At 35.0% G+C, this 122,537-nt stretch overlaps 2 protein-coding genes across 3 annotated transcripts; one reads left to right on the top strand and one right to left on the bottom strand.

Moving 5' to 3' along the window:
• Nucleotides 1–38,391: 38,391 nt before the first annotated feature.
• LOC136040543 (lachesin-like) lies at nt 38,392–121,924 on the bottom strand. 2 transcript variants are annotated; one of them, XM_065724745.1, is made up of 9 exons: nt 121,835–121,915; nt 114,366–114,502; nt 106,192–106,283; nt 97,564–97,670; nt 84,574–84,759; nt 66,939–67,131; nt 64,862–64,990; nt 47,087–47,380; nt 38,392–38,647 (listed from the first exon to the last, which is right to left on the bottom strand). In XM_065724745.1, the coding sequence occupies exons 3-9, from the start codon at nt 106,265–106,267 to the stop codon at nt 38,418–38,420; spliced, it is 1,215 nt and encodes a 404-aa protein (XP_065580817.1). In that variant the 5' UTR covers nt 106,268–106,283; nt 114,366–114,502; nt 121,835–121,915; the 3' UTR covers nt 38,392–38,417. The 2 variants fall into 2 exon arrangements, with proteins under 2 accessions (XP_065580817.1, XP_065580816.1); XM_065724744.1 differs by lacking the exon at nt 114,366–114,502 and having other exon boundaries at nt 121,835–121,924.
• Nucleotides 54,143–59,179, top strand: LOC136040816 (uncharacterized). The gene is made up of 2 exons (XM_065725148.1): nt 54,143–54,222; nt 58,352–59,179. Exons 1-2 carry the CDS (start codon nt 54,197–54,199, stop codon nt 59,130–59,132), a joined length of 807 nt encoding a protein of 268 aa, XP_065581220.1. The 5' UTR covers nt 54,143–54,196; the 3' UTR covers nt 59,133–59,179.
• Nucleotides 121,925–122,537: the final 613 nt, after the last annotated feature.

Raw genomic sequence — 122,537 nt, 5'->3', positions numbered from 1 at the left:
GTTTGCAACATTAGCTGTAGCTGTAACCTAGTAAATTCAGACAATAACAATTTAATTTAAAATATAAAATATTATATTTAATTATATTTAATTATATTTAATTATATTATATTAATTATATTAATTATATTATATTATATTTAATTATATTATTTATTATTATATTATATTTAATTATATTAATTTAATTTAAATATAAAATATTATATTTAATTATATTTAATTATATTTAATTATATTATATTAATTATATTAATTATATTATATATTATATTAATTATATTTATATTATATTAATTATATTATATTATATTTAATTATATTTAATTTAATTTAAAATATAAAATATTATATTTAATTATATTTAATTATATTATATTAATTATATTAATTATATTATATATTATATTAATTATATTTATATTATATTAATTATATTATATTATATTTAATTATATTTAATTTAATTTAAAATATAAAATATTATATTTAATTATATTTAATTATATTATATTAATTATATTAATTATATTATATATATATTAATTATATTTATATTATATTAATTATATTATATTATATTTAATTATATTTAATTTAATTTAAAATATAAAATATTAAAAATATTGAATTAAAATATATGTAAAAGCTGTCAAGTAGGAAAAAATTACCATTTTAAGTTGGCTGAGGAATGGTGGCTATGATTACGATTAGTCTCAATGGTAAAAGTTTGTAGAGATAATAAATTTACAGCATTATTATGCAATTTAGCATTATAAAATTATAAAATTACTAGCTGTTGGGGTGGCGCTTCGAGCCACCCCAACACCTAGTTGGTGGGGCGCTTCGCCCCCCCCCCAAGCCCCCCGCGCGCGTAATTCGTTACGCGCCATATTAGTTACGCGCCATTGTAGTTGTGTCTCTGTGTCCCACCTGTGAATAGAGATAGATATATATATATACATATATATATATATATATATATATATATATATATATATATATATATATATATATATATATTATATATATATATATATATATATATATATATATATAGATAATATATATATATATATATATATATATATATATATATATATATATATATATATATATATATATATATATATATATATATATATATATATATATATATATATATATATATATATATATATATATATATAATATATATATATATATATATATATAATATATATATATATATATATATATATATATATATATATATATGTATATATATATATATATATATATATATATGTTTTTAACTACGTAAAACATGCGAATATACAACATTCTTCGCTGTCCCATTGTCTGTGCATATAAATAGATTGTCAGGTTTACTGACTCTTGAACATGCAACATATAATTGTCCATGAGAAAAACGATCCGTATTCAGGTCTATACCTCATTATTCTAATGATGTGTCCCTGTGTCCCGGTCGTCATTTGTGTCCCGGTGTCCCAGTTTGTAATTTCTCTTTGAGCGTCCCGGTCGTCATTTATATTCCCTGTGTCCCGGTGTCTCGGTCGTCATTTGTGTCCCGGTGTCCCGGTCTGTAATTTCTATTCGAACAATCCCTGTGTCCCGGTCGTCATTTATATATCCCGCCTGTGCCCCTGGCGTCCCCGTTGTAGTTGTGTCCCTGTGTCCCGGTCGTCATTTATATTCCCTGTGTCCCGGTCGTGATTTGTGTCCGGGTGTCCCAGTCTGTAATTTCTCTTTGAGGTTCCCGGTCGTCATTTATATTCCCTGTGTCCCGGTTGTCATTTGTGTCCCGGTATGTAATTTCATCAGTTGACAGACATGACATCAGTCGACAAACAACTTCATGACGCATACAGCTCGATCCTTATAATGACGTCAGTCGACAAACATGACCTCAGTCGACACACAAACATGACGTCACTCGACACACACACACACACACACACACACACACACACACACACACACACAACTTATTTTTATATATATAGATTAAATTTACTTTTTTAACCTTAAAGTTAATTATAAATTATTATTGTAATGTATATATATATATATATATATATATATATATATATATATATATATATATATATATATATATATATATATATATATATATATATATATATATATATATATATATATATATATATATATATATATATATATATGAATAATTACAAATTAAATTTATCATTATATAATTATGGAAAGAATCCAGCGGTGAATTATCACGAATAATACAACACATCTGCCACCAGCAAGTGGGAAAGGCAGACCAAAAACCCTCCTCCTGATTGAAAATGGAGCTACACTAAATGCTACTAAACTATTCAACATTCAGTGGTAATAATTTCTGAACAAACAATTTCAAAGATTTGCCCCCCCCCCCAAGAATTTAACAAAAAGAATTTAAAAGGCCCTGCATCACCCTCAAGTAAAGATGGGTACTTGTGTATTATTCAGAAGACACTCAATAAGTGAAGTAAGGTTCTTTCGTGAAAAAAACGACGATGCAGGTACATTTTGATTAAATATTTGGTACTTGTTCATTATTCATTTGATTCCAATAAAGTATAAAGTATTAAGATTCTATTAAAGTATTATATTTTCATCATAGTTAGTTTGTTTTATTTCGTTAGCTTTATCAAAAGTTTAGACTATATATTTGCACATTAGGGGGAGGGGGGTGGAGTGCATTTTATCAAATACCTAACCTAACCACCTCTATATATAAATATGTAATTAAGCTAGAACGATGAAATTTGGGAGGCGTATCAGGGACCAGACCAGGTTAAATTAGAAATAACCGTTTCCCCGATTGAACATCTGGAAGGGAGTGGGGGACGGTTAATTTGAAAAAATAGAAACATGAGATATTTTTAACTTACGAAGGGGTGATCGGATCCTAATTAAATTTGATATGTAGAAGGATATCGTGTCTCAGAGCTCTTATTTTAAATCCCGACTGGATCAGGTGACATTAGGGGGAGTCGGCGGGGGAAACCTAAAATCTTGGAAAAAGCTTAGAGTGGAAGGATCGGGATGAAACTTGGGGGGGGGGGGAATAAGCGTGATTGACATAACCGGACTGAATCCACTCTCTTTGGGGGAGTTGGGGGGAGGATTAATTCTGAAAAGTTAGAGAAAATGTGGCACTTTTAGCTTACGAAGGAGTGGTCGGATCTTAATGAAATTTCATTAAGGAGGCACACTCGTGCCTCTATAAAGAGGCGACACACGACAATGTTAAGCGATCTTCGGTTCCAGCGGTCGCAGACGGATGGGGAGGGATGCATTTCGTAGCCCGAGCTCCAACTAAGAAACCTGCAAAATTTCATCCCCCTCCAACTTTTTCTTCATGGGGAAAATCTGGCCGAAAGTTTCGACCTTTCAACCCAAGCCCCCCTTTAACGTTGTCCGATCGGGCTGAAATTCACAAGTTAAGGTCCCCTAGGGCCCAGGAGCTTATCCGCGAAATTTCAGCTTGATCCGATAACTCCTTCTCTGTTTTTCAGAAACCACGCATAGCCACTTAAAATTCATTTACTTTTTTTTCCTAGACGCCTACAGGTCACATCCGACATCGGACCTGGGTGTACGAAGACTCATTCGATGCGGAATTCTCCGAGTAAGTGCCCATGAAAGTTTCGTAGGAAAATCTTAACCCCCCGAAAGTTTCGACCCTCCACCCCCCCCCCCACCCCTTTTAACGTTGTCCGATCGGGCTGAAATTCACAAGTTAAGGTCCCCTACGGCCCAGGAGCTTATCCGCGAAATTTCAGCTTGATCCGATAACTCCTTCCCTGTTTTTCAGAAACCACGCATAGCCACTTAAAATTCATTTACTTTTTTTTCCTAGACGCCTACAGGTCACATCCGACATCGGATCTGGGTGTACGAAGACTCATTCGATGCGGAATTCTCTGAGTAAGTGCCCATGAAAGTTTCGTAGGAAAATCTTAACCCCCCGAAAGTTTCGATCCTCCAACCCCCCCCCCCCCCACCCCTTTTAACGTTGTCCGATCGGGCTGAAATTCACAAGTTAAGGTCCCCTACGGCCCAGGAGCTTATACGCGAAATTTCAGCTTGATCTGATAACTCCTTCCCTGTTTTCCAGAAACCACCCATTAGCTATTTAATTAACGGATTTCTCTCCATAAGAGCCCATGTTAATTTGAAATTTTTAAAAGCTATTGAGAAGTTATATTTATATAACATATAACATCAAATATAACATCAAATATATAACATATAAAAAATTTTGATAACACCTGGACAGCTTATCATTTGAGAGATAACAGAATATTGGCTTCTTATGAGCAAAAGAAACATTTCGGTCATTCTATCTATTTTTTTCTATTTTATACAATGATTTAAATGCGGGGGAGGGGGTTCCTCTCCTAATTCCTGTACGAGGAGTACAGGAATTTTTAAATTACATCCACCATGGATTGTAGAAAAACGTACAGAATTAATATGAAAAAAAATTAAACCTGTACAAAAGAGTCTTTAAAAGCGGGGGGTTTGCCTCTCCTAATAGTCTTCTTATAGTCCTAATAGTCTAATAGTCCCATGTTAATTTTTGAAATTCTTAAAAGTTACGAATATCAACATTCAAGTACATCAAAATAATCAGCTCGGCACGGCGAGAATGACTGCAAGCATCATAAAAATCCAGCTCCATTCCAGAAAAAATTTTGATAACACCTGGACAGCTTATCATTTGAGAGATAACAGAATATTAGCTTCTTATGAGCAAAAGAAACATTTCGGTAATTCTATCTATTTTTTTTCTATTTTATACAATGATTTAAAAGCGGGGGGGGGCGGCAGCCACCCAAGTTCCTCTCCTAATTCCTGTACGAGGAGTACAGGAATTATTAAATTACATCCACCATGGATTGTAGAAAAACGTACAGAAATAATATGAAAAAAACTTCGTTTTCTTAAAGAGTTAAAGAGGCTGCGTCCCAAAGTCGAACCTTAAAACGTACAGGAATTAGAAGAGGCAGTTGGGGGGCTGCCGCCCCCCAAACCCCCAGCTTTTAAAGACTCTTTTGTACAGGTTTTTTGTTTTTTTGCTAACCCCCAGCTCTTGGCTTCGGAAAGGCCCTCTTTTAATTAACAAAAAATTGAAATGAATGAATAATGGAATAACTTCGAAAAATGTTAAACACAAGAGGACAGGAGAACCATTGCGCCGAAACTAGTAATTAGTAACAATGAAGTCCCCCCCCCAAAAAAAAACCTGTACAAAAGAGTCTTTAAAAGCTGGGGGTTTGGGGGGCGGCAGCCCCCCAACTGCCTCTTCTAATTCCTGTACGTTTTAAGGTTCGACTTTGGGACGCAGCCTCTTTAACTCTTTAAGAAAACGAAGTTTTTTTCATATTATAGTTAGAAGGACCTCGTAACTCAGATCTCTTATTTAAATCTCGACCGGATCCAGTGTAATTAGAGGGAGTTTGGGGGGAACCGGAAATATTGGAAAACGCTTAAAGTGGAAAGATCAGGATGAGACTTGGTGGAAAGAATAAGCACAAGTCCAATTTGGAAAAATGGAAGTCCACTTTGTAATTCGGAAAAATCAGAAAAAATGAGGTATTTGTAACTTACGAACAGATGACCAGATATTAATGAAATTTGATCTTTAGAAGGATCTAGTGCTTCCAAGCTCTTATTTTAAATCCCGACCAGATCCGGTGATCTTTGGGGGAGTTGGAGGGGGAAACTAGAAATCTTGGAAAACGTGAAAATTGAGGTATCTCTATTTTACTAATGGGTATTCTGATTTTAATGAAACTTGATATCTAAGAAGATCTGTTGTCTCAAATGCTCTATTTTCAATTCGAATCGGATCTGGAGACATAGGGGACTGGAGGGTGAAAACAGAAATCTTGAAAACCGGAAATCTTGGAAAACGCTTAGAGTGGAGAGATTGGGATGAAACTTGAAGGGAAGAATAATCATAAGTTCTAGATAAGTGATTTGTCATAATTGGAACAGATCCACTTTCTCTGGGGGAGTTGGGGGGATTTCCCCTGCTCTGGCGAGTTCGGTGCTTCTGGACGTGCTAGGACGATGAAAATTAGTAGGCTTGTCAGAGACCTGCAAAAATTGACTTCATAACGGAGGTTTCCCCGATTCGACCATCTGGGGGGCTGGAGGGGGAGGCAAAATTGAAAATAATGAGATATTTTCAACTTACGAATGGGTTATCGGATCTTGCTGGAATTGGATATTTAGAAGTATCTCGTATCTCAGAGCTCTTATTATAAATCCCGACCGTATCCGGTGATATTGGGGGAGTAGGAGGGGGAAACGGGAAATCTTGGAAAACGCTTAGAGCGGAGAGATCGGGATGAAACTTGGTGGGAAGAATAAGCACAAGTCCTAAATGCGTGATTGATATAACCGGACTGAATCCGCTCTTTGTGGGGGAGTTAGGGGAGAGGTGTTAATTCGAAAAAAGTAGAAAAAACGAGGGATCTTTATCTCAAAAACGGGTGACCAGATTCTAATAGAATTTGATATTCAGAAGGAGCTCAAGTCTCTGAGTCTCATTTTAAATCTTTCCAGATCTGGTAACATTAGAGTGGAGAGATTAGGATGAAACCTGGTGGGTAGAGTAAGCAAATGTCGGAGATACGTGATCGATGTAACCAGACTGGATCCAGTCTCTTTGGGGGAGTTAGGGGGTCCAGTGCTTTGGTGAGTTTGGTGCTTCTGGATGGGCTAGGACGATGAAAATTGGCAGGCGCTTCAGGGCCTGCACAAATTGACTTTATAAACCCATTTTCCTCGATTCAACCTTCTGAGGGACTGAAGGCAGAGGAAAAATAAGAAAAAATGAGTAGCTTCTGAGTTTCCTTTTAAATCAATCTATATACGGGATTCACCTAGATACGGGATACGGGATTGACATAACCAGAACGGATCTGTTCTCTTTGGGGGAGTTGGGGGGAGGGTTAATACTAAAAAAATAGAAAAATGAGGTATTTTTGACTTACGAAAGAGTGATCGTTTCTTAATGACATTTCATATTTAGAAGGACCTCAAAACTCAGATCTCTTATTTTAAATCCCGACCGGATCCAGTGTCATTAGGGGGGGGGATCTTGGAAAACGCTTAAAGAGGAGAGACCAGGATGAAACTTGGTGGAAAGAATAAACACAAGTCCAAGATTGGTGACTGACATAACCGGATCGGATCCGCTCTCTTTGGTGGAGTTGGGGGGGAGTAATTCGAAAAAAAAGAAAAATGAGGTATTTGTAACTTACGAACGGGTGATCAGATCTTAATGAAATTTGATATCTTGGAAAATTTGAAAATTGAGATCTTGTGCTTTAGAAATCTCATTTTAAATCTCGATCAGATCCGGTGACATTGAAGGGAGTTGGAGGGAAAAACCGGAATTCTTGAAAAACGTGAAAATCGAGGTTATCTTACGGATGGGTGATCGGATCTTAATGAAACTTGAATAATAGAAGAATCTTATGTCTCAGATGCTCCATTTTCAATTCGAATCGGATCTGGGGACATAGAGGGCTGGAGGGAGGAAACAGAAATCTTGGAAAACCCTTAGAGTGGAGAGGTCGGGATGAAACTTGATGGGAAGAATAAGTACAAGTTATAGATACGAGATTGACATAATTGGTACGGATCCGTTCTCTTTGAGGGAGCTGTGGGTTTTTAATTTGGAATAAAATAGAAAAATTGAGGTATTTTTAACTTAAGAACGGGTGACCAGATCTTAATGAAATTTGATATTTAGAAGGAACTCATGTATCAGAGCTCTTATTTCAAATCCCGACCAGGTCTTTTGACATTGGGGGGAGTTAGAGAGGGAAAACCGGAAATCTTGTAAAATGCTCATAAATGTTGTAGATACGTGATTGACGTAACCGGACTGGATCCGCTCTCTTTGGTGGAGTTAGATGAAAATTGGTAGGCGTGTCAGGGAGCTGCACAAACTGACTTGATAAAGTCGCTTCCCCGATTCGACCATCTGGGGGGCTGAAGAGAGAGGAAAAGTTAGAAAAATTGAGGTATTTTTAACTTACGAGTGGGTGATCGGATCTTAATGAATTTTGATATTTAGAAGGACCTCGTGACTCAGAGCTCTTATTTTAAATCCCGACCGGCATTAAGCCTCTGATTTTCCTTTTAAATCAGTCTATTGATGCTTAGAATTTTTCAAGAGCTCATGTCATGTGAGCTCTTGGCTCTTCCGACCTCATCACAAGTGCCATATGAGCTCTTAGCTCTTGTTATTACTGGCTTGAAATTCATACGAAAGACCTGGTAAGGTTTTGCGTTCTTTTTTTGGCTCAAAATTGGCATAACAGTAATGACAGAAGCGGGTAAAAAAAGGGGGGAGGGTGCTATCTGATATACCAGGGAATAGCGTGCTAAGGAATAGAATGATCATAAAAAATCCCTAATAGTTTTAATAGTCAAATTTTTTATATTGCCTTGACAAAAAAACACTAAATCAGCACATAAATCACACAAACACAACTTAGAAACAATAGGGAAGTTCTTTTTTTTAAGACAGTGAAATGAAAAAAAAAGGATAAATGATTCCCTATTATTTCCAAGTTGTGTTTGTATGAGATGGAAAGGCAGTGTGGTCTTCGTTGCTATTTATAGTAAACCACTAGATTATTATTATTTTTATATTTATATTTTGTATATATTATTTATAAATATTATCATATTTTTATTTTATTTTTTTTTATTGCCTTAACAAAAAACACTAAATCACCACATAAATCACTAGATTATTGAAGGAAATCACTAAATCAACCAAATAATCACTAAAATTTAGTGTTTCTTTCACTCACCGGATGGTAACCCTGAGAGTGATTGGAAAAAAAAAATTCAATGGTTGACAATACAAAAATAAGCCAATGGAATTAAAGAAGAATCTTTAAAAACGGAAGTATAAGACTATCATCTCTTTTTTCCTCTTTAATTATAATTACAGACCTGTGAATAGCTGAGGTTCGTGGAAAGCAAAAAAAGTAAATCTAGTTTTATCAAAAATTGGCAAAAATATTAAAGAGTGATATTAAAAATTGAAATGAATAGAAAATATTGTGTATATGAGGGGTTGTAAAGTCTTTCCACCGCTGCGCTGAGAGTATTTATGAGAGCAAAAAAAAATATAGTCGATAAGAAATTGCAAGGCAAAAATTTCATATTTACTGTTCTCCTTGAAATTAGGCCTAGAGTTCTTTTGCCATAAGTATATATTTGGTATATATTATAAATTTATATGTAGTATCTGTACTATGTATACTATATTCTATACAAAATTTATGGATTATAAATAAAAATTTTATTTACTTGAAATTGGGTTTGGTGCATGATTACTAAACAGCATAGTCTAATACTGCAAGAAATCAGATATAACCATTGGAAAACTTCTTAGAGTTGTATTCCAAGTAGAATTTATACCCTTTTCTATAGATTAGCTGAAATGAATTAAAAAAATACCTCTAAAAAATACCAATTGATAGCTTATGACATGTTCAATTTTACCAGATAGTTTTAATTGACGGTTGCACCTTCTTTGGGGGGGGGGGGGGGGTCAAACATTTCTCTAAAATTGCGAAAGTAACCAATTTTTAATCACTTCTAATGATTAAATTCAAAATTAATGAATCAAAAGTTGTTTCTTAAGTAATATTTTCAGTAAATTGTCTCTTAGGTAGGCTCTCAACCTCTACATCTCCGATTTCTAATACCTAAGCCAATTTTTTGTATAACAATTATTTGAAAATCAATTTTTTGTATCACAATTATTGTGATACCTTGGATGTGAAGGAAGATTTGTTTAGTGAGGAAGAATTAGAGACAGTACTAAAAGGATTAATAAATCATAAGGCCCCAGGTGCTGATAGTATGATTAATGAGTTTCTTAAATATGATGGCTCTGAGGTTAAGAATAAGCTACTGAAGATTATGAACATGATTTTTGAAAAAGGGGAAGTACCCAATGATTTTAGGAAAACATTAATTAAACCACTGTATAAGAAAGGTGACAAGACTGAGTGTCGTAATTATCGAGGCATTAGTCTGGTCTCTGTAGGTAGCAAATTACTGAGTAATATGATACTTTTTAGACTGAGAGATGCTGTAGACAAAGTTTTAAGGGAAGAACAATACGGTTTGAGTAAAGGTAGAGGATGTGTCGACCTAAGCTTTCACTCTTAGGTTAATAATTGAGAAGTCCCTTCGTTGTCAAACACCTTTGGTCCTCAGTTTTATCGATTATGAGCAAGCTTAGCAAAGCGTTAACAGAAAGCGTTAACAAAGGTCTTATCGTTATATGGTATACAAGAAAAATACATTAAAGTGATTTGTGCTATGTACGAGAATAATACTGCTACGGTTAAGGTAGGAAATGAGGTTAGCAACTGGTTTTGTATTAAATCAGGAGTTAAGCAGGGTTGTGTTCTGTCCCCCTTTATATGGATCATTTTGATGGACTTCGTCTTAAGGAGCACAGGAAAGGCAATTGGAGACCATGGAATCAAATGGGGAGGATGAACGCTCCTGGACTTAGATTATGCTGATGATTTAAGCATATTAGATGAAAGTGTGAGCAAAATGAATGAATTTTTAGAGGTTTTGCGAGTTCAGGGTGATAAAATAGGCTTGAACTTAATGTTAAGAAGACTAAGTCACTAAGGCTAGGAATAAGTGAAGATGAACAGGTGACATTAGGTAACGAAAAGATTGATCAGGTTTGGAGCTTCAGTTACCTTGGTAGTATTATTAGTAAAGATGGTTGGAGCAGTGAAGATGTTACAAGTAGAATAGCTAAGGCTCAGGGTGTTTTTCCACAGTTAAAAAAAGTTTGGAAGAATAGAGAGATAAGTCTACAAACCAAGATTAGAATATTGGAAGCTACAGTGATGACAGTGGTCAAATATGGCTCTGAAGCATGGGCACTCCGAAAAGCAGATGAAAATTTACTAGATGTTTTCCAGAGAAATTGCTTACGGATTGTCCTGGGTACCCGGCTGGCTGACCGCATTTCAAACAGTAGGTTGTACGAAAAGTATGATTCAATCCCGCTTTCTAGGGCTATAATGAAAGAAAGGTTGAGATGGCTAGGCCACGTTCTACGGATGAAGGATGACAGATTACCGAAGATTGTCCTTTTTGGCCAACCGTCTGGGGCTACACGGAATGCAGGTCGTCTTTGTTTGGGTTGGGAGGATGTCATAAATAAAGATTTAAAGGAAATTGGAACTTCCTGGGGGGGTGTAAAGAGGGAGGCTTTAAATAGATTAGGTTGGAGGAGGAGCGTGCGTAGCTGTGTTGGCCTCAGGCGGCTTGGTCCTGCAGTGAGTTATTAGTATTAGTAGTGGTAGTAATTATTTGAAAAGTATTATAGTCTATGAAAATGTACAGCTCTATTGAGTAGAGGGGATTGAAATAGATAAGAGCAATTAAGGGCCTTCATTTTCACCCAAGGCCATATCCTAGATTTTTTTTCGGAAGGGGTTTTACAAAAAAAATTCGGGGGGGAGAGGCATTAAACAAAAAAACCTCAAAAACACATAAAAATGTGTCTATATTAATTTTTGTTACGTTTTTAGGAGTCGAAAATACTTTTGGAGAGGGGTTCAAACCCCCTAAATACGGCCTAGTTTTCACCTTATCTAAGTGACACTTCAGAAAATCGTATTTTAGGGAATAGCTCTTCCCAGTTCGCTTACTTCTTTGCAGGAAATTGGATGAAAACCAATTCATATAAGCTACAGCTCATATATTTCTTGCTATAAGAGTGCATAGTCCATAAGCTTCCCTAATTTTAAGCCCCAGTCAAAAAGTTTTCCTCAAAATGGAGGCAGGCAGGAAGGAGATAATATTCAGTGGTGTAATTTTTAAAAATACCAGGGGGGAGGGAAAAGTTTGAGGCAGGTTTTGCAAATCAAGCAGAAATGACAGTGAAAACTGAAATATGAGCTGTAGGCTATATTACCATAAAGATTAAGACATACTAAAGAAAACTGACCTGTTTCTCTGGATGCTTGAATTTTGCTGATTTTGACAATATTTTTTGCAGAAACTAAATTTACTCTTTACACCCTCCCATGAAACCCTTAAACTTCCTTTCAATCTTCCTTATGATCTTTTACCACCTTATTTAGGGATAACCTGATTTTCATTTGGTCTCAAATTAACGAAGCCACGGTAGGATATACGAAGCGACGGCAGTGTCTCCTACTTACTTCTTTTGTAAATTCACCAGCTCTTCTAAAGCTAAAAACTAAATTTCAGGGGCAAACTGAGGTCTGGGGGGAAAAACTCGGGTCTGGAGGAGGAATTTGACGCCCCCTCCCCTGCCCCATAGCAAATTATGTTCCTGGTCATATTATCCCCTTCTCTCTTTCTTTGTTTATAGGAAGGGACTCTTACTTAAAGTCAAAGAATTGTTGCCAACATTTGCTCTGTTTGGGGTTTAGGGCACACCAACAAAAATATGCTTAGGCCCTTCTTCTTAGTATCTGAGGACACACAAAAAAAGGAAAACAATGCTAACGGAAACTTCCCTGCTAAATACAAGATATCTCAGGACCTTAAAAATGCTGCTATTTTTAATCCCCCCCCCGGGATATTTGTTTTTTAGGCAGAAACTCTAAAGTTGGGTGAAACTCACAAACCTGGCAAAATAATTATTAAAGCTATCTAATGAAATGCAATATGTATCTGAACCTTAAGGCTGAAAATTTTCGATCACCCCCCACCAGAAAACTTGTTCTTAGTGAATTTTTTCAGCGATGATCATATTGAGCCACTTGTCGCAAATTTAAAGATCTAGGCCTTGTAGAACTTTCTGATGTCAATTTTTTTAAACGTTCTAAGTAGCTAAAGTTCAGCATCCCAAGTTAAATATCTCAAGTTGTTTGGGCACCAATAGACGAAAGTATTTGGGGAGGAAATAATTTTGGTTCGTTTTTTTTTCAAAATGAAGATTAAAAAGCTTTGTGTATGTTTTGAATTCTAGAAAGGGGACAATTATATTTTTTTCTCAATTCTTTTCAATAAAAATACCCCCCAAAAAATGTAAAAGTCGAAGTCTAGGGACAGGGGAAATCAAGAAGATCAAATACCCTGCCTCCAATTGGTTCCTATATCCTAGTACTGTAATACTGAGTTCAAAAACATGTTTGTTCGTTTATTTCGATTTTATATGTTCAATGCACGTAATAATTTTATAATAAACTTAACAGAACAGAAATAAAGGCTCAATAAGGTATTCTATTTTACTTCAGACACATTTGCTTCGCTCTTGATGCGTTTCTTTTAAATAATTGAAAATTTCACAATATATATTAACCTTAGTCTATAACTTGGGCTAAATGCCTGTGATTGTTACCAAAACTATCAGAAGAAGCTATGTGTATCCATTCATGAATTATTGATGATAGCTTCACAGTACTTTTCTTCTTATTTGTTGAGTGGAACAGGCCTTCTCCTTTATCTAAGATGACAAAAGACCTTTTAGCTATTTGAGCTAGTCACCGATCTCAAAATAGACAAAAAATTGAAATGTCGAAATTTTAATTAAGACTAATTTACTATAATCACAGAAACACTTCTTAATCCTCCACGATTGAAGTTTGTGGATAAACTAATAAAATACTCGTTTCTAAAATCTCTAATCTATATAATTCTATAGTCATATATAATTTTAAAGTTATACATAAATATAGTTCTATAATCATCAATGATTGAATTTTGTGGATGAACTAGGGAAAATACTCGTTTCTAAAATTCATAATCTATATAAATCTGTAATCATACAGTATATTTTATAATTATACATAAATATAGTTCCACAATCATCCATAATTGAAGCTAGTGGGTGAACTAGGAAAATACTCGTTTCTAAAATCCATTATCTGAATAATTCTGTAGTCATACAATATAATTTTATTGTTATACATAAATATAGTTTTATAATCATCCATGATTGAATTTTGTGGATGAACTAGGAAAAATACTAGTTTTTTGAAATCCATAATCTATATAAATCCGTAATCATACAATATAATTTTATAATTATACATAAATATAGTTCTATAATCATCCATTACTGAGTTTTGTGGATGAACTAAGAAAATACTCGTTCTTAAAATCCATAATTATATAATTCTATAATCATACAATATAATTTTATAGTTATACATAAATATAGTTTCTATAATCATCCATAGTCGGATTTTGTGGATGAACTAGGAAAATACTCGTTTCTAAAATCTATAATCTATGTAATTCTATAAACACACAATTTAATTTTATTATATATTCTTTAACAATATAATTTATTTACAAGATTATTGCGTAACTACCAATGTCCAAATATGATTTTGATAAGGTAAGGTAAGGTAAGTCTTTGTTTTTACAGTAGCTATAACAGAATATCTACTTAAGCTAAAAAGAGCAGAGCTCAAACATATTGAACATAAATATAAAATTATTACTTCAAAGTAATACATCTCCATACACAATAACAACAGATCAAGAAAACAAGCAGCATGAAGAAGAAGAGGACGAAAGAACGGAGGGAGGCCAACCCAGCGTGAGTATAAGCTAAATGAGATGAATTTAACATTTGTAAATCCCCACATCTCGACCTGGACTAATCTTCAAAACAAATTCTTTTATTGATAGACGATTCTTAGGAATTATTTCAGCCAGGCTAAATTTATTTGTGATATATTTAGATACTTGATTTTACGCAGTAATAACGGGATAAAAATGTTTAAATTTTCGGGCAAGATAAAATTGTGGGCCCATGTGGGGAGACGTAAAGGATATTATAAAATTTCCCCTTGTCCTTGTATCAAGGTAAAAAAAAAACTTTTTATTAGAATGAAAACACTATTGTGCGCGCTTCAGAAACAGGTGCTTAGATAGGACCATTCACGACTTAAATTAAAGACTGAACGCTTGCCCCCCTAAAGGGGTCTTTTTATGGCACTTGGTATTTACTAAGTGACATATAGCAATCGCAATTTCTGTCTGTCAATCTATCTGTCTTTCAGTCCCTGTTTTGCTAGTTTGGGCACTTCCAGATAAGCCAGGACGACGAAAGTTGACAGGCGCATCAAGTACCATACCAGATTAAATTAGAAATAGTCGCTTCCCCGATTCGACCATCTGGGGGGAGGAGAGGACGTGCAAACAAGATAGTTGAGAAGAATTTTATCTACCGATGAATCAAATGATTGTTGTTCTTAAGTGTGGCTTGCAGGTCTAGTGGTATGATCCTCAAATTGGGTGCGAGAAGCCTCAGGTTTTAATCCCGGACCACCTCAATTTTTACATGAAGATCCGAAACTAGATGCGTGATCAATATAGTCAGAGTGCCAGATTCTGTATCTCGCTTATTTCGATTAGTACCCATGCCGGAAGGTACAAAAATGTTAAGGGTGGATCCCATGGTAGTCGACCATGCTGAAAACGAATATCGTAGGGCGCATGTTCGCCGTTGGGGCGTTTCTGAGATATAGGCCAAAAACACCAAATTTTGCCTACAATGGGGTTCGATGATTCTAATTTTTTTTTTTTTTTTACAGATAAGATTGGTCAAATCCAGCGTACTTTTACATCAATAGAAAGAAGAGATTTTGGGCTACACGAATATAATTTTTGTTTGTAAAAAAAAATTAAAAATAGTACACTTTTTACTGCAGTTTTAAAAAAGTCAGATTTTTTTCAACAAATTTCTAACAGAAAAGCTAAAAACTCGAAATTTTTTCAAGATAAAGTATTTTTTTTATAATAAAAAAGAAAGCCCGTTTAATTCCGAACACATTGAGCTAAGAAAAAAAGTTTAAATTATTATATCTGGGGGGTCTGCAACTTTTTTTTAGCGAGTATACCCGATAATATGAATTTGTTTAGTAACCTGCTACCTAGCGGGAAGTTGATTGATAAGCAAATCAGAAAAAATTGACCAGCAGAAGATGAAAAAGAAAAGTGAGTCAGGTAGGCCAAGATAAAAAAAACAGTTACTTCAGATTGATTCAACATGTGATTCTGACGCAAATACTGATTTGATGATGGATGATAATGAAGAATATGACACAAATTTGGAAGATAAAAAACAATTTTAAAAAAAATAGAGTTTTTAAAAGCACTTTTGGCGTTGTAAAGTTGGCTGGAAAAGTGAGTGTAATTTTTTTTTTTTTTTTTTTTTTGCAGAAGTAAGAGACTTAATGAAAGTAATTTACAAAATTAAATATCACAAGAAACTAGGTAATTCTGACTAATTTAGATTTATAAGGACTGATAAAAAGGCATGTTACATTGATCAATCAGATTTAGTATTGGAACTTCCAGTTCTAGTGAAAATGCTTGTTAAATGGAACATCTGTGATTTGAAACTGATTTGTCAATATTTAATCTAATATCTTGCTTTTTCTTCATGAAGCACCAAACAACCATGCAACAGTCGAAAAATCTCTGCGAACGTTCACGGCGATAAGTAAACCTGTCGGATGTGACGATACAGTGGTCACGCAAGATCTCTTCATCTATCAGCTAGCACAGGGAGTGAAAAGTAAATAACCGGATGACTTCAAAAACGTAGGCAGTTGGTAAGATAATGGACAGCTCCGGACTCAAAGAGATTATAGTGCAGGCAAAGCTGCTGCTACCTGGTACATACAAAAAGGTATTTCAAGGGAAAGGCTACTACCAAGATATGAATGCCTACTGCATACTGTACGAGGTCTTGCTAGCCCTCTACTGGGAGTCCTTGGAAGGGTATTACTCCGAAGCACAAGAAGACTGAGAATTGCACTTAAGAAGGCAAACGATACCTTAATCACTTTGGCTCCCATAATGAATGCCTTCGAAACCCTTCGAAATGCGTCACCCACGTTTGCTTTCTGGCGGCAGTTCTTGGAAATACTTGAAATAGCGATGCAATTCAATCATGCTGAACGAAACTGTGACTTGGAGTCTCATTTGACAACAACTGCTCGGATGTTGTCATACTTGGTGGTGACTGACCATCCTCAGTATACAAGATGTCTCATACAGTACCTATATGACATGCAAAGTTTACCACAAACCTTTCCTGATGTACACAGAAGGCTCATGAAAGGATACTTCGCAGTGAAGAGAACGCGCACCAGGTTTACGACCACCTGTTCCGATCAGATACTGGAATGTACAGTGGACAAGGATGCAAAGACGACGGCTGGAATAATAGGAGAACAAATGGATGAGAGACAGACTGAAGCTTGGATTCTTACCTTACCCATTTTCGCTGCCATCAGCAATGGTTTCCTGCAAGTAGTCAACGTATCCACAGAGACATTGAAATATCACGAAGTCGACGACGACGCCATTACAACTTTCACGAGATAGAGTTCGAGACATTTTCACTACATGTGGCAATCCGTTCAGCAGAGTGGACTTCGACCTAGTGAATATTGTGACGTCAGAAGTTGTGGATGATGAGAAGATTGTTTCTGATATTACTTGCGTAGCCACAAAAGGAAAAGAGGTGGTTGAGGACTTTCTGTGCAATAGGAAGGACGATGTAAAAAGGTTGTACTCCGAACTTTCCCTTCAGAGAGAAAAACTCAGAAAGTGAATGGTGTCCCTAAAACCGATCTCCTGAACTCTGAAGTAACAGCCTTAAAGAGATGCCGTCAGATTTGATGGGTGTCGCTAGTGTCCTACAGCAACTGTACATCTTTTCTAATGATGAAATACATGAGCTTGGTGTAGGGGCAGATGATTTTGGCAGCAAAAGAATCAATACTGCTCAGTTGAGCTACGACGAAGAAAAGGAGAAAGCCGATGCAAAGATCCTCACAAAAGAAATTCTTCCATTTCCTCCATCCATTTTTGAACATCTTCCGCAACAACCAACCGAGACATCCTCTGGCTGAAAAATGAGGGCGGGGAACAAAGCTGTACTGTTGAACTGGCTAAGAAAAAAAGGAGGACTTTCAGCTTGGCTGGCCACTTTGAAATCCAAAGAAACAATATCAGCTACAGTACACATCATTTTGACCTAATTTGCAAGATAATGTCATATCGGCCTGCCAGGTTTGAAACAGTCAAATCCTTCGCGGAAAGATTGCTTATATCATTGCTGAATTATCTTTCAGTGGGTATTCCTGAAGTCCACATTGTCGCACATCGGTACAACGGGCTGTTTGGGAAGCTCACGGACACCGGAGAGTCGATCTCTATGAAATCAGCATACAGCCTCCGACGAGGGAAAGGGAAAAACCTCCAGAATTACGCTCTTAGCACAACTGAAGAATAGGATGCCGTACTTGCAAGCTCAACGTCTAAAAGCCGGCTCCTCGAAATTTTGTATGAAGCCTAGGAGCAGATGAGTGATCAGCTTCCGAACGCACTCAACCTTTTTCTCTCAGGTGGGTTCAAGGAGAGATTCAAAGTGTCTCTGGTTAAGCGTGGATGCTGTCCAATTTTACCAGAATACTGTTACTACGAGGAATGCTTGTCCTCCAGCCACGAAGAGGCTGACCAACGCCTTATGGCACATGCCAAGTACGCTAGCAGTTACGCTTGTAGCATCGTAGCATCGTTGTGCATGCCAACTACACAGACGTGGAAGTAGCCTGTGTTCATTTTTTGAAGAGCTTCAAGCTGAAGGACTGAGCGAACTTTTCTTGAAGTTCCCGACTTACATTATCCCAGTACACGAGCCGGTGGATGGAGTCACTTGTTCAAAGAGGAGCAGATTATGTTACCGTTCGTGCACTGTCTGCCAGGTTGTGACACAACAAACTTTTTCTTCGGCGTTGGGAAAGCTTCTTTCTCAAACACCGCGGTGTCTCCAACTTTTGCCTCAAAAATGTTGCCTGCGACGGAGCAGATCAAGGATGCAGAAGGGAAGCTTTCAGTCGACACGTTTCGAGAATTTTACGATTTATCAAAATTTCTAGTCATTGTAAACAGTACGGTAAACAGGCCGGATTCAATTCACTGGCCAGTGTAAGGGCTTACATTCGGTGCCAGAAACAAGATGTGAAAAGACTTCCACCTTCTGACGACACCTTCGAGCCATGCATACGAAGAGCCATATTCGCTACATGGATAATCTTGTCGTCAGTACAGGCTCGGCCGAGCATTCCAGATCCACTTCTCCTTGGATAGAAGATAGCTGAAGGGGGAGTAGATGCGGTCGTCTCAAACTGTAAAGAAGCATCAACCCTGGAATCTTACTGCAGATTTAAAAGTGGAAGATGCAGGAAAGACTGTAGCTGCTCAAAATTGAAAGGATGCTGCAGCTTATGCTCCTGCCGCGGAACGAGGAGGGCATGCAGGGAGTCTGACCTTGCCCCATCTGAATTCTCGGAAGAAGAAAATGAGGAATGTTTGTGAAAATTTTATTTGATACCTTTTGCTTTTAATTAAAACAGGTACCTAATCAGTTACTATTACCCAATTTTACGGGCAGGCCGAGTAAGACATCTCCAATCCATGAAGTCAATCCATCTGGGAGGCAGAATTCTTTTATGTAGTAAATAGCTCAGTCGTATTACTGGCAAATCAGGTCCCAAAAAGGTAATTGCAGACGCTTTATTACACCAGAAAACATATTCGTCCATTCTAAAAAAAAAAAAAAAAAAAAAAAAAATTTAGTCAAATTTTTTTAAACCAATTTTTATTTTTAAGTAGAAGTTAAAAATTTTAAATTGTTATGAAGTTTGAAGTATTCCTACCCTTTAAAGAAAAAAAAACATGTCCTTTTTCACGATACGGCTAGTGATCATTTCAGTGACACTACAAATAAAAATCGCAGACCTTTTAAAAATAAAAATAGTTTATATGTTTTTAGCTCAAAATGTACGGAATTGAATGCACTCTCTTTAAAATAAAATTTTAATTTTAAAATAAAATTTGTTACCTTGAAGAAATTTCGAGTTTTAGCCTTTCTTTGAGATATTTGTTGAATTTTACAGCACTTATTTTGAAACTGCAGTAAATAGAGAAAAAAATAGTGTGTTTTTTTCAATTTAAAAATTATATTCTTGTAGATCTAGATCTCTTCTTTCGATTGATATAACATTATGCCAGATTCCTCAGCCCAATAAGTCGCAAAAAAAATCCTGAATCGTCACACTTAGTTATAGACTAAATTTGGCGTTTTTGGCCTATATCTCAGAAACGCCCCAACGGTGAACATGCGCCCTACGATATTCGTTTTCAGCATGGTCGACTTCCCTAGGATCCATCCTCAGCATTTTTGTACCTTCCGGCATGGGTGGGTGCACGATACAGAATCTGGCGCTCTGACTAACGATCGCTGAAAAGCTGCCAGGCGTATCAGGGATCGGACCAGATTAAATTAGAAGCAGTTGCTTCTCAGATTCGACCATCTGGGTGGGAGTGGAAGGACGGTTAATTCGGAAGAATTGAAAAAAATGAGGTATTTTTAATTTACAAACGGTTGATCGGATCTTAATTAAATTTGATATTTAGAAGGACCTCGTGTCTCATAGCTTTTATTTTAAATCCCGATCAGATATGGTGACATTGGGGGAGTTTGAGGGGGAAACCAGAAATCTTTGAAAACGCTTAGAGTGGAGAAATCAGGATGAAACTTGGTGAGAAGAATAAGCACAAGTCTTGGATACGTAATTGACATAACCGGATCGGATCCGCTCTCTTTGGGGGAGTTGGTTTATTAACGCTCTCTTTGTTGCTTATTTCTGCTTCAACATGTTCCGACTTTTAAAAAACACTGCCTTTCCTTTCTATCACTTGAGACATCTAACAGTGAAAATGCAATAATATATTTTGATTTTCGGTGGCCAACGTCGCTGCTACTATTGGCAGCTCATCTTAGCGCCAAGCCGCCTGAGGCCGATTCAACCATGTTCATGCATTTTTATTTCTTGTAAAAATCCCAAGTAACGAAAAGAAATCAATGCAAATACGAGTGGGCCTTGTATATTAATTAAATGAAAAAAAAAAACAGTTTTTTTCAACTGAAAGTAAGGAGCAACATCAAAACTTAAAACGAACAGAAATTAATAATTATATGAGGAAGGCTTCCCTCTTATCAATATCTTCCTCTTTATGCTGAAGTTTTTTTTTTAGAAACATTCAAAAAAGCTTATTATTCTAACCAAACGGCCCCTGTATTTCAGAAGGCATTTTTAAAGAATGGGGACAAAAAGTTAAATTTTAGCGTTAAGAGTGAGGTATTGAGGAGAGAGCAGTTTCCCTCATATAGGTATTAATTTTTTATTTGTTTTAAGTTTTGATGTTATTCCTTACTTTTAGTTGACAAAAATTTGTTTTTCTTATTTAATTTCTGATTGTTTTAAATAGCGCCGGGAAATTGGGCTCCCCCTCTATGGAAAATCCCTTCTCCTTCTGGAAAATCTCTTTACGGAAAGTTGTTCCCACGTAACCCTCCCCCCTTCCCAGAGAATTTCTCTCAGAAAATTCCTCTCAGACCTTATAGCTGGAATTAATTTGCTAAACCATTTGCAAATTAATTTGCAGTTTTCTATATTTTTGAATGACACCTTTAATTCATCATCCACAAGCTAAGTAAACATTCACACGCGTGAATGTTTACGTCATTTAGGGAGTGGCAGTTGCCCCCTCCCTAGTAACGTGGAAATTTTTTTATATATTCCATGCCCCTTGATGTGACCCAGCGTGATACTGGGTCGCAGTGGTAATGTGACTCAGAGGTAAATTTATTCCGATGGAATTTTACAAGCATAAATGAGAAGAAGCATTTACTCTATTCCGTAGTTATGAAGCAGATACTGAAGGATCATTGCATTTCGGTTATAATTCGGTTTTTCAGAATCTTTCCACTTCCAAAGAAACATCCCAGCTTCAATATAGTAATGATATAGTACCAAGATTACGGCTGGACTCTGAAGAAAGGATTCAAATAAATTGTTACCGATAATTTTCCAGTTCCATAAGTCAATAATATGAACAGCGAAATATTTACCAGCAAAGAATTATTATATATCCCATGCCCCTTGACTATCCGGACATGGAGACCCCCTGCTCCCCAAATAAAAATACTGGAGATTCGCCCCTGGTGGCAGTCGGGCCAATGTTCCAGGCATGGTTACGACTGGAAAATGCTTAAGCCTCTTGTGAATGACCCAAAATGAAGAGAGCAAAACATAAAAGTCGATATTTTGATGGGTGACCAGTGCCTCTTAATCAGCTTCTTAGAAAAAACTGTCACCGAAGCAGGATTGCGAAATGAGTAACATCGCCTTTGATCTCTCTCCTTTTGAGTATGATTGTAATTACACAAGCTTGAAGTTACGGTTAGTGGAAATTCAAGCCGGATTAGCTTTGGTCTACTTGGTGTTAAGCTTCTTCGCAAACACAGAGCATTATCTCTTAACGAAGAATGGGATTTCACCAAATCCGTGTCGTAGTAGTGGCTGCTCCTAAGTGGCTTAGGTCACAAGGGACTTGGGCTAAGCCATAAGTGACCGACCACTTGTAAAGAAAAAGAAGATAGAAGACATAGTCACAGCTGTTTTTCTGCTGTTTTTCTTTTGTATTTTACTCCAATTAACCTCTGTTTTGTGAAGTGGGTGATAAATAAATTATTACTATTATTATAGCTTATGTCAAAGACAAGAAACGTCCCAAACACACAAAGCAACTGAGGAACAAGAAAAAATATACCAAATGTTTATCTGCTCGTCAATATTATAACTGAGACGCATTATCGGTGATTTTGTCTTTTATTATTCAATGAATTAACTATTTACGTTAGAAAAACGCTAGGACACCAGTAAAGCTGTTAAGAGGTAACAATAATGGCCATTACTATTTTAGTTTTTTTTTTCCCTTTTAGATTTTTTTTCATTAATATGGCAAGTGTGCCAGCTCGGGATATTTATCAATTTGCATCATCTAATCCCACTTGGGCATTCCAAATTCCTCTAGATATATTGATAAAGATCTGAAAAAGCAGTGAATATTTAGGGAGGAGGTAAAATGTGTTTTCTCAAAATCTAGGGGAAGTTCATTTCAATAAAATACCCAGGATTGTATTTAAAAATTTGAGGGAGGGGGAGAACTATCCTCTTAAATCGTCGTGCCTGAACTGAATCCCAGCTCCCTAGCCAATTTGGCGCTAACATGTCATAAATTCTAATAAAACTACCGATATCTTACCGACAATTTAACTGAAATTCTCAACGTTGAATCGTTTTTCCAGTTGGGCGATTGCTTCACTGTAACAGTTTCAAGGAGCCTCGTAAACGAAATCAAATTCAATAGGCTTGACCAATCGATCCTAGTTACTAAATCCAGGCTGTTGCAAGCACCCATGCCTAGCTCTACTTTTCAAAGGGGTGCTTTTTCTTCTATCTTCAGTGTTTTTAAAACAGTTCAAATAGGGATAATTCCTTTTATTAGATAGTAAAAAGCAACAAAAAAATGGATATTTTGATCACATATACAGTAACCGTCATCATCTGATATTTCCAGATATACTAAAAAAAATCCAGTATTTTTTTTTTATATTGTTTTGTCACGGTCTAATAAAAAAATTCGTCCCTATTTGAACTATTACTTATCATCATGGAAAGACAGTATGGTCTTCAAAAATACTTATTGCTTAGGTAGGACAAGTTCATACAGTTCAATGCACAAGTTCAGACTAATGCTTCTGCTTCTTGTCTTATCTGATGGAAAAAAAATACTATTGTTGGTCTGGAACAAACAACTGAAATTTTCAAACAGCCTAGTTCATAATTCTTAGCTCAAGAAGTGTTCTCACTAGAGATTTCTAATTAAAACCATGAGTATGGTGTTCAAAATCCATACCTGTGAAATAATTCTTGAAGGATGGAGATTGCTCAGGCAGTTTTCCAGCACAACCTTCCAGTGGATTGGTATAAAGATCGCTAGGGAATAGTTACCAGGCTTCAAAAAGCTAAAGAAGGTTTGAATACAGAATCTAGGGCACAAGCGTTGAAAACGAATATCTGGAGGTGCATTCAAAATTCCTTGCTCGAATCGCAAAAAAGGCGTATCTGCAGAAATAGGAAAAAACAAAGACAGGGTATATTTTTATTCTGGGGAGCGTTTTTGAGTATTTTGTCAGATTGAATATTTCTCTTTAAGTGTAATTGCAGGTCCAATTCCACTAATGAGACATTTCAAGAGTAGAGGGGAAGTATTATCTCTCCACTTTATTTTTCATATTTACCTTGCCTTAATTTGCAAGCATTAAGAATTTACGATTTCTTCAACTGATCGGCATCAGCGTGAAAAGGCTATACTCAGTGCAATACTAAGTATTCTTGCGAGTTCTCTCCCCTCCTCCACCCTAACTCCCCCGGTGTGACCCATATGTTTCCACGCTTTGACACTCTCTTTGCGCTACACTTATGCACCCAGCGGAAATTTTACGGAGACGTATCATTTGAGTATATATTTTGACAATTTTGACAATATTGACAGCACATATTTGAAGGATTTTTGACAATCTTTATCAGGGTAGCAGCGACAGCTGAAACTTAACAAAAAACAAACCACGGGTGACATTAGTAAGAAAAATTAAAAACACATTTTATAAAACTAATTAGTGAAAAAAAATTCAGTTTGTTGCAGATTCAGGACTGTTAACTGTTATTTCGATTAGTCTTAATAGTAAAAGATTGTTTCAAAAGCAAATCTATGGGAATTTCGAAAAGTAGCCTGACAACCCCTCAAAATGACGTCTGAATTGCATGGATAGCAATGTTGTGTCATTTTTCTTTGGGTTTTCTTTTCTTCACCACTAATGGGGTAGTGGAACATCATGCAGAGCTGTTTAAGGGCGCATTTGAAAGTAAATTGCTATATCTAAGGGTATATCCAAGCATCAAAACATAATACTGTACTGAAGAAAAAGGGAAAAGACAAATATGCCAAAAGAGCTGTTTAAGATGGATTAAGGAAAGAAGGGAGGAAAGAGTAAGAATAGAAGAAGAATTGGAAAGAAACAAGACAGAAGAACAGAAACAAAAGAGTATGGAGGAAGCGCAGAAACACCAGCGAGAAAAAGAGAAGCATAAGGAACGGGAGGCTAAAGCACTTGCTCTTACTGCTAAGCAAAAGCATGAAAAGCAGAGAATGATGGAAAAGCAGAGAAAGATGGAAAGAAAAACGTTTCCAAATTCCACTGAAAAGAAACTGGAACTGAAAAGAAAACACGAACAGGAACAAAAACCTGACCAAAGAAAAAAAAAGGCAAACGTCAAAGAATCACGTTCCAGGGAGATTCAGGACACTGCTCAGGCTAAAATAGAAGTGCAGGTTAAAAAATGAAAAGTCAATTGCTCCATTTCAGAGCCAGGAGCAACTGATCCAACAATAGATAACCGGGAGCTTGTGAATAGAGAACATGATGAGAAAATTAGTGCGTCTAAGCTCAGTAAATCATCAGTCAAAAAGGTGGAAATTCTTGCATAGAATATGAAATTATAGGCCGTGATGCATACAACGTTGAGAATAAAATTCTTTCTTTGAGGATAAAAATTCCTTGTACCATAATTCTGGATAATTTTTTTTTTTTTATAGAGGTCACTTATTTCTGAAAAATTCCGTATCCGTTTTCCACAGAAAATTCCCTCCCAATACCTAAAAGTCCCACAAAAGGAAAAAAGCTCTCGAAGTGGAAAGGCGTAGGAAAGTGACAAAAGGAATCAAATTCTTCTGCGAAGATACTACCAACGTCATCTAGCATTGCTTACAAAAATACTGAAGAAATACATAGAAGCATAAGCAAAAGCATTATTTTTATTTTTATTATTTACGTTCACTGGAATACAAGAGACTCTAATTTGCCAAAAGTGCACAGTAGTTACAACTGTTTGCTTTTTTTCAAAAACTAGCCTACACTCAGTACGCCAAAAAAATGTCAATTTGATTTATTTTTTTTTTAGTTTACCCAATTTTAGCCTACTCGCTAGTGTTGTACTGTCAGCGTCAATTATAATAATGATAACCTATTTAAAACGCCATTATTTAGCCTATAGCGTGAGCATTATGTGTTATATATTGTAAAAGCAATGACTGTTTGTCATATCATTATCGATCTTTTTTATTGACAATAATGTAGGGGCTTAAACTATATCCAAAATTTGCGTTCTAGTGGAGAGTATAAAAACTTAAAAAAACGCATCACAAATTTGTGTAAATGCATTTTTTTTGCATTTTTTCGAGTTGAACAAATATACCGGATGGAGAGAGTCAAACCCGCTAACCCCTCTACCTGGATACGGCTTTGACCTTAATGTATAGTGCTGATAACGCTTTCTAGGGCAGATTATTTTACTTCAGTAGCCAATGCAAAATCATAGACAGACAATTTATCTTTAAAACGAACTTTATCGGTACCGTATCTACTAAAAAAACTTGAGAGAATTAAATAATAAATAGACTAAAATGACAATCTCCAATTCCATTCAACCATTAAAATAATATTCATCATGTGTTGGTATTTAAAGTTATATTATTGTTGACAAAAATGTTCATTGTTTATCTACAATAGTTTCACTTCGGTAAACTTAACTTGAAATTTACTTGAAGGATTTTTAGTTGGTCTCAAAAAATTTTTACAGCTTTTTTTTCCATCTCAATTCGTTTCTTTTGATTGATTGAACATTTTTTAACATTTATCAATTCAAGTCAGTGAAACTGGGCTAAATACTTTTGATTCTGAGAAGCTATGCGCACCCATTCATGAACCCATCACAATAGGTTCACTCTCTTTTCTTCTTATTCGTCCAATAGAATAATTATATTTTCTGGTCTTTTTATTTTTTCAGAATCACAATAATAAAAGCAACCTTGAACATGACCTCAGCCCATACTTAATAAAAATAAAAAATATAAGTAGGAACCCATCCAACTATCCCTTCCTATGATAAATCAAATTATGTTTGCTATTCATTCGTAAATAAGAATTGTTAATTTCATGTAATTCATTTGAAAACTTCGGCTAAAAACGTAAAATAAAAATATTCATAAATAAAAATGAAATAAATGGAAAATTGAAAGAAAAAATGCAAATTAAAAAAAAATAAGGAAATCAAACTGAAAGCGAATCTATAGATGACCTTTTATTTTCTTTCTTTCATGAAGTTATGAAACTGAAATATCTGGCTTTTCTGTGCTATTTCATTAATGTATCTTAAGTTTCTTGTCAACAGTATTATAGCATTTGTGCTAATTAAATAAAAAAACAAGTTCTTTAAACTTAAAGTAAGGAGCGATATTAAAACTTAAAACGAACAGAAATTACTCCGTATATGAAAGGGGCTGTTCCCTCTTCAACGCCCCGCTCTTTCCGCTAAAATTTGACTCTTTCTCTCAACTCTACTTTTTAAAACACTAAAAAACTTCAGTGTAAAGAACGGGACGTTGAGGAGAGAACAGTCCCTTTCATATACGGAGTAATTTCTGTTCGTTTTAAGTTTTAATATCGCTCCTTACTTTCAGTTTAAAAAACTTGTTCTTTTATTTAATTTCTGAACGTTTTTGAATTAATGCATGTTTTGATTTTGTCTCTCCGCACATGAATAATTAAAACAAAACTTTGGATATTAATTTTTTTTTTTTTGGCTAAATGGCTTTCCCATAGTTTTGATCGGACGATTTTGAGAAATAAAAGGAACGGGGGAGGAAGCCTAATTACCCTCCAATTTTTTGGTTACTTAAAAAGGCAACTAGAACTTTTCAATTTTTACTAACGTTTTTATAATTAAAACTGCACGTAACTTACGAATCAACTTGCGTAACAATCCTCTATATTTGTATGCATTTACTTCATATATGAGGGGGTTCGCCCCCTCGTCAACACCTCGCTCTTTACAGTAAAGCTTATATTAAGTTTCTTGTCAACAGTGTTATGTTGAGCTTTTGTGCTAATATATATTAAATAAAGAAAATACCAAGTTTTCCCGACTGAAAATAAGGAGCAACATCAAAACTTGAAACGAACAGAAATTACTATATAAATGAGGGGGGTTACCCTTTCCTCAATACCTCTCTCTTCACACTAAAATCTGATTCCAATTATTTAAGAATGACTCCTAAAAAAAGGGCTGTTTAATTAGAATAATGAGCTTATTTAAAAGCTCTGAAAGAAAAAATTAGCGTAAAGAGCCGTTGAGGAGGGCTGAGTTGAAAAAAAAACGAAATAACTTTAGCGTAAAGAGTGGGGCGTTGATGAAGGGACAGCTTCTTTCATATACGGAATAATTTCTGTTCGTTTTAAGTTTTCATGTCGCTCCTTACTTTCAGTTTTAAAAAACTTGTTTCTTTAATTTAATTTCTGAATTTTTTTGAATTAATGCAGGTTTTGGTTTTGGCTCACCGTACATGAATAATTAAAACGAAATTTGCATATTAATTTTAAGTTTTAACTGGCTAAATGACTTTCTCAAAGTTTTGATCGGATGATTTTGAGACAAAAGTGCAAGGGGAGGGGGCATCCATTTTTTTTGGTTAAGTAAAAAGGCCACTGAAATTTTTAATTTTATTTACGAACATTTTCAATAGTTATAAAAAAACGTAACTTACGAAACGATTTTCTATATTCGTATTTTTTTTATTATGTATATGAGGGGGTGGGGTTTGCACCCTCGTCAGTACCTCGCTCTCTACACTATAGTTCGAATTATGTTAAAATTCTTTACGAATGACCCCAGAATTACAAAGGCCGTTTAATTAGAATAAATAGCTCTTTTGAAATTACTAAAAATCCTTTAGCGTAATGAGCAAAGTATTCAGGAGGGGACAAAACCCCTTATATACGTTATAATTTGTGTTACTTTTGAGTTTTAATGTTGTTCCTTACTTTCAGTTGAAAAAAATTCTTTTTAAATTTAATTCTTCATTATTTTTTTAAATATAGCCGGAAAATCCAGCGCCCCCTTAATGGTAATTCTCTTTCCCATGATAAATTCCTTCATGGAGAGATCTCCTCAAGTAGCCCCCTCCCCCAGCCCCCCTACCACTGGAAAAATCCCCCTGAAATCGTCGGTATACTTCCTAATAACTAATACTATATATAAACAATGGGCAAAGTTCACAAGTTCCAGCCCTTCCCCGGGGACTATGGCGAATTAAGTTATCCTCAAAGATATAGTTATTTGATTTTTCGACTATATTGAACAACATGACTATCTCAAAATTTTGATCCGGTGACTTTGGGAAAAACGAGCAAGGGGGGGGGGACCTAGTTGCACTCGAGTTTTTTTTGGTCACTTAAAAAAGGTACTAGAACTTTTAATTTCCGTTATAATGAGCCCTCTTTCAAAGTTCTAGAACCACTGGATCGGTACGATCACCCCTGGGAAAAAACAACAACAACAAAAACAAATTATTTACATATCCGTGATCTTTCTTCTGAAAAAATATAAATTCTAAATTTTTGCTGATAGAAGCTTGAAACATTTACAGTCGAGTTCTCTGATAAGCTGAATCTGACGGTGGGATTTTCATTAAGATTCTATGATTTTTAGGAGGTGTTTCCCTCTTTTTTTCGAAAATAAGACAAATTTTCTCAGGCTCGTAACTTTTGATGGGTAAAACTAAAGTTGATAAAACTTATATTTTTAAAATCAGCATAATAATTCAATTCTTTTGATGTAACTATTGGTGTAAAATTTTCGTTTTAAAGAGTTTCGGTTACTATTGAGCCGGGTTGCTCTGAAGTTTTTTAATAATTGTGGGAAACTTGGCTCCCCTTCATGTAAAATTCGCTTTCCCCACAAAAAATTCCTCCATGGGAAAGATCCATCTACTTAACCCTCTCCCCCCTCACAAACAAAAATGTTATATGTATACATTCTAACAGCCAATACTTTATATAAACAATGGTTAAAGTCCTTAGCTTGTATCCCTGCCCCTGGGGCTATTGGGAGTTAAATCATTCTCAAAGACATAGTTATTAAATCTTTCGACTTACTACTACTGCTACTACTAATAACTCACGGCAGCACCAAGCCGCCTGAGGCCAACACAGCTACGCACGCTCCTCCTCCAACCTAATCTATTTAAAGCCTCCCTCTTTACACCCTCCCAGGAAGTTCCATTTCCTTTAAATATTTATTTATGACATCCTCCCAACCCAGACAAGGACGACCTGCTTTCCGTGTAGCCCCAGACGGTTGGCCAAAAAGGACAATCCTAGCTGAACAAAATGTCCATTTTTAAATTTGATGGGACAACTTTAAGAGAAAGGGGTGGAGAAAGGGTGCTAGCTGCGCTAAGATATTTTTAGTCACTTAAAAAGGGCACTAGAACTTTTAGTTGTCAATAAAATAAGCCTTCTCCCGATTTTCTAAGATCATCAGTTTGATATGATCACCCCTGGGTAAAACAAACAAAAAAAGACAAAAAAAAAGAAACACACATCCATGATCTTGCTTCTGGCAGAAAATGAAAAATTCCACTTTTTTGTATATTGGAGCCTCAACAGTATATTGGAGCCTCAACAGTATTAGTATATTGGAGCCTCAACCTCATCAGAAGCATTCTCTGATATGCTGAATCTGATGGTCATTAAGACCACCTGATGTCTTATGGGTCTTTCCGCCTTTTTAAAAAGTTGGGCAAAATTTTCTCAGGCTTATAACCATTGATGGGTAACATAAAACTTGATAAATTTTATATATTTGAAATAAACACTAAAATTAGATTCTTTTAACGTATTCACTCTTATCAAGACTTAGATTTTCGTTTACTATTAAGCTGCATCGGTCCTTACTTACAGTTTGCTACCATGAACTGTTTGATTATGTATTTATTATATTTGATTTTCAGTTACTTTCTAAAAATAATCTTCATTTTTCAATTATTATGTTTTATTGTCATATCGTAATATCTTATTGAATTATAGCAAAAATAATGCTTGAAAATTATATCTTTAACTTAATTAAACTTAAAATACATTTTTATAAAGAGCCTGTCTGTTATTTATTTAAATGAGTAGATTAATCTATTTCAAGTTTCTGCAGTTTTTGTTTCATTTTTGATATTTTCATCTAATTAATAAGAACTGTGATAATCGCCCCATCTCATCAACAAGTATCAGGCCAAATCAAGACCGCATCCAGGATTTATTTAAGGGGAGATGTAGAATAAAAACCTTAAAAACGCATCTAAAGTACGTTTTCCTGCATTTATTACGATTAAACGAGTCGGACTAACATTTATGGGGGAGGAGTCTAACACCCTAGCCCCTCCCCTAGATATGGCCTTGGACCAAATATCTTTTACTCACTGCAGCTCCAAGCCACCTGAGGTCAATGCTTTGTGAAAGGGCTTCTGCACCCATTCAGTATCTTAGACTGACTCGGGTGACTAATTGAAGCGTCGTCCCACTTACACGCAGGAACGTAAACATATTCTTTTGGGGAGGGAAGTCCATTTTTTGGGGGAGGACAAAGATGACATAAACTATTTTTACTGGTAATTTGAACAAGAAACCCTGATAAATAAGAAACATTAGGATCATGGGGGGGGGGCTCCGACGCTCTCCTTCTGTCTATGCTCAAGTATACTTTTCCTTAGTAGATAGAGGACGCAAATTGAACGTGTGTCTAAAAGGGGAGACGGGGCCTGCCTGACTTGGAGGGTATCCTTTTTCTTAGAAGGCTGAAAATATGCAAAAAGGATCAAGTCAAGAGTTTTCCAATGTTTTGGAAAAATTCAAAGTCAGGGAAAAAGAACATACATATTTTCTCGCTGCGATCTCCACTCAGACGTCCTTAGTACAAAAGAAAAAGGAATAATAAAAAAGGAAAAAAAAGGAACGGTAAAAACAGTAGAGAAAAGTCATTTTTCGCGGTATATAAATTTATTTCGTCAACTTTCATTTTCGTTTATAAACTGAATAATATTGAGCAACAAGTGAGCTAATTGGGGAAGGAAGAATTACCCCCTTACGCTTTAAAGAATGCCTGCTTTTGTTTTCCCAAAAAAGCAAAAATCGAAAAAAAACAAGACAAATACACCCCTCCAGATTTTAAAATATGCCTAGTAAAAAAAATCCGGTTAAAAAGTATCAAAAAGAAGTCATTTAAAAAGTATAAAATCCATATACCCTAATCAAACAATTTGCCGAATTAGCGCCACTACTGAGTAGAGGGCTTGGTCGAAATATTAGCATTTTTTTTCGTTTTTTAGCTGGCTGTGAATAACCATCATTTTTCTCGCTATCTTGAATTTTCGGGTTTTAACAACTAGGTCATTTTCAAGTCAAAATTAACCAGGTTTTATATTTGTCATATAAAACTGTAGCTGGTAAAACCATTCCGAAACTGCGTTTTTAATGAGCCCAAAAAGTTGATCAGCTACTCATCATTATTTAACAGAGAAAAGCCAAAAAATTTACCCTCTGTTATCTTGCTAATTTCTGATCAAGCTTGTGATTTGTTTCACACATACATCAAAATGAATATAATTAATAGGTCATATGCTAACTAAAAATATGCATAGCTCATTAAAGTATAATGAAGTTTTATATTATTTAATGTAGAACACACATCCGCAAGAAATACAATTTCTTTTTGTATATTAAGTTTAAACTGTATTCTTTTTTATTGGGTTGTCATTACTCTGTTTTATCTATATTTTTTCTAGAAATTAGCTTATGTGTATTTTTTCAATTCTATTTATCTATCTTTCATTGACTAAGTCAATTCAGCCGTTCTAGGAGTTCCCCCCCCCCACACACACACACGGTTAATATCCCCCTAAAATAACAGGGAGTATTTTCCGAGTATAACATGGCTGCTCGATTTGGCATGTGGGGTGAACTTTCCCTTGGGGGATGTCTGCGAGGGGAATTTTCTGGAAGATTTTCCATTGGAAGGAGGAATACACCTAAAATCTTAAATTTAGCTTCGGGATCACATAAGAAAAATCAATTTTAATATTGATGCATTATTACAATAAATATCGTAAGATGTTCTTTGGAAAACATGTGATTTTTCAAACTAATTATTAAGAAACCTTGCTATGAGTACAAAAAAATGAAAGAACATAACTTGACCTTTTTATTTCCAGATTTTAGTGCTTTTACCTTGTAAACCCGATTCTATTAGCTTCAGGATTAGAGAAAATATTATTGTAGAAATTATAAATATTATTATTATATGGAAACATTACTATCATTCTGCAGTAGGAAAAGGACCGAGTGTAACATTAGTCTTCAGTAGAAAGCAGAAGACGTCCTTTGGGGTACACGTTGAAATCCCACCATCAGATTCAGTGTATCAGAGAGCCTTGCTGTTGTGTTTCAAGTTCCTTAGTTGTTGTTTCTTAGTTAAAATCTAGCGCAGTTTTGGGAAAACAACATACAAAATATGGGTCTATCGTTGTTAACAAAACGGATGGCTATTAAATGTCACTAAATTTGGGTTGCTGGCGTTTACTCCCCCCACACCGAAAATACTCCCCCACCCCGGCGGAAAATACTCCCTATTTATTTAGGAGTGTTTTTTCCTTAGGGGTGGGGTGGGGGGGTGTTGGTAAACGCCGGCTATTCAAAATCAGTAACATTCAATAGTCATACATTTGGTTGACAACTATAGACAAAATTTATAATAAGCAATATTTATTGTAGCAATGTGTCAATATTAAAAATGATTTTTCTTATCACATCTTGAAGCTAAATTCAAGGTTTTATGTGTATTTGCCCTGTGCATGGAAAATCTTCCAGAAAATCCCCCTGGCAAAAACCCCCCAGGGAAAGTTCACCCCAAATATCGAATTTAGCAGCCAAAAAGAAAGTGTAACAAGCAAAATTAATGAAAAAAAAAATTGTGATTATTCTAACTATATCCCAGAATTTAGGCAAAATGTATAGTGTAGAACGTGTGTAGTATAATAATTAATTTTATATTTTTATTTAATTTTTTTGTGCGTTTTTGAAGGTGGAGTTATTACAGCACGGTAAGTTAAAGGTCAAAGAAAATAATCTGGAAATACTAAAATAGCTGTAACTCTTGAAGAATTTTCCAATGAGGGAAATGCAGAGAGACAGGGGCGTCGTTTGGAGGGGGGCAGTTGTCCCCTAATAAATGTGGATAAAAGATATTATATATCCATTACCCCTTGACTATCCATATATGCACCTCTCTGGCCCCCTTCCCCTCAATAAAATGCTGGAGATTCGCCCCTGCAGAGAGATAACACACTAAAACTAAGAATTGCGAGTAATTATTTGCTGTGGACCTGGTTTGGTATCGACCAAAGGCGTCACTAGTCATAAAATTGGGGAGGGGGTGGACTTTAAAAGACGCATTGGTCATTTCTACCGACTGTTTTGGGTGACCCTACAACTAAAATTTCTTCATAAGAAATTTAAAGACGCATCTGCGATACTTCTAAAAAAAATAATGATCAATATTTGTGTGGATAGGAGCTAGAAACCTTTATAGTAAAGCTACCTGATATGCTTAATCTAATGGTTTAATTTTCAGTATTATCACTTGCCTTTTTGGGATTGTTTTCCCCATGTATGTTTAATTATTGTGCAGAATTTTAGGCTCCACGGACAATATGTTCTGTTTTTGCAAGGAGCCTGTAATTCCCCAAAAATCGAGAAACACACTTGACATTTTGTACGACAAATACACTTTTCCGCATTTGCTTCTCCCCTAGGTACTGGAACCTCATACAGAGCTCTTTCATTGCTAATTTAAAAGGAAATGGCCGCATCTAGTGCCTTTTGTAATTAAAAAAAAATATTCAAAATTAAATCAGAGTTTTAAAATAACTGCATTTTCATATAGAAGATGATGAATGTCGTCATAATCGGTGGTTTTAACAATTTGATTGTGAAGTTGGACTGCAAATGAAGTGAAATTTTACATCCCTTTTATCGGGGAGCTGGTCATTCAAAGTGGGTAATACCACAGGGAACTCGCAGTGCGGCCAATTTGAATTTTTTCCCCAAAATTAAGGATTTAAACGAATTTTCTCAAAATTGTTACCGACCTAGATCGTCTTTTTCAGGCAGGAAGTTCTCAGTGTGCCTGATTTCAGATTTCAATTTTTTTTTAGATATGACCCGGGGCATTGAGTCACAAAATTTAGAGGGGGGGGCAAAATGTATTTTTTAATATCTAGGAGGCAAATTTACGATTTTTTTTTAAATTCTTAAAATGAAAATACGAAAAAAATCAATACAAATGCCTTAAAACATACTATCAAAAATCTAGAGGGGGGGGGGGCAAACACATGAGAGGCACAAACTCCTCTGCGAATATTTTAAAAAATATTGTGGACTAATATAGTGAATAGATATTCACCTTTAATTCCTTTAATCAAAACAAAATAGCTTATATTGAAGTAAGGAACTCTATTTTCTACATCTTTAATAAGAAAATCCCTTCCTGAGATATGATATCATCACACATCTTATTATTTTGATTGTAGAACCATAATCGCTATCATACTCGTTAAATTCAATTTCTTTCCATTTTGTTCTGTTAAAAGCAGACGGTTGAAAACAATTTTATTAGTAGTTTTTCTGCCTTTATGATGCTTAAAACGACCTTGTTTTTCAACAAAGCATTCCAACTATAACAATAGAATTCTAAATAATCTAACAATTTGATTTTTCAAACCACTAAAATATTTAGTAGTCCGATATAACCAAAGCCTTGAAAACTCATTTCATAAATAGCGTGTGCTATATTTCTACTAAATTCTGAACTTCTGTTAATTTTGTTTTTTAAAATGATAACTTTTGCTCTTCGTTTGTTGTAGACTGAAGTAGCTGTGCTAACCTCAGGTGGCTTGGTGCTGCAGTGGGTTGTTAGTATGGTAGAAGAACTAGCCTTAACGGTTACTCTAGTGACAGTCCTTTCTCTAGACAGTTTTTTTTTTAAATATAGTTACTCATTTCCTATATATCCGTTATTTCCTACTTCTTTATTTTTGGTTGCCTCACTTATGATCTTTGCCTGGTCAATTTCGCTTTTTTGGATAATTTTCCGGGAGGGGGGAACTTTCCTATCGGGTAGTTTTTCGGAGAGGTTTCCCGGGGGATTAGCTGGACACAACTGAACTGAGGTTCGAGAAAATCATTACGGGGAAAGCAAGGTCCTTCTTTTTATTTGTCTTACTTTCGCTTTGGCTGCTCGGTTTTGGAATTGGGGAGAATTTACCACTATAGGGATTGTGACGATTTTCCAGAGGGATTTCTCCAAGGATATTTTATGATGGAATTAGCTGGACATCATTGAATCAAGGAGTAAGCAAAAAGAAGCCACAGCGAGGGAAATAAGATCTGATAACATTGCAAAAACTAATAAGAAGGATTTAAGGTATGAATCTCAAATTGGCACGTACACAGAGGGGCCTCCGGGCCCACCTCCGAAATTTCATTTCTCTAACTTAATTTTGGCCACCTGAAACAAGTTTTTGCGAACGTGCCTGTCTCAAACTCAAGGGATTTATCTACTGCACCTGATACTGAATCAAACGGCCAGGAATTGAAGTGGCAGCAAAGAAAATAAAGACTGGTACCATTATAGAAACCGGTGAAGGTTCAAGGTTCAATCGGGTTTAATTAAAAAAGGAAATAATTAAACCTAAAATACACTGCTCTGTGACAAAACTCACGCTGAGACCCATAAACATAAAAGATTCTTCACTAACACGCAGTACGGCTCCCACTTCACCCTTCGACACAACCACACGCCTCCTCATCGTATATATATATTTTTTTAAATATTAACCATAGGGTTCCTCCCTCCCTGCCCAGACGTACAACCACCTCACCTGAATATACTAAAAAATCTAAACTTCATCTAATTTAATTTATCTTTCTTTTTTTATCTTTCACTTATTGACCTTTAACTAAATATTTATTAAAATTATTTTTGAAAGACCCGAGGGAGCTCCTACATCTCAGCTCTTTTGGAAGTATGTTCCACACTTTAGCACATGCTACATCCGGGGAAGAATCTGAACGTACTGTTGGAGTTCGTCTCACTTGAAGGTCAAAGGCAGAGCGCGTGTTTCGATTATGTTGTTCAATATCAACCGAAACAGATTGTGGAAGGGAGATGGAAGTAAACCGGATAAAAATTTAAAAACAAAAACTGAGCATGACAGACGGTAAAGGGAACCAAGGGACAGATAGTCGTCTACATTTCCAATAATTTTCAATGCACGCTTGTGGATTGAGTCAAGTCTCTTCAGAATATTTAAATGCGCATTAATTCTAGTCTATCTCTAAAAATAGACACTATTCCAAATTATTGATGATAAACTGTAGAAACTAGAAGCTCAGTATAGACTAAATATAAACTGACTAGCTGTCCCCAAGAACATTCTACCGTTAGGATTGATTAATCATACCTTACTAACATCAAGGGTTTGACGATAAGGGCAATAAAGACAACTAAATATTGCTGGAAGTTTACTTAGGTTTAAGATTGGTTAATCGTGGTTTAGCATTATCCAGGTGTGAGATGGGAGACGTAAGAGGGGAATAAAGAATAGTAAAACAGCCAAGTATTACTCCAAGTAAAGTTTTCCAATTATTGGTTCATTGGGACTTGCCCATAGAAAGAGTGGGCAGGATGAGGTTATTAAGGAAGAGTAGAACAGATTTACTCCTGAGGGCAACATTTACAGTAGTAAATAAGGAAATAATAAGCTAATAATGAAAGGACATTGCAGTTGTGGTGGGGTGAATTTACAAAAAAATCTTTAGGAAACGCATAGAAAATTAGTTTAAATGCGTTTTTACTACTTTTTTTGTGGGTCTGATAGGAATTTTGGTGGGGGGGGGGTCAAACCCAGAAACCTCCCCCACCTAAACACCGCCTTGTACCCCTCTATATAATCCAGTGGTGCTTTTATTGTTGTTTCTAGGGGTGCCAACTCGCTCAGTATAAAGGGAAAGAGGTAAAATATATTTTTCAAAATCTATGGGAGGGTTTTTTTTTTCAAGGTAAACACATAAGAAACATAACTTCAGTGAAAATACAAGAAAACGTATTTTTCAGTGAAATTGTTGAAAAAAAGAATTTTTTAAATCTGGAGGGGAGAGGGGTAAAAAAAAATCTATGGGAGTTTTCCGCTGGTTGTGTTCTTTTTTATTTCTTAAAATAGGTCGGAAGCAAATGATTTATTTCTTGTGTGTATCTTTTTGTAGACACAGTAAAATGACTTTGGTGTTAAAGGTTGAACAAGGAATAGATTTTCGGTACTACTCATGACTAGAATTTGCCAAAACAGGGGTATGAACCTTAGAACAGGAATCCTCTCGTTCTACCCTATGTCCGGGTGTTTTAAATAATCAAGTATGTAGTATTTTAAACAATATTTAAATTAACTTTATTAATTGTAAATTAGAATAAGAAAAATGACATTTTAAAGACTAAGTAACAAATAACAATAGGACTGATTGTCTTCCGCAGGCTTGATGATCGTATAAAGCTATTTATACTTTTTTCTATTTCTTCTAGTCTGGAGCTTGGTGTACTTCTGATCGTTGTAGAATCATCCAGACCATCACTTATTTCGTAATATTCTTCTATGAAATCCATTGATATTTTTTCAGTTGCCTCCATTTCTATTTCTAGAAAAAGAAAGGGTGCATATTTTATTGTTTCAATGTGGATAACAATGGAAATTTGGCTTGTAGATTGAACCGAAGAGTACGGGTAACTTATAAGAGCAGGAGCCGGCGTTAGTGTTGACAAAAAATACTATCAACGCCATCTAGTGTTTGGCGGTACTCGGCATTATTTTAAGCTTTGTAACTGTTTTTTCTTTCAGGAACTGAGATCATACACTTTTTACAACACTAAATTTAGCAGTTATAGCAATTAAGCTAATTATTCTTATTATTACACTAAAAATGTGAAGTATCACCAAACGCTAGATAGCGTTCATAGTCTTCTATCGACACTTGTGCCAGTTTCACACTATTAAAAGTTATTCATACTTTTTGGGGCTGAGAAGGAAGACATTTTAGCTGCTATCTAGGGCTGTAAAATGTTAGTTTTAGAGAAAAAGTGGGAAGACTAAAGTCACTTCTTTGGTACCTCGGTTGAGCCACTACAGATATAAAGTCAGGGCAGTAGCTTGCCAAATTCAGTGCCCAAGAAATATGTATCTCAAATCGAGTTTTCTAATTACTAATTCCATAAGTCAGGACAATTAATAAAAATTTAAATAGCTAGCTAGTGAAACTGATGGGAGGCGACCAATGGGTTTAGTACTTTCAAAATTATTTTGTTTGGAAAACATAAATCGGTTATATATGCGGAAGAAAATTGGGAATTACTCTTTGCTTATGTGCTACTCCCTTTAGCCAAAAATGTAAAGTCATCAGAATAGTAATGTTATATTTGCTACAAAGGGTTGGCTCTCTAAAAAAACTGATAAGCAAATTTTTTAAGTACTGATTTTTAGATTTTTTAAGTATTCTTTTCCATTTTTTTCATTTTTTAAATACCAAGGATGCACAATAAAAACAATTTTTGTCTCTTGGACCCATCTTAGGTCTGTTCATAACTGGAAACGGTAATTTTGTAAGATATTTCTTTTGTTTGTTTCAAAAACTAAAAATCTTCTAGAAAGTACTAGATTTTTGTCAGTGTTGCCACGTTGAACCATAAAAATAACTATGCAAAGCTTATTGGTTAAATTTGGCAACGCTTTTCGTCAGGAAAAATTCAAACATTAAAAATATTATTTGGTGCCCACTACAACCAAAAAATTTAAAACTGCTACGGAATCCTTTTTCATTAGGAAATGAATTTGCAATTTTTCTATAGCCTTTTAAAAAAATCATATGGCTGTATAACCTTCCACATAACCAATCCCAACAGGGCCGCATCCATGTTTTTTCAGAAGGAGGGGGTGCAAAAGGATTTTCTGTTTTTAATAAACGTTAGAAACGCATTAAAAATTTGTTTATATTCATTTTTGCTACTTTTTATGAGTAGGGTAAACATATCAAGGGGAGTTTTGAAGCCCCATATCCCCCGGGATACAGCATTGAATCCCAAAAACAGATTTCGCTTTCAGTGTTCTGGCCCTTTAAAGAAATTCAAAAGAAGAAAACAAAATTGAAGGTTATAAATCGTGACCGTTGTGTCACAAGTACATGAAGGGAGGATTAACCCTATTGCGACCAAAAAGTCTCCTGATAGTGACTGGAGCACCAGCTATATCCAATAATCCTAACCATAGTTTAAATTGGATTGAGCAGAAGTAAAAGGATTAATTATTTTTTATTTATTCCTCACTGATCTTTTAATTCTCTTATAATCCTTAGTGATTTTATAATCTTTCTTTTCTTGGTTCGTGCAATTCTTTTAGCGATCCTTTTAATTATTTTAGTGATTCTTTTACGTGATTATTTCTTTTTGTCACTTTTTTGGTTATTTTATATTCCTATTTTACTCTCTCTCTCCCTCTCTCTCTCTCTCCCTCTCTTTTGGTAAGCATAGGATTTCAATAGCATGTGTTTTCCAGTCCTCTACAGGCCGTGAAGCCAGTAGTGCCGGAAAAATGCTTTTAAAATCACTCATTAGGGGTAAATCTGAAGTTGCTACCTCCTCAAGACGTTATGTCGCAAACCTGGGCAATATTATAGCGCCCCTGTAACGGTTACGTGATAGGGAATGTTTTCTAAGAGATGCAGGTACATTTTCCGTGACAGAGAATGTTGACTAAGAGATGCAGGCGTCTATTACATAATAGGGAAGGTTTACGGGTTGTTATTTAATGGGTTTTGGGTGTTACATAATAGCACTTATTATAGTCCGTTAGTCAGGCGGGGAAGTCCCGGCTGTAACTGAAGGGAGCACACACATGAATATTGCGTAATAACGGTGCATACGTGGGATGTTACGCAGTCTTGCGTGACTTGATAGATTTATTGCGGGTGAAGTAATTCTACGTGACTGTAGATTTATTGGGAATGATGCAATGGCAGTGCACACGTGTGTTACGTTGATGATGTGCATGCGGGATGTTATTTTATTTTCTTTCAATGAATTTTTTCTCTCAGGGAAAATTTATTAGCTGAAGGTTTTTTCCGCACAATTCCTTTGAATTTCTATGCATTGGTTATGATTTCTATGGGATTTCTCCGGATTTATATGGACAGGTCTTGATTTCTTCAGTTTTGTCTTGATGTCTTGGGTTTGGTCTGGATTCTGATTCTTATGAATTTATGTGGATTCCTTACATTGCTTATGATTTTTATGAATTCGTCCGGATCTCTTTGTATTGGTTATGATTTCCATGGATTGGTCCTGATTGCTAGAGTTATATATTTTGGATTTATCTCGATTTTATGAATTTTTCTGGATATCTATGCATTGGTTATAAATATCTAGGAATTTTCTTAGATTTCTACATATTGACCTCTTGATTTCCATGTACTGGTCACGATTTAAGAGGTTGCTCTTGATTTTAACATTTTGGTAATGATTTCTATGAGCTCGCCTGGATTTCTATGCGTTGGTCTTGATGTCTACGGTTTGGTCTGGATTTCTACATGTTTTTGGAATAAGGAAAAGGCTAATTCAAGAAAGTGTTTCTTTTTAAAAATAAAGAGGAATTTTTTACAAAATCGCTGGAAATAAGAAGAAAGAGGATGTGAAATAGCAAGAAATATTGCAATCAATTGCAATTCAAATTGTAAACTGGCAAGTTCTCACTGTTCAAGTAAAAACAATGGTCATTTTTGGTTTATATATTCATTTTGTGGGGAAAAGATTTCAAAACCTTAAGCGCGATATTGTGCACCAGACGGTGTCATCGGGCTGGTAGATTGTGTCACGCTGGCCTCATTTGCCAGAAACCATCAGAAGAAGCATTACTTGGGGGTTCATTAAGTTTAAACCATTGATTCTAGTTTAAGCGGATGTTTTTATAAAAAATGCCCGGAAAATTCTTTTGGAATGATGAAGGGTGCCGGAGCATGCCAGAGGGGCAGTAACAGTGTGGCACTGTGGTGCGAATTGACATGGTGTATCATGAAGGAATGGCTGGCGAAAACATGAACCAATGGATTTAATGCATGATTTTTAACAAGATTTTTTTAGAAGAAAACAACTGGAAATGTCTTGGGAATGATGAAGAGGTGTTCAAGGGTGCCAGATAATAATAGTGTGATTTGGTGGCGTGAATTGACATGATGCATCACGGAGGGTTGAGTTTCGAAAACATGAACCAATAAATTTAATGAATGATTTTTTACAAGAAAATATTTGGAAAATGTCTTAGAAATGATAAGGGGGTGCTTTAGGGTGGCAGTGGGCCAGTAATAGTGTGGCACGGTGGTGTGGATTGACTTGTAGTGTCATAGAGGTTTGGCTTGTAAAAACATGAACCAATGGATTTAAGGCATGATTTAACAAGAAAATATCTGGAAAATGTCTTAGGAATGATGAGGGGGTGGTAGGGCGTGCCAGACGACCACCCACATATTGTCATGTTGGAGTGAATTACTTGGACTAACACGTTCTACAGCTTAAAGTTAAGATGGGAGGTGTTAAAAGAATTTTTTGGCGGAGGGGGACTGAAATCTAACACTCAGTCAGCAGTTTCATTTAGACCTCTCAGAAATACCTCTTAATATGGCTTAAATTTATCTGTAATACCAACCCTTTCTTTGGGATTGCTTGCTAGTGTGGGCTAGCCACATATTGTCACGCTGGTGTGAATATGCATAGTCGTGGCTCAAATACAGGAGCAAATAGAGAGTACCAGGTAGAAATATGGTGTTTTTACTAGGAGATTTTAATCCCCAGGCTGATAGAAATAGGGATAGATGGTATCCTAGCCTAGGTAAATTTGGTTTAGGAAAAGAAAACAGTAATGGCTACAGACTTTTGTAATTTTGTAGGTATAACAACCTAGTTATAACCAATACCGTGTTTGGTCATAAAATGGCCCATAAGTTGACTTGGTATGAGAGTAAGTGATGGTAAGGGAGGAAACCTTATTGATTATGTTATTGTAAACCGAAGACAAGCAGGATCAAAACAAAATAATAGGGTATATAGGAGCGCTGTTATTGATGTTAAAAGTAAATACCACCATCTAGTAGTGTCTAATGTTAATTCAAAGTTGAGGTTTCATAAGGGTAACTACCTCCCGCAGAGTTTTGATTTTGGCAGACTTCGGGATGAAAATTTTAGAGAAAATTTCCAGGAACAGGTGAATACTAAACTTGAGAGTTTAAAATTTGACAATGTGGAAGATGGGTGGAAAATTTTTAGAAAAACGATTTTTGAAGTTACTGATGGTGTCTTAGGAAAGAAAGTTAAGGCTGCAGCTAGGAATATTAGTGAAAAAGCTTTATATTCAATAGAAAGTAGAAGGGGTTCTGAGTGATAGATCATATGAAAACGAAAGGAATGTAAAGAAAATGGAGAAAGCATTAAAACATGAACTAAGGAGATGTGAAGTGGAGGCCATGGATAAACTTGCTAAGGATCTGGAAGATACAACTAGACAGCATAATCCTAGTTAAAGACAGGAATGGGGCCACAATTAGTGGCAAGGAAAGAGTTAAAGAGAGATGAGCGGAACATTTTGAAAATGCGCTAAACCGAGATGCAGTTGCAGGAAAAGATACAGATGAAAATGGAAAAGTTTGTCATACCTTGGATGTGAAGGAAGATTTGCTTCGTGAGGAAGAATTAGCGACAGTACTAAAAGGACTAAAAAATAACAAGACTCCAGGGGCTGATAGTGTGATAAATGAGTTTCTTAAGTATAGTGGCTCTGAGGTTAGAAATAAGCTACTGAAGATTATGAATGTGATATTTGAAAAAGTGGAAGTATATAATGATTTAAAAAAACTTAATTAAACCAATGCATAAGAAAGGTGACAAGAGTGAGTGTCGTAATTATCGAGGCATTAGTCTGGTCTCTGTATGTAGCAAATTACTTAGTAATATGATACTTTTTAGGCTGAGAGAAGCTGTAGACAAAGTTTTAAGAGAAGAACAGTGTGATTTTAGACAGGTAGAGAATATGTCGACCAAGTTTTCACTCTTAGGTTAATAATTGAGAAATCCCTTCGTTGTCAAACCCCTTTGGTCCTCAGTTGTATAGATTACGAGCAAGCATTCGATTGTGTTGATAGAAGAGCTTTAGCAAAGGTCTTATCCTTATATGGTATACCAAACAAATACATTAAAGTGATTTGTGCTATGTACGAGAATAATACTGCTGCGGTTAAGGTAGGAAATGAGGTTAGTAGCTGGTTTTGTGTTAAATCAGGAGGTAAGCAGGGTTGTGTTCTATCCCCCTTTATATGAATATTTCGATGGACTTTGTCTTAAGGAGCACAGGAAAGGCAATTCGAGACCATGGAATCGAATGGAGAGGAAAAACTATCCTGGATTTAGATTATACTGATGATTTGAGCATACTAGATGAACGTGTGAGCAAAATGAATGAATTTTTAGAGGTTTTCCTAGTTAAGGGTGTTAGAATAGGTTTGAAAAGTTAATATTAAGAAGACTGATCAGAAATACCACTTAATATGGATTGAATTTACCTCTAATAACAACCCACCCCCTCTGGAATTGCATTCTAGAATGGGCTAGCCGCATATTGACACGGTGGCGTGAATATGCATAGTCTTGGCTCGTAGAAATATGATATTTTCATTAGAAGCTCTCAGAAATAGCTCTTAGTAGGGCTCAAGTTTACCTCTAATATCAAACCCCCTAAAAATTGCTTGCTAGAAATCCCACCTTTCTTCAATTCAATGTTCTTTTTGCCTTTATTTTATCGTTTATAAGCTTTTTTATGTATTCTTTTTTCCATTTTCGAGTTTGAGTTGCTTTTTTCCGTGTTTTAATAATGCTTGTAAGATTGTTTTTATTAATAAAATGTGTATGTATAAAAGTGTGTGCCCTTTATATTTCTTGTTCCATTATAAAACTTCAATATATTTCACTAATGCAATTTAATCAACTTGTAACCCATGTACACTGGTATGCTTGTTCAAGATTTGCCTCTAATATAAAGGTTAAATTCTATGTAGTGAAGAAGAAAAGAAAGACTTTTGATCGTACATGAAAGTGTACCATATTCTAGCCATAATGATACTCTCTCTTTTATTTCATTTCTGATAGCCCATTCAAGTTAAAATAGAGAGAGTAAACGACAATTACTAAAAAATGTGCTAAGAACAAGCCTCCAGTGTTATCTGATAACACTCTTTAAAGCATTACTTAACATGCAGGTGCATACCAAATGTAAGCGATTTCTAGGAATCGATTTTCCCCTCTGCGTGTCAATTATTGTAGCCATTCGGGGACACGTAATTCATTTAATCGATCTAGAATGCATGAACAGGGGGTTCTTCTTACGTGCAGTAGGTTATCATGTAGAATGTATTAGCTGAACCAAAATTTTAGAAAGACTTTCTTGGTCCACATTGCTATCACTTTATTCTGTTGAGGGGAATCCCATTCGAGTCCTATTGCGGACAAAATTCTTTAGTTAATAAATGTTCCCTGAGAAAAAAACAAAAACACACTGAAAGAAGATGAAATCTCTTAAAGTTTTACGTAACATCAAACGTATTCACTGTCATTACGTAACACGCACGCGTATAAATTGGGATATGCGTGTTAACACACACGCATTCCCAATAAATCTATCAAGTAACGTAAGGTTACCTCACCCCCCCAAAAAAGCTATCAAGGCTTGCGAGATTGCGTCACATCCCACCTCTGCACAATTACTACGTAACACCCAGGTGTTTGTCCCCTCAGTTACAACCGGGACTTCCCAGCTTGGATAACGGACTTTAACATGTATTATTATGCAACACCTCAAAAACTGTTACATAACAACTAAAATAAACCCTTCCTATTATATAACAGACACCTGCATCTCATAGTCAGAAGTCCCTATAACGTAACATGTACCTCCATCTCTTAGAAAACATTCCCTATTACGTATGTATACTAAACTGTTACGGGGGCACTACAGTATTGCACAGGTGCGCGTAGTAACGTCTTGAGGTGGTAGCAACTTCAGATTTACCCCTTATGAGTAATTTTAAAAGTATTTTGCCGTCACTACTGGCTTCATGGCCCGTTGAAAACATTCCCTATTACGCAGGTATACTAAACCGCTACGGGAGCGCTATAGTATTGCCTAGCTGCGCGTAATAACGTCTTGAGGTGGTAGCAACTTTAGGTTTACCCACTATGGACGATTTTAAAAGCATTATGCCGTCATTACTGAAACTTCTGTAGGAACAACTAACATGTACTTACTTTGTTGTTTCATAATTTATGCATCAACCTTTACCAATTGCAGTAAAATACCCGTGATATTTAATTTATGGAAATAAGTACTATTTTTAATAGAGCGAACTTAATTATCAAAAGTGAGTCTTAGAGTTAACTGCTAAAAGCGATCTCTCTGGTTAGGGGCAGTTAACATCATCATCAACAATAGTATTTCAATGGTAGTTGAAAAAGGAAAATGTTTTCTCGTGACATTTAGTTGACTTACAAGCGAGCGCAATGCAGTAGCAGATATACGTATGGGAAGTTATCCTAGGGACATTGAGACATTGAAATTATTAGGGGATATTGAAACACAGCAAATTATAAATCTTTGATTTGTTGTATTTTTAGGAGACAACGATAAATTTTCAGGGAGCTGCTAGAATAAAAGCCCCCCCTTCCCACTCCCTTGTTAGGTGGGTGGATACAAGCTATGCAATAATTCTACTCTTTCAAATGCGTCAATTCATGGAATGGGGAGGGAGGTGGAGCAAATGTGTTTTCAAAACCGACGGAGGGACAAATTTGTCATTTTTCAGTGAAAATGCCAAAAGAGGGCATTTTTGAATATAAAATATTACCAAAAAGGTATTTATTTTTACGTTATACTTGGTGAATCCTGGGGACAAATGCCCCCTATCCACTAATTGACGCCATTACTTTTTTCTCCTTTGTTGAAAAGGATAATATAAAAAGTAAAACTGCCGAGGAGAATAAACCTTTTTACCTACCGTAAAACTTTAAGGTGCTTTCGACTTCTCCAAGAGAATTTTTGGCAACGCAGCGATATCGTCCTGCTTCAAAAGACGTAAAATTTCGAATTACCAACGTCATAGTTACGCTGAAAAGTTGATCATGCTTCTCAATAGTTTCATATCGATTATTAGTTACTATCAAGTCGCCTGTATCATCTCGCAGCCAATAGTTGATGGAGCGGGGCGAAGCCTCTACATTGCATTCAGCTACTAATTCAGATCCTGCTGTAGCACCAACCAGTTGATTAGGTACGTGAATTACCGGATGAACTGCGAAAAAATATTACCCTTTTACAAAGTAAAAAAGAGTTTGTCTAATTCACTTTAGTTATTTTCAGTTAATCATATTTTAAAGTTTTCCATCCCTCCTTTAAAATTTCCTACGAAGCTATTAAGGTGAAACAGCGCCTCAAAAGATCACCCTGTCTCGTCCATTATAAACTTTTTTAGGTTTTATGGCAAACTACTTCAAATAAATTCAGTGATCAGCCATAATTTAGATTAGTGACACTAACTTAGATTAGGGAACACCAAAGATTAGATACCAATATACAGTTGAAAACTCCTATCTTGCCCATGAGAAGCTTTTGGTTCAGAGCTGTGGACTTGGCACCTCCTTCAAGCCCGCGCTCGGACGCGTAGATCGTACTCCAACACCATAGGCGGGAACGCGATTTTGTTTTGTTGCATACACAGCTTAGGTACCAATATTGGTTATCTAAACTGTGCTGCCAGTTTCCTGTCTCCAGCCGCTAGCATCGCTACCGCGCACTGTGTCCCCCAAAAAAATCGATTTTTCATAACTTTATTGGTATATAAGCTGTGGAAAACACTAAAAATCGGTCGAAAAGAATGATCACTTGGAAAAATTGTTTCCAAATACCAGACAAAAGGAACGTAAAATTTACTGTCTTTGCAGTCAAGCCTACAATTCTGGACAGCTCTTTAAAATGGCTAGTCCTCTGGAGAATTCAATGATGAACTATTTATTTTCGTGATGGTCATGCAGCGCTGAAACTCTGAAAATGATTTTTAAGGCACCATGTCACCTTTAATGTAGCACGATAGAACCAACACAGGAAAAAGAGAGATTGTTGTCCCATTTTGCCGCGTTAAAAAGCGTGCTTTAATTCCATTCGGTTTTTATTGCCCCCATTTTCATAGGCTGATCAAACATTTCCTCATTTCTGGAGAGAAAAATATCCGTGGCTTCTCAAAAACCTGATTGATTTTAAAACCTTACTAAGCTGGTAGCTTGCATCAGACTAATTTGCTTTGCCCGGTGAATTTATCAAATATTTCGTGGTAATAAACTGTAAGTAAAGAGTGATTCACACTAATTGTAACCAAGTCCCTAAAAACGGAATTTCGATAGCAAAGTCTATACCCAAAGAATTTACTTTTATGCTGATTCCCAAAGGTTAAACGTGTTAAGTTTCAATTTACTCAAAAATGGTTGAGAGCCTGAGACAACCTGTTCCATTTCTAAGAAAGGGGTAAAACACCCCTAAGAGGGTGACTGATCCTGACAAAAAAATACACAATCAAATTTAGTATATTAGAAAGCCCAATACAGAATTTTAACCTCCTATGTGGAATTTTGCATTTTTTTTTCAGAGAAGAAATATTATGGACGCATATTTATTTATTTTTAGCCCTAATAGCGCCAACAAGCCATCGAGTTAAAATTCTGATATAGCAAATCCATTTTAGAACTATCAAACAACTGTGTAACGAGATATCAGACGCAGTAATGCTCCGCGGTGGCGCATCCCCCTCTAAGGATTCAATAAACGGCGTTCTAAAAGTTCACGGAGCATCTGATTTCAATTTATACATGTATATGATACATTAAATTATCTTTACGTATATTTATATTTTCAAGAAATATATAAATTTTTCAGGTGCCAGGCGAGGCGGGTAAAATGCACCTGATCCTGCTGCAATTATGATTAAGAGATAAAAGATTTCTATTTTCACATTCAAAAATAAATAAATAAACTAAACAACGCCTTCAAGCTGAAGAAAACCTATGAGGGTTTGCGAATGTAAAAAAAACTGCACGTAACCACTTACCTATTAACACAACCATTAAAATAATAAAATGAAAAATAAAATGAATAAATAAAATGTGGGTACTGGAGGTTGATGCCTTCATATTGGAGATCGATCCCTTCATATTGGAAACAATATTTTTCTGTTAACCAAAATGATTATATTCACATCCTTACCGGTATAGAAGGTGACAAGGTGGGAGGGGCCATCATGAGCACCCTCTGGAAATTTCCAGGGTAGAATAAAAAGAACTCGCGGAATGCCGTGAATCCTGCAATTAAGTTTCGATATTTCAGATGCCCTCCTTCTAATATATGTGACAGGGGTGCATTTTTACGGGGATGATTGTCATTCTTGTAGCATAGTTAGATGAATGCTATGCTTGAATGTAATAAATGGGGTTTGAATGAAGGAGTAGTAATCTCCTTGACATTTTAAAGAGCGTTGAAACAACTCTTAGTAACGAACTGTAAGTAAAGAGTGAACCTTGTCAGTAGAACCGAATCTCTAAAGGAAAAAGTTTGATGACAACATGTGCTAAAACTAAATACATTATTCATGCTGGCTCTAATTTGTATAATATATTAATTTTGGAGTTGCTCCTCATTCATATTAGTACATGAAAATTTGCCATATTTTAGAAACAAGAAATAAACTCCCTCAGAAGAAGTATGATCTTGATAGACATTAAATAAAAAAACAAGTTTTTTTTAACTAAAAGTAAGGAGCGACATTAAAACTTAAAACGAACAGAAATTACTCCATATATGAAAGTGGCCGTTCCCTCCTCAACGCCCCGCTCTTTACGCTAAGGTTTTACTCTTTCTATTAACTCTATTTTCTAAAACAGTAAAAAACTTTAGCTTAAAGAGCGGGCTGTTTAGGAGGGAACGACGGGGGTCGCCTCCTCTTCATGACCTCGCTCTTCACGCTAAAGCTTTCTTGCATTTAAAAAAAAAGCTTCTTATTGTTCTAATTAAACGATCCTTGTGGTCCAGAAGTCGGTTTTAAGGAATTGGGACAGAATTGCAACTTTAGCGCAAAGAGCGCGGTGTTGAGGAGGTGAAAGCCCCTCTCGTACACGTAGTAAATTCTGTTCGTTTCAAGTTTTAATATTACTCCATATTTTCAGATGAAAAACGTGATTTTTTTAGCTTAATTTCTGATCGTTTTTTAAATACTACTATAATACTTATATGCTACTACTTAAATACTACTAATAATAAATCAATGCAGCACCAAGCCGCCTGAGGCCAACACAGCTGCGCACGCTCCTCCTCCAACCTAATCTATTCAAGGCCTCCCTCTTTACACCTTCCCAGGAAGTTCCTATTTTCTTTAAATCTTTATTTATGACATCCTCCCACTCAAGACGAGGAAGACCTGCTTTCCGTTTAGCCCCAGTTGGTTGACCAAACAGGACAATCTTCGGCAATCTGTCATCCTTCATCCGCAGAACGTGGCCTAGCCATCTCAACCTTTCTTTCATTTTAGCTTTAGAAAGCTGGATTGGACCACATTTTTCGTACAAACTACTGTTTGAAATACGGTCAGTCAGCCAGGTACCCAAAACAATCCGTAGACAATTTCTCTGGAAAACATCTAGTAAATTTTCGTCCGCTTTTCGGAGCGCCCATGCTTCAGAGCCATATTTGAATAATGTAAGGAAATCTGGCTCTATTACACGGAATAATCCCCCTCCCTATATGAAAATATCCTCTAGACAACTCAATCTTGGTGAAAATTTATCCCTGATAATTACCCTTAACATCTCCACGCGTAAAAATCAGTCGGTAAAGAGAAAGCAAAATCTATAAAAATAATTTAGTATAGAAATTCTGACAAAATCCCTCAGAGTAAAACTTCCCCTGAAAAGTTCACCCCCTGAAAAATTATCTCTCTATAGAAAGTTTGCCACCCCCACCCGAATAACTTTAAGACCTTTCCCGAGGGGATAGGAGGGGGTCATTTTATCTTCAAAGGCATAGTTATTAAGGCTTTTAACTAAGCAAACAAAATTGCTATTTCAAAATTTTGTTCGGATGATTTTTGGGAAAAGGGACGTGGGAGGGCTCTTAGTTGCCCTCTAATCTTTTTGGTCACTTAAAAAGGGTACTAGAACATTTAATTTCGGGTCGATTGACCCCTCTTCCGATATTTAAAGACCACTGGGCCGATACAATCACTCCTGGGGAAAAAACAAAATAAATCAACACGCATCCCTGATCTTTCTTCTGGCATAAAATACAAAGTTTCAAAATTTTGCTGATAGGAGCTTGAAACTTCTACAATAGGGTTCTCTGATGTGCTGAATCTGAAGGTGTGATTTTCATCCAGATTGTTTCACTTTTAGGGACTGTGACCCTGTTTTAATTATGCACGGAAATCAATATGTATGAGAGCCTTCATGTTACTATCTACAAAATATGAAATTTCATTATTTTTGCTATGAATAATATGGACATTTAGATGATTACAGATTTTATATTTTATATTCCGCCATGTTGGCTTCACTGTCGTGGCCTGGCGGTGAAGCCAAGAATGTGTCTTGAGAATTGAACAATTCTGTCCTGCACTTTCACTTGAGTAGAACCTGCTTCTTATTTTATCTTATTAAAAGCCCTATTTGTTTTTTTTTTGTGCGAAATTTTAAGCCAATAAAAAGAGCAGAAGTTTTTGAGTCACAACATTTTTTGCAAGTAAATTCTCTGACTATATGGTTCAAATTCTCTATAAATATGCCTTTTCCCCCTTTATCGGGGCGTCAATTCACGAAATGTTAAGGCGGGAAAACTTATTTTTTAAAACCTGGGGACTTAGTTGTTATTTCAATTTTTTCAAAGACAATGCAAAAAAGGTGTTTCTCCAAGAATAAAAAATAAAGCTATTCTAAAATCTAGGGGGGAGGGGTAGGATTTGAGCACCTGGTGTCAAGGGTAGCTCGAATTAGAAACCTGGTGTTAAATCAAATGGTAATTTCTGTAATTGATATTTGAATTCTATATAAACACGAAATTTTTTTAATTTTGTTTATATGATCCTAGTTTAATTTTTGAGAATATCTTCAGTTTTTCCTTACTTTTTCTTATGGAGCAGCAACATTTCAAGTCTTATAATCATTGTAAAGAAGTTAAAAGTTATAATGATAATTGTACAACATTATAACCCTTACTTAAAATAAAAAGTTGTTACAAACATGAAGCTGCGTGGCTAAATGCATATTACAGCGATTTAATTCAGTGGAATTAGAGCATCTAGCCTCTCCTCCAAGGCAAAAATTCACGTTACTCTTGCTAGAGATAACGGGGTAAGTAATGGATTCCTTATAGTTACAACCCTAATACAAATTCTTGGATGAACCCCGACTCCACACCCAGAAAAAAGATAAAAATGGTGGATGTTCAAAGTCTTCCATAGATACATGTTAGTGCCATATACACTTGGATAGATGGCCTCAAGACCGTATCCAGGGGAGTTTGACCCCTTATCCTGAATTTTTTGTCCGACTCGTAAAAACCTTACAAAAATGAAAAAAATTCTTTTTTTAAAGTTCCCCCCCCCCCCCCCCCGAAAAAATCATTTTGCAAATCTCCCCTCCCCCCAAAAAAACAAATCCCGGATACGGCGCCCTGAATGATCCATACCAATTCATAGCATAGTTGACGGCGGGGGACTTCACTCACATATGAAATAATGACCTAAGATTGTTGTATGAGCCCCTTCCCTTAGTAAAATATTGAGCCCCCCCCCCCAATGGTTGGAGGTGTGCACCTATGAATAGTCTTGCTAGAATTACAAATAAAAAAAATAATTATTTGCAGCTTTATTGTCAATCTTGGTTTATTTAATTTATATATATATATATATATATATATATATATATATATATATATATATATATATATATATATATATATATATATATATATATATATATATATATATATATATATATATATACATATATATATATATATATATATCCTTGATTTTAATGATATGAACTTGAATTGCACGACCGTTTTTGTTGTCCTTTCGAGTTTGTGACAGTTTTATACGTATTCAAATACCGTTATTTTAAAACTGATTTTCAACAATATTCTTTTCATACTGCATCATCTTCTTTTGGTTTCTGTGTAAAAATCTTTAAGCCATGTTTACAGAAAATATGAATTTTAACTTTTTTATTCCCTTAAAAATAAAGGCAAGGCTGTATCCAGGGGGGTAGGGGGTTTGAATCCTCCCCCCTGACATGTTTATCCAACTCGTAAAAACGTAACAAAAATGAGTGTAAACAAATTTCTGATACAATTTTAAAGGTTTTTTTGCCCCCCCCCCCCAAAAAAAAATCCTTTACCTCTGAAAAAAATCCTGGGTATGGCCCTAATACAGGTTAGAAGAAGAACAATATTTTTCAAACGAAATTTCTAGGCCAGTTCAAGCATGTTATCCGAATGTCTGATTTTTGAGATTTTGAATTTTAACCCTACTAAATACGTATATATATCTAGAAAAACATATAATTTCGGAAAATATGCACTAAAAGAAGAAAAAGAACTGAAATTCAGCGGCTTAATAAAGAGTGAGCGAGGACCAAAGGCCCAACCTGCCAGCCTAGCAAGCGGAGGTAGGTGATGTCCTATCTATGGGCCTTTACCTAAAAAGTTTTTTGAACCTGTTCTATGTTCCATTTTTGGCTAGCCAATATTTCTTTTTCAATTTTAAAAAACTTTTTAAAATTGTCAGGTTGATTTTTGGTCAGGAATCCAGAGATAAACTCAATTTATGGTTTTTAATGAAGGAAAGGTTTTGCAAGTTGAATTGACAATTACTGTCGAAATAACTTGGCATAAAATTATCGGACAATTAACCCCGGAATATATAATTAGCTTGGGATCTTCTGGGTGACAAACTGGGGCAATAGTTACGAATGATGGAATACATTAATAAAAAATACACATTGTGACCTGATATAAAAAAACATTTTACTTAAAATAAAGTCATTTAAGTTTCTGACATAGAAGTGAAAACATGTTACAACAAGCATTTACAATGTGGTAAGTCCTTTTTGTTTTGATGTAGATTTTGGTCTCCAAACAAAATATATATTAACGACAAATAATCCAATTAATATATAATGGAGAAGAGTTAAAACTGATTTTTTATGTTTAGGAAAGGATAACTCAAAACCTAGCAACGGGACAAGTCATGCGTCCCCATAATCCTACGAAAAACAAATGTTTGAAAAAAAGTGCATGAATTGCATAAAAATTTCGGATTTTCAGAGAGATAGCCGAAGGTCATCCCCAATAGCGATCTCTTTCATGATCCTAAGAATGGGAGAAAGATATACTACAGGGTTCCTTTTATGTAAAGTAAAAGAAATTTGTCAGAACAACTGGGGGACAACAGGCCCCCCTCCTTACCCTGGGCTGGAATCACCCCTGGCCATCCCTGTGTATGTTGCTTAGACAAGAACATAAGCGAGGATTTCCCCTAAATGAACACTTTTTATGTCCTGTATCACTTTTGCTCATGGCTGCTTACTTTTTGGAAATAATAGGAGAATGGACTATGATGAAATACTTTTATTAACCTTGCCTTTTTGTGACTTGATACAAAGAAAAAACAGTTTACTTAAATTATGGTCATTTGAGTTTCTGACATGGAAGTGACATATAATCATATCATTTCAATTGTCTCATAGATTTATATAAAATTGGCAGCAATAATTCTAGATTTAAATCATATGAGGGCAAATTGTTAAGAGGTTAGGCACCCCTTTAAAATACTGTACTTATAATATAATGCATCAAACAGTTCGTGGTAACTGTAAGTAATGAGCGACCCGGCTCAGTAGTAGAATTTTTATGCAAATAGGTACATCAAAAGAATCGGACTTTTATACAGACTTCAAATATATAAGTTTCATCAATTTTAGCCCTCCACATCAATAATTAGAAGCCTGATAAAATGTGCCCTTTTTCAAAAAAAGGGAAAAATAACCCCTAAAAGTCATAGAATCTTAGTGAAAATCACATCACCAGGTTCAGCGTACCAGAGAACCTTATTGAGGTTTCAAACCCCTATCTGCAAAAATGTGGAATTTTGTATTTTTTGGCAGAAGAAAGATCACGAATGCGTGTTTATTTGCTTTTTGTTTTTCCCCAGGGGTGATTGTATCGACCCAGTGGTCCTAAAACGTCACAAGAGGGCTCATTTGAACGGAAATTAGAAGTTCTATTGCCCTTTTTAAGTGACCGAAAAAATTGGAGGGCAACTAGGTCCGTTCCCATGCCCATTTTTTCCCAAAGTCACTGGATAATAATTTTGAGTTAGTCAGTTTGTTCAACATAGTCGAGAATTCTAATAGCTTTGTCTTTGAGGATGACTTAATCCCCCACAGTTCCCAGGGGAAGGGCTGCAAGCTATGAGTTTTGCCCATTGTTTACATATAGTATTGGTTATTGGGAAGTATACAGACATTATCAGAGGGATTTTTCCTGGCGGGGGGGACTGAGGGAGAGGGTTACGCGGGAGGATCTTTCCATGTAAATAACGACAAAGACCACACTGCCTTTCCATCACAAACACCAAAAACAAGAAGAACAATAGGGAATTTTTTAAGACAGTGGTTTAACAGTGGTGACAGATTAATAATAATATTTCCTTAAATAGGGATTTAGGAGAATATTCACTTAATGCTCTATACACCAATTTAATTCAAAATGACCTTACGAAATATTATAAAAAACCAATAGATGTTAACACAGAACCTGTCACAAATAGACTTATAAGATCAGCAGCGAAAAAAGCTAGGCTGGCATTAAAAACGGACATAGGACCGAAATATTTATTCTAATTTTTTTCCCACTGTCTTAAAAAATTCCCTATTGTTCTTCTTGTTTTTTTTTATCTTTCCATGGATGAATTTTTAATGGGGAAGATAATTTCCTTGAAGGGGGCTGGATTTCCTAGCGTTATTTAAAAAAACAACTAGAAATTAAGTTAAAAAACTTTTTTAACTTTTTCAAGTTTTTCAACTGAAAGTAAGGAACAACACTAAAACTTAAGACGACGGGAAATTATTAGGTATATGAGGGGGTTCGCCCCCTCTTCAATACCTCACTTTTTACGCTAAAGTATTCTTTGTAATTTCAAAAGAGCTATTTATTTAAATTAAATGGCTTTTGGGATTCAGGGGTATTCTTAAAGAATTGGAAAAAAATCGAAATTTAGCGTAAAGAGCGAGGTATTGACGAATTACGTATATGAGGGGTTTCTTCCCCTCGTCAGTACCTCAAAAAATTCTAAAATTAGATTTTTTAAATAATGGCCTATATAAACAATAATTTGTTTGTGTTATTTGTTTGACAATCTTAGCATTCAATATTATATTAAGCAACCTCTTAACTATGATTTATACGAGGGGTTAAGATATGATATATCTTAACTATGAGGGGGTTGGCCTCTTCTCAGTACCTCACTCTGTACGCTAATGCTTGACTTTTTGTTCCAATTATTTAAGAACGACTCCTGTCACATAAGGACCGTTTAATTAGAATAATAACCTTTTTACAAATTTTACAAACACTTTCGCGCAGAGAGTGAGGCGTAATGGAGGGGGCTACCCCCTTCATATATATAATGATTTCTGTTCGTTTTCAGATTTAATATTGTTCCTTACTTTCAGTTGAAAAAACTTGTATTTTATTTATTTTACGAATCTATTTTATTACCAAGAACAATTATTGACATACAAATATTATGGCCGGATTCACCACCCAAAAAGACATTTTCAGTGAAAATACCCCAAAAAGACATTTTCAGTGAAAACAAAGGAAAATACATTTTTCAAAATTCTGGTTGGAGGGGGGGGGGGTAATGTTTCCCATGAATAGTTTGCTGCCAGCTTGCTGCCAGGCTATTGGCTGAGCCAACATCTTAACCTTGTTTTTCAATATGTATTGTCAATTCCTTAGTTTAAAATTGTTCAATCTATACTTGGAAGTTTAATAGCGATTGCACACACATACTTGAGAACTGATTTAGGGGGATGGTAAAAAATTACACGAAAACAAAATACAGGAAAAACTGCATGAATATAGCCCTCTCGGGTATAAGCCAAACTGAAAAGGTGTCGCACATTTGTGTTGAGTGGCCGAGACCAAAATTGCTGTGTAACTGAAATCTTACTCTCACCGCACATTGGATACCCTACCTGGTTAACATAGCTTGTAGGTTTACAATGTTGCCAGATCAACATAGCTTTACAATCCTCATCCAAGTTTTATTCAGAAATTGGGTGTCTACAAAGAAGCTGACAACAGAAAAAGTTATCAGGAAGAAAACAACCAGAAGAAAGCATGTGTTTCTTGCCTACATATTTTATTATTTTATTTTATCATTTTATAAAATATTTTATTTAAGTAATTTAATTAATTTTTTAATTAATTTAATTTAAACATTATCTTATTTTATTTTATTTTTCATTTAATTTAATTTTATTTAGGAAGTTGTGTGTCTACTATCGAAAAAAGTCACTCTTTACTAGCTAATCATCATCATGTTGCTTTGCCCTCATTGGTAATTTGTGAATCTGACCCTGTCATTTTAATCCGTCCAAGCAAACAGGGAGGTTCTACCCCCCTCCCTCCCTGATTATAACTTAGCTATAGATTCCGTTGCAGTTTTAGAAGGAGGGACCAGATATGGTATTAAGAATGTTTTGTGGAATTATCAAAAATACAATAAACGTTTTCCTTTTAGGTGCCAGGGCAAAACCTACTAATGAAAGTAAGAAATTCATCACAAAAGTACCAAGGACAGTGAAAATCAAATCTAATTACTTTTTTAACTTTTTGTCGAAATTTTTTTAAGCAACCTAATAATTCTTTAAGCGGAAACTTCATTTCCTTTAAACTCTTAAGTTGAATTGCTCAAGAGAAATCAAATTCTTAATGAAAACAATTCAATTTGCAGTTACCAATTTTCGAATACTACTAAATTCAAAAAATAAATATGGGTGAAAACCAGCAAAGATGCAAAATAATGAAGAAATTGTATCCATATTATTTTTACTTCTGAGCAGATACACAAAGCTCTGGCAATTTATTTTCTACTCTCAAATGAAAAAAAAGTTCTACATGCATTTATATCATTCTTAACATTTTCATTTTCTTCCAGGATTTTTGTTTTGGCAACAATCGCCATCTCATTTGTTGCATCTCATCCTGAAGAATCATATGGCTATGATGAAGACCATCATGACGAATATTACCCGGAGGATGACTATGTTGAGGTGCACTATAGGCCAAGACCAAAAACAGAATACGAGCAGCTAGCCCTTCCGATGAAAAACTATTATGAAATGGACGACCCTGATCCATTGTCAGCCCTTCAGCTACCCGAAAATGTTGGCATATCGATGAAAGAAATTCTAGTTTTTCACAGATTAAGAGCTCTCCGTGAGGAAACCAGAGAGTTTCGTAGAAAACTTGGGGCCATTCTACAAAAATTGGATAATAAACTTGCGCTAGTACAAAGTAAAGTTGATGTAATTGAAGGATTTAAGGAAGACGTAAATCGTCAAATTGGTTACCTTATCAGCCTGCTTTATGGACAGAAAGACTTGAGTCACAAGATTCTTTATGCTGTAGCTGCTGCAACAGCAAAAATCTCTGCACCACCACAGCCATCTCAGTCGATGAATCCCCGTCCACCCCAGCCCCAAGCAGCTGCTGCAGTCTCCCGTCAAGCAGCCCCTGCTCTGCGTCAACCAGCTCCATCTCAAGCACCGCCAGTACCGTCTACTAGACCTTCCACTCCAACTGCACAAGCAGCTGCTGCACCCTCCACTGCACCTTCACCACTGCAAGCTTTAAATGCAGTAAGATCACAACTGCAGAGACTCCCCTTACCAAGAGTGACGAGGGAAGGAGAAGCATCTGAGTTAGTTAGCTATTAATATTTTATGTATTCTATTTATTCTATTTAATACACTATTTATTTCAGCCTATGGACTTATTTCTTATTTGCAGTTTACACAATTATACAATACTTGTCTCATAGGGGACATCCCCATGTTTTCAGACAATTGGTAACAAAAAAAGTTGGTAAAACAGTGGTGTGAACCACCGCTATTTTATCGGCTTAATTTTTATATTAGGCAAATGGGCTGATGAAAATAAATGGCGTAAATCGACAGAAGACGATCGGTGTAAGTCGGTGAAAAATAATCACCCAAATCACTCAATAAAAATGATCAGTAAGTCAGTAAAACCTTTTGCCCCCCCCCCCCAATCCCCCGAATATTCTGGCAAGTGACACCTGGCTGTGCTTCAATACTGTTCTAAAATCAGTTTTCATTACTCTGTCAAAAATACGTCAATAATTTGCAAGCGATAAAGTCATTTTTGTTTGCAAGAGAATGCTAGTTTTTAAGTCAGAGCTAACAAAAAGCACTTCACAATATTCAGTCACAAATAGGCAATATTTGTGAGTTGATCCATGAGGAATTTTAGTTGGCGATGTGCTCATACAACGCCAGATCTTCCTTAGCTGTTAGAAAACACCTAACCCTTAACTTACATTACTGATGTGTTGAGGAAATTGGCTAGCGGCCCAATGAAAGCTGAGTAGATTCAATTAAATAAATCACTCACCACAAAGTAGCTGAAGGCAGCTTAATTTAGTCACAAATTTGCCATGACACGTGGGTGTTGCTCTTTTTGAAGCTAGAGTAATTTTTTACAAAATTTAATTTTTGAAGATTTTTTATTTATTAAATTAAGAAAGGTAAAAACATTTAAAATGTATTTGGTTTTCAGTAAATTTCAAATTATGTTCTGGTCTTGAGAAAGAATGGGGGTTTTCAGCCCTACTCATGTTAATTTTTACTCTTTTCGAGTTTCATTCGGTCATTCATTGTAATTTCTTTTAATTAATTCTGCTTAATTTTGCCTTTTTGAAGTTCTTTATTTTTCTTTGGAAAAATTGTTTGTGGAAATTTTTTTACAAATCAATGGAATTGATTTCTGCTCTTTTTTTTTATATAAAATAGTCTTTTTCATGAAAAAGAAAATATATTTTATATCTTTTTTTGTAAGAATCCATGTTTTGGCTTACTATTTGTATGTTTGAGAAACTTTTTTAACAATGTTTAATCTGGACAACTGGGGTTTAATGGTACTCTTTACTTTTACAATATTTTACTTTTTACACAATGTTTTACTAGATATAATATTTACTTTCACGTAATATTTACTTTTGTAGACCAGAAATCTTAAGGGAGTAGGTATCAATTTCACATTTTTTATGCGTTTTTAAAAGTTTCTTTTTGCTCCCCCCCCCCAAAAAAAATGCCCCCCCCCCCCCCAATAAAAGTCATGGTTTCGGCCTAGCTTTTTTGGCTGCTGAAAAAAAGCTAGAAAGCTAGGCTGGCATTAAAAACCTGTTTGTAAATCATTTTCTTTCATTTCATTGAATTGCCTCGTTTCATAACAATTTATTTTTCAGTCCTGGTTGAACTTCGCTGAGGTAAGGATGCTGGGACTGTTTTGAAAAATTGTTCATTTTAGTTTTAATGATTTTATCCTCTCGTAAGTTGTTTTTTCTTATTTGTATTGCTGAAGACGACCCTTGGACATAGGGCGGAAATATTCATTATAATTTTTTTCCCACTGTCTTAAAAAATTCCCTATTGTTCTTCTTGTTTTTGGTGTTTGTGACGGAAAGGCAGTGTGGTCTTCGTCGTTATTTATTTCGTATTTGTCTGATGACTCAATGAGAGGTGGAGGGATTCGGGATTAAAATGCACCCTTTGAAGTATCACCCTCCCTCCCTAAGTATAAAGCAATCAGAATCTCTTGCTGTAGAAGTTTAAGTGCCTTTTTAAGTTTTGTAATTTGTCTATTTTTTACCTATAGTATTTGTTACTGGGAAACGTGCGGACATTTTTTACGGGGGAGTTTCCTGCAGGGGGAATTTTCTGGAGAAATTTTCATTGGGAAGAAAATTTTTGGGAATTATTTTCTTTCAGCGGGAATATATTTTTCACGGGATGTATTTTCCACAGGAGGGGGATTTTCCGGGAAGGTGTTTTCGATGGAGGGTAAATACATAGAACCGTGAAGAATACTTCGATAAAGCAAAGTGCAGGACATTACTTTCAAACAATTTTCTCGGCTCCCTGAAGATTTCTCTTGTCCATATCCTTCTTTTCGTTTTGCCATCTTGGCATGCCGCACGCATATATAACCATAATTTAAAGAAAACTCCACAGAAATACGCTAAGCCCTGAACCTCGTCATCCATATTTTTCACAACTTTCAATTCTTGCGCCAAATTCATAAGCCATGATTGGTCGGTCTCTTAGAATCAGTTTCAAGAAAGAGCACTCCAGGCGAACGGAGAAACTTGGAACCTAAGCGTAACTACGACTACGCCTAAGCCCCATGTGAATGACCACTAACTGTAGTGGTAGTATTAATCAAACAGTTTGTGGTAACGAACTGTAGTAAGGAGCGACCCGGCTCAATAGTAAACGAAACTCTAAAAAATCGGAATTTTGATGCTAAAAGATACATTAAAAGAATCGGATTTTCATGCTGCTTTTAAATATATAAATTTCATCAAGTTTAGTCTTTGTCATCAAAAGTTACGAGCCTGAGAAAATCTACCTTATTTTGGAAAATAGGGGGAAACATCCCCTAAAAGTCATAGAATCTTAACGAAAATCACACCATCGCATTCAGCGTATCAGAGAACCCTGTAGAAAAAATTTCAAGCTCCTATCTACAAAAATGTGAAATTTCGTATTTTTTGCCAGAAGACATATTACGGGTGCGTGTTTATTTGTTTGTTTGTTTTTTTGCTGTTTTTTTTTTTCTTTTTCCCAGGGGTCATCGTATCGACTAAGTAGTCCTAGAATTTCGCAAGAGGGCTCATTCTAATGGAAATGATAAGTCCTAGTGCCCTTTTTAAGTGACCAAAAAAACTGGAGGGCACCTAGGCCCCCTTCCACGCTCATTTTTTCCAAAGTCAACGGATAAAAATTTTGAGATAGCCATTTTGTTCTGAATAGTCGAAAACCATAATAAATATGTCTTTGGGGATGACTTACTCCCCCACAGTCCCTGGGGGAGAGGCTGCAAGTTACAAACTTTGACCAGTGTTTACACACAGTAAGGGTTATTGGGAAGCGTACAGACGTTTCCAGGGGGATTCTTCTGGTTCGGGGGGTTGGGTTAAGGGGAGGGGGCTATGTGGGAGAATCTTTCCTTGGAGGAATATGTCATGGGGGAAGAGAAACTTGGTGAAAAGGGCGCAGGATTTTCTAGCATTACTATAAAAAAAAAAACAATGAAAAAATAAACCTGAAAAAGTTTTTTCAATTGAAAGTAAGGAGTAGCATTAAAACCTAAAACGAACAGAGATTATTAAGCATATGAGGAGTTCTAAAAATACTTTAGCATAAAGAGCGAGGTATTTAGGAGGAGATAAATACATCGCTCTTTATGCTAAAGTATTTTTAGTATTTTCAACAGCTTATTCTACGGCCTTTCTGATTCAGGGGTCATTCTTAAAGAATTCGGACAAAACTTGAGATTAAGTATAAGGAGCAAGGTATTAACGAGGGGACAAACCCCATCATATACATAATAAAAATATAAGAATATGAAAGTTTGTTACGTAAGTTAATTCTTAAGTTACGTATATTTTTTACTAATAAGAACGTTCGTTAAAAATTAGAACTTCTAGTTACCTTTTTAAGTAACTGAAAAATTGGTGGGCAACTACGCCTCCTTGCCACCCCTTATTTCTCAAAATCGTCTGATAAAAATTAAGAGACAGTCATTTAGCCAAAAAAAGAATTAGTATGCAAATTTCATTTTGATAATTTATGTACCAAGAGCCAAAATCAAACATGCATTAAATCAAAAACGTTCAGAAGTTGAATAAAAAAACTAGTTTTTTTTAACTGAAAGTAAGGACCGACATGAAAACTTAAAACGAACAGAAATTATTCCGTATATGAAATGGGTTTTCCCCTCTGCAATCTCTCGCTCTTTACGTTAAAGTTTGACTCCTTGCCATAATTCTAATTTTTAAAACAATTAAAAACTTTAGCGTAAAGAGCGAGGTGTTGAGGAGGGGGAAACCCATTTCATATACGGAGTAATTTCTGCTCGTTTTAAGTTTTAATATCGCTCCTTACTTTCAGTTAAAAAAACTAGTTTTTTTATTGAATAGTATACAAATAGTGCCTTCTAAGTAGTAAAAAATCTGCCACAACTTATCCTTGAAGGTCTAACTTAATAATGTAATCCGTTCTTACGATATTGTTTTGTCACCTTTTTGAAAATCCACATGCACATAGTTTATTCTAATTTAGCTCAGCATCCACCAAAGTATTCCATAAAAACTTCACCTTAATATTCTTAGCTTGCGTAGTAGCAGTGGTAGCAGTATGCACATAGCACCTTTGGTTTATTAAAAATCTCCTTCAAAACACGCTGAGAGTTCCAACTTAATACCATCAACCGTTCTGGAAATATTCCTGATACTTCCTCCTGACAACCTGTGTGGGCATAGTGTGTTTTGATTTAGTTCCATACAGTTTCAAATTATTCCAAATTTATCGCCTTAATATCCTTAGTTTTAATAGCAGTAATAGTAGATAGTTGTAGCCTTAGGCTTTGTGGTAGTAGTAGCAGTAAAGTAGTAGTAATAGTAACAGTAGTAGTAGTATGAGTAGAGGCAGTAGCATTTGGATGCAAATATGTCCTTTTGGTTAATCCAACAATCCCCATAAAAGACCCTGTTTAGTTTCAACTTCACAAATCAAACTGTTCCTGAGATAGTGCTGTTGCGCCCTTTCGACAACCTGCATGAATATGGCGTATTGTGATTCAGTTGACTTTCTCCCTCAAAGTTTCTTGAAATCTTCATATCTCAGGCATAGCTGTAATAGCAGTCACAATGATAGTATTGGTATTATTATTAGTAGTATTAGTAATAATAGTATTGCCTTTTGTCCAGTTGAACATCCCTCTCGGTGTTGTGATTCAGTTTACCTTCCCTCTCAAAATTAATTGAAAATTTCACCTTCATACCCTTAAATATAGTTGTAATAGCAGTCATAGTAGTAATATTGATGTTACTATGGGGGACTGTGGGGATCATGTCATCCCCAGAGGCATAGTTTTTTACCTTTCAACTATGCTGAAAAAATGCTCAAAATTTTGAGTGGATGACTTTGGAGAAAAAGAGGCGTTGGAGAGGGGCTAGTATCCCTCCAATCTTTTTGGTCACTAAAAAAAGAGGTTCTAATTTATATTTAATTGAGTCTCTCTGGATCTTCTAGAACCAGGTTCAATGTGATCACCCCAAGGGAAAAAATAAATAGAAAAAAAACAAATAAACACGCATCCGTGATCTATCTTCTGGGAAAAAAAAATATACATAATTCCACATTTTTGCATATAGGAGCTTGAAACCTCTAAAGTAGGGTTCTTTGATGCGCTAAATCTGATGAAGAGCTTTCTATTAAGATTCCTTGAGTTTTAAGGGGCGTTTCCCTCCTTTTGTAAACATAAGATCTCGTTTCTGGATTCAGACACGCTTTTTTTGTTTTGTGCCCGACGCAACATGATGTGCTTATATTTTGGCTCATAAAACTAACCATATACTTACAATGAGTCGTCACTGTGAAACGTTTTACAGCATCCGGTGCTACACCATTGGTTGAAGTGCACATATATATTCCCATATCCAGACGACTAACCTTTGTTAGATGTAATACTTCGCCATCTATTCTTTGATCTGTTTAAAGAAATGGAGTGATTGACAAAAACGATTCATAAACTATAACTAATAACTAATATTTTGTTTATAATTATTATGAAATAAAAGAAACTTGCACAAATTGAGGCAATTTCTAGATCAAATTTTTAATTTTAAATACTTTTTGGTATGTTTTTGAAACATGACCTTACAGGGGCGCATCTATGTTTTAGGGGAACATGTCCCCGTAGACCATAGATTTGGGGCTCCCCCCGCTACAAGTGACAAGATATTAGCGTCTTAATTTTTTTTCTTTCCAAAGTTGTTACGTTTTACAACGTAAAAACTAAAACATTGTTTTAGTTGTTTATAGTTTTTTTTACCATCTATTTGTTTGTTTTAGAAGGCAAAATATTTTAAGCTAAAGATGTTTTGAGAGAGGTTTCCGAAATAAAACTATGAAAATGAGGTTTTCAAAACAATTTGAAATTCAGCTCCTTTTTGATTTTGAGTAAATTAAAAAAAAATGAGTTAATACAAAAAAGACTTGAAAATAAAATGTCTCCGAATATGTTATAAGAACTAAAACTAAGTTTTTTTCCTACATCCCTGTAAATAAAATTAGGTTTTTATACTTAAATTGTGAGCTTTAAAGAATCATGACACAGAAATTGTCCTTGAATAGCTTATGAAATGTACTATGACCCAAACATTACAACGGTAAATCAATCTCCACGTTTCATCATTTTCATCAAATAAGGTTTTTAAAAACCGTACCTGAGAAAAGGATAAAAAATTATTTAATCCCCGAAGCCTCAGCACTTCCCCCTTTGATTTCCTATATTATTGTATTAGTTTGGTTGTCTGTTCGAATTTTACCCCTCTATCAGAATTCTTGTGTGCCTCACCAATGACTGGTCCAAGTATAGCCATATAATTAGAAGCATCCAGTATTTTTTTTTTAATCAGAGGGGGATGATAAATCTCAATAAAATTATTTTTACGATTGACTTCGGGAAGGGATTTTTAAACTGATAGCAACGATAAATTTTCTACCTTTTTGGGGGGTACATAAAATGTCAATACGGTGTTTCTGCAATAGCTCTGATATCGCTTGCATAATAAGCAAAAATATAAATAAATTGGACTTTTTATAGATAAATAGATAAAATTGATCTAAGGAGAAAAAATTAACTCTTTCTTACCAGAAAATAAATTTTTGTCATAAATGTCCAACTTACCCCTTATTAATTTCTATCCTGGCTTTCCCCATGTCCCTCCCCAAAGAACAATTTATGTGAACACATGTGAAAATCCTCTAAGACTGTTAGCATTGCAAGGAATGAATAGACAATTTTGCTTTCCACAAAACTGCTTTACTTTTTAATTTTTACTTTTAATTTCTAACACATTTTGCAGGGGGAGAACCATCATCTTTACTTCTTTCACTGTTGTACAATTTTCTTAAGAAAATTCTGAAAAATAAAAATGAGTTCAACAACATTTTCCCGTTTTCAAATGCTCTATATATGTAATTTAACACTATCAGGTCATCTAATTATTTCTCACAAAAACATATCATAGACACATAGTGATAAATTAGGTTACATTAGGTTGGTTAGATTAGATGGCTTTTGACTATTCGTTTTATAAAAAATTTTCAAGACCTAGAGAATAGACACAAATATTCAGGAATGTCGTTGAAAAACTGGAAACACAAGGAAAGAAGTGATGATAAAGGTTCTCCGCCCACAATGTGTGTTAACTAGGATTATTCTGCATATTATGAAGTAAGAATTGTTTTCTTAACATATTTCCTTATATATGGCTGGGATCCTACGCTTAAAGGTCTATTCTGCTACGTCTGTTCATATAGTATATACGTGACAAGTGAGTGTGCCATAATTATAAAAAAGGCAACGTTTCCATTTGGGGTTTAACGGATAAATAGGAAAGGTAGTAAAAGACAGGAAACCAATGTTCGTACAGCGTGTCCTTTGGCCGTTTGGACTTCGAAGAACGATATCTCCTCCGTCAGTTCGATGCCATTTAACAGTTGGCTGGGGATAGCCTCTTGCTCTACAGACAAGTTTTACTGACCCGCCTTCCGGCACCAAAACATCTGTTGGACTGTCTCTTTCAATAATTTCTGGAGGGACTACCACAGTGAGATATGCAACCTAAAAAAAAACAGTCACGATCATCTAGCAAAGAAGGTTAAATCTTTTAAAGGCATCTGAATGAGACTGTCCCTAAAAAAAAAAAAATTCTATACCAACATACGCTAGTTTCTCAAGCGAGCCTATTCTTTCAATATTTCATAAAATATTATTTTCTTTACAAATTTTTTATAATATTTCTTTAGTTTTAATTTCTGATTATTATATTTCTGATTACTCTTAACAATATTTTTTTGTGGGTATAATATTAAATATGTGCACTTCGATTCAATTACGGTTATTTCTCTAAATTCACGTAGAACTTCAACTGTCATTCAGTTTTTTGAATTCCGGGATAAAAATAAATCATAGGAATTAGTCTTATCTGTAACTTGTTTGATTTTCCCTTTTACATAATTAATATAAAAGACAAATCTGCCTCCTTAGATATCAACTTCGACACATATCAGAAATCCATCTGTGAATATGGTATATACAACGCGTTCAATAAATATATATTGCAGTGGATTCTCGTAATCGGCATATGTTTGCAATTATTGAATCATCAAAAAACACTTATTAAAACTAATTGTAATTAATTATTTGCTTCAGACTTAGCAAGCTGCAATTTGTCCCTTTACGCAAAAAAAAATTCTGGGAATATTTATCCATTATCATAACTTAACAATACTTTTGGTTGGTTTGAGAGGCTCTATGGTTTTACAAGGTTCCTTTTAAGATTTTTTTTATGTCCAAAACGCGTTCAATAGGGTACGACAGCTACGATTATTTAATTATTGCAATAATGATGCCCGCAGGGATAGTCTTGTGAAAATAGCAAGAATAAAAACACTGAACAAGCCATAAGTGCAAAAAAAGGCAAAAAAAAGAAATATATGATGAAGAAAAGAGTAGAAGGCATATAAGAGAAGAAGAGATATAATTGGCCTACTCTTCCGTTTAAAAAATTTTGCGTTAGTCCAATTGATTTAGTTTTTGACGTTTTCTAAACCAATTAGATTATTATGATGAATGATTTCTCTAAATGATATCTAGCAGTCCTAGCCGAGTGGATTGATGCACTGGATTTAATATCCTTTGTCCGAGTGGGCAAGGGTTCAATTCCTTATGTACCCAATTATTTGGTTTGGGACGGGGGTCAGTGGCGTATGTAAGTGATTCAAAAGAAAGCGTAGTTATTATACAGCGCTATAAGGCAGTATTCTTTCTTTTTCTCCTTAGCCGTTAAAACTAATTGTTAAAAGTCCATGCAAAGAGTACAATGCTAAAGATTTCAATTAATTTTTAAAATGACTATGATCCAAGCTGTATCCAGGGGGTGAAAGGGGGTTGCCACGTTTGAACACATACAACCCAAAATTTTTGTAATTTAAACTTTTAAACGAAATGAATGTAAACAAATTTTAGACACATTTTGTAAAGTTGTTTTGTCATATCCCTCTTCCCCCACCCCGACCAAAAACTCTGCATACGGCCTTAACTATGACCATGTAAAATCACTAGAAGTGACTATGAACATCTGAAAAAAAATCACTAAATTAAAATGTTTAAATGCACAAAAATAAGTCAATGAAAAGAAGGCACAAAAAGTATAAAAGACGTTGCAACGTTTTTATCGTTGCAACTTTGTTGTTTGCAATGAATATTGGAATTGATTATGAATATCTAAAAATACATCCCTCTTCTAGGTTGCGATATTTTGTCACTACTCTTTTCGGTACTTGTTAAATATTCCAAAAATACTCGAGGATTGACGTTAGGTTAATCAGAATGAAATATATAAAATTATGATGAAAATATAATACTTTATAGAAAAAATTATTGAAACTGCATTAGAAAATTATGGAAAACAGACCACCCAGAACGCATTATGTTAAATACCTAACCTAAGCTCCTCTATTATTAGATATAATATATTAAATATAAATAATTTTTATATTTAAATAATATATTAAATAATCACAACATACTCGCAAAGTAGTTTGCTCTCCAACTACAAATATCAAAGTTGTTGACTGTTTTTGGGATATTTAATACGTACCCTCTTTTCTTATATCAGAATCGTGTTTTTAGTACTGGGTTCAAAGCATGTTTCGAGTTGGTTTAATAAAAAAAAATTTTGGGTTCTGTGTGTACGACTCAGCGAAGAGCTTGTTGAATACGTGCGCTTCAAAATTAGAACGCGCCAAAACAGTGTGGTTAAACAAAGGTAGCTCTGCAAATGGGTACTCAAAATGCTGAGGCCTGCTGGGAGGCCTGAAAATGGGTCTCACTGCATTAATGTTAAGTATATACGGGCAGTAATAACGAAATCTGATTAGTTGAATTGGCTAAGTGAGAACTTGCTAAAATATATACATTTTAAAAACATAGGAAAACCGTTGAATCAATTTCTATGTGCAAATACAGACTTTTTGGTAGTAACTGATGCAAAATTAAAAAAAAAGAAAAGTTGGTGAAAACACGCAAAACATACGGCGCTAAACAACTTGAGAAAGTGTAACTTTCCTTTGAAAATGCAGTTGTCTGTGGGACTAAACAACGGCACTAAAAAATTTAAAGCCACCAAACACCTTTTGAAGCTATGACTTTCCTTTAAAGGTGCAGCTGTCTTTGGGACTAAACAAGGGCGCTAAACAACCTAAGAAGGTGTGACTTGACTTTGAAAGTGCAGTTGTCTGTGGGACTAAACAACGGCACTAAACAACTTAAAGCCACTAAACAACTTTAGAAGCTATAACTTTCCTTTAAAGGTGCAGCTGTCTTTGGGACTAGACAACGGCGCAAAACAACCTAAGAAGATGTGATTTGACTTTGAAAGTGCAGTTGTCTGTGGGACTAAACTATGGAACTAAAGAACTTAAAGCCACTAAACACCTTTAGAATCTATGGCTTTCCTTTAAAGGTGAAGCTGTCTTTGGGACTAAACAACGGCGCTAAACAACCTAAGAAGGTGTGATTTGACTTTGAAGGTGCAGTTGTCTTTGGGACTAAACAACGGCACTAAAAAACTTAAAGCCACCAAACACCTTTAGAAGCTACGGCTTTCCTTTAAAGGTGAAGCTGTCTTTGGGACTAAACAACGGCACTAAAGAACTTAAAGCCACTAAACACCTTTAGAAGCTATGGCTTTCCTTTAAAGGTGAAGCTGTCTTTGGGACTAAACAACGGCACTAAAGAACTTAAAGCCACTAAACACCTTTAGAAGCTATGGCTTTGCTTTAAAGGTGAAGCTGTCTTTGGGACTAAACAACGGCACTAAAGAACTTAAAGCCACTAAACACCTTTAGAAGCTAAGGCTTTCCTTTAAAGGTTGAGCTGTCTTTGGGACTAAACAACGGCGCAGAACAACTTAAGAAGGTGTGATTTGACTTTGAAAGTGCAGTTGTCTGTGGGACTAAACAACGGAACTAAAGAACTTAAAGCCACTAAACACCTTTAGAATGTATGACTTTCCTTTAAAGGTGCAGCTGTCTTTGGGACTAAACAAGGGCGCTAAACAACCTAAGAAGGTTTGATTTGACTTTAAAGGTGCAGTTGTCTGTGGGACTAAACAACGGCACTAAAAAATTTAAAGCCACCAAACACCTTTCGAAGCTAAGACTTTCCTTTAAAGGTGAAGATGTCTTTGGGACTAAACAACGGCACTAAGGAACTTAAAGCCACTAAACACCTTTAGAAGCTATGGCTTTCCTTTAAAGGTGAAGCTGTCTTTGGGACTAAACAACGGCACTAAAGAACTTAAAGCCACTAAACACCTTTAGAAGCTATGGCTTTCCTTTAAAGGTTGAGCTGTCTTTGGGACTAAACAACGGCGCAAAACAACTTAAGAAGGTGTGATTTTACTTTGAAAGTGCAGTTGTCTGTGGGACTAAACAACGGAACTAAAGAACTTAAAGCCACTAAACACCTTTAGAAGCTACGGCTTTCCTTTAAAGGTGAAGCTGTCTTTGGGACTAAACAACGGCACTAAAGAACTTAAAGCCACTAAACACCCTTAGAAGCTATGGCTTTCCTTTAAAGGTGAAGCTGTCTTTGGGACTAAACAACGGCACTAAAGAACTTAAAGCCACTAAACACCTTTAGAAGCTATGGCTTTCCTTTAAAGGTTGAGCTGTCTTTGGGACTAAACAACGGCGCAAAACAACTTAAGAAGGTGTGATTTGACTTTGAAAGTGCAGTTGTCTGTGGGACTAAACAACGGAACTAAAGAACTTAAAGCCACTAAACACCTTTTGAAGCTATGACTTTCCTTTAAAGGTGCAGCTGTCTTTGGGACTAAACAACGGCGCTAAACAACCTAAGAAGATGTGATTTGACTTTAAAGGTGCAGTTGTCTTTGGGACTAAACAGCGGCACTAAAAAATTTAAAGCCACCAAACACCTTTTGAAGCTATGACTTTCCTTTAAAGGTGCAGCTGTCTTTGGGACTAAACAACGGAACTAAAGAACTTAAAGCCACTAAACACCGTTAGAATGTATGACTTTGCTTTAAAGGTGCCGCTGTCTTTGGGACTAAACAACGGCGCTAAACAACCTAAGAAGGTTCGATTTGACTTTAAAGGTGCAGTTGTCTTTGGGACTAAACAACGGCACTAAACAACCTAAATAGGTTTGATTTGACTTTGAAAGTGCAGTTGCCTCTGGGACTAAACAACGGCGCAAAACAACCTAAGAAGGTGTGATTTGCCTTTGAAAGTGCAGTTGTCTGTGGGACTAAACAGCGGCACTAAAAAATTTAAAGCCACCAAACACCTTTTGAAGCTATGACTTTCCTTTAAAGGTGCAGCTGTCTTTGGGACTAAACAAGGGCGCTAAACAACCTAAGAAGGTTTGATTTGACTTTAAAGGTGCAGTTGTCTTTGGGACTAAACAACGGCGCTAAACAACCTAAGAAGGTTTGATTTGACTTTAAAGGTGCAGTTGTCTTTGGGACTAAACAGCGGCACTAAAAAATTTAAAGCCACCAAACACCTTTCGAAGCTATGACTTTCCTTTAAAGGTGCAGCTGTCTTTGGGACTAAACAACGGCACTAAAAAATTTAAAGCCACCAAACACCTTTTGAAGCTATGACTTTCCTTTAAAGGTGCAGCTGTCTTTGGGACTAAACAACGGCACTAACTAACTTAAAGCTATGAATTTCTTTTAAAGGTACATCTGTCTTTGGGACTAAACAATGGCACTAAAGAACTTAAAGCCACTAAACACATTTAGAAGCCACCAAACACCTTTCGAAGCTATGACTTTCCTTTAAAGGTGCAGCTGTCTTTGGGACTAAACAACGGCGCTAAACAACCTAAGAAGGTTTGATTTGACTTTAAAGGTGCAGTTGTCTTTGGGACTAAACAGCGGCACTAAAAATTTAAAGCCACCAAACACCTTTTGAAGCTATGACTTTCCTTTAAAGGTGCAGCTGTCTTTGGGACTAAACAACGGCGCTAAACAACCTAAGAAGGTTTGATTTGACTTTAAAGGTGCAGTTGTCTTTGGGACTAAACAGCGGCACTAAAAAATTTAAAGCCACCAAACACCTTTTGAAGCTATGACTTTCCTTTAAAGGTGCAGCTGTCTTTGGGACTAAACAACGGCACTAAACAATTTAAAGCCACTAAACAACTTAAGAAGCTTTGAAGCTTTAAGACATCCCTTTAAAGGTGCAGCTGTCTTTGGGAGTAAACAACGACACTAAACAACCAAAGAAGGTGTGACTTAACTTTGAAAGTGCAGTTGTCTTTTGAACCAAACAACGGAACTAAACAATTTAAAGCCACTAAACAACTTTAGAAGCTTTGAAGCTTTAAGACTTCCCTTTAAAGGTGCAGCTGTCTTTGGGACTAAGCAATGGCGCTAAACAGCGTAAGAAGGCGTGACTTGACTTTGAAGGTGCAGATGTCTTCGGGCCTAAAAAACGGCACTAAACAACTTAAGAAGGTGTGACTTTCCTTTGAAGGTGCAAGTGTCTTTAGGATTAAACAACTGCAGTACACAACTTTAAGGTGCTAAACAACATAAGAAGCTGTGATTTTTTTTTTTTTTTTGAAGGTACAGTTGGGTTTGGGAATCGACAAACCATTTGTTGTGGACAAAAAGTGTTACCAAAATGTAACTAATAAGGTTTACGTCTTTATTTCCATGGTTCAGCACATCAATATTGACAAAATTATGTTTTTGTTCTAAGTAGTTAATAACCTTGATACAGCCCAAAAGAGAAATTTAGAAAAGTTTTAAAAATTTGTCTGAATGAATTTCACCATCTCACTTCATTTTATCTATCAGTCCTGGTTAGACTTTGTTGATTCTAGGGCTGTTTTTAACTTTTTATTTTATTTTATTGATCATATTTAAATGGAATTTTGTCTTTTATATTTTTATATTTCCATTTGTGTCATGCTGAGGACAGCCCTTGGGTATAGTGTCGAAATGCTCATTAAAAGTTCACACTTCATTGTCTTATAGAAAAAAAATACCTATTATTGTACTTGGATTTTGTTTTCAATGATGGAAAGGTAGTTTGGTCTTCGTCGCTATTTGCGTCTATTTACCAGTGTATTTTTTTTTTATCTTTTTCATGATTTTGCGTTTGTGTATTTTATCAGGTGTATTTTAGCCTGGTCAATGACCCTTCGGCTACAAAATTCAATTCAATTCTATTGCTGATTGCTCCTACTGCCTTTATGGCGTTTTTTAGGTTTACCATTTTTTTAGGCTGTTTTACACCGCTATTTCTTATTGGTTTGGTAGCAGCAAGTTTAGAAGTTGGAAATTTTTCCAACACGAGGTTGTTAAACGAAGACTAATATCTTTTTTTAGATGCATACTAATTTTTTGAGCAACGAAATTTTTATCTGAAGATATAATATAGAATCGTTTAATTATAAAATGGGAATATGTTCTTATCCCTAATTCTAGGGAAAACTATTGCTCTTTTGAAATAAAATTACAATTATTTCAACAATAACAATCAAATACGCCGGTATTAGCGTTATGGGTCCTAAAGGGGTCTCATACCCTTGAGTGGTCTAAAATTTCTCGTAGGGTCCCCTATTGACTCAATAAGTTTTTTCGATGGAAAACAAGGAATAAACCAAACAATCGTATTTTCTTATGTTTGTAGGATTATAGAAAAGTATCACTTTACTGAAAACCCAAGAATCAAGTATAAAAAATAAGAATGTGGATTTATTAGTTAAAAGTGAGTGCATATTTTGACAACAACAAACTAATCTATAATACTTCATAGTCCCATCAGTAGCTATCAGTAACTTTCAGTATAAAATTATTATTATCTTAAAAACATAAAAATTAATACTTGTTTAACAACCGCAGATTCACTGAACAGAATACAGAAATATTGGATTGATTTTTAGGTAAGATTTTGGTCTTGCTAGCTATAGCTAGCTATAATGCTATCATTGGGTAATAAACATTCTTAAATTTTAAGAAATATGCCTCAGTTTTACTCAAAATGAAGATAAACTAAGCCACAATATGAATTCTGAAAGTCCGGTAATTTCTCTTAGATACAACAAAAAATTTCAAGTTATGATAGAAATTTTAAAGCTAGTCTATAGTTCTAATACAATCAAGATGGTTTAACTTTGAACTTGTCTACAAACTAATAATGACATGTCCTCTTCAGAACCAAAACGAGAGCCAATCATTAGACTGAACCATTGCACAGATGTGTTACCAAATGAAACAAAAAAAAATAAAGGAACAATCTTAAAATGCTCAATTTTAAACGAAAATGAAAAGTTATAGTGCCCTTTTTAAGTGACCAAAGAAATTGGAGGGCACCTAGGCCCCCTCCAACGCTTATTTTTTTTCAAAGTCAACAGATCAAAATTTTGAGATAGCCATTTTGTTCCGCATAGTTGAAAACCATAATAACTATGTCTTTGGGGATGAATTACTCACCCACAGTCCCTGGCGGAGGGGCTGCAAGTTACAAACTTTGACCAATGTTTACATACAGTAATGGTTATTGGGAAGTGTACGGACGTTTTCAGGGGGATTTTTTTGGTTTGGGGGTTGGGTTGAGGGGAGGGGTATATGTGGGAGGATCTTTCTTTGGAGGAATGTGTCATGGGGGAAGAAAAATTCAATGAAAAGGGCGAGAGATTTTCTAGCATTACTATAAAAAAACAATGAAAAAATAAAAATGAAAAAGCTTTTCAGTTGAAAGTAAGGAGTAGCATTAAAACTTAAAACGAAACAGAGATTATTACGCATATGAGGTGTTCTAAAAATACTTTAGCATAAAGAGCGAGGTATTTAGGAGGAGATAAATACATCGCTCTTTATGCTAAAGTATTTTTAGTAATTTCAACTATCTATTCTACGGCCTTTCTGATTCAGGGATCATTCTTAAAGAATTGGGACAAAACTTAAGATTTAGTGTAAAGAGTGAGGTATTAACGAGGGGACAAACCCCCTCATATACATAATAAAAATTAAAGAATCTAAAAGTTTGTTACGTAAGTTAATTCTTAAGTTACATATATTTTTTACTGATAAAAACATTCGTTAAAAATTAAAAGCTCTAGCTGCCTTTTTAAGTAACCAAAAAATTGGAGGGCACCTAGGCCTCCTTCCCCACCCCTTTTTCTCAAAATCGTCTGATCAGAACTAAGAGATTTAGCCAAAAAAAGAATTAATATGCAAATTTCATTTTAATAATTTATGTGCGGAGAGCCAAAATCAAGCATGTATTAATTAAAAAAACATCCAGAAATTAAATAAAAAAAACTTTTAACTTTTAGTTTTTTTAACTGAGTGTAAGGAGCGACATTAAAACTTAAAACGAACAGAAATTACTCCGTATATGAAATGGGTTTTCCCCTCCGCAATCCCTCGCTCTTAACGCTAAAGTTTGACTCTTTGCCACAATTCTACTTTTTAAAACAATTAAAAACTTTAGCGTAAAGAGGGAGGGATTGCGAAGGGGACAACCCATTTCCTATACGGAGCAATTTCTGTTCGTTTTAAGTTTTAATTTTGCTCCTTACTTTCAGTTTTAAAAAACTAGTTTTTTTTATCAAACAGTTCGTGGTAACGAACAGTTTCATCAAAGTTAGTCTGTGTCATCAAAAGTTGCGAGCCTGAAAAAATATGCCTTATTTTAGAAAATAGGGGAAAACACCCCCTAAAAGTCACAGAATCTTAACGAAAATCACACCATCGCATTTGGCGTATCAGAGAACCATATAGCAAAATTTCCAAGCTCCTATCTACAAAAATGTGGAATTTCGTATTTTTTGCCAGAAGACAAATCACGGGTGCGTGTTTATTTGTTTGTTTTTTTTTTTCTTTTCCCTAGGGGTCATCGTATCGACCAAGTGGTCCTAGAATGTCGCAAGAGGGCTCATTCTAACAGAAATGAAAAGTTCTAGTGCCCTTTTTAACTGACCAAAATAATTGGAGGGCACCTAGGCCCCCTCCCACGCTCATTTTTTCTCCAAAGTCAACAGATCAAAATTTTGAGATAGCCATTTTGTTCCGCATAGTCAAAAACCATAATAACTATGTCTTTGGGAATGACTTACTCCCCACAGTCCCTGGGGGAGGGGCTGCAAGTTACAAACTTCGACCAGTGTTTACATATAATAGTGGTTATTGGGAAGTGTACAGTCGTTTTCAGGTGATTTTTTTTTGGTTTTGGGGGTGGGGTTGAGGGGAGGGGGCTATGTGGGAGGATCTTTCCTTGGAGAAATATGTCATGAGGGAACAGAAATTTAATGAAAAGGGCGCATGATTTTCTAAAATTAGTATAAAAAAACAATGAAAAAATAAACATGGAAAAGTTTTTTCAATTGAAATTAAAGAGTAGCATTGAAACTTAAAACGAACCGAGATTATTACGCATATGAGGGGTTCTAAAAATACTTTAGCACAAAGAGCGAGGTATTTAGGAGGAGATAAATACCTCGCTCTTTATGCTATTGTATTTTTAGTAATTTCAACTATTTATTCTACGGCCTTTCTGATTCAGGGGTCATTCTCAAAGAATTGGGACAAAACTTACTACTTAGTGTAAAGAACAAGGTATATACGAGGGTACAAATCCCCTCATATACATAATAAAACTAACGAATATAAAAGTTTGTTACTTAAGTTAATTCTTAAGTTACGTATATTTTTTACTAATAAAAAATTCGTTAAAAATAAAAATTTATAGTTGCCTTTTTATGTAACCGAAAAATTGCATGGCAACTAGGCATCCTTCCCCATCCCTTATTTCTCAAAATCGTCTGATCGAAACTAAGAGAAAGCCATTTAGCCAAAAAAGGAATTAATATGCAAATTTCATTTTAATAATTTATGTGTGGAGAGCCAAAATCAAACATGCATTAATTCAAAAACGTTCAGAAATTACATAAAAAAACTAGTTTTTTAACTGAAAGTAAGGAGCGACATTAAAACTTAAAACGAACAGAAATTAATCCGTATATGAAATGGGTTTTCCCCTCGTAATCCCTCGCTCATGTCGCTCCTTGCTTTCAGTTAAAAAAACTAGTTTTTTTTATGTAATTTCGCAATAAGAAATGATTCCAATTTTTGATGAATACAGTTAGTGAAATGAATGAACCTTTTTAGCTTATAAAATGTTAGCTTTTAGCACACAGTCTTGGCTGAACTTTCAAACAGTTCGTGGTAACGAACTGTAGTAAGGAGCGACCCGGCTCAATAGAAACCAAAACTCTAAAAAATGGAAATTTGATATCAATAGCTACATCAAAAGAATCGCATTTTAATGCTGATTTTAAATATATAAGTTTCATCAATTTTAGTTTTCCGCATCAAAAGTTACGAGTCTGAGAAAATTTGCGTTATTTTAGAAAATAGGGCGAAACACTCCCTAAAAGTCATAGAATCTTTTTGCCACAAGACAAATCAGTTTTTTACTGTTTTAAAAAGAAGAGTTGAGAGAAAGAGTCAAACTTTAGCGTAAAGAGCGGGGCGTTGATGAGGAAGCAGCCCCTTTCATATACGAAGTAATTTCTGTTCGTTTTACGTTTTAATGTCGCTCCTTACTTACAGCTGAAAAAACTTGTTTTTTTTATTTAATTCGTTAAGAAGTAATGATGCTTGGGCTATTTTAAAAGATGGATTTTAACCAAGAACTTTTATTGAAAGTGTGTTATTGTTTATTATTTTCTGTGCTGAAGACGGCCCTTAGATATATTCAAATAGGCCAATATTCAAATAGGTTTTGTTCGTTCACTGTCTTGGGAAAAAAGTCCTCATTATTCTCTCTTCTGTATTTCTAGTATGGGGCACTTCACAGTTCACAAAAAAATAACGAAAATAGTGAATTAGCTGAAAAATAATCATATATAAGGTATAAAAACCAGGATTAGAAAAAAAAATACCTGATTAAGGAACTGAACCCTTCCCATTCTGATCCAAACTTTAACGCGCTTATAACTGAACTACGGGGGCTGATGATCAAATTCAATCTATTTGTTCCTCTAGGACCAAAATGTATAACTTATAGCCCTTTTCCCAAAGACTATAGAGAGTTATGTCATCACCAAAAGTATTCAGCAAATGCATTTGTAACTGGCTATTATAAAACATCTATTTAATAAAAGTTTGTATTATAAAGAGTGAGAGCCTTAAACTATATTTGGTGAACCTGAACTTTTGCGAACAGGAGAAGGGGAGGGGGTACGTCCAGGAATAGTCATTTGGAATTTTAAGATCCAGCTATTTGTTATTCTATGAAGTTTTTCCTCTTAAAAACATTCGATATTTTTAAAATCATTTTGCAAGCTTTAATGTCAGCTGATTGCGTTAAAGAGTTCATAGTGAATTCTCCTAACAGACTAAAGATACTTACTAAGGGGGATGGGAGAAGAAGTATACGGGAAGGGTTCTTATAAATCTCCAGCTAAGGATTTTGTATCATAATTATCATAATACTATCGTTTCATCCTTCCAAGCTTTTTCACCTAAGAAGTGGCACCAAAAGTGCCGTTTTTAGTGCTATGTGGCGCTTACGGATGGTAAAAGCAAGCAGATATGAATAATAGCTTTCAAATGAGCTATTAAATTTCTCTCTAAGAAGTTCTGATAGCCCACCAGCCCCAGCTTTTCCACTTGAGCCATGGCACCAATAGTGCCATTTGATGTCATTTGGCACTCGTAGATGTAGTGCCATTTTTGGCGTCATTTGACACTCCCAGGTGGTTGAATTTACAGGGAAAACTTAGATATCAGAAATAGTTTTATTTGAGCTATTTAAGAGCCGTCCTGGCCGGGTGGGTTGGTGCGCTGGATTTGGGATCCTTTGTCTGAGAGGACGCGGGTTCGAATCCCAGTGTACCCAATTCTTCGGTTTGACACGGGGGTCAGTGGCGTGACTCTGTAAGCTTAGCCAGAGTCGACCCAGCTCTAAATGGGTACCTGGAGAAATCTGGGGAAGGTAAACAGGAAGGGTATGCGAAAGCACAGGATGGCTGGCCCCCAACCCCCCATTGCACTTCCTGGCTGAAGGGCCAAGAAACGGAGATCAGCACCGCCGGTAGGGACTGTAAAGTCTAATGCCGTATCCTTTACTTTTTTTTTATTTAAGATATGTCTATGAACTTTTGGTAGCCAGATATCCCCGCCCCTTGAGAAATGGCAAAAAAGTGTCATTTTTGTGTCATATGGCACTTGCAAAGGGTGGAATTTGTAAAAGTACGTAGATGTGAGAAATATCTTTGAATGAGCCATTACGCCTATCTCTATGATTTTCTGGTAAACCGCTAGCCCTGGAAAAAAAAAGAATCAGGTGACAGTTCAGTGCTACCAAGGCAAAAAAGTGATTTTCCTTGGTTGTTCCGGTTGGAGTTTCCGGTTGTTCCGGCTTAAGGATTGTAAATTCCCTGCGTAAGGTTTTCGACTACGTTGATTCTAATGGTACACTCTTCATTTTGATCTGATGCCATTTTCGAAGCCACCATAAATTTATTTTCGCAAAAAACTTTTACTTTTAAGACGAAACGAAATAATAGTTATCATTTCTGATGCAATATTAGATGGCAATTTTTTCACTAGGCAGTTTTTTCCTAAACGTGATTTTTAACTTTTAGTTACTATGGGCTCTTGTTCGCTCTTCACTAGGTTGCAGCTAACGCTGCAACCATGATACTATTTCGAGGACATGTAAATAGATCTGGAGGAAATCTAAGTGATCTTGTTTAGGGGGGACTAAACTGAGAGAAGGGTGCAGGTTCATAATAAAATGCAAGAAAATATATATATTCGAGTGTTTTCTTTATAATAGAGACAAGACCCCCCCCTCCTACATTGCTAGTCCCAGAAGACTAATCTTTTCGTCAAACTGTATTATTCATAATCTGGACACGAAACAATTGGGCGATCCCATTTTTCATTTTGGAAATATCTAAAGACAGATGTGAAATTAAACAGTTTCCCAAAGAAAAATACAAACCTTATCCAATTGACTGAATTCCTAATAACAAGGAAGAATAAAAAAGTAGTTCATTACTAATAAAAGGTCAGTTCATTACTAATTAATGGCCAGTCCATTAGTACGCTACGACGAGTAATTCCAAAAAATTTCAGGTCGTTGCTGGCCATATCTAGGGGGTTTTAAATGAAACAGAATCTTGACCAAACTAAGATTAATTTAGTATCCGTGAAAAGTACGGGATGGTGCTTTGTGATTAACTAATATCGCTCTTGAGACTATCAAAAAAGATTTGCTTATAATTTTAGAGAATATGATGAAGCTAAGGAACACAAAAGGGAGGGAGGGCTCAAGGCTTTCTTTTTTTAGCAATTTTTGTTCCAGTAATAATTATTGTTTTTATTATTAGGCTCTGGGAAGAATTAAGCTGTGTACGTATACGAGAATCAAAGCACCAATACGGAAACTTATGGCAGAATGTGCAAAGTCTACAATCCACTCTACGTCTTTTCTATTTGTGCAGTATCTTCCAAAATCGACATCACGGACACAAATAGCTTTCTGATTCGGTGTTACAACCCTTTACAACAAAATTGGCAGTTGAAAAGCTTCTTAGCGAAGGAAAACTGTACTTGTAGTTTTAACACAGGAAGGAGCGGAAGTTTAAAGGAAGTTTGTGTTTCTTCTTTTTTACAAGTTGTTCCATTTTTTTTGTTGTAATTCTTTATTTTTGTTTTCTTTTTCATTTTTGTACTTCCTCGTTGCAAATTTGCTGTATTCAAGAAGTTTTCCATTTTATTATACTTGCATATATTTAAAAGTAAGAAGTGATGGAAACAGTAAATTTGTCAACCTTGTGATGGTAAAGTGGATCAGAGCTTGTGTTAAATGCATAGGTATTCAGGTTCAAATCTTACCGTTGCAAGGAAAATTACATTTATACTTCCTATAAATGTAAACTTTCTATCCAATAAAATAAATAAATTTGTCAGTTTTTATACAATCCATTTATCTTAGGTAGTGCAATAGCACTGCCTAAGCAAAGAAGGAAGTGGGCTCTATGTATTGTTTAGATAGTTTTTATGGCACTTGGTATTTACCAAATGATATATAGCGATCGCATATTCTGTCGGTCTGTCTGTCCTGGTTTTGCTAGTTTAGGCACTTCCAGATAAGCTAGGACGATGAAATTTGGCAGGTGTGTCAGGCACCAGACCAGATGAAATTAGAAATAGTCGCTTCCCCGATTCGGCCGCTTAGGGGCGAGTGGGGGGGACGGTTAATTCGAAAAAATTAGAAAAAATGAGGTATGTTTAGCTTAAGAACGGGTGATCGGATCTTAATGAAATATGATATTTAGAAGGATATCGTGTCTCAGCGCTCATTTTAAATACCGACCGGATCCGGTGACATTGGGGGGAGTTGGAGGGGGAAACATAAAATCTTGGAAAACGCTTAGAGTGGAGGGATCGGGATGAAACACAAGTCTTAGATACATGATTGACATAACATGGATCGAATCCGTTCTCTTTTTGGGAGTTGGGGGGAGGGTTAATGCTGAAAAATTAGAAAAATGAAGTATTTTCAACTTACGAAGGAGTGATCGGATCTTAATGAAATTTCATATTAGAAGGACCTTGTAACTCAGATCTCTTATTTTAAGTTTCAACCAGATCCAGTGTCATTGGGGGAGTTGGGAGGGAGGTACCAGAAATCTTGGAAAATGCTAAGAGTGGAGAGATCAGGATGAAACTTGGTGGGAAGAATAAGGACAAGTCCAAAATACGTGAATGACATAAGTGGGCCAGATCCAATCTATTTGGAGGAGTTGGGTAGGGGGGGGGTAATTAGAAAAAATGAGGTACTTGTAACTTGCGAACAGGTGATCAGATCTTAATGAAATTTGAACTTTAGAAGGATCTTGTGCTTCAAAGCTCTTATTTTAAATCCCGATAAGATCCGGTGACATGGGGGGGGGGTTAGATGGAGAAACTGGAAATCTTGGAAAACGTGAAAACTGAGGTATCTTGCGAACGGGTGATCGGATCTTAACAAAATTTGATATTAAGAAGGGCCTTGTGTCTCAGAGACCTTATTTTTTATCCTGACCATATCCGGTGATATTGGGGAGTTGGAGGGGAAACGGAAAATCTTGGAAAACGCTTAGAGTGGAGAGATCAGGATGAAACTGGGCGGGAAGAATAACCAGCAAGTCCTAGATACGTGATTGACATAACAGACTGAATCCACTCTCTTTGGGGGAGCTGGAGAGGGGTTTAATTCGGAAAAATTAGAGAAATTGAGGTATTTTTAACATAAGAATGGGTGACCGGATCTTAATTAAATTTGATATTTAGAAGGAACTCATGTCTCAGAGTTCTTATTTTAAATCTCGAAAGATATGGTGACATTGAGAGGAGTTTGAGGGGGAAACCGAAAATCTTGGAAAAGGCTTAGAGTGGGGAGATCAGGATAAAACTTAGTGGGTAGAATAAGCAAATGTCGTAGATACGTGATTGACGTAACCGGACTGGATCCGCTCTCTTTGGGGGAGTTAAGGGGGTCCAGTGCTTTGGCGAGTTTGGTGCTTCTGGACGAGCTAGGAAGATGAAATTGGTAGGCGTGTCAGGGACCTGCACAAAGTGACTTGATAAAGTCGTTTTCCCCACTTCAACCTTCTGGGGGGCTGGAGGCAGAGGAAAAATTAGAAAAAATGAGTAGCCTCTGAGTTTCCTTTTAAATCAATCTATTGATTTTTAGAATTTTGCTAAGGTCATGCCGTATAAGCTCTTGGTTCTTGGCTCTCCCGACCTCGTCATAAGTGCCATACGAGCTCTTAGCTCTTGTTTTTTTACCATGGCACTTCGTAAGGAGGGTGTCGTCGTAATAACTTCAGATGGGGCTCATTTGATTTGAAATTAAAAGTTCTAATACCCCCTGTGCCCCCTAAAAACCAGAACACAATTTGTTCTTTACTGAAAAAAATACATTTCAAATATTTTCTCTTTTGGTTATAAAAGAGGGATTAATTCAATAAATTCACTCCTGTTAAGACTTTCATGAATTAACATCAGCATACATTTAACTGTCAAACCACATTTATATATTCTTTTCAGCAATCTTGGGTGTAAGGGTAATTTATTTTCTTGTTTTGATGTTTTGAATAATAAATAATACTCAAAATAAAAGTTTTTATCGTAAAGAGCAAGTTACGTCCGGCCTTTAGAAGGCACAGAGTCAAGCATCTCTCTGTGGTAGATTCTGTTAGTATTTTTTGGTTTTTTATTGTATTGATTTTTTTATTTATTAGTTATTTATTTATTTTATTTTATTTATTGATAGTTTTATAGTTTTATTTATTATTAATGATAATTTTACGCTTGGAAATTTATTTCCAAGCGAATAGTTTTTTACCAAAGAATAGTTTTTTACCAAGCGGTGCTAAGGAGGATGATTTTGACCTTTTCTTTCACTGTCAGTAAAAGGAATTATTATTCTCCCCCCTTCGGATTGAGAGGAAATGTTTCTTGGTATTTACAGGCTGCCAAAGACAATGAAATTCCAGCACTTAATAGCAAACTGATTTTGCATGGAAATGTTGTCATAAACTTTGATATTTTGCGTCATCCTTTCAAGACCTGGGAGTCACTCCTGTTGGTCAAAATCCGACTGTCACGATATAGCAATTAGTAAAAAAAAAACTATACAATAATGTGCGAAAGACATACTAAAGAGGGTGGAGAGAATCCCTTCTAAGGGCCATATTTTAGTTGTATTTATATGAGTCTGTCCACCACCAAGGGGTGAACCACTTCTTTTCAATTTGGATGTGATTTTTGATGCGTACTAATATGTCCTGCGAAAAGAAAAAACAATTATAAGGTCATAGATTTTTTTTCAAATAATCACCAGCCGAAATGAAATCATTAGGCAAGAAAATAAATCACTAGGAACCCTGATAAGCCCCAAAGGCTGGCAACAGTTGTCGCAGATAAATAATTTAGAAAAATAGCAAACTAGCCTGATACTTCATAGGGTCAGTATTGATTTGGCACATGTACGCTCCCGCGTCTTCAGTATGTACATCATCTAAATGCAAATTCCATAATGTATGTCCGTTATGTGAAACAGTTACACGCTGGTTGTGGGTTATCACGTGGGTATGGATCGCTTGTATGGCTTTAGTGTCAGCTTTGACCCAGCCAACCTGTAATCAAAAATAAATATATAATCAACTAGCCGCAGAGTCTATCGGATGACGTGCATAAAAAAAGAAAGAAAAACGGTAGCGAAAACTTGCCGCTCCCTTGCGACAAAAAAAGCTTCAAGGAAATTCCAACTTATTGCCCCAGCCGGAGACATAACAGGGTAGGCTTATTCAAGCTACGAATAAAATCCATCGAACTACTATATTGCTGTTACTCGAATAAATACTCTTTTGGTGTAAGGCTTCAGGTATCCGTTGCAGAATCTCAAACGACTGTTTTCACAGCTAAAAATTAGTGATTGGTTGAGAGTGACTGATATAGACCATTATGTAGGCATATATCAAGCAGAAGTTTACTCATTCTAAATTGAAGGTAAATGCATAAAATTTATCAAGTGGATATGATTCAAATTTTCATAAATAATGCTTGAAACATTTTTTTTGGAGAGAGGGGGAAGGGTAACTCCACGTACCCTATTATCTTCGGTACGTCAATATAATATTTGTTTAGATTTAGTATCAGCTTTGACCCAACCAGCCTGAAATTCAAAATTAGTAGAAGATTTCAGGTAGGAGATAAAACAGCTTTTGTGTCAATGAATTTGTGTCTTCAACGTCCAGGTCTGACCTTAGCCATGTCCTGGCCCTCTGAGTTCAACCTCCATGGAACCTGCGTTTAAGAAACAATCCACTTTGATATCACTTATTTGAAGACCTGGGATGCTATACGCAGATTTTATTTTAGGATTACTGTGTCATGTTTCTTATTGAGATTTTCTCAAAATTCAACTGAAAGTGAAGAGAAACACCATAATTAAAGCGAACAGAAGTTATTCTATATATAAGGGAGTTGCTCCCAACTCAACTTATTACTCCTGATGCTAAAGTTTTTTAGTTCTTAAAACGTCCTCTTATTTCCATTCAGAGGACTCTTTCAGGAGTCTGTTTCAGGAGTCTTAAAAAAAAATGGACAAAAAGTCAAATTTAGCGTAAAGAGTGAGCGGTTAACAAGGGTACAAACATCATCATATATGGAATCATTTTTTTTTTCAAGCTTTGATTTTTCTCTCCTTAATTTCAGTTGGAAAATTTTATTGTTTGAATTTCTGATCATTTTTCAAATCGTGACCAGGACTAACCAAAATATGATGGTGCTTGTCCCATAAACCGCTGTTTTCTTGCTGATAACTTGTATATATTAATGAAAATAAATTTATATATTGATTGGTAGCGGTCCACTTTTCATTTCTGCTGTTTTGAAAATTGAAGTGTAAGATTGTATTTATGATTTTGGACAGAATTTGAAAATTTAGTCAAAGTTTCAGTAATATTTTTTGCTACATTGAAAAAGATTTTCACAATTGGATGAATACTAATACCCCCTCGAAGATCCATAATAAAGTCAAAGAACAAAAAAACGTGAAGCAAGAAGGATTGAACATTAATTTTTACCTTTTTAAAAATATTATTTTAAGAATGATTATTATATAAGACAGAAGAATTAATTGCTGTCTTTTTACGGGAGGGGGAATAGTTTTGCATTGAAGAGGCATAAATTAAAAAACAATAGTTGAGCTAATCGGGAAGTGAGTTGAACGAGGGATCAGCTACAGCGGGGTTGAGCTGTACATGACTCTGTTAGATTAAGGTTCAGTTGCACTGGGGTCGTGTTGAATAAAGGTTCAGTTGTACGGAGGTCGAGTTACATGGGGATTCAGTTGTGCGTTTTATTAGTATTTTTACCATAAGAGGGTAGGTGTCATTCAGTGAAACTGATAGTTCATAGTCGAATATAAGGCTTGGCATAAGGGGTTATTCTTGTTTTTTTTCAATTTTTTCAGTTGATTAGTCTCTTTTCCATTTCCTTTATCAGGAATGTAGCTCCAGCATATTTATTGGGGGGAAAAGGTGTCTACATCCGGAGAATCAAGGGTCACGCCCCTCCTAAACGAAGCCTTTATCCTTCTATTTTTTGCTACTTTATCTTAACTAATGATTGTTCTTTCGTTGTTCTTCGTTGTTCGCTGTTTTTTGTCTTTGGTTCTTTTTTCTTGTCCTTCTGTTTTTTTGCTATACTGTATCTTTTTTCTCCTCCCCCTTTTTTCTTGTCCTTCTGTTGATTTTGTTATTGTATCTTCACGAATGACTGTTCTTTGATATGATCATGTATGGTTTTTTTTTTTGTCATTGTTTCTTTTTTTCTTCTCCCTTTTTTCTTGTCCTTCTGTTTTTTTTCCAACTGTATCTTAACGAACGATTGTTCTTTGATATAAAAATATAAAAAAACTAGTTTTTGTAACTGAAAGTAAGGAGCGACATTAAAACTTAAAACGAACAGAAATTACTCCGTATATGAAATGGGTTGTCCTCTCCGCAATCCCTCCCTCTTCACGCTAAAGTTTTTAATTGTTTTAAAAAGTAGAATTGTGGCAAAGAGTCAAACTTTAGCGTAAAGAGCGAGGGATTGCGGAGGGGACAGCCCATTTCATATACGGAGTAATTTCTGTTCGTTTTAAGTTTTAATGTCGCTCCTTACTTTCAGTTAAAAAAAAACTAGTTTTTTTATATTTAATTTCTGAACGTTTTTGAATTAATGCATGTTTGATTTTTGCTCTCCGTACATAAATTATTAAAATGAAATTTGTATATTAATTCTTTTTTTGGCTAAAGGGCTTTCTCTTAGTTTTGATCAGACGATTTTGAGAAATAAGGGGTGGGGAAGGAGGCATAGTTGCCCTCCAATTTTTCGGTTACTTAAAAAGGCAACTAGAACTTTTAATTTTTAATGAACGTTTTTATTAGTAAAAAATACACGTAACTTAAGAATTAACTTACGTAACAAACTTTTATATTCTTATATTTTTGATTATATATATGAGGGGGTTTGTCCCCTCATTAATACCTCGCTTTTCACACTAAATCTTAAGTTTTGTCCCAATTCTTTAAGAATGACCCCTGAATCAGAAAGGCCGTAGAATAAATAGTTGAAATTACTAAAAATACTTTAGCATAAAGAGCGAAGTATTTATCTCCTCCTAAATACCTCGCTCTTTATGCTAAAGTATCTTAGAACCCCTCATATGTGTAATAATCTCTGTTCGTTTTAAGTTTTAATGCTACTCCTTACTTTCAATTGAAAAAAACTTTTTCATGTTTATATTCATCGTTTTTTTTAATAGTAATGCTAGAAAATCCTGTGCCCTGTTCATTGAATTTCTCTTCCCCCCATGAAATATTCCTCCAAGGAAAGATCCTCCCACATAACCCCCTCCCCTCAACCCCACACCCAAACCAAAAAAATCCCCCTGAAAACGTCAGTACACTTCCCAATAACCATTACTGTATGTAAACATTGGTCAAAGTTTGTAACTTGCAGCCCCTCCCCCAGGGACTGTGGGGGAGTAAGTCATCCCCAAAGACATAGTTCTTATGGTTTTCGACTATGCGGAACAAAATGGCTATCTCAAAATTTTTATCCGTTGACTTTGGGAAAAAATGAGCGTAGGAGGGGGCCTAGGTGTCCTCCGATTTTTTTGTCACTTAAAAAGGGCACTAGAACTTTTCATTTCCGTTAGAATGAGCCCTCCTGCAACACTGTAGGACCAATTGGTCGATACGATGACCCCTGGGAAAAAAACAAACAAATAAACACGCACCCGTGATATGTCTTCTGGCAAAAATACGAAATTCCACATTTTTGTAGATAGGAGCTTGAAACTCCTCCTTTTCCCCCTATTTTCCAAAATAAGGCAAATTTTCTCAGGCTCTTATCTTTTGATGACAAAGACTAAATTTGATGAAACTTATATACTTAAAATCTAGCATAAAAATCCGATTCTTTTGATATCAAACAGTTCGTGTAAGGAGCGACCCGGCTCAATAGTAACCAAAACTCTAAAAAATAGAATTTTGATGCCAATACATAGATCAAAAGAATCGCATTTTAATTCTGATTTTAAATATATAAGTTTCATCAAGTTTAGTCTTACCCATCAAAAGTTACGAGCCTGAGAAAATTTGCGTTATTTTAGAAAATAGGGGGAAACGCCCCCTAGAAGTCATAGAATCTTTACAAAAATCACACCATCAGATTCACCGTATCAGAGAACCCTACTGTAGAAGTTTCAAGCTCCTATCTACAAAAATGTGGAATTTTGTATTTTTTGCCAGAAGGCAGATCACGGATGCGTGTTTAATAGGTTTTTTGTTTTTTTGTTTGTTTTTTTTTTCTTTTTCCCAGGGGTGATCGTATCGACCCAGTTGTCCTAAAATGTTGCAAGAGGGCGCATTTTAACGGAAATGAAAATTTCTAGTGCCCTTTTTAAGTGACCAAAAAAATTGGAGGGCACCTAGGCCCCCTCCCAAGCTATTTATTTTACCAAAGTCAACAAATCAAAATTCTGAGATAGCCATTTTATTTAGCGTAGTCGAAAACCTTATAACTATGTCTTTGGGGACGACTTACTCCCTCACAGTCCCCGTGGGAGGGGCAACAAGTTAAAAACTTTGACCAGTGCTTACATATAGTAATGGTTATTGGGAAGCGTACAGGCGTTTTCAGGAGGATTTTTCTGGTTGGGGGAGGGGGTGAGAAGAGAGGGATATGCTGGGGGAACTTTCCATCGATAGTTTGTCATGGCGGAAGAAAATCTTCATGAAGGGAGCGCAGGATTTACTAGCATTATTTAAAAAAAATGAAAAAATAAATATGAAAAAGTTTTTTCAGCTGGAAGTAAGGAGCAGCATTAAAACTTAAAACAAACAGAAATTATTACCCATTTGAGGGTCTCACCTCCTCCTAATACCTCGCTCTTTACGCTAAAGTATTTTTAGTAATTTCAACTATTTATTCTACAGCTTTTGTGATTCTGGGGTCATTCTTAATGAATTGGGACAAAATTTAAGCTTTAATGTAAAGAGCGAGGATCTGACAAGGGGGGAACCCCCTCATATATGTAATAAAAATATGAGAATACAAAAGTTCTTTACTTAAGCTAATTTATAAGTTACGTAAATCTTTTACTAATAAAAATATTAGTAAAAAATCAAAAATTCTAGTTGCCTTTTTAATTAACCAAAAAACCGGAGGGCAACTAGGCTTCCTCCCCCGCTCTTTTTTCTCAAAATCATTCGATCAAAATTATGAGAAAGCCATTTAGCCAAAAAAAAAAAAATCCAAATTTTGTTTTATTTATTCTTCTGCGGAGAGCCAAAATCAAAACATGCATTAATTCAAAAACGTCCAGAAATTAAATAAAAAAAACAAGTTTTTATAACTAAAAGTAAGGAGCGACATTAAAAATTAAAACGACCAGAAATTACTTCGTATATGAAAGAGGCTGCTTCCTCATCAACGCCCCGCTCTTTACGCTAAAGTTTTTTACTGTTTTAAAAAGAAGAATTGAGAGAAAGAGTCAAACTTTAGCGTAAAGAGCGAGGCGTTGATGAGGAAGCAGCCTCTTTCATATACGAAGTAATTTCTGGTCGTTTTAAGTTTTATTGTCGCTCCTTACTTTCAGTTAAAAAAACTTGTTTTTTTTATTTAATATCTTTTAGCATCGAAGTTCCGTTTTTTAGAGTTTCGTTTACTATTGAGCCGGGTCGCTCCTTACTACAGTTCGTTACCACGAACTGTTTGATCATGTATGGTTTTGTTTTTTGTCGTTGTTTATTTTTTCCTCCTCTCCCTTTTTTCTTGTCCTTCTGTTTTTTTGCTATTGAATCTTAACGCATGATTGTTCTTTGATATAATCATGTATGGTTTTGTTTTGTTGTCGTTGTTTCTTTTTTTCTCCTCTCCCTTTTTTCTTGTCCTTCTATTTTCTTTCTACTGTATCTTAACGCATGATTGTTCTTTGATATAATCATGTATGGTTTTGTTTTGTTGTTTTTGTTTCTTTTTTCCTCCTCTCCCTGTTTTCTTGTCCTTCTGGGTTTTTTTCTATTGTATCTTAACGAATGATTGTTCTTTGATATAATCATGTATGGTTTTGTTTTGTTGTCGTTGTTTCTTGCTATCTTTTTTTGTTTTACTACTGTATCTTAACGAACTATAGTTCTTTGATATAATCATGTATGGTTTTGTTTTGTTGTCGGAGTTTCTTTTTTCCTCCTCTCTCTTTTTTCTTGTCGTTCTGTTTTTTTGTTTTGCTACTGTATCTTAACGAATGATTGTTCTTTGATATATTCATGTACGGTTTTGTTTTGTTGTCGTTGTTTCTTTTTTCCTTCTCTCCCTTTTTTCTTGTCCTTCTGGTTTTTTTTGCTACTGTATCTTAACGAATGTTGTTCTTTGATAAAACATGTATGGTTTCGTTTTTTTGTCGTTGTTTCTTTTTTCCTCCTCTCCCTGTTTTCTTGTCCTTCTGTTTTTTTGCTACTGTATCTTGACGAAGGATTGTTCTTTGATATAATTAAATAGAAAAAAAAGGTTTTTTTTAAATGAAAGTAAGGAGCAACATTAAAACTTAAAACGAACAGAAATTACTCCGTATATGAAAGGGGCTTTTCCTCCTCAACGCCCCGCTCTTTACGCTAAAGTTTGACTCTTTCTTTTAACTCTACTTTTTAAAACAGTAAGAAACTTTAGCGTAAGGTGCGGGGAGTTGAGGAGGAAAAGCCCCTTTCATATACGGAGTAATTTCTGTTCGTCTTAAGTTTTAATGTTGCTCCTTACTTTCATTTAAAGAAACTTGTTTTTTTTTTCTATTTAATTTCTGGCCATTTTTGAATTAGTAAATGTTTTGATCTTGGCTATCCGCAAATAAATAATTAAAACAAAATTTGCATATTAATTAATTGCAACTATCGGAAGACTTTGAGAAAAAAGGAGTGAAGGAGCAGGCCTATATTCCCTCCAGTTTTTTGATTACTTAAAAAGGCAGGTAGAACTTTTAATTTTTTACAAACGTTTTCATTGATAAAAATCATGCGTAACTCACGAATTAAATTACGTAACGAACTTTTAATTGCGTATATGAGGAGGTTCAACCCTCGTCGATACCTCGCTCTTTACACTAAAGCTTAAATGTCCCAATTCCTTAAGAATGACCTCTGAATCACAAAGGCCGTAGAATAAATAGTTAAAATTACTAAAAATACTTTAGCGTAAAGAGTGAGATATAACGAGGAGGTAAACCCCTCATATACGTAATAATTTTTGTTCGTTTTAAGTTTTAATGCTGCTCCTTACTTTCAGTAGAAAAAACTTTTTATGTTTATTTTTTCATTGTTTTATTCAAATAATGCTAGAAAATCCCGCGCCCCCTTCATTGAAATTCTCTTCCTCCATGAAAAGTTCCTCCATGGAAATATCCTCCCACGGAGCCCCCCCTCAATTCTACCCCTAAAACAAAACAATTCCCCTGAAAACATCTGTACACTTCCCAGTAACCATTACTGTATGTAAACACAGGTCAAAGTTTGTAACTTGCAGCCCCTCCCACGGGGACTGCGGGGGAGTAAGTCATCCGTAAACACATAGTTAATAGGTTTTTTGAATACGATGAATAAAATGGCTATCTCAGGATTTTGATGCGGTGACTTTTGGGAAAAAATGAGCGTGGGAAGGGGCCTAGGTGCCATCCAGTTTTTTTGGTCACTTAAAAAGGGCACTAGAACTTTTCATTTCTGTTAGAATTAGCCCTCTCGCGACATTATAGGACCACTCAGTCGATTCGATCACCCCTGGGGAAAAAACAAATAAACACGCATCCGTGATCTCTCTTCTGGCAAAAAATGGGAAATTCCACATTTTTGTAGACAGGAGCTTTAAACTTCTATAATAAGGTTCACTGATACGCTGAATCTGATGGTGGGATTTTCTTTAAAATTGTATGACTTTTAGGGAGTGTTTCCCCCTATTTTCAAAAATGAGGCAAATTTTCTCAGGCTCGTAACTTTCGATGGGTAAGACTAATCTTAATTAAACTTATATATTTAAACTCAGCATTAAAATGTAATTCTTTTGATGCAACTATTGGTATCAAAGTTCCAATTTTTAGTGGTTCGATTACTATTGAGCCGGGTCGCTCCGGGCCAGCATGGTTTATGTTTTGTTGTCGTTGTTTCTCCCCCCCCCCTTTTTCTTCTTGTCCTTCTTTTTTTGTTTTTTTTTTCTAATATATCTTAACGAATGATTGTTCGTTGATATAATAATGTATGCTTTTGTTTTGTTGTGGTTGTTTCTGTAACTATTGGTATCAAAGTTCCAATTTTTAGTGGTTCGATTACTATTGAGCCAGGTCGCTCCGGGCCAGCATCGTTTTGTTTTGTTGTCGTTGTTTCTCCCCCCCCCTTTTCTTCTTGTCCTTCTTTTTTTTCTACTATATCTTAACGAATGATTGTTCTTTGATATAATCATGTATGGTTTTGTTTTGTTGTCGTTGTTTCTTTTTTTCTCCTCTCCCTTTTTTCTTGTCCTTCTGTTCTTTTGCTACTGTATCTTAACGAACGATTGTTCTTTGATATAATCATGTATGGTTTGTTTTGTTGTCGTTGTTTCTTTTTTTTCTCCTCTCCCTTTTTTCTTGTCCTTTGTTTGTTTGTTTTTTTTTTTGCTTCCGTATCTTAACGAATGATTGTTCTTAGATATAATCATGTATGGTTTTGTTTTGGTGTCGTTGTTTCGTGCTACTTTTTATTGTTTTGCTACTGTATCTTAACGCATGATTGTTCTTTGATATAATCATGTATGGTTTTGTTTTGTTGTCGTTGTTTCTTTTTTTCTCCTCTCCCTTTTTTCTTGTCCTTCTGTTCTTTTGCTACTGTATCTTAACGAACGATTGTTCTTTGATATAATCATGTATGGTTTTGTTTTGTTGTCGTTGTTTCTTTTTTTTCTCCTCTCCCTTTTTTCTTGTCCTTTGTTTGTCTGTTTTTTTTTTTGCTTCCGTATCTTAACGAATGATTGTTCTTAGATATAATCATGTATGGTTTTGTTTTGGTGTCGTTGTTTCGTGCTACTTTTTATTGTTTTGCTACTGTATCTTAACGCATGATTGTTCTTTGATATAATCATGTATGGTTTTGTTTTGTTGTCGTTGTTTTTTTTTTCTCCCCTCCCTTTTTTCTTGTCCTTCTGTTGTTTTTTTCGCTACTGTATCTTAACGAATGATTGTTCTTTGATATAATCATGTATGGTTTTGTTTTGGTGTCGTTGTTTCGTGCTACTTTTTTTTGTTTTGCTACTGTATCTTAACGCATGATTGTTCTTTGATATAATCATGTATGCTTTTGTTTTGTTGCCGTTGTTTTTTTTTTCCTCCTCTCCCTTTTTTCTTGTCCTTCTGTTCTTTTTTTCGCTACTGTATCTTAACGAACGATTGTTCTTTGATATAATCATGTATGGTTTTGTTTTGTTGTCGTTGTTTCTTTTTTTTCTCCTCTCCCTTTTTTCTTGTCCTTTGTTTGTTTTTTTTTTTTTTGCTTCCGTATCTTAACGAATGATTGTTCTTAGATATAATCATGTATGGTTTTGTTTTGGTGTCGTTGTTTCGTGCTACTTTTTTTGTTTTGCTACTGTATCTTAACGCATGATTGTTCTTTGATATAATCATGTATGGTTTTGTTTTGTTGTCGTTGTTTCTTTTTTTTCTCCTCTCCCTTTTTTCTTGTCCTTTGTTTTTTTTTGTTGTTTTTTTTTGCTTCCGTATCTTAACGAATGATTGTTCTTAGATATAATCATGTATGGTTTTGTTTTGGTGTCGTTGTTTCGTGCTACTTTTTATTGTTTTGCTACTGTATCTTAACGCATGATTGTTCTTTGATATAATCAGGTATGGTTTTGTTTTGTTGTCGTTGTTTCTTTTTTTCTCCCCTCCCTTTTTTCTTGTCCTTCTATTTTCTTTCTACTGTATCTTAACAAATGATTGTTCTTAGATATAATCATGTATGGTTTTGTTTTGGTGTCGTTGTTTCGTGCTACTTTTTATTGTTTTGCTACTGTATCTTAACGAATGATTGTTCTTTGATATAATCATGTATGGTTTTGTTTTGTTGTCGTTGTTTTTTTTTTCCTCCTCTCCCTTTTTTCTTGTCCTTCTGTTTTTTTTCTATTGAATCTTAACGAATGATTGTTCTTTGATATAATCATGTATGGTTTTGTTTTGTTGTCGTTGTTTCTTGCTAATTTTTTTTTGTTTTACTACTGTATCTTAACGAACTATAGTTCTTTGATATAATCATGTATGGTTTTGTTTTGTTGTCGGAGTTTCTTTTTTCCTCCTCTCTCTTTTTTCTTGTCGTTCTGTTTTTTTTGTTTTGCTTTTATATCTTAACGAATGATTGTTCTTTGATATATTCATTTATGGTTTTGTTTTTTTGTCGTTGTTTCTTTTTTCCTTCTCTCCCTTTTTTCTTGTCCTTCTGTTTTTTTTGCTACTGTATCTTAACGAATGTTGTTCTTTGATATAACATGTATGGTTTCGTTTTTTTGTCGTTGTTTCTTTTTTCTCCTCTCCCTGTTTTCTTGTCCTTCTGTTTTTTTGCTACTGTATCTTGACGAAGGATTGTTCTTTTATATAATTAAATAGAAAAAAAAAGTTTTTTTAAATGAAATTAAGGAGCAGCATTAAACTTAAAACGAACAGAAATTATTCCGTATATGAAAGGGGCTTTTCCTCCTCAACGCCCCGCTCTTTACGCTAAAGTTTGACTCTTTCTTTTAACTCTACTTTTTAAAACAGTAAGAAACTTTAGCGTAAGGAGCGGGGCGTATAGGAGGAAAAGCCCCTTTCATATACGGAGTAATTTCTGTTCGTTTTAGGTTTTATTGTTGCTCCTTACTTTCATTTAAAGAAACTTGTTTTTTTTCTATTTGATTTCTGGCCGTTTTTGAATTAGTGCATGTTTTGATCTTGGCTATCCGCAAATAAATAATTAAAACAAAATTTGCATATTAATTAATTGCAACTATCGGAAGACTTTGAGAAAAAAGGAGTGAAGGAGCAGGCCTAGTTTCCCTCCAGTTTTTTGATTACTTAAAAAGGCAGGTAGAACTTTTAATTTTTTACAAACGTTTTCATTGATAAAAAATATGCGTAACTTACGAATTAAATTACGTAACGAACTTTTAATTGCGTATATGAGGAGGTTCAACCCTCGTCGATACCTCGCTCTTTACACTAAGGCTTAAATGTCCTAATTCCTTAAGAATGACCTCTGAATCACAAAGGCCGTAGAATAAATAGTTAAAATTACTAAAAATACTTTAGCGTAAAGAGTGAGGTATAACGAGGAGGTAAACCCCTCATATACGTAATAATTTTTGTTCGTTTTAAGTTTTAATGCTGCTCCTTACTTTCAGCAGAAAAAACTTTTTATATTTATTTTTTCATTGTTTTATTCAAATAATGCTAGAAAATCCCGCGCCCCCTTCATTGAAATTCTCTTCCTCCATGAGAAGTTCCTCCATGGAAATACTCTCCCACGTAGCCCCCCCCCCCCTCAATTCTACCCCTAAACCAAAACAATTCCCTTGAAAACATCTGTGCACTTCCCAGTAACCATTACTGTATGTAAACACAGGTCAAAGCTTGTAACTTGCAGCCCCTCCCACGGGGACTGCGGGGGAGTATTTCATCCGTAAACACATAGTTAATAGGTTTTTTGACTACGATGAATAAAATGGCTATCTCAGAATTTTGATCCGGTGACTTTTGGGAAAAAATGAGCGTGGGAAGGGGCCTAGGTGCCCTCCAGTTTTTTGGTCACTTAAAAAGGGCACTAGAACTTTTCATTTCCGTTAGAATGAGCCCTCTCGCGACATTATAGGACCACTCAGTCGATACGATCACCCCTGGGGAAAAAACAAATAAACACGCATCCGTGATCTGTCTTCTGGCAAAAAATGCGAAATTCCACATTTTTGTAGACAGGAGCTTGAAACTTCTATAACAAGGTTCTCTGATACGCTGAATCTGATGGTGTGATTTTCATTAAGATTGTATGACTTTTAGGGTGTGTTTCCCCCTATTTTCAAAAATGAGGCAAATTTTCTCAGGCTCGTAACTTTCGATGGGTAAGACTAATCTTAATTAAACTTATATATTTAAAATCAGCATTAATATGTAATTCTTTTGATGTAACTATTGGTATCAAAGTTCCAATTTTTAGTGGTTCGATTACTATTGAGCCGGGTCGCTCCGGGCCAGCATGGTTTTGTTTTGTTGTCGTTGTTTCTTTCCCCCCCCCCTTTTCTTCTTGTCCTTCTTTTTTTGTTTTTTTTTCTAATATATCTTAACGAATGATTGTTCTTTGATATAATCATGTATGCTTTTGTTTTGTTGTGGTTGTTTCTGTAACTATTGGTATCAAAGTTCCAATTTTCAGTGGTTCGATTACTATTGAGCTGGGTCGCTCCGGGCCAGCATGGTTTTGTTTTGTTGTCGTTGTTTCTCCCCCCCCCCCCTTTTCTTCTTGTCCTTCTTTTTTTTCTACTATAACTTAACGAATGATTGTTCTTTGATATAATCATGTATGCTTTTGTTTTGTTGAGGTTGTTTCTATTTTTTCTCCTCCCCCTTTTTTTGTCTTTCTGTTTTCTTTTGGTGATATTATTTAATGTAATGTTTAGCATCCCACTCTCCGGGGCCAAAGAGCCTTTGTGGGGTTCTAAAGCTTTATATTTATTTTCTCTGTTTTCTTTAAATAAGTTGTTTGATTTATTTATTGAATTCGCCAAATTTAGTTGAATATGAGATTTAGCAAAAACTTAGCAAATCTTCCAGCAAAGATGTTTTACCGTTTTGTCGTCAAGTTTGATTATTTATTCCAATTGAAATAAAAACGATAGAATGAACTTACTCTGTATCCTCCCAAGTTTGCGACATGGCAAGAAAACGTAGCTTCTCGGCCTCTAACAGCTGTTTTGTTTTCCAGGAGATTTGTAAACTTTGGCGTGAAACTACTTCCTAGAAAAACATGAATGAAAAAATAAAGACCTTATATTCTAAGCTGTAGATTGTTTATTCAGAAAATTGCCTTGCCAGAAGTGATTAAAGAGTAATTAGAAAATATCTCTGTACAACTTTTTAAAAGATCAATTCAACAGACTGAATAAAAAGGCAAAACTTTCACTATGATAAGCTTTGTGAACAAAAACAGAATGAATGTTTTTATTCCTTTCTTCTATTCTCTATAACTATAATTTCTATTTAAATTTGAGTGAACCCTAGAAGAATAAATAAAAAATTGTAATAAAATAAAATTAATCTTGTAGCAGTGGTGTCTGAGGACAGGTATCTTCAGGTGCAGCCTTTGAGGGGGCGCCACACTGAAGTTTATTTGAATAAATCCTATGATATTACTTATTTTGTGCTGATAAGGGGGAAGAATTCGACATTTCCCCAGGTTTCCAAAAAACCTCCTCAGCAAAGGAGCTTCAGCTTTTTCTCTCTTTCTTGTTAAGTTTATGGTTTTATCTTTCTCTTATTATCTTCTTATTAAATTACTCACAAAGATTCTTGATTTTTTTTTGTTACTGGAATTTTTCTGGAATTTTTCTTTCTGTTACTAACATAGCTTTTAACTTGAAGTTATTTCCAGAAAATCATAGCGGCAAAAAATAAAGAAAAATAAGGGTGGGAGGAGGATGTGTTTTCAAATATTTAATTTTACGTTTGCTTTAATTTTTCAAAGAAAATGCCAAAAAAGTATTTTCAATTTAAATACCCCCAAAAGCACTTTTCAAAATCTGGGGTGGCAAAAATTTCTGGGGAGTTCAAACACCTTTATCCTTCCCTCCTGATTGAGGCTACAGATCAACAACATCCCTAAAATCCTTAAAGAATCTGGGCAAACAAATAATGATCTCCAGGCCCATTTTATGTCCTAGAAAAAAAAACCTCTCACATTTTGAAACCTCTCGACCTTGCATAATGTGAAGCCTCTCATATTACGTAAGTTCAATATAGAAATGAAGTGGGATTAATTCCATGTTCTTTCAAAAACTGTGATTTAATTCAAATAGAAAACGCTGATGAAATATCTGCAAAAATCAGCCAAAGACAAATGGTAACAAATAGAGGTTGTAGCTCTCCTTACAAGTTGTAGCTGTTTTTGGGAATCAACAGACCACAATAGTCCTAGTGTTGGAATTTTGACGAAATAAAGGCTTTATAAAATTTATGTCATTAGTTTTGCCTATTTATTTCCATAGTTCCATATGGCAACACTAGTCTAAATATGATACAGCCCTAAATTTTGAATTATTTTCAAAATTTCGAAATATCTGAAAAATTTTGAAATTTTTTGAAAAAAAACAGAAGACTAATCTTAGAAAACAGCAGTTTTTTGCGAGGAATAGATTTAAGATTGGTAGAACGAGCAGAAAACGTTTTTTTGGTGACCTTGGTACTTCAAAGTTGTAGCAGTAAAATTAGATTCTTTTTCTGTGCAATAAAAACATTTTTTTAGTTTTTACAGGTTTTATTTTAAGTTTGAAAATATCTTCAGGAACATGACAAATTAGCTTAAATTCTGATTTAAAAACAATTTAAACTATATTTAAACTAATCAGATTAACTTAAATAAGTGCTTTTAGAATTATCATTAACATTTTATTTTCTAAAACCCTGGCTGGAATTAGAGTATGTGAAAGTAGCACATACTTAGATATGTTTACATGTTTAGACATATGTCTAATGATATGTTTAGATATGTTTATATGTTTAGACATGTTTAGATAATGGAATAAAGCCTTATCATTGTTAAGAAAAAAGATCCTCCAATACGGAGCAATGTTTTCCAGATGAAAAGTTTTCAAGGACATTTTCTTATTCTTGTACTCATCTTCTAAAAGATAAATAATGCAACAGATGCTGTAGAGTGTCACTTTTTGTATAATATTTGCCAAATTTGGTAATACGTGTGCGTCCCCATTCTAGAAAATTAAAAATTTTGTAGATTTTCGTTTGATTTTTTTTTTGTATAAACTTTAGATTTATTGGTAAAAAAGGGAAATTTCAATCTGCCATATGAATTTTTCTCAGATATATTTCTAAGTATATACTTGGTTTATATTGAAGATGCGACATAAAGTGATTGCATGAAATTTTGCAAAAAAAATTGCAACCAATTTTAACTATTGTTGTACAATAAATCTTTGGATGAATGGTTACGTGGAATATTATTAATATCAATGGATTGAAAATCTCCATTATTTTTTAGAAAATCTGCGCAATCTTCTATACGGCTGAAGTCCCTATGATCACTATTATGGTATATTCTTGAGTATAAACAAATATTGGCCGAAGATCCCCATTAAAATGCCTTGAAAGTTTTGGCTTTACTCTTATAGCTGTTCCTGGGATCGCATATAAAACCTTTTGACAACCTTCAATGCACATAGTGTCTCTTGATTTACTTCTACATCCCCTAAGAGTTTTAATGTAATTGCTAAGTTGTTCCTGAGAGATTGTAGACATGTCCTAATGGCTATTCAGATACACATCCTATCTTTTGATATAACTCAGCATCTTCAGCAACATGCCCTAAAAGTTCCAACGTAGTATCCTCAACTACTCCTCCGAAATTGGATAAACACCGTTTTGACAATCTGGATGCAGATATTGTCTTTTGATTTAGTTCACCCCCCACCTTCAATTTTCATTGTAAGTTTCAACCCAATATCTACTCCATTCCTGAGATATTGCATCTATGCCATTTTGACAACCTTGAACGTGCTTGTTCTTTTAATTCATTTTTAAAGTAGTTGCAGTCACAAGTAGATGCAGTCGCAAATAGTTGCAGTCGTAGTTGCAAGTATTTTTAGTCACAGTCGCAAGTAGTCACAGTCTATTTAGTTGAAGTCGTAAGCAGCCTCAGTCGCAATCATAAGTAGTCGCAGACACAATTAGTTTGAATCACGAGCGCTCACAGTTACAAACAGTCACAGTCACATTTGAAAGTAGTCAAAGTCACGAGTAATCTCTGTCGTAAGTAGCTGCAGACGTGGTCGCAGATAGACGGAATTGCAGACAGAAGAAGTCACAGCAGTGGTAGTAGTAGTATATATATTGTGTCTTTTGGTTAGTCCGAAATCTTCCTTGACGTGCCCTGAAAGTTTCAACTTAATATCCGAAGTTGTTACTGAGATAGTGTTGTAATATACAGGGAAGTAGAGGAAAACATCTGTTGATAAATCACCTTCACATCCTCCCCCTACCCACGAAAACAAAATATGTAGTCACAAGAATTAAACTTTTTTTGCTAAAAATATATATGCCTTACTGATGGTTTACCGAGCAAAAACGCAGCCAAATTTAACTAATTCGCTTTCATTATTTATTTTAACGGTTCAATGTGACAACACTGACAAAAGTATGATTATACCATAAAAACTCTCCTATTTCAAAATAACGAAATTGGGAAACCAAATCGTGATTTTCAGATATTATTAGACCTAACATGTGTCCAGGGACAGAAAAATATTTTATCGAGGTATCCTTTGTACTTTAAGGTATTGACATGTTTTACTTGACTTCCCAACATACTTTGCCTCAATAACAGTCTTATTTGATCTTTGGTAGATTGTACATCCCTTTTTAGTCTTGAACAAAGATTATTACCATAAGCTATAACCCTTTCTCTAATTAGAAATGGAATATAATGATTGTCTAAGAAATCTTTCCTAAATGCCATTTATTTTGCCTCATTAATCTTTACCACCCATTAGAACAATCTCCAAGTTTTTAACCCTCCCGCTTTTTCCATTTTCGGATTCATTACAAAATAATCTATGTTTACAGAATGATATGATGTTTGCCGAAATATGTCGACAATTTGACAAGGAAGATGATATATCTCCGGCTGTGCAGCAATGACTGTTTTTGGATTAAAGATTATTCACCAACAAAAAAAGGGAATTTTTCGGGGAATAAGACTTTTGGCTTATATAAATTAATTTAGATAGCTATTATAGTCAAGACAACAGCGTTGACTCAGTAAAGAGCGAGTCAACCCTGGATCATTTATTTTAAATACTCCCTCGCCCCTCAGGCTTTATCGTTTAGAAAGGGAAATTTCTAAACATGAAAATTAGAAACTTTGGAGAGGGACTTTAATTGCAATTCTTGAGTTCTACCACCTATTTTAAGATTAAATAACCGTCTTTTTGTGCTTTTATGTTCACATGCCAATTGCGACACAACATGAAATTGGATCAAAATTCAACATAGCACTTTTAATCAAAATTGTAGAAAAGCTAAACAATATGCTGAGCTTACGTGTTATAGCTACCACACCAAAGAAGTCAAGTTCGGTTAATTCTAGTAAAATAAATGAAAATGATAAAAATATAATACTTTAAAAAAAAATACAAGAGAGTATGCCACCCAGAACGCATTATATTTAATATCTGACCTAACCTAACCACCTCTATATATTAAATATTGAAATAAAATATACCTGTATAGTACTTTATATTGCTCAGGCTAAGCTGATTATCTATTACCAAGTGGAAATAGACAACCGGTTTCATAACAGATCAAGAACAAAGTGTCGTCTCTATAATACGTAAGTACCAAATAGGCCTCTAGTATTCACCTATTGGTGCAGTCTTGCACCCAAGGGTACAATACTGCAATTTTGAAAACACAGGCATCATGCAGAGGCTACATTTATGTAGATGGATAAACATACCATACTTTGTTGTAATTGGCACCATGCAAAGATCTATGGCTGCTATTAATATTTTATATTATTATTTTTTTATTTTATTTTCTTCACATACAAAGCCAAAACACATCTCTTACAAAATGCTGCCGCACTAAGAAAAACTTTAAAGTTTTGTAGACGGACGGCAGTAACAAGTAATAATTTATATTCCATTAAAATCACAACATAACCATAATCAACTCAAACTTCAAATCAATCTCTCTCACTTAAACAAAAAATATAATATTCAACCCCCCCCCCCAACAAAAAAAAATCTACACATAACAGCCCCGAAAATCGGACGATACCACACTCCAAACACCCCTTCCCCGCCCTGCCCCCCGAAGAATTAATTAATTTCTAACAAATGATCTTTTATCTTTTCTTAAATGAAAGCAGGTGTTCAGCCATCCTAATACTCACTGGCAACTTATTCCAAATAAGAGGGTTGAAAGTGCCTTATGAAACTTCGTAGATATAGATGTGTTGCTCACCCACTTTCGACCAAGAACTATTTTGGGAGCGGTAATAAATGAAAACATTTTATATCAAGAACAAGTATATTAATACTTGTTCTTGATATAACAAGGATTTTGCCACCTTCAATAAAATTCAATCTACATTTAGGCACTTTTAAAGGAAAAAAGTTCGAACGAGGTCTACAATCCAAGACTTTAAGTCATCTGATTAAAGATAAAAGGAGAAAAAGAGCTTTATTAGTGAAAGATAAACTTTTCCTGGAAAATATTATATAAAAAAAAGGTGAGTGCAAGTGATTTTTGTTTTATTCAAAAAATAACAAGAAATCATTTCAATCATGACTTTCACCTTTCCAGAGAAAGATTACTTAAAAACTTTTCAAAATCATCTGAAAATAAAGCCGTAATACCTTCGTCAACTCTTGGACCAGGTGTAATTAATTTTTCATCAAGGACCTGAAGTTACAAGAAAAGTCCGTATTAGAAAAAGGTCCGAAATTTTGCTTTAAAACTAATAAAGTCCCAGTAAAAGAAATTATCTCTTCAATAGAAACATCTTTACATAGAAACCCCGTCCTAATCAAAGATGTTAGCCTAGTAAGAGCTTCTACAGTTAAAACCCTGTCAGAGTTTGCTTTAAAACCAGAAATCCCTAACAATTCTATCAAAGACATAAAGATTCTTAATAATTTAAGAAGGGATGAATCTATTATTATTACAAAAGCAGACCTGGGTAACACTTTAGTGGTAATGGACACCAAGGGCTACGATTCGAAATTAAACACTTTACTGAAAGATGAAAAAACGTACAAAAAACGTTCTTTTATTCAAAAAATAACAAGAAATCATTTCAATCATGACTTTCACCTTTCCAGAGAAAGATTACTTGAAAACTTTTCAAAATTATCTGAAAATAAAGCCGCAATACCTTCGTCAACTCTTCGACCAGGTGTAATTAATTTTTCATCAAGGACCTGAAGTTACAAGAAAAGTCCGTATTAGAAAAAGGTCCGAAATTTTGCTTTAAAACTAATAAAGTCCCAGTAAAAGAAATTATCTCTTAAATAGAAACATCTTTACATAGAAACCCCATCCTAATCAAAGATGTTAGCCTAGTAAGAGCTTCTACAGTTAAAACCCTGTCAGAGTTTGCTTTAAAACCAGAAATCCCTAACAATTCTATCAAAGACATAAAGATTCTTAATAATTTAAGAAGGGATGAATCTATTATTATTACAAAAGCAGACATGGGTAACACTTTAGTGGTAATGGACACCAAGGGCTACGATTCAAAATTAAACACTTTACTGAAAGATGAAAAAACGTACAAAAAACGTTCTTTTGACCCGACGGACTCACTTAATACGAAGAAGTTTAAGAACGAGTTAAAGAGTTTGAAGGAAGAAGGGAAGATTACAACTCAACTTTTCTACAAATTCTTACCAAGAAGTTCTTTGTGCCCTAAATTATATGGACTTCCAAAGATACATAAGCCAAATCTGCCATTACGACCAATTGTTGCGAGTACAAAGTCACCAACAAGTGCTCTGAGTAAGTGGTTAGTGTCGTTATGTAAACCACTCATGTCTACACAAATTTCTTACATTAATAATTCGTCAGAACTTGTAAAAAAACTAAAAGAAGTGAAGATTTCTTCAAATTCTATAATTTCAAGTTTCGACATAGTGTCAATGTATACGAGTATTGATGTAAAAGCCGCAGAAATTCTTCTTGAAAGAAAGATACAAAGAAATTTGGACTTAATTAGTGGTGAAAAAGTTTTGGAAGTCGGTGTAATTATGAATTTAGTTAGGTTGTGCAACACGTTCTCTTATTATTTTCAATTCAGAGGGTTTTTTTGAACAAGTAAATGGTTTACCCATGGGGGCCCCTTTCAGTCCTTTATTAGCAAATTGTTTTGTAGAAAATATTGAAACAATAGCGTTAGATTCATACTTTTTAAAACATAAATTTTGGGGGAGATATATGGATGACATAATTTCAGTATGGAATTATGGGGTGGAGGAATTAAAAAGTTTTTTAGAATATCTTAATTTTTGGGGAGTCGAGTTAAAATTTACAATAGAATTAGAAGAGGATAATAAACTTCCTTTTCTGGATGTTCTTCTTTTAAAAAATGAAAATAGTCTGGATTTTAAGATTTACAGAAAACCTACTAACAATAACAGATTTTTGTCGTTTTTCTCCGGTCATGCTCTCCAAGTAAACATTGGTTTAATTACATCCTTAACTGACCGCATTTTCAGAACTTGCTCTCCAAAAATCATTGAGGAGGAATTATTGTTGTTAAAAGAGATTTTAATAAGTAATCATTATCCGGGCTGGTTAATTGACCAGAATTTTCGAAAAGAAGCAAAAAAAACCTTGAATTTTCTGACGATATTCTGGAAACAACAGAAAAGAAAAATATTATTTGGTCTCTACTATATGTTCCATGGTTGAGTGAAAAACTTAAAAGAATTTTTACAAAATAATGGCTTAAAGGTAGCTTTAAGAGGTAGTAATACTTTGGCTAGTTTTTTTAAATTCTGGAAAGGATCAAACTTCCGTAGAGCAACAAAGTGGGGTTTATAAAATACCATGTACTTGTGGAAGCTCTTATGTGGGACGTACTAACCATAATTTAAAAATGAGATTGCTACAACATCATAATTCTATTCCATCGTCTTTAAAGCAAAATACCAAACCTGAAGATTTCACGTCGGCCCTTTTGGAACATATCTATAATTATCCAAATCATTTTATTTTGTTTGAAAATGTTTCTTTGATTTCTAGGGACCAAGGTTTAAAGCAAATTTTCAGGGAAACAATCGAAATTAAAAAAAGAAAAATTATTCAAGAATAATTCCATAAGCAGAGATACAGGTGAATTTGGATTGAACTTAATTTATGATAATTTACTGAGGTCAAATAAAGTAAATATCACCTCACCTAAGAGCTATGACCTCTGTCCACGTAATATGTCGGTTAAATCTAATGAACCGGAACCGAAAAGGTCAAAGAGATTTGCTTCCGCTGTTGCATTGAAAAAAATAAGAGCAATAAACTATATGTAATTAGTTTATTAGGTATAAATTTTGTTTATTTTTATTCATGTCTTTTAGCTTTACTGTTGATGATGAACACTGTACATGTGTTCAAAATATCCAGTTAAATAATTTTATATCTGTTCACTGTCAATTAAAAGGTTTCATCCCTACTTTGAACTGTTTTACTTTCGTAACTTGACTACATCTACCGGGACAAATACTGACACGAATGATAATTCATATCTTACCTCCTGATCTGCCGGCTCCCAAAGTCCATCCAAAATTCAAGAAGAAAAGGAATGTTGCTTGCATAGTCGGGCCCATCCTTTAGGTCACTTACCTAAGAAAAAAATCTTAGTAACATATTTTGACGTTTATCAAACAGTTCGTGGTAACGAACTGTAGTAAGGAGCGACCCGGCTCAATAGTAACCAAAACTCTAAAAAATGGAATTTTGATACCAATACCTACATCAAAAGAATCTCATTTTAATGTTGATTTTAAATATATAAGTTTCATCAAGTTTAGTCTTACCCATCAAAAGTTACGAGCCTGAGAAAATTTGCGTTATTTTAGAAAATAGGGGGAAAGGCCCCCTAGAAGTCATAGAATCTTAACGAAAATAACATCATCAGATTCAGCGTATCAGAGAACCCTACTGTAGAAGTTTCAAGCTCCTATCTACAAAAATGTGGAATTTTGTATTTTTTGCCAGAAGGCAGATCACGGATGCGTGTTTATTTGTTTTTTTTTTCCCATGGGTGATCGTATTGACCCAGTTGTCCTGGAACGTTGCAAGAGGGCTCATTCTAACGGAAATGAAAAATTCTAGTGCCCTTTTTAAGTGACCAAAAAAATTGGAGGGCACCTAGGCCCCCTCCCACGCTAACTATTTTACCAAAGTCAACGGATCAAAATTCTGAGATTGCCATTTTATTCAGCGTAGTCGAAAAACCTTATAACTATGTCTTTGGGGACGACTTACTCCCCCACAGTCCCCATGGGAGGGGCAACAAGTTACAAACTTTGACCAATGCTTACATATAGTAATGGCTATTGGGAAGTGTACAGGCGTTTTCAGGAGGATTTTTTTGGTTGGGGGAGGGGTTGAGAAGAGGGGGATATGCTGGAGGAACTTTCCCTCGATAATTTGTCATGGGGGAAGAAAATCTCCATGAAGGGAGCGCAGGATTTACTAGCATTATTTAAAAAAACAATGAAAAAATAAATATGAAAAAGTTCTTTCAGCTGGAAGTAAGGAACAGCATTAAAACTTAAAACAAACAGGAATTATTACCCATTTGAGGGGCTCACCTCCTCCTAATACCTCGCTCTTTACGCTAAAGTATTTTTAGTAATTTCAACTATTTATTCTACGGCTTTTGTGATTCTGCGGTCATTCTTAATGAATTGGGACAAAATTTAAGCTTTAGTGTAAAGAGCGAGGATCTGACAAGGGGGCGAACCCCCTCATATATGTAATAAAAATATGAGAATATAAAAGTTCTTTACGTAAGCTAATTTATAAGTTACGTAAATCTTTTACTAATAAAAATGTTCGTAAAAAATTAAAAGTTCTAGTTGCCTTTTTAATTAACCAAAAAATCGGAGGGCAACTAGGCTTCCTTCCCCCGCTCTTTTTTCTCAAAATCATTCGATCAAAATTATGAGAAAGCCATTTAGCCAAAAAAAAAAAAAATGCAAATTTCGTTTTAATTATTCCTCTGCGGAGAGCCAAAATCAAAACATGCATTGATTCAAAAACGTTCAGAAATTAAATTAAAAAAAACAAGTTTTTTTTAACTGAAAGTAAGGAGCGACATTAAAACTTAAAACGAACAGAAATTACTTCGTATATGAAAGAGGCTGCTTCCTCATCAACGCCCCGCTCTTTACGCTAAAGTTTTTTACTGTTTTAAAAAGAAGAATTGAGAGACAGAGTCAAACTTTATCGTAAAGAGCGGGGCGTTGATGAGGAAGCAGCCTCTTTCATAAACGAAGTAATTTCTGTTCGTTTTAAGTTTTAATGTCGCTCCTTACTTTCAGTTAAAAAAAAACTTGTTTTTTTTTTATTTAATGACATTAAAGAACCTTATATTTACTTACTAATCCTATTGGAACATTATATAAATATTACATTGTACACCATCATTATACGTACTAATTACTATTATATCCTTTGATAATTATTGAGGGGACCCAATTGGTGAGGGGCATCCACCCAGCTTGTTTCCCCACCTAGATTTTGAAAAATGTATTTGTTTTGTGTTAAAAAAATCCTTACCCTCCTTTATATTTTCGCGAATCGATCATTGCACAATGATTATTTAATACAATATTCCGCAATACTAGCCTCTTTAAGTTTAAAAAATAGGGGAAAAAAATCGGATATATTGAAAAATATACAGAAATTCATGATTACTCCGACATTTCACGGGAAACGTAAAATTTGCACCTATGCTACACTACTTTGGTTCTCAACAGTTTTGTTATTACGTGTCTTGAGCTCTTTATATTTTCTGAAAAAAACTGAATCCATAATGAAATGAAATACAATTTTTAACCAGCATTTTCTGTTTTACAGATATGGACTAAAATTAAGAATCCCTTTTTTTTATAGGTTATAAGAGTGCATATCTACTTGCGAACTACTCTAACACCTTATTCTTATTTAATTGAAAAGAATCGAAGCAACTATTGTGTAAGCCCCCTCCCCTTACTCTTGGATTATAGGTATATAGCTATCTATGCAAGAAAAAAATTTGAATCGATTGATCAGCTTCAAGATTGACCTTTTTTTCTAATTTTGACAAATTCAGTTCATATAAGCCACTTTTCATCACATAAATAAAGCTACTTAAAAAACCAAGAAAGAACTCCAGTGCATTCACCCCCTTTTTAGTAGAAGAGGAATTACCCATTGTATCAATGATTACTTTATTTAAAATTTTTCAAATGTCTCGGATCTAGAAATAATAGGTTAATAGTTTTCAAAAATATTTGTTTTAATATGCTTATTAATAGGAGTGAACTTTTGCTATATTTGAAAAAAAAACTAATTGTTTTTAAAGATAAATGACCACAACATTAGAAAATTTATTAGCCACGGAGGAAATAAAGACAACACTAAATTCAATTAACTAATCTGTCGTAGAAACCACAAACAATAAAAATTGTGCGTAGAGGAGAAACCTGACCAACGAAACATTTAAAAAGTACACGTAAAAGCAATACAGCGAGTTAAAACTACAAGGCATCTTTGTCCTCCTTTTTTGGTTTTTAACTGTTTCTTTTTTTAATGTTTATATGTTTTTATAATGGTTCCATCTTTCAAACTGTCCTTTTTCTCTTTTTGCGCTACTGATGATTTAGTAATTCTGCTTTCCCGAAGTTCTTTGTTTTCTTCATTTTTCACGGCTGAATAATTAAATTATTGTTTTTTCAAATTAGTTTCACTATAAAATCCAACCAATTTTGTACAAAGGTTTTCATACTCCCTCCAACCAAAGAAAGAAATAGAAGAATCCCAAATGTTAGTAGAATTAAGAAGAATAAAAAGAAGAGTAGAAAGTAGAACAAAGAAGGTCTTCAACTGACTCCCAGATATTATGAATAATATGCGTAATTTTTTCCGAACAATAGATCGATATATAGATAAGTGTATTTCAAAAACCCATGGGCCATATACACACAAAAATATAAATAAATAACAAACAAGCAAGGAAATTAACAACAGTACGAATTACAAACACGCACAAAAAACAGAATTCAACGCGAAAAGTGCCTAATCTAGCAACGAAAGAAAATAGTCATATAAAACTTTTCTTCTTATTAAGGATTTATCTATATACACTCCCACTCGAAATATTGTGGTTGGGTTACTATTTTGCAGAATACCCGGAAGCATCAAATTAATCCCATGCAAATAAATTTCCCGTAGATCCAAGAGCACCGGGCATTTCCAGAGAAAATGATCCAAGTCTTCATCATCATCATTATAAAGGGGACAAACATACCGCCTATCAGGACCAACTATCATTTTATTTTTGTCGAAAGTTTTTTGCCTGTTCTGGATTGGAAGACAAATTATTCCATCCCCTAATATGAAACCCTGACAATAATTGACATAAGAATCTTTCGGGGCCATGCTTTCTATGAGAAATCATTTATATCGGGGTGTCTTGTGTCAAACGTGGCGGAACTGTGTGGCAAATACGGCGCTACGTGATGTGTACCAGGTGGCAGGAAGTCAGCCCCCTCGGATTCGATCAACTGGCAGTATTTTACACCAAGGTACATAAAGCATCATCGTCTGGTTGAATTTTTTCACGGCATGGCAGTAATATATAGAAAAACAAACTGTAGATTAATTATACTAAGAAAAAAAGAAAGAAAAAGAGAGCATCGTGACACATAACCCTACGTGCGGCCCAAGGTGTTCAAATTTAGGTAATTTGTCGAGTTTACAGCAACGAGTTACGAAGATATATAAAATTAAATGAACAGTATTTAAATCCAGTGCAATCTGCTTATTATATTGCAAAAAAAATAAAACAAAAGAGAATATCATGACACATAACCCTAAATGCCGGTGAGAATACCGACAGGGGAGAAGGGAAATCACTCCCTATACTTTGTAAAATACCTTTTTTTGTATCTTCCCAAAAAGAGATATCTTTACCGTGGACAGGGCCGTAACAACTTTACCGTGACACTGGGCCCTGTCCACGGCCCAGTGGCATTCTGGCCTCTCTTAAACTGGGGGAGAAATCTTGATTAGTCCCCCTCCTGTCTCCCAAGAATTTTCAAGGTAAACTTCAAAATGATTTTCATTTGTTATCCAAATTTTCCATTCATTTAAATCTGACTTTTCTTACTTTAGCCTCTGCAAATTATTAATTATTTCAACACCCTGTAAAATAGGAACAGGTTTCACACAAAATGTATTGAAAAAACATGAAACATAACCTTTAATTGAAAAATATCTACTTACTCACATTATCAAGGAATTGTGGTGAAGATATGGGAAAAATGAAAATTTCGAATTTAATTTGCTTATATTCACCTACAATTGCACCCTCTACTTTATTCTAATAAAATTTCAAAAATTACATAGTGATTATAACCATCAGGTTGTTTATTTAAAAATGGGCAACCTTTTAACATTACGTGCCCAAGGCAAGTGCCCCCTCCGTCCCCCTGAAACGACATCTGCCATGGCCATAATCCAAAACAAGACAAGTTCTCAGAATAAGCTTTGAGATTCAAACGCTCAATGCAGTTAGCTATTTTGAAGAGAACTGACTGTGAAGACATGTAACCTATGATGAGTCACTTCAGCAAGCTATTAATTTCTCCTTCTATCTTAACGAAGTTCGGATTTCAGTTCATAAATCCGAAATTTCAGTTCGGATTTATGTCTTTGTTCAAAGTGTGACAAAATTGAAATTTGAAAATCCATATTTAAACTTTCCCTATTAGCCTTAAACGGTTTTAAGCCAATTTACTCATCAACTCCTGGTTTCCTTAGAGGGGGTTGACTTAAAATGCTTTGCAAATAATTCTCTTCGGATTAGAAGTGTTTCAGAGTCAGCTGCACCCCAAGGATTAGCTTTCTAGCTTCAAACTTGAAAAAACTAACTTCGGTGGACTTAACGGATTTAAGTTACTCCCAAGTCCTTCTTGTATCTCAGAACTTTAAAAAAGTAAAAAGATGACTTTCTTGGAAAGTAAAAAAAGCCAAACTTCTCTTGACTGGTGATCACAACCATAAAAACGTTTTTTAGTTTCTTATAAGTTCAATTGACCACTAAATAGTTTTTTACTGTTTTTCGACATACTTCTTTTTTAAGATCCATTTGTTGTATAATATATGGGCATTAGGTGGCATTAGGAGCTTGATATTTCCTATCTAAGTGGCAGTAGGAACCAAAGATAAATTAGGTACTTCAACACAGACACTACAGGGCACACCCCGAATTAGTTGTCTTTATACAAATGGAAATTTTGTTCACAGCCTTCTATTTTACGTTCATCACCACCTTGACCACTTGACCTTGTATATGCTTTGGCTGATTCATTATGTAAAATCTACTTCTCTGCAGTCCTAAGGGAATATCACTGATTTGGTTGCATTTATCTACAAAAAAAAGAAAGATGAAATCCCCTCAATTGCTGTGGGAGCTGATGAGCCTGATATGATAAGCTTGATGTGAGAGATGAATTGGGGTGATTGAACAGCTGTCGATGACCACCATCCATTTTATCTCAACCCTTGTCACTTGATCTTGTATATTTTTTGGTTCATTCATAACGTAATCTACTCCTGCGCAGTTCTTAAGGGTATATCGATAATTTGGTTGCATTTATCTAAAAGAAAAGTCTGATATCATCTGAACAATTGTGGAAGCTGATGAATCTGAGATAATGAGCTTGATGTGGGAGATAAACTGGGTTGATTAAAAAGCTGTCCATGACCACCATCTATTTTATCTATACCCTTATTTTAACCACTTGACCTTGTATATTCTTTGATTCATTCGTTATATAAAATCTACTTCTACACAGTCCTGAAGGGAATATCACTAATCTGGTTGCAGTCAGAAAACTCTGAAATCCCATAAATTTCTGTGGAAAGGAATTCTGTATGGAATTCACCTGTTTTGAGTGTTAGAGAGGCTGAGCACCTCCCACGGTTTAAAAAAGATTTAAAGAGTATTTGTTGGGGAATTAGATTTTTATTTTTTTTATTTAGGGGGGATGGGATTGGAGTGGGCTATAGGGCTGGAGGGAGGATTGAGTTGAAGGGGTTGGGGTGGAAGGAGTTGTATTTGGATGACGGTTGTTACCCTGGGGGCATTTGAGAGAAGGTGATTGTCTTTTTTCTTTTTTCCTTTAATTATTATTTTAATTAGTGTAGGATGCTTCTTGGAACGTTTATGTAGTTTTTTTGGGTATTATTTTTAATTTAGGATGTCTTTAGGATTGTTTATATAGTTAATCGCTACACGTTAGCAAAATTTAAATTTGTCCCTAGTGTTGTGATTTATATCTGTAATAGTTTATATTTTAGTTTATTATATAAATAAAAGTGAAAAAAGTCAAAGAGCTGATACACTTGAGAAAAAGGGGAAAAAAATTAACAACTGTCTTACATAATAAGTGAATCTCCAAGATACAGCAGTTTGAAAGCAGCAAATACATTATACAATTTGCATTGTAACTAAATTTAACAACTATATACAGGATGGGGACTTACGTAACAAACACTAAACATGAGAGACTCTTCAATCTTATTAAGTGGAAAGTGCATAGATATGAACTTTTACTTCAAAATAAGAATATTTCTGTAATTAAAGGGATGCTTTTACACCATTATCCCTAGTCCAAATATATTCTTCAAATTAACAGATGCAAATGGTCACCCCTTTATCGACCAGAAGAATATCTCTCCAAAAGTTAATTTGACCTTCAAAATTCAGTTCTTGAGGCTTTACCACCCCCCTCTCGTAACAAAAGATAGACTAGCCTTCCCCGATTGCTGAAGTGCAATTATGCTATACGGTTTAATTTTTAATAATACTGCAGATACGTCTTGAATAATAACCTTTTTTTAATGGACTGTGCGCTTTCTTCCCTATGCTTAGAGTATAAAGAGCCACCTCTTGACAGTAAGACCTCTGAAGATCTTTGTGTGGACTGAAGATTTTAAGAACTTTGCGTGAACTAGATACTTCTTTCCCTATGTTTACGGAAGAAAGTGTTATGCATTATGACCTCTGAAGATCTTTGCATGGACTGAAGACCCGAAGAACTGAAGAATTGTGTATGGAATGTATACTTTCCTACTTAAGTTTAGGGAAGAAAGCACCACCAGTCGACAGAAATTTTAACAGCAATTAACAGAAGCTGGAACTTTCTTCAGGGGCAATCACCATTGTCAGACAGTTCGTGGTAATGAACTGTAAGTAAAGAGCAGCCCAGGTCAATAGCAACTGAAACTCTAAAAAACAAATTTTGATACTAATAGATATATCAAAAGGATCGGCTTATGTTGCCAATTTCAAATATATAAGCTTAATAAAGATTAGTCTTAACTGAAGACCACGAGCCTGAGAAATTTACCTGGTAATCGAAAAAAGTGAAAAATATCCCTAAAAGTCATAGAATCTTACTGAAAATGACTCCATCAGATTCAGTGTATCAGAGAATCCTATTGTAGAGGTTTCAAGCTCCATTCTACAGAAACCTAGAATGTAGTATTTTCAAACAGTTCGTAGTAACGAACTGTAAGTAAGGAGCGACCCGTCTCAATAGTAACTAAAACTCTAAAAAAAGGAATTTCAATACCAACAGATATATCAAAAGAATTGCATTTTTATGCTGATTTCAAATATATAAGTTTCATTAAGTTTAGTCTTACCCATCAGAGGCTACAAATTTGCCTGATTTTCGAAAAAAGGAGAAAACACCCATCTAGAAGTCGTAAAATCTTAATGAAAATTATCCCATCAGATTCAGCTAACAGAGAACCATACTGCAGAGGTTTCAAGCTCCTATCTGCAAAAATGTGGAATTTTGTATTTTGTGCCTTAAGAAAGATCACAATTGCGTGTTTATTTGTTGTTTTTTTTCAGGGATGATTGTATTGAAATAATGGTCCTAGAATATCAGGAGAGGGTTCAATCAAACGGAAATTAAAGTTCTAGTACCCTTTTTAAGTGAAAAAAAAACTGGAGGGAAACTAGGCCCTCTCCCACGGCCTTTTTGTCTCAAAATCGTCTGATCAAAATTTTGAGATTGTCATTCAGTTCAGTATAGTTGAAAAGCTGAATAAATATACCTTTGGAGATTTCATGACCCCCCCCCCCCACAGCCCCCAGAGAAAGGTCCTTAAGCTACAAAATCTACCCACTGTTTGCGTTTAATAATTGCTATTGGGAAGTATGCATACATTTTTCGGGTGAGGGGGCGAATTTTCTACAGATCGGATTTTCCACGGGGAAAATTTGTCGTGGGGATGGAAGTTTTCAGGGGGTGGATTTTTCAGGGGAAATTTTACACTGTTGCAATTTGCCAGAATTCCTATACAACATTCTTCTCATGTCCTGCTTTCTCTTTGTCGATTCAATTTTACGCGTGGAGATATGAAGGGTAAGTGTCCTGCGTAAATTTTCACCAGGATTGGATTACCTAGAGCAGTGGTTCTTAAACTAATATAGACAGTTTACCCCTTTTTAACCAGAAAACATTTTAGGTACTCCTTCTCAGTTACCGATACTAAGTAAACTATAGCTAAAATATAAATAAAATTGCCAGTCCTAGAGTTAAAGGGTTGGTCTATTTTTTATTGGTTGGCCGTGTACTCCTTTAAAATTTTTGCGTACTCCCAAGGGATGTGTGTAGCAAAATTGGAGAACCACTAGTGTAGAGAATAAATCAGTCAGGGGGAGGGATTTTTCCGTGGAGTTGTGAGCAGATTTCCTGGCATTATTTAAAAAAACGATCAGAAATTAAATAAAAGAATAAGAAGTTTTTTTTCAACTGAAAGTAAGGAGCAACATTAAAACTTAAAACGAACAGAAATTAATGCGTATATGAGAAGGGTTGCTCCTTCTCAACGCCTCCCTCTTTACGCAAAAGTTTGAATTCCGTCCCAATTCTTTAAGAATAACTCCTGAAACACTACGTTCTTTTAAATAGAATAATAAGAAGCTTTTTCTAAAAGTACTAAAAGACTTTAACGTAAAGAGCTAGGTATTAAGGATGAGCAGCTCCCCTCATATACGCTATAATTTCTGTTCGTTTTAAATTTTAATGTCGCTCCTTACTTCCAGTTTAAAAAAATTGTTCTTCAATGAATTGTACATAAAGGCAGTTCTACATTTGCTAGAACTGCCTTTATGTTTTACTCACTTTATGTGTATATTTTTATATGCTAGAATGTGAATCTAAAACGCATTGAATAGAACGTTATTAAGGCATTTCAATTAAAAACAAAAGGATGTGGAGCTATAATGGAGTTTTGATTTAAATACTGGAAGTACAAAATTAAAAAAGTTAAATTATTTCTGGAGCTGATTCTTCCCCCTACTAACTTACATGACTAAACTAAAACCAATTTCACCTACCTAGCTGCAGTACGAATATTATCATAAAAAAACACTAAGTCTTATTCTTTTTTGATTATTTCTTTCATGTGTTTCAATGAAAATTTTCTTGTTTTCATTGGCTTCTTGCTTTTCAGTCATTCCACTTCTGTCATATTTATATATTTAGAGAATGGATTCATTTCCGTTTTTGAAAGTTTTAAAACAAGAAAGACTTATATTGATGATATATTTTAGGAAGTAAAGGACCCTTATCTATCAGGGGAAACGATTTGACTTGAACCAACGTGGCGAAATAGGACATATAGTACATTTTCGCAATTATCCCATGGACTAGGCTCACCTATTTACTTGATGATAAGGTTTCGAAGGCGGTATTTTTGTGTAACCATTAATGTACAAAGTGTAAGGGGTCCTTTTTATTCGCGTTTATTTTATATTAAAATGAGGATGGATTCATTTATAAAATTATCTGCTGAAGGTAAAGAATGACGTTGAAACTTAAAACGAGCAACAGTTTTACAGTTACTTAATGATTTTTTTTCTCGAAATTATTTGTGGGGGGGGGGAAATTACCCCCCCCCCAACGACACCACTAAGGATTTTATGTTCTTGTAGCGGCTTTCGACGTTTTCTTAAATGAATTGTAATCAGGGTAAGTTTCTACACAAATCAAAGAAATGAAAAAATAATAAATCGAATAAATTTACGCAAAAGTGATAAAAAAAAAGATTATAGACTGCTGTGGAGCAAGCATGTTCACAAAGGCTTTGTTCAAGCGCTGTCACGCATCATCTTTTTCAATGGAAAAAAAAATTGTTTTTCTGTTATTAAGAACATATTGTTTATGTCTCCAGTTGCGATAAAAACGTATACTGATGAAAACAATCGTGATTAGCGGGAATTACGTAATAAAAGTTTTTTGGTTATACTTATATAAAAGCTATATAACAGAAAACTGTTTTAAAGAAAAATAGCTTCCAGTTAAAATTTGTATTTCAGAATTTTAAGCAAACAAAGCCATATTTTAAAAAGAATATATTTATAAAAGGATTATTTAACGAAAAAACTAATTTCGAAGTTAAATCTATTTTATCATCATAGTAAATAATGGTTCGGAACTTGAAAACAACGAAAAAAAAGTCAAATATTTAAGAATTAATCTTAAAGTGCCATACAATCTAAAAATGAAAGGCGGTTCTTTAAATTGAGTAAGTGGAAACTGACACAACCATTTGCATTTTGAAAAATTTGCTTAATTTTTAACGAAAAATATCTTTATACGCAGTTCTGTTGATTTACACCTAGCGGGCGCCGATTTTGAAAATAAGGAACGTGTGTGAAAAATCAGCAGAAAATCAGCAGAAAAATCAGCAGAAAAAAATTGTCATTGAACTTTAGGAACTATAACTTCCCTGATTGCTGTAGAAAAGTCAACACTGCGATAAATCTAAACTCTGTATCAATTTGGATATTATTGAAATTATTCAAGATTTAAAAATTCAAATTATTTGTTGATTGACTTACCTACAAACATATATTTTTAGAAAAAAAACTAGGCTATTTTGTTTTGTAATATTTATCCGGTAATTAACATATCAAAAGAATCTTTAATTTTGTCTGATTTAAATAATCACTATATAATTTTATATACAATTTTTATATATTCCTACTAGCCTGTAATTGCTCAACAGCTTGACTGAAAATAACGGTTGTACCACCCTATGTAATACCCGACGATGAGCTATTTCTAAATTGGTATTAACATTTTTTGGTTAGGCTTGTTTGTAAACAAGGAAAGTATGCGCTTGTTAATTTTCACCATTCTACCATTTGGTTTCACCATTGGTTACCAGTGTGGTAGCCAAAAAGAGGATTCATGCAACAAGGAGATCGTTATAGTTGTTTAACGACGGGAAAAAAATAATAAAAAGTCGCGGTTTTCAGGTATGAATAGACCGAAGATGGAGCCAGGGGCAAAAAAATGTTTTCATTTGATGTTAATAGTACTAGGAATGGTACTTGTATTTAGAAGTGAATATCTACTTGTACTTGTACATTTAGAAGTGAAGTTATGTTAATTCTAATGAAACATACAAAACAAGATGAAAACGCAATACTTTAGTAATACAATTATGAAAACTACAGCAAAAATTATGACAGGGGGCCCGCACAGAACATATTATATTAAATACCTAATACAACCAAAATACCATCTCCAAATACTAAATTTTTAATAAAAATATACCTAAAACGTAGATTTCAACAGACCCTAAGCTAATTTTCTTCAAATGCTGACAGACATAAACCAGTTATTGTCTGATGTGTAGATTCAAATACTCGAGTGTGTACCATTTAATACGCGATTACCCTTTAAATTATCGACTTCACGTTCTAATTTAATACATCTTACTTAATAATGAAATAAATAAAATACATTCTTAGTTAATAATTTATTGAAAAAACTTTAGTTAACAAGGAACTATTTAACAAACCACCGATCATCTTCTGCTAAGAAATGGTTGTTTCTGACGAGCTGTTTGTGGTAAGCGATAACCCTAAGGAGAATTAGCCCTACTCCTGTCGGTGGTTCCTTTTCGTATTGGATTTGATTTGATTTCTAATTTTAATTTCTGCTCATTTTAGGGACTATTTATTCATCTATAGCAGAATGGGTTTTCTTTACATTTGAAAGAATTCTTCTGCTTCTTATTGAATTGTTATTGAGACGCTTTGGCAAAACTTTATCCTCAGAATCAAATACCAAGCCCTGAGACGTGTTTCTGCAGCTGAAATCGAACTGTGGGTTCCGTAGCAGTGGCCAACCCTACTGTGCCACCACAGGACAGAAGAAGAAGAAGAATTCCTATTTAGTTTTTTGTTCCCTGTACGGATTACGATTAATAAAAAAAAAGTTTCTGATTCGTTGGCCTTAGTAAAATTCCCAAAAATTCAAATAGTCTGAACTCCAATGGTAGCTTTTCTAGCTCTGGAATCTGACTAAATCTGAATTGGCCTGACCTCACGTTAGTTACACTGGGGGTATTTCAAAGAATTACCATATAAAATCCTTTTTAATTGTCTTACACTCTCTTGTAAAAATTTTTCATATGGGATGTTCCAGGGGAATTAACCAGGGGCTTTTTCTTGCGTGTTTTGATTTCCGAGAAATAATTTCCACGGAAGAGGAAATTTCTGGAGTGATCACAGTTGTGGAGTATCACTTGCAACTATTATCTCACGGGTAATAGCTGTGATTACTCCCATCTCACTTTTGCAGATATGTTATTATTATTGTGTGTTATTATTTTTAAGATCAAAGTGCAATTAAAGAACTACTGAAAGAAGTTTTGTGCGTACAAAGTAATCAGCAAGTCAGATTTAGCTAAATCTTGGTATTCGCTGAGTCTGTTTTGTCTAAGGCCACAGCAATACAATAGGTATATTTATTGATAAAACAGCAGAAACCTATAAATGAAATGTGTTTGTTTTACCTTGTGTTTAACATCATACCTTTTCTACAATAATTGAAATGACAAGATCTTGGTTTGAAAACCTTGTATAAACACTAATTTGTTCCCATTATTCCGTACCAGTACTATGTATTTGTAGCAAATACCGTATTTTTTGCTGCTCTAAGAAAAGCCGTATCCATTGAGGTTTCAGGGTTTGACCCCCCTCCTCCCCCCTAGGTTTTTGTCTGACTCGTAAAAAACGGCAAAACTGCATGCAAACAAACTTTGATTCGTTTTTGTAGCCCCCCCCAAAGAAAAACCTGGATACACTCTTGGCTCTAAGCTTCCCTCTTTCTAATTTCAGGATGAAAACGCATTAAATATTACCGCAGAATCGCCAATCACAAATTTTATGCGAGAATGTTGGATATAGTTCACTTCAAAAAATTACGAACTGGGCACACAATGGCACCGCAACGGTCATAATTATGAGTGGGTTATTTGACCATAGTCGAACTACAATCAACATCAAGCGTTTTTCTCTTCTTACAACATCTACTCCAATTGTTTTACCTCGAACTCTAGTAGACTTTTCTGTCAATGGGTATAGTCACCTTACAGTTACTTATAAATGTCGGGAATACCGCTCACAGACAAAGGTGGTATTAAAGTATTTAGAAAGAACTCAATTTGAGTTCCTCTGAAAATCTCACCTGATAGGCATTTTCCAGACCAAGAACCGAACTTTCGACCTTCGGACCTAATTAGAATTATAGATAATTTGAATGTAGTCAAATTAACTATAATGAAACTCCGAAGTTCGGAGTCCCAAAGTAATCCCAACAGCTATTCATGTGGGAGGTTGGCCTTTACCAGTGGTTTTTAATCCCAATAGCTATTCAGGTGGGGAGGTTAAAGGCCAATGGTTTTAAATTTGGAATCCAAAGGGAACTATTCCATGAATCTTCGACAGTTTTATTCTTCCTCATAGTGCGGCAAAGGCTTTTAAGGTTAGTCATAGTAAATTGAATAACAAAATTTGCGGTGTCAATTACTTTTCGTCCCTTTTTCCTCAGCTAACAGTTTTATGCTGGACCGCGTGATTAGGATTGAAGCGAACTCCACTGCATCCTGAAAGAAGTTAAAATTGCCAGTTAGGAATTGCGAATAGTCTACAGTATGATAGTAATCCTCTGATAATATGGTGATCAAAAAAGGGCAAAGTGAAAAAGGGGTTTTAATTTACGTTACTATTTAGTGAGCCGTACTCCCCTTTTCCAGAAAAAAAAACGGTCTGAGTAGGCTATAGTCATTCGACGGCAGTGCCCGATATTCTGAGCTATTCATTTTAATGACACACTAACAAACATAATGGGTCTGTAGAAAAGTCTTTTTAGTAAGAATGTTATGCCAGTGCTGTTTAAGGCCACAGAAATACGGCACCTGAATCAGGAACAAAAGAGGGGAAGTCTTGGCTTTTGAGAAATTGTACCACCAGAGAATATTGATCATTCGCTGGTCAGAGAAGACGGTAAACCAGTCTGCCACTGCGGCTACAACCTCAAGTGACTGACACCATTAGGGTTTGACGGTAAAGAGTTTGAGACGTGTCCCCCGTGTGAACGAGCACAGAGTCCCAAAATCGCGTAGCATGTAGGCAAGCTTCAGGAAGTTGTAGCCAGGGAGGACCCAGAAATACATTGTACTTGACCTACCAAATGGTTTCACCAAGCCTTCACACCTCCATCCAATCAGAACAGGAGGACATCAATATGGCAGCAAACATGATGGATAATATGCGGACCTTCTTCGTTGCCCTAGGTCATACATGCCTTCGTTGCCTCTTGAGGCATAGATGGTTCAGAAGATCTAAGGTAAAAAATACATAGAAAATCGAAATCAAAATGAGAAGCAATATGGTGAAAAATATTTGAAAAGGCTATGGAATGAATTTGAACTTCGAACTAGCAGACTTAGACATCCTTTGTGCAACTAGACCACCTTAACTTAAATACATTATTTAATTTACATTCACTCCAAAATTTCTTCCGAGTATTATCGAACAAACAAAACAAAGTATATACCCATGTCAACAGGTCCAAGGAAATTTTTCTTGTTTTTCCACATGATGACTGACCGGAGGTGTTATCTCAGCCAACCCAGAAGATAGTTTAGTTTTTACTCATCTCGTATACTCGTCTTTGCGACCGTCAAAACTGGTCATTTTGGTCATTTTTGGTCAGTTTGGTCATTTTTGGTTAACGATCAAACACATTCTTACTATTTTGAAAAAAAGATCCTAATAGTATTTTTTTTAGTTTACTTACATTTTATTGTTCCGAATCTATGTTAAAAATTAATCATTTGGTTTCAATATGCTTCTATCCTGTGAAAGCCGTAGAGGCATATCTTAAACTAAGAAATTCGAGGAGCTAAGTTGTCGAATAATTCGTAAACATGAGAGGGATAAATGCGCGGGAGTCTTTTCCTTGGGATATCCTTTTATGATGTATTAATCTAGGCCCATAATGTTAAATGAACTGAGAGCTGAAATACTCTAAAATATAAACGGCATTACTTCAAAATCATAAGCGCTACTTCTGAGTTCAAATTATGATAGTTTTTTTTTATTTTTATTTTAATAACATCTGAGAGGATTTTCTATAATTAAAAAGATTATGCTAGAAAAGCCTCGGCTTCTATCCAGAATGCTGGTATTTGCCGTTGTGTTGGTATTGGTATTTACCCAAGGAAGGACACCCTGTGCTTTAACCAATTCCCTGGTGTATAAGAAAGGGGGCACAATTCGGCTAAAATAAATTGGGCTAAAGTATGCATTATAATCTGTACTTAATTTGACACATCTTTCTAAAATTGACTGGGAAAGGTTGAAAGGATATTAAAGCAGGGAGGGGGATTGCTTTGTCTCAGGCTGGTTTAAAACTTATTGGGTATGTGAACACAAAATTACCAAAGCATTCGTAAAATTGCCAAAGTTTGTTTTAAACTGTATCAAAGAGTTCGTGATAC

This window comes from Artemia franciscana, chromosome 21 (genome assembly GCF_032884065.1).
Source record: "Artemia franciscana chromosome 21, ASM3288406v1, whole genome shotgun sequence".
In the NCBI taxonomy this organism is placed as follows: Eukaryota; Metazoa; Arthropoda; class Branchiopoda; order Anostraca; family Artemiidae; genus Artemia; species Artemia franciscana.
This window is presented reverse-complemented; position numbering and strand designations above follow the sequence as displayed.

What these genes read in the sequence shown, in the direction of transcription:
- LOC136040816 (XM_065725148.1), top strand. Translation starts at nt 54,197, where the DNA reads ATGTTACAACAAGCATTTACAATGTG. An exon ending in CAACAAGCATTTACAATGTG is followed by an intron (nt 54,223 to 58,351) that starts GTAAGTCCTTTT and finishes ATTTTCTTCCAG; the next exon opens with GATTTTTGTTTTGGCAACAA.
- LOC136040543 (XM_065724744.1), bottom strand. Translation starts at nt 106,267, where the DNA reads ATGGGCCCGACTATGCAAGCAACATTCCTTTTCTTCTTGAATTTTGGA. An exon ending in AAACGGCCAAAGGACACGCT is followed by an intron (nt 64,991 to 66,938) that starts GTACGAACATTG and finishes TTCTTTAAACAG; the next exon opens with ATCAAAGAATAGATGGCGAA. An exon ending in AAGCACCTTAAAGTTTTACG is followed by an intron (nt 38,648 to 47,086) that starts GTAGGTAAAAAG and finishes TTCTTTTTCTAG; the next exon opens with AAATAGAAATGGAGGCAACT.